General features: G+C 47.7%; 3 protein-coding genes across 3 annotated transcripts; all 3 read left to right on the top strand.

Annotated features, from left to right (window-relative positions):
- Nucleotides 1-38844: 38844 nt before the first annotated feature.
- LOC130475825 (guanylate-binding protein 1-like) lies at nucleotides 38845-74509 on the top strand. The gene is given in 12 exon segments (XM_056847694.1): nucleotides 38845-39034; nucleotides 39863-39990; nucleotides 41900-42009; nucleotides 42913-43115; nucleotides 44556-44700; nucleotides 44702-44796; nucleotides 45640-45920; nucleotides 46098-46310; nucleotides 49010-49112; nucleotides 69171-69364; nucleotides 71854-72020; nucleotides 74500-74509. Coding segments are annotated over 12 exon segments (1839 nt in total).
- An 11192-nt stretch (nucleotides 74510-85701) lies between these two features.
- On the top strand, nucleotides 85702-89238 carry LOC130475824 (adenosine receptor A2b-like). Its single transcript, XM_056847693.1, has 2 exons — nucleotides 85702-86027; nucleotides 88494-89238. Exons 1-2 carry the CDS (start codon nucleotides 85702-85704, stop codon nucleotides 89236-89238), a joined length of 1071 nt encoding a protein of 356 aa, XP_056703671.1.
- A 13088-nt stretch (nucleotides 89239-102326) lies between these two features.
- RPS19 (ribosomal protein S19) lies at nucleotides 102327-115149 on the top strand. Its single transcript, XM_056847094.1, has 6 exons — nucleotides 102327-102441; nucleotides 103539-103609; nucleotides 105145-105245; nucleotides 108854-109037; nucleotides 111008-111062; nucleotides 115081-115149. The coding sequence occupies exons 2-6, from the start codon at nucleotides 103539-103541 to the stop codon at nucleotides 115105-115107; spliced, it is 438 nt and encodes a 145-aa protein (XP_056703072.1). The 5' UTR covers nucleotides 102327-102441; the 3' UTR covers nucleotides 115108-115149.
- Nucleotides 115150-143774: the final 28625 nt, after the last annotated feature.

The raw sequence follows: 143774 nt of genomic DNA, 5'->3' as shown, positions 1-143774 counted from the left end.
CCCACAAGCTTATTTTTAAAATTTATTTAGCACATTTAAAACCTCCAAGGAGGTTAAAGTAGAATTTATGGTACGCCTCTGCTCCATTTTATCCTCACAACAACCCTGTGAGGTTGGGTAGGCTGAGAGGGAATTTCTGGCCCCAGTGCAAGCAGGGACATGAACCCGAGCCTCCGCAGTTCCCAGCTGGCATCTGACCGGCTTTGGCAGACCCCACCTCATCTCCTGAGAATGTCCAGAACCAGATGCCTAAGGAGACCATCACTAACGGCATACAAAAAGACCAACGGTGGTTTCACAAACTGCACTCCTAGAAATACTGAGTTTCTCTGAAGCTTTTTTTGAAAACTCATTGAGGAGAGGTTTGGTAAACACAAACGGCTAGAAAGATTTTCCCAAAGTGCTTGAACAAATAGCGTAAGAATTTTATTGCATCTGATTGTACCTTCCTGGCTTGAAAAGATACCTGCTGATTCCTGTCTCCTGATGATCCTCCTTGCTGGTAGCTGCTGGATTGGAATGATATTCTTCAGTTATGGGTGTTTCCTCAAAGAATTCTGACTTGGAATAAAAAATGTTTTGCAGTTGCAAAATTGTAGAATCTCCAGTGTTCTAGTTAGACGACATGCGTGTGTGAAACGGTACCCGCCTGGTCATTCCTTTTTGTTTCTCTTCCCTCCTGCCCCCAGGACAGATCGCCCAGGCTGTGAGAGCCATGGCCTCCGCAGTCCGCAGTCCGGCCCCGGCGTGCCTGATCGAGAACAGGGACAGGAAGCTGGTCGTCCACCAGGAGGCCCTTCGGCTGCTCTCCGGAGTCCAGCAGCCCGTGGTGGTGGTGGCCATTGTGGGGCTGTACCGGACGGGCAAGTCCTACCTCATGAACAAGCTGGCCGGCAAAAACTCAGGTGAGAGAGACAGGGTTTTCCTGCATTTCATTAAATCTGTGGGTGATGGAGAAAAACGTTTCCTGCTGCAGAACAGTCTTTTCTTTTTAAAGCGTGTCCGTCTTCATCAGCAGCGCAGGAAATATTTACACTCTCCGTCAGTACCTGGAAAACCGCACCTTTTGCATTTCACCTTGTCACAGACTGCTAAAGGGTCCTTATTTGGGTGTAAAGGCAGCACAGAAATGTTTTAAATGAATAAATGGACTAAATAAGGACATAGGGGCCCCTCCAAAACACAGGGAAGCTACCCTGATTGCACCAGCTCATCCACTTCTGATTTGTGTATCTCCATCTGCTTCCTTGCCTATAAAAAATTAAATCTGTGCGTAGGTTTCCCTCTGGGCTCCACGGTGCAAGCCAACACCAAGGGAATCTGGATGTGGTGTGTTCCCTATCCTGGCAGACCAGACCAGACCCTTGTGCTTCTGGATACAGAGGGCCTCGGTGACGTGGAAAAGGTGATTTGGACATTTTTGAATGGTTGGGATGCTGTACCTGTTGAACCTCTGTTGTTGTATTAGGCATGGAAGTCCTGAAAACAGCAGAAGCTTTCCCCTGACATGGAAATATGTGAGGAGAGCAATCTCCTCCTTTATTGCTTCATGACTGACTGCTGTGGGTGTCAGAAGCGGGGGTCGATGGGTTCATGCCCCATAGCCACACCCAAAGCTTTTTCATGAAACTAGGACCTTTTCCCTTCAAAGATATATCTTGCAACTGCTGATTCACTCTCTGACAAAATGGGCTCCTGTGGCAATTTAGAGGCCAACAGATATATTGACGCATAAGCTTTTGTGAGCGGAATCCACCGTATCCATGAAATTAAATCTCAGTTAACAGAAATATGTACAAAGCAGAAAGGAAAACAGTGTGAAGAGTAAGTTAAAGGGCTCTGAAATGCAAGAGGCATAGTTTTTTACATTGCTGTACAAAATCCAAGAGTATACAATGGGGGGTTCTTAAACTTGTTGAACTTGTGGACACTTTTGAATTGTGAATGCGGCTAGTGGACACCACATTAAAATGGCCACCGTGGGAAGGGTGGAGCCAATTACAAAATGGCTGCTCTGAGAGCTGAGTCCAGTCTCAAAACACGGAGAGGTTATCAACCAAAGTGCAATGATGGAGGCAGCTTTTTGTTTGCTGTAGACACAAAGGGGATGCCTCCTGGGCTTTGAAGTACCCCTTACTCCACTGAAGCGGAGGAAAGCCACGATTGTGTCAGGTCCTCCAGCCAACCTAGGTCGTCTCAAACAGTCACTCGCTGTGAATGTGAGGAAGTCTGCTGGATTGTTTCTTTCAACTCGACTGCTGAATTGTTTCTTTCAACTCTGTTGTCAGGGCTGGCCTGTACAAGCGGCCAGGTCCTGGTTCAGGCTCTTGACATGTCTTAGGCCTGTGTTTGCTGTTCAGTTGTTCTGTGATTCCCACTCCCTGTTCCCCACCCCTCCCGTGTCCTGACCTTGAGTAGCTAACGGCCAGGCCGTGTTTAGACTCCTGTTTCACTCCTTCTTCCCTCCTTCCCCCTGGGCTCCGCCATCTTGCTGTTTCCCAGGCCGTTTGATCTTGCACCTGTGATGTAATCATGTCGCCATGCCTTAAGTTAGGCCTTGTAGCCCAGCTCTGTATTGGCAGCTTTGAAGCTGCCGGGTATCCATGCTTACTAGATGCTCTCAATAAACGTTTACCTGCTTCTGACATGCTTGTCTGAGCGAGTGACTGTTTGAGACGACCTAGGTTGGCTGGAGGACCTGACATTAAGCTGCCAATCCTTTGCTCCAGCTCCGATCCCAATCCCACGGGTTTTGGCTATGTCGAAGTCTGGAGACAATGGAAATGGTGGGAACGACACGGTGCCTGGGGACAATACGGTGCCTGGGGAGCCCAATCCTGACACCAAGAAGGAGTGAAACAGGAATCTAAACACGGCCTGGCCGTTAGCTACTCAAGGTCAGGACACGGGAGGGGTGGGGAACAGGGAGTGGGAATCACAGAACAACTGAACAGCAAACACAGGTCTAAGACATGTCAAGAGCCTGAACCAGGACCTGGCCGCTTGTACGGGCCAGCCCTGACAAGGGTTGAAAGAAACAATTCAGCAGTCGAGTTGAAAGAAACAACTCAGCAGACCTCCTCACAGATTGTCTCTTTCCTTCAGGGAAGATGTGCTATGGAGATGAAGCAAGTGGGTGGTGGGAAACACAGCAGTGGGGTGGGGGTGGGTGGGTGGATCTCTGGGATACAAGTTAGTGTACAAGATAAGCACACTCACTATTCACAACAGCTGTGGCTAATTAGTAGACTACATAGTTATGTCAAACATACCTGGCAGTAGTTTTTAGTGCAAGTCCTAGTTATTAAATTAAACCTCCTGATACATTCTAATTTAGCAATTTCACATGGAAGTTTCTCTTTGAAGTTCATTTGTTGAAGAATTGTGACCTTCAGGTCAACAACAGAGTGTTCCAGCAGACTGCAGTGTTCTGCCACAGATTCTGTTGCTGGTTTTGATGTCAAATTTGTGTCTTATTTATTTATTTGGTAGAGATAGAAGAGTTGGTCCTAGACAGTCATAGACAACCAGAAATGTGTTTCTGACTGATGATTTTAATTATCATACAGGAGCCCCTGACAACATGGTTGAAATTAGGTTATGCACCAGTAACAGAATTCACACCTGAATTTGTTGCGGGGTCTGTTCTCTGGGCTCATGTCACTTTCTCTTTTGGGCCTGTCCTTCAGCAATGCTGGGTAAAAAAATGTAATCTTAAGAAGTCTCCCATCATTTGTTCTCAGGGTGATGCCCAGAACGACTCCTGGATCTTTGCTCTGGCCATCCTCCTCAGCAGTGCCCTGGTCTACAACAGCATGGGCACCATCGACCAGCGCGCTATGGACCAGCTCCAGTATCCTTCTGAATCCCAGAACTTCGGTTGCCTCCTGGGAGTCTCTGGTGTTTGAAGTAGGCCAATCCAGACCCTGCTATTTGGTTGCCTAGGGTTACACACATCTAGAGCAGGGGTGTCAAACATATGGCCGGGGGCTGGATTCATCCCCTTGAGAGCTCTTCTCCGGCCCGCGAGCCACCCGAGGCAGCCACCCCCACCCCCCCAGTCCCAAGCTGGGCTGGTGAGGCATGGCCTGGCCCGACCAAGTGACATTTATGTTACATCCTGCCCTCATAACAAATGAGTTTGAAACCCCAGTCTAGAGAACATCAAAAGATGGGCCATAAAATAAACTTCAGTAAGTGCCAGTTCACCCGTAAGAATCCCTCTGAGGTTCCTACTTGTGATGGACAAAAGGGAGCTTTGACAGTCAAAAGGTTTATACCCTGAGCATCTTGTTGATCTCTATAGTGCTTCTGGACTCTGATCTAACTCCCAGGTGGTTAATCTTGCCAATGTTACTAGTTTCCACATGAAGAATCGTGTGTTTGAAAATCATTCTTCTGCGGAAAATCACCTACATTACTACCCAGTTTTGAAGGGTTTTCTCTGATCTGTGGTAACGGATTATTTTCACTGGGTGATAATTTATGACAGTTGACTCCTTGGGGGTGGCAAGGATGGGGGTCCAGAATGTAAAGGCTTTGCCACCACAAATTGAAATTGTGGTAAGAGACCACATGAGGGCTTTACCATCTCAGGTCCTAAGTGTATCAGCAGAATGAGGTCATAGTATGCAGAGGTGATGGAACGTATTGTATTTCTTTAGTTGGCGCGTGTGATTGTCCTTCCTCGTCCAAAATCCAGACATTCACAAAACTAGCGCCTCATGAATGAAGAATTCTAGCCCAGCCCTTTCCTTGCTGTGCTCCTTTTCTATTCGTAAGTTGTTGTTGTTTTTAATGAAGGGGAGGGTTAAAAAATAGCATCTCCCAGTGACAGTCTGTGTGGTGCATTCTGTCACCTCCTTCTCCTGACTAGCCCTGAGTTATCGGCAGGTGAGGGAGCAGCTACGTGAGGGGAAAGGGAGGGAAATGACAATGCAGCCCTAAGCAGTGTTATACCCCCATTGACTTCAATGGACTTAGAAGGGTGTAGCTTTTCTTAGGATTGCCCAAGATGATACTTTTAGGCAAGAGTTCTGTACCTTATAGTGTGTCAGGGAACTATTTGGCAGGGATACATTCTGCCATCACTGCTATCTTACAGTTCTTTAAAGGACAGGATCCCTGTTCAACATGGGATTTGGCTACCCTGGGGAAAGATGCTGATAAGTTACACAAAGAAAGTGATAATACACTTAGGAAGATCTAAGATTCACTACAGAGATGAGAAGAAGGCAACCTGAATGAAAACTTGTAGACGCAGTCTCAGTAATTCTGCGAATCCCATGAAGCTGTTTAAGAAAAAAAACACCAATCTTTTATATTGTAAAGCTTGAAAGCTTGTCAGGAAAGCTCTTCTGGAGACAAGGTTGTATCCCCCCCGCCCCCCCCCCTCCACATTAACAGGATAGTGGAGAAAATATATTAGGCACACTTTGCTGGGTTCCATTTTCATAATATTTAATTGGCAACAAGTGTGCAAATATTTATTTAAAAAATAAAGGCAGCTGGTTTTGCTGGGATCTTCCTAAGCCAGGGGCCGACAGTTACGTGACGGAACTGACCGAGCGCATCAAATCCAAGTCCTCGCCTGAGGCGAACTCAGAGGCCCTGGAAGATTCTGCCGAGTACGTTCGCTTCTTCCCAACGTTCATCTGGGCCTTGAGGGATTTCACTTTGCAGCTGGAGCTGAACGGGCAGCCCTGCACTGAGGACCAGTATCTGGAGAACGCCTTGAAGTTAAAGAAAGGTACTGACCACCAAACTGTGATGGAGATCCAGACTCCTAGTTGTTTAACCCCAAGAAAAAGAGGCAGGGGAGGAGCAGAGACTGTAGCAATAAGGTGTTTCTTTGTAGATTTTAATGGTTTGATACTTTTCTGACAACAGACCCTTGATGGTTAGCTGATGACAGCAACCGAAAATTCACATCTAATAAACATAAGAAAATACATTCACCATAGAAGCAGTACATTCACCATAGAAGCAGTAAAACTTACAAAGGCTACCTTTAAGGTAGCAAAATTAGATCTAAAACATTAGCAAGAAGTCTTTCTGACAATATTGGTCACATTTGTGGGTAAATTTCAGATCTTCCCCAACTAATGGGGCACTCAGATTGCATTTGTTCTTCTAAGCATCCTAAACTACTGGTGTCTTTGCACTAGTAGATGCCATTCCAGATTCTCCATCTCCAGCTGCTCCATCTCCCTCTTCATTCCTTCTAGGCAAATCCCGTGAGATTCAGCTCTTCAACCTGCCCCGCGAATGCATCCGGCTGTTCTTCCCCACCCGAAAATGCTTCATCTTTGACCGCCCCACCAATCGAAAGAACCTGCACCGGCTGGAGGACATGGAGGAGAGTGAGCTGGAACCTGAATTTGTGGAACAAACACTCCAGTTCTGCCAACACATCTATGAGACATCCAAGCCAAAGACCATCCCAGGCGGGCATGTTGTCACTGGGCGCTGTAAGTCCTTGTAACTCAGTAGTTTCCTTCTTGGTCATGGTGGCTCATTGATGATAGAAAAAGCTTACAGTCTTTCTGTTCACAAGATCCATCTTGAACCACAAAATATAGCATGGGACCAAATTTTATTATGTACTGAATACATACATCTCTCTAGGTCTTTCCTTCTCTCCCTTTCACTTTTCCTACCCCATCTCCAAATAATGGCTATGAGTCTCCCACACAGAATGGAGCAGAGATCCAGAGCTTGTTCCCCATGTGTCAAGGCCCGCTCTGTTTTCTTTTCCCTGGGAGGTATTCGGCTGGTTGTACAATCTCCTGTTAGCAACTGCCGGCCAAGGCAATTGAATGTAACCCTGTCTAAGTGTTGCCACAGCCATCCCTATGGGTGTTGCCTTTGCAGTGCTAGCGAACTTGGTGGAGACCTACGTGGACACGATCCGCAGTGGGGGTGTGCCCTGCATGGAGAACGCAGTGCTGGCCCTGGCTCAGATTGAGAATTCTGCTGCTGTGCTGGAAGCCACTGGCCGCTACGTGGAGGTGATGGAGCAGAAGCTGGAGCTGCCCACGGAGAGCCTCCAGGAGCTCTTGGGGATCCATGCCAAATGCGAGGATGAGGCCCTCCAGGTCTTCATGGGCCGGGCCTTCAAGGATGACAAGCAGCAGTTCCAGGCTGAGCTGATGGTAGGTTGTCTCTGGAGCTTTCGTCACTTAACTTTTTTCCATCGTCTAACATACACCCCAGTTGCAACATTTCCTTATGTAGATGTGAAAAGGGGCCCTTAGTAGCCACTTTGGCACTTGACAATAGTCAACTTCCTGGTAATCCGTGCCTTCTGGTGGAGGGTCAACAATCCAGCCCAGATGTTCAACTCGCTTCTGAAAATGAGGGCCTTTTATGCGTGGCTGTTTCCCTTGCGGTCACCCCTCCTACAACTTTGGGTCTTTGTTTTGATTATGCAAGGCGTTTCCGACTATCGGAGGCCCCCTGCATTTCCCTGCGTTTTGCGCATGTTTTCAGGGACCTGTTTTATCTTGAATTTGAAAATGTGAGCAAAACACAGGAAAACACGGGGAGAGTGAGGCAACCTCTGATGGTTGGAAATGACATGCATAAACAAAACAAAGACCAGAAGTCGTTCGAGGGGTGACTGCGAAGGAAACAGCCAAGCATAAAAGGCCTATGTCTCCTGAGTACCACGAAGTCCATCACATGATGGCTGTGAGAATGGCAAAACGGCTAAAGCATCTGAATTTGGTAGCATGAGACACTAGTTTGAGACCTCAGCACTTGACCTGATATCTCCTCTGTCTGTTCTTCCAGGCATGACACCATTCTTCAGCCATGTCGGGTTTTCTCTTGGCTGGCCTCCCTTCTCTTTTAATGTACCCCTTCCTTTTTTTCTCTGTAGGAGAAAGCTGACCTGTTGCAGATTCTGGTGTGCCAAATAATCCCCTCAAAACATACAGTGTGGTCTCCTCACCTAAAATGCACTTAGTCATTTGTAAACCTTTTTTTAAATCCCTGCTAGAAAGCTCTGGATCAGAAGAAGGAGGCGTACTGCCATAAGAACAAACTTGAATCCTCCAAACGCTGCAGGGCTTTGTTGACCCAGCTCTCTGAGGAACTGGAGGACAGGATCAACAAGGGCTTCTACTCCCGACCTGGTGGCTATCAGGACTATTTCAATGACATGAAGGCCATCACAGTGAAATACCACCAAGAATCTGGGAAAGGAGTCATGGTGAGGAAAGACTGGGGCTAAAAATCTGAATTCTAAAACTGAGGGCCATCTGCCAATTCAAATGAAATACAAAAGTGCTAAGGGATACACACAACTTTTTGAGGCGATACCGAATGGGGTTGAATGAATTCTGAATTACAAACATCTGGGGGGGGGGGAATTTGAAATACAAACGTTAGTGATAAATTGTAAGCCTTGTTTGTTGGACAGCGTATTTAAAATGTCAGTGTGCTAAAGTCAGTATCAAGAACTTCACTGTGTGTGTGTGTGTGTTAAGTGCTGTCAAGGTGCTTCTGACTTATGGTGATCCTATGAATTAATGGCCCTGACCTGGATGGCCCAGGCTAGCCTGATCTTGTCAGATTTCAGAAGCTAAGCAGGGTCGACCCTGGCAAGTATTTGGATGGGACACCTCCAAGGAATACCAGAGTTGTGAAAAACCCACCAGGGGTTGTCATAAGTCAGATGTGACTTGACGGCAAAAAAAAAAAAAAATCCTCCAAAATGTCCTGTTAACAACCTTGCTCAGCTCTTGCAGACTGAGGGCCGTGGATTCCTTTATAGAGTCACATGACTCATCATTGGGACTGACTCTTGAATGGGTGCACTATTTTAGAAACCCTGGGTTCAAGGCGTGCAGCTCATACAACCTCCAGATTCTGGCTGGTCAAGGACACATCAGCAAACAAGGCTCGAAGAGGAATCAAGGAAGTCATTCTGCCTCCTCTTGGTGTTCCTATGCTACTCTTAGGGCCAAATGAACACAAGGGATATCTGTGTCTACTGGGGGGCTAAAGTTAGATCAGAACTGTGGTGTTGTCCTTGTCTCCCAGCGGCTTCAGGATGTGTGTGATTCAGATCAGGAAAAGGTTAAGCAACCCCCCTTCCCTGCCCCCCTGCTCTGATCTAATCTGTAGCCCCCAGCTGCTGCTTGAAATTCAAAACGTCGGGAGAAGCAGCGCTTTTGAATTTAACATAGCGCGTTTTTTTGGAGACATACACGTCTTCCACTTAGAAGGAAAAAAACCCAGTTGCAAAACCACTTCATTTTAACCCAGAGAGGGTATTTTGGCCAGCCAACATGCCAAATGTTCTTTTATGTTAAAGTATTACTTTAATTCAAACAACGAAACCCTTTACATAAATAACAGCCAGTTAGAAATGAACTTACCATTCCCATATAAAATTACAACACTGGAGACAAATAGACAGTTGTATAATGTCATTATATTTATTATTCAGGTCACGGCCGAGTTATGGTGACCCTGTAGGGTATTCAAGGCAAGAGACATTCTGCCATGGCGCCTCTGAGGGCTGAGAGAGTTCAGAGAGAACTGTGACTGGCCCAAGGTTGCCCAGCAGGCTTCATGTGGAGTAGCAGGGAATCGAACCTGGTTCTCCAGATTCGAGTCCTGCTGCTCTTAACCACTGCACCACATTTATTACTTCTGTGAATTAGTTCCCCCTTCTGTACCATGTTACTTTTGACATCAGTGCAGTTTCTGAATTAAAACAAAAACAATTTAGTATAGAAGATGGGTTCTCTTTTTTCTCCAGTAAGAAACTATGCCTGACTTCTGGGTCGGAGAGAAATGGCGGCGGTAAGCACGAGAATTGCGCTCCGGTGAAGGGCTGCAGGGGGGGCAAAAAATCACACACACCCCCGTGCAAAGCAGCACCCCTCGGTAAAAGAGGGGGTGCGGAGAAGGCGGGAGCGAGCGCACCGTCCTAGAAGCTATCCCTACTGAGAAATCGGCGGGGATCGCTCGGACGTGCAGCAGCTAAGAAGCGGACGCCATTACTTCCCTTGCTGACAGCCGGGATGAGCCGTGGGGATTCTCCGATCTTAATTCCAATGCAAGTACTTTCACTTCTACTTATATCAGAAATCACAACTGAGGTGTCTAACAGGATTCGTTTAGAAAAAAACTTTTTATAATATCTGCTACAACTCCAGTCACAGGACCTGAGCTGAACCTGGCTTTTTGCCAGCTGGATTGCGCAGTTTAAATTCCAGCTGTGCCAACTACAGAAACCTAACAGATCAGTGAGGGGGAAAACGACTGGAAAGAGATGAAGGTTTAATAAATGCTGCAATTCAGTAACTGATTCTTTTCTAAGGTCTGGAAATTATATCAAATTTAATTTAATACTATAAAGACACTTATGCTGACTAACTAGTGTGCAGAGCCCATCCCCCCTCTTTTTTTTGGATTATAAGTGTAACAGCTCAGATCTAATGGGAGATAAGACGACTTCCGCTAGGGCAGCGGAGCGAAGCAGTCGTCTCCCTGGGGGCTCCCAGAGGGGAACCAAGAACGTCATAAATAGGGGCATAAATGTGCCCCCCTATTCCTAAATAGTGGAACGGGTGACAGGAAATCTCCTGCAGCCTCATAGTGCAGTTAGACTCCTGAAAAACTCTGGGTTTTACGACTTGGAGACTCAGTAGCAGTCACCGCCAGCTAAGGAGCAATAAATCGCCAAAGACGTCTCTTTGGAATTTTGGCTTCGCTCTCCCCTATCTATCAACATCTGGCAACTATACAGAAGTAAAAATACCTACTCTTCTGAAATCTGAGTAAGTTTGAAAGAACTCTTTTGTTTTACCTGGATCTGGAAGTCCCAGGAAATTGTTAAGTTTATCTGGTGAATCCGTATCTCCCCACTCAATGATTAAATGACTCTTTAAAAACGAGAAAAGATCAGATAACTCGGCAGGAGCTTTATCACTTTGATCAGTAGGAAGACATAACAATTAAGTCTTTTGAAAGATGCTTCAATTACCAATCAGGAGACATTACGAATTAAGGGGAGGGAAGAGTGGAAATCCCCCCCACCCCGAAGGCAGTCTTTCTTACTAAACAAAGCATTCCTGCCACGTCCTTCCTGGAAATGACTTATCATTGCAAGAGAGCCAGAGAACTTGGAATCGGAAGTGTGGCACCAGTGTGTTACTAGCAAATAACTCCCAAGTTCCTGACTACAAAGAAGAGGGAAGGTTTACGTTTTTTGATTCCTGCAGTACCTCTTTGCTATTCATTACACTGGAACCTGCCTGGATTTTACTAACTGAGTTTTAATAGACTTTTAGAAGGGCAACCATGGAACATTTGATTAAGCAGAGGGAACAACTTTTGGCTTTGACGAACACTACATTTCAATGCCTTAATCAGAAACTGGACATTATCCTAGATTATGTTAAAGAATTAAGAACACAACTTATTACAACTGGATTAGAGGAGACACCAAAGGGCCCTCCAGTTCTCAAGAAAGATGAAGAACAGAAGAATTCTGCAAAAGAAATGAGGAATTACAAAAAGCAATCTACAACAGCCCATCTGATAATAATGGAATTGAAAGTGACTGATTCTGACTTTTGCCACCTAGATTTGTCTGATGAACTCTTCAAAGTGACTGATTTCGACCTTTGTTACCTGGATTTACCTGATGAACTTTTCAACAGCTGTTTGGAGGAATTGAGGAGTAGGAAAACTGGGACTGTCAAGATTTCCTTTTTGGAATTTGGGATGGACAATAATGCAACATGGCTTTACTATGATCCTTCAGCAGAAGAAATTTTACCATCAGTCTTCAAGGATGCCCCTCGTCAATTACTGTTAATGTTGAAAAGAAAGAAATGTTGGAAATTCAGGATAAAAGGACTAATTTAAAAAGAGTCTAGCTTCTCTACTGGTTATGATTAAAAAGCAACTGGTTAAAAGGATTGGCTATAATGGAAATAGAATTACATATGATATCAATTTACTAGAAAAACAATATATGTTAAATGAGTGTTAGGAAGAAATGGAGGATTTATAAAACAATTAATTTTAAATGGAAATAATTAAATGCTTTTTAATATACTAATCCATTTATTTGTAGGGAGATTTACTATTTCTTTTTTCTTTTTACTTTTTTTAATCTCTCCTTTATATGATACTATTAATTATAAAAATCCTTTTTTTCTTTTTTTTCTGCTATGGAAAATATAATGATAGATTAATAAACATTAACAATAGTACTAGGATTAGAAATTTATGCAAAAGAAATTACCAGTTTATTGTAAGATGTAGGGAGATGTAGGGGAAGTTCAATTTTTTATTATATATATATATATATTAACAAAGCTACCTATCTGTTACTGCTTTTTACTGTTTATATCTTTGTTAAACCTTGTGATTAATAATTTTGGGAAAATAATAAAAATTTTCTATATATATAAAAAAGATCTAATGGGAGATAAAAAGAAAAGCATCGTAAAGAGCTTTTGAAACAACAACAACTGCAGCAGGCTTCACACCAAACAAGGAGAGCTTCTGATTCTAACATAAATTTGGTGTCAACAGTTTCATCTCCACCAACAACAGCCTCTGGGATGGCTAAGATGGCACCTAAACCGAAACTGCCTGAAGACACTCTCAACTCACTTCATGAGATGATGACTAAATCTTTACAAGAGAGTACGGCTATAAAAGAAGCAGTCAACCAAAATGCAGTTGCTATTTCTGCTTTAAAGGACTCAATCACCTCTTTAACCCTAAGACAAGACAAAGTGGAAACCAAACTGCAGAAATGTGTTCAGGACAGCAAAGAAGTCAAAAAGAAGGTGGACACTCTGGAACTTTCAGTGGAATCTATGCAGGAGAGAGAAGAGAAAAGGGAGGACCAAATTGCTATGTTAAAACGTAAGGTCAAAGAAAATTTTATTCGGATACGTGGGCTGAAAGAGTCATCTGAAGGAACGGATTTAAAAGGTTTTTTAAAACTACACCTGGCAGAATTTCTACAAGAAGACCAAGATGTCATTGACGGTATGATTGTGACAGCTTACAGAGTTAACTCAGCTTATGCTAGAAATAATAAGGTACCAAGAGACTGCCTTATTCAGCTTTTTTCTAGAAGTCATCGGGATCTTATTCTGAATCAACATTATAAAAGCTCATTCACAATAGATGGTGTTTCTTTGAGAATTATGAAGGATCCCTACCAGAATCCCTACCAGGCTACTCAGAAAAAGAAAAGATTTTGCGGAAATTGTGGAAAGACTGAAGCTTAATGGTATTCAACATAGATGGGAGTATCCTCAAGGCATTTTTTTTTCAAAGCAAGAAGATACAAGATTATTGACACTCTTAAGGCTGAGCAATTCTTGAGAAGATATGACAAAGACCTCCCAAAATCTTCAAAACAACCTGTTCCAAGAGACATACCAGAAGAAGACAAATCTGAACAAGCATCTGGAGGTGTCAACCCACCAGAAATACCAGAAGAGGAGTCTCCTTCAGAAGAGAATGATGGCTGAGCTGTTTTCTTTTTAAAGACTACAAGGGGGGAGGGTGGGTGGGGTCTAAATAGATATAAATTGGGGGAAAGTAGGGATGGGAAGAATTGTAAACTGATATGTTAAAAATATTGTCGTGGAACATAAATGGTTTGAATTCTCCGAACAAGAGGAGAAAGGTATTCTACCATTTACAAAAATCAAAGGCCAGTATTTTTTGTTTACAGGAAACACATATGTTACCTAAGGATGTAATAAGATTGGAGAATCTGAAATTAGGGAAACTATTTACGGACTTCAATTTGCAGGATCTGAGCAGGGCTGTCAAAGATAGGACATTTTGGAGGACTTTCATTCATAGGGTCGCCGTGAGTCGGAAGCGACTTGACGGCACTTAACACACACACACACATTTACATCCTGTAATGAAAAAATGAAAAATGGAGTAGCTATGTATGTTCCTTTGACATTGGAACCAAAGTTAATTTATAAGGAAGGTAGAATCTTGATAATAGAAATTATAACTGGATATCAGAAAATATTATTGGTTGGTATTTATGGTCCTAATATGAAAGAATTTTTTTTAATTATTTAGCTTTGTTATTGGCTAAGTATGGTACTGAGAAAATGATCTGGATGGGGGATTTTAATGGGGTAATAGAACCAAAACTGGATAGATCTGTAAAGAAAAAGAAACTGAAATGTGATCGTAGGTTGCCTGGTATTTTTACTAGTATGACGAACCAATGGGAAATGTTTGATATCTGGAGACTTATAAATGGAGAAAAAAAGGGTTATACATATTTTTCACACAGACACCTTACCTATTCGAGAATAGATATGTTATGGCTTTCTAAAACCTTAATGAATATTTCAGAAAGTCCGGAGATATTACCAAGGGTATTATCGGATCATAATGCCATTATGATAAAAATTAAGATAGGTGATAAGAAATACAGACCATGGTCAGTAAAGGATTATTTATTAAAAAATAGAAAGATTGTAGAAAAATTAAAAATAGACATTCAAAACTATTTTATTGAAAATTTTGATAAGGGGGTTATAGATACGATGGTATGGGATGCTGGTAAAGCAGTAATTAGAGGGCTTTTGATTCAACAAAACACGAGGTGGTTTAAGATGAAAGAAAAACAAAAGAAAATTATATTAGAGAAAATTAAGCTAGAAGAAATACAAATAAAGAAAGCTCAAGATAAATTAGTTAAGCAAGAAAAGGTTAACAACCTGAAAAAGTTACAACAACAATATGAGTTATTGATAACAACGGAAATGGAAAATAAAATTATGTTTAATAGGCAAAGATTTTTTGAACACGCTAATAAACCTGGTAAGTTGTTAGCCTGGCAGTTTAAACAAAGGGAGAAAAGGTGTCAATAGTAAGAATAAGGAAAGAAGGTAAAATAATAATTGATAAACAGAAAATAATGGAGACATTTGTAGAATATTATACAAATTTATACAGAGAGAAACCAGCCTCAGATAAAGAAATGGCGATCTACTTGAAACAATTTTATTGGAAAGGTATATCGCAGGAACAGAAGGATTTGTTAGATTTACCTATAACCCCTGAGGAATTAAAGAAAGCAATTGGTAAAAGTAAGTTAAATAAATCTCCAGGTTCAGATGGATTTATGACATTTTATTATAAAACTTTTGAAGAACAGATATCTCCACATTTATTGAAGGTTATGAATGTATGCTTACAGAATGGTTCTATTCCACAAACTTGGAAACAAGCAAATATAGCATTAATACCAAAATTGGATACAGATTTGTTGGAAGTTAAGAATTATAGGCCTATTTCGTTATTAAATAATGACTATAAACTATTTGTTGACATTTTAGCTATGAGATTAAAAAAGGTATTAAATGATTATATACATGAAGATCAAACTGGTTTTCTACCTGGTAGAATGATCAGTCAAAATGTTAGAACGGTGATAGACTTATTAGAATATTCAGAGTATATTCCAACCCCAATGGCTATGATTTTTTTAGATGCAGAGAAAGCTTTTGATAATGTTAATTGGAAATTTATGAAAAAATATTGGAACATATGGGTTTGGGTATTGGTTTTAAAACAGCAATTGAGAGTATATACACTCAACAAACAGCCAGACTTATGGTTAATGGAGTACTATCACCACAATTAGAAATCCAAAAGGGCACCAGACAAGGTTGCCCTCTTTCACCTTTATTGTTTATATTAATTTTAGAAGTTTTATTGAATAAGTTAAGACAAGATGATAATATTAAAGGTATAAGAATTGGGAGAAATCATTACAAGGTTAAAGCATATGTGGATGATTTAGTGTGTATTTTGACCAATCCTAATTGTCAAATGGAAAAATGGAACAACATTGTAGAGGTCTATGGAAAGCTTGCAGGATTTAAAATAAACAGGAGCAAAACGAAAATTTTGGTAAAGAATATGACTCTACCACAACAAGCAGACCTAATTAGTAAAACAGGGTTTATTATTGATTCTAAAGTTAGGTATCTAGGAATATGGTTAACTTCAAATAATCTTAATTTATTTCAGAATAATTATGTAAAAATTTGGCAACAAATTGTTAAAGATCTTAAGCAATGGGAGAAGATACCGTTATCATTATGGGGACGGATTTCAGTAATTAAAATGATGGTATTACCAAAGATTCTATTTTCTATGGAAAATAGAATTTAAATTCACAATCACCAATGAAATAAGAGAGAATTTATATAAGATGTTTTATAGATGGTATATTACACCAGGCCCTGACCTGGATGGCCCAGGCTAGCCTGATCTCGTCAGATCTCAGAAGCTAAGCAGGGTCGGCCCTGGTTAGTATTTGGATGGGAGACCACCAAGGAATACCAGGGTTGCTGTGCAGAGGAAGGCACTGGCAAACCACCTCTGTTAGTCTCTTGCCATGAAAACCCTAAAACTGGTCGCCATAAGTCGGCTGCAACTTGACGGCACTTTACACACACACACATATTACACCAGAGATGGTTAGTAAATTTAAAGGGGGAAATTCTGATTTGTGCTGGAAATGTGGAATGGAAAAAGGAACTTTTATCCATGCCTGGTGGGTTTGTAAAAAAATTAAAAAGTTTTGGAGAAAGGTAGTAAGGGAGACTAATAACTTGATTAATACTAAAATAAATATAGATCCAGCTTTTTATTAGGAATCCCTAGAGATAATTTGAATAGGAATGATAGAGTCATATGTCAATATAGTTTTACAGCAGCAAGGATTATTGCAAAATCCTGGAAGCTAGTAAATAGAACTCTAATTAAGGACTGGAGAGAAAAATTATGGTTTTATATGCGGATGGCTAAATTAACAGATTCCCTACACAGGAAAGATGTGGAAGAATTTAAAACTATGTGGTCAAAAGCCTTCGCATACTGGGATAAGCTGGCAAAAATGAATTTTATTAATATAGTGAACGGGTTGTAGATTCAATTTTTGATAATTCAGATTAATGCTAAAATAATGTATTAATAAACTGTTTAGACACTTCTCCGGAGGTTCAACACAGGGGTGGGAGGGATTAAGGGCACACTGGTGGAGGGTGGGGGGAATAAAATGGGTAAGATAAATATAATAAGAATGTAATGATTGTATTTTGTTTTGTTTTTTAAAATTTTTTTATATATATATATCATTCTTATTATGTAGTTTTCTAAATTGTTATACTTTTTTGTTGTTTGTTTTATTTTGTTTGAAATATATATATATTTATATATATATAAAGAAATATGCCCATAACCTGTATCTTTGCATAGGCTTTTTTGACCGTAGCTTCTCCACTATCCAGGCAGATGTTGTCCTGCAGCAGTTCTTCAAGGACAAGGAGGATGTGGGTAGAGCCATCCTTCAAAGCGATGAAGCCCTCACAGAGAAAGAGAAGGAAGCCGAAGGTAAGGGCCTGGCAAAGTTGTATGCTGATGGGTTGGATTTTGATGCTGCTGCACTGGAAGTGTTGCTTTTAGGCAGGAATGGCTTGGAGCCTCCTCATCATTCAGTAGGATTTCACCATTCAACTCCAATTAGCAGAATCAGAAGCAGCTACCAGATGGACATTCCCCAACCAAGAAACTCTCTCGCTAGAAAGATTACCAGGTCAAAATGTAAGAGAAGGCCCCAGACAGTATATATAGCCAGAGCAGATCAAGGCCAACCTCTGGTAATTGTTATTTGGAATTTGACTCTGTGCAGCTCCTGAAAAAGATGCATTCTTCTTTTCTTTCTGGTGGTCCAGATGCCAAAGCGAGGGCTGAGGCGGCAGAGCAAGAGAAGGAGATCCAGAGGCAGAAGCAGGCTGAGTTGGAGCAGAAGCTGGAGGATCAGAGCCGAAGTCATGAAGCCAACATTCAGTACCTGAAGGAGAAGTTGGAGGAAGACAGGGAGAAGCTGCTGGAAGAGCAGAACAAGATGATGGAGAGTAAACTGCGGGTAAGTGTCACAAGGGGCCTTGTCCCCATTTGCCAAAAATTCTAGAGTGGATTGCCTCTGGAGCCTTAACAAACAGAGAGGGTCATGTTCTGGGAAGCTGGTAGGGGTAGCAGCCCATCCTGTTTGCAAGCACGGATCCCTTACCTGGTTGGTGACTCCTGATCACATGAATCTTTGTGTTACAGAGGAGCTTTATATCTTTCTGGTGACTTTCAGGTTGTAAACCTAGAGGAGCAGCCACCATGCTTTGATTATGTTCCTTGAGCAGAGGATTATATTAATTTCCCAGTCACCTCCTGCCTGGCCACTAGCCAGGGACAGTGACTAGTGTGAGTGAATTTACCTTGGCACAAGTGAAGCCATCTTTATTTTCTGCTAGGTTTCTCTCTGCCTAAAAACTGAACCCGTGTACTCTTGACAAGGTTTCCTGCGGTCTTCTCTATTCTGAAAGGACTAATTGTCTAAGAAGACAAGGTGTCCGGCCTTGAGTGCTGATAAGATGGTACAGAGTCAAATTTTGAACTCCCTCTCCCTGTAGCTTCAAGAAGCTAGATACAATGTTTCAGCTGCTTGAATGTGTCAATACTTGCTTATGTCTAATCGGACTGGATAATTTTTCTTTTCTAATTCTTCCCTAGTAACGCTGTGATGTAATTAAAAACTATAAAAGTTGTACGCACAATGAGCTCCTTAGAATTTCCCTATCTTCAAGTGACTTAGACTAAGTGAACTTCTCAGCTCGAGCTTTTAATAAAGAATTACTTCAACGGCTCTGTTTTGTTTAGAATGTATAATTTGGCAACACTTGTGGAACCTGTAATATTTTCCCCATCACTAACCAGTATTTCCAGGTTGTTGGTGTAACAAAAATGTTGCTGACTCCGGCCATTTATGCGGGGCTGTTTCCCTCATGGTCATCCCTGCAGACTGCTTCGGGGCTTCATTTTGATTATGCATGCCTTTCCTGACCGTCAGAGATCGTCTTGCATTCCCTGCGCGTTTCCATGCATTTTGCCCGTTTTTTCTGGATGCTGTTTTAGCCAGAATCCGGAAAACGTGAGCAAAACGTGCTGAAACGCACAGGGAGAGTGAGGCAACCTCTGACGGTCAGGAAAAGCATGCATAATCAAAATTAAGCCCCGAAGCAGTTGGCGGGGGTGACTGCAGGGAAACAGCCCTGCATAAACGGCCTCCGTATCTCCCAGAGGGGTTGGTGAATAACCCTCCAGGTCTTCTTTGTAACATAGTCTCATTGGTAAGCTTATTCATTGAGGTGAGGGAGGGCATCTCAGGAATTGAGGTCTAAACTCTCATTCAATGACGGTAGTGAGAAGGCCTGTGATCCCAAAGGTGTTGCTTTCCCCAGTTTGGCAGAATCCCTTCGTGGTGTGGTTTGGAGCGCACCATTGTGCACTGGAGCGGTGGAGTCTGATCTGGAGAACTGGGGTTGATTCCCCTCTCCTCCACATGAGTGGCGGAGGCTAATCTGGTGAACTGGATTTGTTTCCCCACTCCTACACATGAAGCCAGTTGGGTAACCTTGGGCAGGTTACAGCTCTGTTAGAGGTCTCTCAGCCCCACGTACCTCACAGGGTGTCTGTTGTGGGGAGGGGAAGGGAAGGCGATTGTAAGCCGGTTTGATTCTTCCTTAAGTGGTAGAGAAAAGTCGGTGTATAGAAACCAACTCCTTCTTCTTCTTCTTTCTGGGACTTCATTGGGATAGCTCTGGAGCCCAATTCAAACTTCACTCTTTTTTGCTTGTGATCTAATGACTCTGATGATCTCTCTGTCTCCTTGTAGGAACAACAGATGTTGCTGGAGGCAGGATTTCAGAAACACGCTGATCAGCTAAATGAGGAGATCAGCCATCTGAGAAAACAAAGGGAAAAGATGAAGAAGCGATCTTGGTTTTCTGGACTGGTGGATATTGCTACCCTGATACTTCCAGGCTTTGTTGGCAAAGCGATAAGACGCCCCTAATCCAGTAGGGAGAGAGACTGGTCTTCAGCCCTTGATGCTTTGTTATCCCAGTTGATGCTGCCACTCCCGCTTTTTTTGTTTAGAATGTTGTGTTAGATTGAGGAATGTCTTGAGGCAAGAAATTGAACTAATCAGCATAGGTTTTTTGCTGGGGGAGGGAGAATTTGACATAAGCCTTCTGCACTGTAAAGTAGAACATGGAATAACATTGTGCCTTTGGGGAGTGTACTGACTGGGCGAAATTCCTATAGATTCAGGCGTAAGGTGCATTCTAAGTAGTGGCTGTTACAGTGGTTTTTAAGCAGAGCTTGTCCCTGATGGCGTGTGCGCCTGGGAATGGCAGCCACATCTGGCTCCCTGATGAGTGTAGCTACATGATCCCATGTGCCATGTTCATACTTGTATATCATAAATATACAGCCAAACATGTAACGTGTTAAGTTAGACCAGCTTTGCCAAAAGTAAAACCGGATCCAGAGTAGCACATTCCAAATAGCATCAATTTAGCTCTGAGATCACATCCTCATGGTAGTAGCAAAGTAATCTGAGGCCAGAAATACATTCGTGTATTAAATCAACCACTGGCTCAGGGTGCCTTCCCTCAGCCACTCAAAGAGGCGGTTTATCTGTCCACTAGTTAAAACACATCCCTAGAGAAGACTGTTGGGCCCAGTTACTGCCCAGACTCTAATTTACCCTTTCTGGGCCAGGTGATTGAAGGGGTGGTTGCAGAATAGCTCCAGGTCTTCCTGGATGACTTATCTGCCCTAAACTCCTTTTTAGATTTTATTCAGGCTGGGCTATAAGATGGAGATGGCGCTGGTGGCTTTAGTTGATGGCTTTCATTCGCATGTAGACAAGGGTTGTGCTGCCTTGTTGCTCTTACTCCATTTCATGGACGAATATCCCTGGGTTGCTGTCAGTGAGGGCACCCAGTCGGACCCGGGATGAATAAGCTCCGTGCTTATTCCCCCCCCCTTCCGATCCCATGGGAAAAGGGACGGAGACTGGGAACTGTAACACCTCCACTTCAAAGCCTTCCCGTTGTAAATCAGAGATCGACTTTCCTAGTGTCTTTCCTAACACCTTGTGGAAGCTTCAAAGAAACTTGATGTTTTTGCATTTCAAAGTCTACTTGTAATTAATTCTTTGTATGTTCTATATATGCTGTGTCTTGTCTTTGCCTTGCTATTCTGTCATTGAATGTCTCAAGTATACTGATCTCGTATACTTCTCTGAAATAAACTTTAAACTCTCTGTAACGTCTGGAGTGAAGTTTATGCTACTGGAATGCTACTAGGTGCTGAAACCCTGACAGTACGACAGAATCCCTAGCCTCTTTTTTTTATTTTTGTTTTAGTTGGTAGTTAGTGTTAGTATGTCTCTCTGTCAGAGCAATGAACAGGGGGCAACCTCCCTTATTGATTTGGACCTGGAAGCGGCGACCCTGGAGCAGCGCCCGGCTGGGCCCGCCGGCTCTTCCGCAGTGCCAGCATGGACCTCCTTGCCTACGCAAGTCGAGCAACGGCGGAGAATCGGGACAGACGGACGGGCAGCCTCTGAACCATGGGGCGGATTTTACCGGGGACCGCTGACCGCTTGGTATGGAGAAAGGGGAGAGCGAAGCCGGGAAGGCATTCCCGGAGAAGGGGGGGAGGAACCCTTGCTCGCCCGGACTCCGGCCACCCCAGTCACCTTCGCCACGGAGGAAGTTGCCCTGCTACGTGGGCAGAACCAGACCTTGGCTTTACAGAACCGGGACATGCAGGAGCAGCTGGATGCTCTGCGGACGGACTTGGCTGTGGTTTTGGAGGCAGTGAGGGGGCTCGGCCAGCCCCTACAACGTTGGGAAGTGCTGGACGGCTGTTTGACTCTGGGAGATCCAGAGTCGGTAGAGGACTGGATTAAACTGGCAGGCTTAGTGGAGAATCGGAAGCTGACCCTCCAGTTCTCTAAGGATCGTTCGTCAAAGGTCTCCCCCGCGATTCCTGCTAAGGGGGATGATGCGACGGAACCGCGGCGGGACGGAAGGAGCCGCGGGGGCTTCAGCCTAGAAAAGGCATGCCGTTTCAAGGAAGGAGCATGTCTCCAGTGCGGGAGGATGGGCCATTTTGCGGCGAAATGCACCAGCTCTTCGGCGGAGTCATCGAGCAACCGAACGCCCAGAGAGCGAGAGACCCCCCCAACGGGGACCCTGGATCGAAAAAGAGCAGAGGGGACTGCGACCCGGCGCGGGACAGCGGCTCTGCATGCGGAGGCGATGCCTGATCCAAACATCCTTAGCCCTCGGGACCGCTCCAGAGATTCCTCGCCGGCAAAAAACGAGGACGGCCTTCTGTGAGGGAGCTGGCACGGAGGGCGCCCTCAGAAGAAACCAAACCAGCTCCGAGTAGGGTGAGTGATCAGGGAGAAACGCTGCTAATACCTGTTGTATTACGGAATCCCCATGGAGGGGAACCGGTGGCTGTAGTTGCCATCCTGGACTCTGGGTGTTCCCGGACATTGATCGATCAGGCAGTGGTAGATCGCCTGAAGGTTGGGACTCGAGAACTGGACCAGCCCTTGCCTTTTCATCAAATGGATGGGAGTGATTTGCGGGGGGGCCCCCGGTCCACTTGCGCTCTCACAAGGTATTGTTGGGGGTGGGGAACCACTGGGAACAGATCCACTTTACAATAGTGCCTAAGATTTCCTATCCAGTGGTCCTCGGTAGCAACTGGTTAGCGGGACACAACCCGAGCATTGACTGGGAGCAGAAGCGAGTTGTATTTGGGGCTCCCCAGTGTGAAAGACACTGCCGGGACTACATGCCAGGAGGCGAGGGGGGGGGGATGCCGCCACGTTAGAGGCACACACGCTGCCCCCGGAGTATAATGACTTTGCAGATGTATTTGAGGGGACGGACTGTGATTTATTACCCCCCCACTGCACAACGGACTGTGCCATAGAACTGGTCAAAGACATCAAGCCGTCCAAGGCCCGAGTCTACCCCATGAGCCCCCAGGAAAAGGCGGTGCTGCGTGAATTTCTCGTCAAGAACTTGGCACGGGGGTTCATACAGATGTCCAAGGCGGCGTTCTCTTCCCCCTGCTTCTTCGTGAAGAAGAAGGGAACCTCGGATCTCAGTGTGAGAGTTCCCAACTCCCTGGGCTAACTTCGCAAAATCACTGCTCAGGCTTGAATGCAGAAACAATAGATTTATTGAAGGCTTCAGACAGATGAGACAGACACGGATTCAAAGTTGCAAGTGAATTGGCATAGCCGGGTTACAAAATATATCTATTCCAGGGCACTAGGGTTCACACTGATGTTATGGGAAGTTACAAGATAGATTGGTGCAATACAAAACATCAAACGGGTCCCAGCAAGGCTGCTAGGGCTATCAGATCTTCAAGGCCGGACTCGGCCTGAGGGAGTGCTCACAGGAAGCGCGGTAGGGGAGGGCACCTGGGAAAGACAGCAGAGGCGCCGGGTTGCGGGGAGGTGTGAACCGCTTTTACGAGTTCAAAGAGATAGGCAAGGATCAAAGTGGGGAAGGGGAGTAAAGAATACCAGACCCTCACATTCTGCCCCCCTTAAGGCCCCCCTCCCGCAAGGTCAGGAGGACGGGGCTTATCGGGATAGGCGGTGTGGAAATCTTGTACCAGGCGGGGGGCAGCCATGTGTGGGGCTGCCACCCATTCATCGTGTGCAGGTCCCAGATGTTTCCACCGGACAAAATAGAACAATTTCCCCTTTTTCCATTTGGAATCCAACACTTTAGACACTTCCAGATGGGTGTCCCCTCCCACAACCGTAGGAACCTCAGGTTTCGGAGGGGGGTGGAACTGGGGGGCCGCAACGTACGGTTTGAGGAGGCTTATATGAAAGACGGGATGGACGCCCCTAAGGGTCTTTGGAAGCTCGAGTTCCACAGTGACTTCATTGATCACCCGGGTAATGGGAAAAGGGCCCACATACCGATGGTTGAGCTTTTTGCAGGGTCGGAGGGAGCGCAGGTTCTTAGTGGAGAGATAGACCTGCCCCCCCACCTTGAGTTCCCAGCCCGGGGATCGATGTTTGTCAGCTTGTTCCTTGTACTTGCTCTTGGCACGTTCGAGATTTTTGAGCAACCAGGGCCAGGTAGACTGGACTACTCGTGCCCACTCCTGGACCTCAGGGACTGTTTCGAGCTCTGGGGTGACGGGAGCGGAACCAAAAGGACCAAATTCCGTTCCGTACACTACGCGGAAAGGACTGAAACCTGTGGAGGAGTGGGGGGCATTGTTATAGGCGTATTCAGCAAACGGCAGCAGATCCACCCAATCGTCTTGGTGGTAATTGACATAACAACGGAGGTAACATTCGACCACTGCATTTACCCGTTCCGTTTGACCATCAGTCTGAGGGTGGTAAGCTGAGGAGAGACCCTGTTCTTCCACCCCCATCAATTTTAGGAAGGCTCGCCAGAATTTGGCGACGAACTGGACCCCCCTGTCGGAGAGGACCTTCCTAGGGACCGAGTGTAGTCTGAGGATATGAGTGACAAACAACTTAGCCAACCCCTGGGCCGAGGGGAGTCCGGCGCAGGGAACGAAGTGGACCTGTTTGGAGAAAAGGTCCGTGATCACCCATAGAACCGTTTTACCCCGGCTGGGAGGTAGGTCGGTGATAAAATCCATGGCGATAACCTCCCAGGGTCGGGTGGGGCTCTCCAGGGGTTTTAGTAGTCCAGGGGGTTTTCCCATTCTTTTCTTGGCCGTAGCGCAGGTGGGGCAGCTGCGCACGTTCAATTCTACATCGGCTCTCATACCTGGCCACCAAAATTGTCTTCTCACCAGGTGCAGTGTTTTGACAAAACCAAAATGACCTGCCAGTTTGGCGCCGTGGACCAGTCCCAGAACTTCCTTGCGGAGAGAAGTTGGGACGTAGAGTTTCCCCCCCTGTACCCACCAGGAGTCCCGTTGCTCCATGCCCGTAGGGAGAATCTGTTGCTCCATTTCCTGCTGGGAAGCGTCCCGGAGCCTTTGCTGAAAGGCCTCCGGGATCCCTTTGAGCAAGGGATTCTCTGGCAGCCGGGCGGTGACAGCGAGCCCCGGGATTTCCCCTCGTTGTTCAGGGGTAAAAAGGGAGTCCACGGGGCGGTCAAAATCGTTGCGGTACTGGGGAAGTCGGGACAGGGCATCTGCCAGGGCATTTTCCTTTCCGGGGACATGCTTGAGAGTGAAGCGGAATTTGGCGAAAAACTGGGCCCACCGAATTTGTTTGGCGTTGAGCTTCCTAGCCCCTTTGAGAGCCTCCAAATTTTTGTGATCGGTACACACTTCGAACGGAAACTCGGCCCCCTCCAAGAAATGGCTCCAGATGGTGAGGGCATGTTTCACCGCTGCCGCCTCCTTCTCCCAAATAGCCCAATTGATTTCTGACTGGGAGAACTTTTTGGAGAAGTAGGCGCATGGCCGCAGTTTCCCTTCCCCGTCCCTTTGCAGTAGGGCCCCTCCCATGGCTACGTCGGAGGCGTCCACCTGAACCACAAAAGGCTTAGTGCAGTCTGGGTGGGCCAAAACCGGCTCCGACGAAAAAAGCACTTTAAGCTCGTCAAACGCCTGTTGACAGGGGAGAGACCACTGCAAACGGGCCGAGGGTAGAGCGGCACTCGTTCCCTTCCCCTTGGTACGCAAGAGGGAAGTGAGGGGAAGGGCTACCTGCGCGAAATTGGGGATGAAGTTGCGGTAGAAATTGGCGAACCCCAAAAACTGTTGTAGGTGGCGGCGTGTGGTGGGGGGTTCCCAATCCCGCACGGCTTGAACCTTTTCGGGGTCCATTTCCAAGCCTTGGTGGGAAATGACATAACCCAGGAAGGTGATGGAGGGCTGGTGAAATTCGCATTTGGACACTTTGGCATACAGCTTGTGTTCACGCAAGCGTTGGAGGACCTCGCGAACCAACTTAACATGTTCCTCCATGGTTTCCGAATAAATGAGAATGTCATCCAGAAATACCACCACCCCCCGAAACAACAAATCATGTAAAACTTCATTGATTAATTGCATAAAAACACTCGGGGCCCCAGAAAGTCCGAAAGGCATAACAAGGTACTAAAACATTCCAAAACAGCTGGAAAAGGCCATTTTGGGTTCGTCCCCCTCCTTGATGCGGATGCGGTGGTAGGCTTCCACCAAATCCAGTTTAGTGAAGATTCGGCCCTCTTTCAGTTGCGCAAGAAGGTCTGGAATGAGAGGGAGGGGGTAAGCGTTAGACTGGGTGACTGCGTTCAGTCTGCGAAAGTCTATGCACAGTCTTAAGTCCCCCGTTTTTTTCTTAACGAAGAACGCGGGGGCGGAGTACGGGGCTTTGGAGGGGCGGATGAAGCCCCTTGCCAGGTTGGTATCCAGATAGTCCCGCAGCACCGCCTTTTCGTTGGGACTCATGGGGTAAACCTTCCCCTTGGACAACTTGCCTTCCCCCACAATTTCAATGGCACAGTCTGTGTCCCGGTGTGGGGGCAATTCGTCACATTCCCTCACATCGAACACATCCGCGAAACGGGAATACTCCGCGGGCAGGCGGGGCGGAGGGGTGACTTGGGGTAGGGATCCCACCAAAGCGGCGGCCGGGGTACAAAGCACTCGGTCCTTGTCGTGAGCCCTGCAAGGGTCCTCCGGGAACGTGAGGGTTCGCTTGACCCAGTCGATCGAGGGATTATGCCCCTGCAGCCAATTCATCCCCAAGACTATGGGTGCAACTATGGGGGCAATAGTAAAATATAAGCGTTCCCAATGTTCCCCCACAGCCATAATCACCGCAGCGGTACGGTGAGTAACAGGTCCCTTCTTAAAGTCGCTACCGTCCATCTGGGAAAAGCGGAGGGGACCTGGGAGCAGTTTGCGTCGGACGCCTAACTTTTTGGCGGCTTCCTCGCTAATCAAAGTGCGGGCGCACCCGGAATCTACCAAGGCGGGAAATTCTAACACTGGACCCCCCTTGGGTAGCGAGAGGTGTGCCCGAATATAAACATTGTCCTCTTGGGCGCTTACCATCGGTGGAGCTCCTTGCACAACAACGGGAGCGGTCTGCTGAGGAGCCCCCCTTACAGCAGACCGACGGCGTTTTTTGCCGGCATCTCCCACTCTTCCTCCTCACTGGATGAAGGAGACGTGGTAGTTGTAATCCGTGACTCGGCCGAGTCAAAGGCTGCATTTGTAATCCGGGGTCCCGATGGACCAGTGGAGGTGGAGGCTTCCTCTTGGGCGCTCGCGTGCAGTGCGGTAGGTGCGCTCCGGCGTCCAGGAGCGCCGCTCCGGCGTCGAGGTTGGTCCTCCGCCGGGGTTTTCCCCGGTTCGGCCGGGGTTGGGCGAGGGGTAGCTGGGCGTCCGGAACGGGACGGGCACTGCGAGGCGAAATGGCCCTTGCCACCGCACACCAAACACACCCCGGTTTCAAAGCGCTTGCGGCGTTCGGCTGTGGAGGGGCCCCCCGGGGTTCGGGAATCCTTGATACCGCCGGGCCGGTCCCCTTTCGGCTTCGAGTCGCGACCGGTGCGCTGTCTGGACAGGGTCAGGAGCTGCTTCCGATTTTCGATGTCGGCGGCGTGGCGCACCCAGCCCTCGACGTCCGGGGGGTTGCCTTGCATGGAGGCCCAATGTTGCAGGTCCGGGTTTAGTCCCTCCCTGAAGCACTGCACCCGGGTAGCCTCGCTCCAGTCCAGAATTCTGCTCGACAGAGACTGGAATTCACTCGCATACTGCGCCACCGACTTAGTCCCTTGGCGCAGTTGCATCAGAGTGGCCTTAGCCCGCTCCCCCAGGTTCGGGTCCTCGAATCTGTTGCGGAGAGCGACCATAAATTCATCCAGATTCCGCAGCACAGGGGAGCGGAGTTCATACTGTAACACCATCCACGCGGCCGCTTCTCCTTGGAGAAGGGAGGCCACATACTGGACCTGGGACTCCTCCGAGGTGAAGGTCCGGGCCTGTTCCCTCATAAAAATATCCACTTGGACCATAAAGAAGGTTAACTGATCCCCCGACCCATCGTACGTGATTTTCAGGTCACGGCGGGCCGGAGCGCTGGGAGGAGCGGGAGGAGTCGCCGGCGTTCCATCCGGAGGGTTGCCGGGGGGAGGCTGTACCTTCAGTGCGTCCATGGCGGCTGCCATCTCACCCATCACGGCTTGCATGGCATCCATCCGCTCCAGCATAGCTTGGCGTTCCTCCTGCCAGAGCCTCCGTTCCTCGTCCATCAGGACCTCTTTACGCGCGGGGTCGTCCACGAGCCCCGTGCCGGACAATCCCAAACGGCGATGCTTCGCCTCGGTCCGGGAAAGCGACCAACCCTTCGGAGCGTCCAGCCAGGAGTTAAAGGTGTTCTTGGGCTTCGTACCCAAGCCCGGTCCCGGGTGTGGGGGGCCGGGTACCTTCCGCCTGGCATCCTCCTCCTTTGGGTCCGGTTTCTCCGGAACCTCGGGTTTCCCCGGTGAAGTCGGGGGGGAAGAGGGATCCTCGTCGCCTGGCATTACTATCCCTTAAGGTACAGACGCAGAGCGAAAAGGCAGAGACTTGCAACTTAATGAGAGAGTTCCCAACTCCCTGGGCTAACTTCGCAAAATCACTGCTCAGGCTTGAATGCAGAAACAATAGATTTATTGAAGGCTTCAGACAGATGAGACAGACACGGATTCAAAGTTGCAAGTGAATTGGCATAGCCGGGTTACAAAATATATCTATTCCAGGGCACTAGGGTTCACACTGATGTTATGGGAAGTTACAAGATAGATTGGTGCAATACAAAACATCAAACGGGTCCCAGCAAGGCTGCTAGGGCTATCAGATCTTCAAGGCCGAACTCGGCCTGAGGGAGTGCTCACAGGAAGCGCGGTAGGGGAGGGCACCTGGGAAAGACAGCAGAGGCGCCGGGTTGCGGGGAGGTGTGAACCACTTTTACGAGTTCAAAGAGATAGGCAAGGATCAAAGTGGGGAAGGGGAGTAAAGAATACCAGACCCTCACACTCAGGTTGTGTGTGGACTATAGGGGGCTTAACGCAGTGACAGAGACTAACGCCTACCCCATTCCTTTAATCCCAGACCTTCTGAGTGCCCTCCAGGAGGGTTGTGTGTTTTCGAAGCTTGACCTGGCAGAAGCCTACTACCGGGTCCGGATCAAGGAGGGGGATGAAGCTAAGACGGCCTTTTCTTGTTATGGTTTGTTTGAATTCAAGGTCATGCCATTCGGTCTTTCTGGGGCACCGTCGTGCTTCATGCAGTTAATTAATGAGATCCTCCATGACCTACTGTTTAAAGGAGTGATCGTTTATCTGGACGATATTCTAATTTATTCTAAGGATCCCGGGGAGCACCGGGAGTTGGTGCGGGAGGTTTTGTGCCGTTTAAGGGGGAATCATTTGTATGCTAAGTTGTCCAAATGCGCGTTCAATCAGAACCAGTTGTCTTTTCTCGGATATGTTATATCTCCCCAAGGTTTGACTATGGATCCCGAAAAGCTCCAGGCGGTCTGGGAATGGGAACCTCCCAGGACACGCAAGCAGGCACAACAGTTCCTAGGATTCGTGAATTTTTATAGAGGGTTTATACAAGGCTTTGCCAAGATAGCCTTACCAATCAATGACCTGCTTAAGACCAAGGGTAAGGGGTAAGGGGCAGGAGGCTACTTTTGCACAGTACCAGGTACCTTGGTCGGACCTGTGTTAGATGGCGTTCAAGGCTCTGAAGAGGCGTTTTACCTCGGAACCCGTTCTGGCCCACCCTGATTGTTCTAAGCCGTTCGTCCTTCAAGTAGATGCCTCAGAGAAGGCAATGGGAGGTGCTCTCCTTCAGAGGGATGAACAGGGGATGCTTAGACCCTGTGCGTATTTTTCCAAGAAGTTCTCTGGTCCCGAATTAAACTGGCCGATTGGGGAAAAGGAAGCCATGGCTATCAAGCATGCCCTCACGGTTTGGCGACAATTCCTAGAGGGGGCAGCGGACCCGTTTGAGGTCTGGTCCGGCCACCGAAACCTTGAAGCTATTTTGGGCCAGCGGAAGCTCTCGGCTAAACAATTGCGCTGGGCAGATTTCTTTTCTAAGTTCAGTTTCTCCATTAAACATATGCCCGGGAAGGACAATTGTCTGGGCGACGGGCTGTCCCGAATGCCTCAATACGAATGCAGAGTCGAACGGCCGGTGGGATCCCTTTTTACACCGGAACATCTGGGTTTGAATCCTGAGGGGAGGAGCGCGGGAGTCCTGACCAGAGCCCAGCCCCGCGCAGCGGCGGGAGACTCGACCCCTGTTCCCTCCTGGGCTGAGGTGACTTCGGCCCCCTCACCCCCGGGGGCCTCGGGGGACCCTTCGAACGCAACCACAGGCGAGGGGAGGGGTCCTCATTACACAAGTGGGGGGACAGGGCGGAGGAGCAGGTCACAGCCTCCTCTCGAGTCGGTTCTCCGTGCTCCCCAGGTCTGGGCGATCCCGATAAACCTCCCCGAGACTGTCAAAGGCAGGTGGGAGGGAGCCCTTCAACACGAGCGGGGGGATAGTCTCTCCCGCTCCAGGCTGCGGACGAGTATGGTACCTACAAGGGTAAACATTATGTACCCCTGGAACTACGGAGAGAGGTGGTGGAGTGGAGCCACAGTGCAAAGACGGGGGGGGCATTTTGGGTTCGTGAAAACCTTGCACCTAATGAGACAGTTCTGGTGGCCAGGAATGCACCAGGACATCGAAGTGTTCGTTAGGTCTTGTCCGACATGCGCAACGAACAAGCGCTTGATGGGTAAATCCCCTGGGCTGTTGAAACCCCTAGAGACTCCCGAAGCACTCTGGCAGGTGATCGGGATGGATTTCGTGACCGACCTTCCGTCTAGCCTAGGCAAGACGGTCCTGTGGGTAATCACAGATCTCTTCTCCAAACAGGTTCATCTCGTTCTGTGCGAGGGAATGCCCTCAGCGTGTAAACTGGCCCAACTATTTGTACCTCAGGTGTTTAAATTACATGGATTTCCGCGGAAGGTCGTGAGCGACAGGGGGTCCATGTTCGTGTCTAAGTTTTGGAAAGCATTTTTAGGGATCGTGGGTGTGCAGCAAGGTCTGTCTTCGGCTTATCACCCACAGACGGATGGGCAGACTGAAAGGGTTAATGCGGTGGTAGAATGTTATCTGCATTGTTTTGTAAACTACCACCAAGACAATTGGGTAGACCTGCTGCCATTGGCGGAATATGCCTACAATAAGTCGGTGCACTCTGCTACTGGTATAAGCCCGTTCAAAGCAGTATACGGAATGGATTTCGGACCCTTGGGGGCCATACCCCTCCCTCCGGGCGGCGACCCTCCCGAGGTATCAGTATGGGCCAACACGGTGAGGAACACCTGGCCTTGGCTGGTGAAAAACTTGGAGCAGGCTAAGGAAAGGTACAAGGCGCAAGCAGACAAACACCGAGCGCCTCATTGGGAGTTAAAGGTTGGGGGGAAGGTGTACCTCTCCACCAAAAATCTCAGGTCGCTACGCCCGTGCAAAAAGATGAGTCAAAAGTTTGTGGGGCCGTTCCCAATCTCCCGAGTTATCAATGAGGTTACAGTGGAGTTGGAACTGCCAAAGACCTTACAGGGCGTGCATCCGGTATTTCATGTAAGTCTGTTGAAGCCCTTCGTACCGGCACCGGCATGGCATCCTGAACCCGCGGCGGCCGCCCCAATCATGGTACAAGAGGAACAGCACTTTGAGATCTCCAGGGTGTTAGACTCTCGAGTGCGAAGGGGCCAGCTGGAGTATCTCGTGCATTGGAAACACCTGAACTCCAGTCACGATGAGTGGGTTTCCGCTATGCACGTACAAGCCCCCACCCTGGTAGCGGAGTTTCATCGGAAGTACCCCGCCAAACCGAGAAACTCCGGGGAGGGGTCTTTGGGGAGCCGGAGTGTCAGTGAGGGCATCCAGTCGGACCCGGGATGAATAAGCTCCGTGCTCATCCCCCCCCCCTTCCGATCCCATGGGAAAAGGGACGGAGACTGGGAACTGTAACACCTCCACTTCAAAGCCTTCCCGTTGTAAATCAGAGATCGACTTTCCTAGTGTTTTTCCTAACACCTTGTGGAAGCTTCAAAGAAACTTGATGTTTTTGCATTTCAAAGACTACTTGTAATTAATCCTTTGTATGCTCTATATATGCTGTGTCTTGTCTTTGCCTTGCTATTCTGTCGTTGAATATCTCAAGGATACTGATCTCGTATGCTTCTCTGAAATTAAACTCTCTGTAACGTCTGGAGTGATGTTTATGCTACTGGAATGCTACGAGGTGCTGAAACCCTGACAGTTGCGGACAAGTAGGAGATGCTATTCATTTCTCCACCCCTCCGTTGGCAACACCAACTGCGTAGACCCACCTCCTGATATCCCACCTTCCCTCTCCCCTCTCCTCTCTGTCCACCAATCATTTTCTTTGCTTTTAATTTTTTTTTCTTAACTTCATTTGGTCTACCAAGGGAACATTGGAGAGTTGGACTAACCCTGTTGATTTGTGCTGGGTCCCGATTTAACATTTCCCCTAAACCTTATTTCCTTGAAGTGCATTTTGTAACTTATTCATGGGACTCGGCTGACTGCCCATGAGGGGGGCGGCAGGGGAAAGAGAGGTCCCCGCTTGTGTGAACTGAAAAAAAACACAACGTGGCAGGGAGGGGGGCAGTTGAGGGAGGTTGCAGGGGCCCTTTTAATTGGCAGCAATGAGCGCTGCATCCTCGTCTGTGAGCCGGCGGCTGCCATAGATTCCGTGTACAGCGCCGCCTCACAGGGCAGCACCAACAGCCTTTTAGGGCATTTCTCCACGGTGGTGCCTAGTTCAGCATTCTCTGAAATGGTTCCCACACCACACAATCACATGGACAGGATTCCCATCTCCCTCTCATCCCTCCTGCTGTTTATTTTTTTAAATTTATTGTATTTTTACTAGCGAAGGAATGCTGGAGCATGGGACTAACCCCTGAGAGGACAACAGTTCTGTGATTAGAACTGTGATTAGAATGGCTCTGTGGTGGTTGTTGTTTTTTTGGGGGGGGAATGCGTCTTCATAGACATTGTGGTTAGGTAATTCACAGTGGGTAGCCGTGTTAGTCTGTCTGCAGTAGTAGAAAAGGGCAAGAGTCCAGTAGCACCTTAAAGACTAACAAAAATATTTTCTGGTAGGATATGAGCTTTCGTGAGCCACAGCTCACTTCTTCAGATACTTCAGATCTGAAGAAGTGAGCTGTGGCTCACGAAAGCTCATACCCTACCAGAAAATATTTTTGTTAGTCTTTAAGGTGCTACTGGACTCTTGCCCTTTTCTACTATTGTGGTTAGGGTCTTTCTACAGGCCGTGCAAGTGAGGTGATTCTCAAAATGGTGTATGAATTCAAGCAACACACAAAACTAGCTGAGGAACCAGGAAACCCAGAGCCAGTCACAGCGCACCTTCGCACCAATGCTGGAGTGCATGTGCAAAACAAAAAAAAGGGGAGGGGAAGAGGGGGGAGCATCTTGGGCATTCGCGATGTCACGAATGATGTCACGCTCCCCCACGGAACATCTTTTTTTTTTCCTGGGAAGTGTGGACGGGGAAAACGCTAATAAAATGGCGAAAGTGGTGAAATGTGGACAGAAATTTTGAATTCATAGCCAAACCTCGCAGATCAACCACGAGGATAAAAAGCTGTAAATGGTGTGAAAATGGCCAATTTTCAGCAAAATAAGCTTCTCTGTTGTTGGGCAGGTGGGAAATCTCTTGTGAAAGAACACGGGGTGCTTATAGTTAAAGCACACACCTGCTGGCACCCACAAAGGCCTCACAAACACTGACAATTCTCACATAGTGCAAAAGTCAAATTTTGGGAGTGGAAGGGATAACCCAAATGACTCATGGACCAGTTTGTCTCTAGCATAGACCTCTGTACCATCTTTTAGCTTGTTGCTTTCCTCCTTCATTTCGATTTGAATGCTAAAACAGCTGCTTAGGGAAAACTCTGCCATGAAATTTAGATAACTTCAGGCAACAGATCCTGAGAGCCACCCCTTGGCTGTTGTTCTAACAAATGGATTGTGAGGTGGCGAAGAAGTCAGGAACCCTTTCAACAGTGACCCTGGTATTGTGTGGAAATTTCCTACCATACTTACTGTAGGGTCACACCATCTTAAGGACAGCCAAGTATGCAGGCTATTTGTGTGCCAAGGCAATTTGCATCCATTTTGTGGCACTGTTGCCGGCAGAATTATAGAGTTGGAAGGGGCCATACAGGCCATCTAGTCCAACCCCCTGCTTAATGCAGGATCAGCCTAGAGCAGGGGTGTCAAACTCATTTGTTACGAGGGCCGGATATGACATCAATGTCAGTTGGGCCAGGCCATGCCTCACCAGCCCAGATCAGTGCTGGGGTGTATGTAATGTTGTGATCCCAAATAAAGGCCTCAAAGTTATTCACAAAATAATCAGGCGTCCCATAAAGAAAACAACTTACTTTATTGGCATCCCTGAAAGCCTCAACAAAGACAGCTACCAAATAGAATCAGCCAGCAAACTGCCAGGTCCTCCAGCCAACCTAGGTCGCCTCAAACAGTCACTCACTCAGACAGGCAAGTCAGAAGCAGGTAAACGTTTATTGAGAGCATCTAGTAAGCATGGATACCCGGCAGCTTCAAAGCTGCCAATACAGAGCGGGGCTACAAGGCCTAACTTAAAGCATGGCGACATGATTACATCACAGGTGCAAGATCAAACGGCCTGGGCAACAGCGAGATGGCGGAGCACAGGAGGAAGGAGGGAGGAACAGGAGTCTAACCACGGCTTGGCCGTCAGCTACTCAAGGCTGGGGTGAGGGACAGGGAGTGGGAATCACAGAGCAACTGAACATCAAACGCAGGCCTAAATCATGTCAAGAGCCTGAACCAGGACCTGGCCGCTTGTACGGGCCAGCCCTGACAACAGAGTTGAACGAAACAAACCAGCAGACTTCCTCACACAAACAACCACAATGGAGTGCCAAGAAATCATTAATAACTACAGCTGTGCTGTGCTGTGCGACGGCCTTTAGTTAAAGAGACATTATATCACTGTGTGTGTGTGTGTGGGGGGCTGCCTTGGCTGGTTCGCGGGCCGGATAAGAGCTCTCAAGTGGACTGATCCAGCCCCCGGGGCCGTATGTTTGACACCCCTGGCCTAGAGCATCCCTGACAAGTGTTTGTCCAGCCTCTGCTTAAAGACTGCCCGTGAGGGGGAGCTCACCACCTCCCTAGGCAGAAAAATCTGTTGTCCAGGGCCAGAGGTGGGGAAGGGTGCCAGGAGAATTCATCATCATCATCATCATCCGCCTCAGGTGGCAACTGGACCAAGGCCCTCCCTAAGCAAACTGCTCTCTGGATGCAATCTTTGAAACAGATTTTAGCATCATTAACTTTAATACCCCCCTAAACAACAGCAGCATAATTAGGGTTCATTGGTTCTTGTAGGTTATCCGGGCTGTGTGACCGTGGTCTTGGTATTTTCTTTCCTGACGTTTCGCCAGCAGCTGTGGCAGGCATCTGCAGAGGAGTAACACTGAAGGACAGGGTCTCTCAGTGTCAAGGGTGTAGGAAGAGTCAGAGAGGGGTTGGGTTTGAGCTGAGTACTGTCCTGCAGACGTAATGTGCTAATCATTGTCCTGTAAGTATCAAGATAATGTACTATTGAGAGTGTGGTATGTTAAACATACACTCTCATTAGTACATTATCTTGATATTTACAGGACAATGATTAGCACATTACGTCTGCAGGACAGTGGTGTGTAAAAAACTTGGAAATCCCTGAACTTTGGGACCAGCCACGCTTGCTTTCTCTCTGCTCACCCTGCTTCAGGAACATTTACGGCTGCCAACTCTGGGTTGGGAAATTCCTGGAGGTTTGGGGTGGAGCTGGAAAAGGGCAGGGTTCGGGGAGGCGCTCAGCAGGGGTGTGATGCCATAGAGTCGGCTTGCCGAAGCTGCCCTGTTTTCTAGGAGAACTGATCTCTGTCGTTTGGAGGTCACTCGTCATTCGGGGAGAAATCCAGGCCCCCCCTGGAGGCTGGCACCCCCGTCCCCTGCCTCCCACCTCTTCATCAACCCGCAGCCTTTAAGGTGCGGTGAGGATTCTCCTTGCTGTTAGTGACTCAAGAGGCTCCTGGGGTGCAACGTCCAGACTTTGCAAAGGTCGCCCCGGCTCCAGGTTGGGAACTTCCTGGAGACTGGGGGTTTTTTTTGGGGTGTGTGTGTGTGATTGAGTGGGATATTCTTGGGGAGGAGAGGGGCCTCAGCGAGGCACGAGGCCAGAGAATTAAGGCCCCCATTTCTGCATCGGCCCTACAGTCGGGCGATCACTGGTAATTCCAGGGGAGCTCCAGCCCCAACGGGGAGGTCGGGCCCCCCCCCCGCCCCCCCACCCCTCTCCCCCTCTCCCCGGAGCCTCGAAGGCGCCCCCGGGCAGCTCCTCGCTTCTTACCCCGGGGCTCCTGTGCGGCGGTCCAGGAGGGAGCCGGTCGCCCGCTGCAGGGGGGGGGGCATTCCTGCAGACGGGGGGGGGGCGGGCGGAGCGGGGGGGGCCTCCGCCGGGGGCGACGCCAGAGAGTCTGATGCCCTCCCAGCAGCCCTAGTGCGCAGAGCAGCCGGCCGCCCCCTCTATCCCCCCTCCCTCCCTCCCTCCCTCCGCTTCGTCTTCCAGGGGACCGGCTCGCCTCGCAGAGCCCCCCTCGGCGCCGGGCCCCCTCGTCCTGGGGCCGGGCCGGGCCGGGGGGGTCTGCAGCCCGCCCCCCCCCCTGCGAGCGAGGCTCCGCGGTGCTGGTGCTGGGGCGGGGCGGGTCCGGGAAGCGGCGGCCAGGTGCACAAGAGCCGCTTTCGCTTTCGCTCTCGCCCGCCGGCCCGCCTGCACAGCCGCCGCCGCCCCTGGGGGGAGAGAGAGAGAGACGCTGCGGGCTCCGCTGGGCCGCGGCAGGGAGCAGAGGTCGGCAGCGGGGCCGGCCCGCCCACCCCCCACCCCCCACCCCCCACCCCCCCGCTTTGGCCCGGCCGGCCCTCCTGGGAAACAGGGGCTTCCCCAGCCGCCCCTCGCTGGGCACCTCCGGCGCTGGATCAGAGCGCTCCCCCTCCCCACGCCCCCCCTCCCCCCTCCCCACCCCCCGCCTGCTTTTGGGATGCCTTTTGCCGTTTTAGCGCACTTTGACACTCGTCCGTCATCCCCCCTCCCGCCGTTTCATCCTCACAACAGCCTTGCGAGGGAGGTTCTCGCAGAAGGGAATGGCCGGCCCCCTGCTCTCAGAGACATCCCGCGCCCAGCAGGGCGCCAGGCCCACAAAGGCCTTCTCCGTTCCTTGGAAGGCCGCACTTCCGGGGGGGGGGCCCCCTCCGGCACTCGGGATTCAGACCAGGTGGGTGGGTGGGGGCCCCCAGTTTGAAGCCACCGCCCGCAAGGGTTTGACCCCGTGGCGGCTGGTACTAGGCCGACCCTAACTGGCTGGGCACAGCATGGGCAGACTCTCTTCTGCCGGTAGACTGCACAAGCAGAAGCCTAAGGAAGGCTCAACAGAGCAGTACTCATGAGAGGAATGAAAGCCCCCCTCCCTCCCTGGGGTTTCCCAGACGGTGCCCCCAACAACCTGGGGTTCTCGCTCAGAAGAAGCTGGGTCGTGGCAGACTGCGGCACAGTTCGGTTGGTCTGCTGTGATCCAGCCTCCTCTGCAATGTACAACCACAGGAATGAGCAGAAAAGAGCAACCAAAATGACCAGGGGACTACAGCAACTGTCCTATGGGGAGCAGTTCAGACGCTTAGGGCTGTTTAGCTTGGAAAGAAGGCGGCTGAGGGGAGACATGATAGAGGTCTATAAAATTATGCATGGTTTGGAGAGAGTGGACAGGGAGAAGCTTTTCTCCCTCTCCCATAATACTAGAACACGGGGTCATCTGCTGAAGCTGGAGAGTGAGAGATTCAAAGCAGATAAAAGGAAATATTTTTTCACACAACGCATAGTTAACTTGTGGAACTCCCTGCCCCAGGATGTGGTGATGGCTGCCAGCTTGGAGGGCTTTAAGAGGGGAGTGGACATATTCATGGAGGAGAGGGCTATCCATGGCTACTAGTTAGAACGGATACTAGTCATGCCGCATACCAGTTCTCTCTAGTATCAGAGGAACATGCCTATTATTTTGGGTGCGGTGGGACACAGGCAGGATGGTGCTGCTGCAGTCATCTTGCTTGTGGGCTTCCTAGAGGCACCTGGTTGGCCGCTGTGTGAACAGACTGCTGGACTTGATGGGCCTCCTGGGTCTGATCCAGCAGGGCTTTTCTTATGTTCTTAATCATTAAATTTGGGGTACCAATTCCAGACTGGTGTATTGCTGCTAATTTCTCTGAACGTGGTGGGTATGTTTGTATTTCCACTGGGGGTTCCCTGTCAGATGTTTTCCAGATGCCAAAATGTCCAGCTGCTGTAGGGGAAGAGTCCCCAACCTTTTTTCAACCTGTAGGCACCTTTGGGATTCTGAAACAGGGCAGTGGGCACAATCACAAAATGGCTGCCCCAGGTGGCAGAGCCAACCACAAAATGTCAGGGAGGGAGGCTGTGCATAACTCTAATAATAACTCTTCTACATTTCAGGCAGAAGCTACGCTTAACAGGAAGGCTTCTTAAACGAACAGATTGTTGACAAATATTTTTCCTTGCTCACACAGAGCTTATCTTCAAGCCCACGGTGAGTGAAGGGGCCCCCTTTGTGTGGTGGTGGCGGCGGCTGCCAGAGCAGCTTTTTACAAATTTGCACAGCCAGTCATATCTGCAGCGGCCATTCATTCGACGACATGCGTGTGTGAAACGGTACCCGCCTGGTCATTCCTTTTTGTTTCTCTTCCCTCCTGCCCCCAGGACAGATCGCCCAGGCTGTGAGAGCCATGGCCTCCGCAGTCCGCATGCCGGCCCCGGCGTGCCTGATCGAGAACAGGGACAGGAAGCTGGTCGTCCACCAGGAGGCCCTTCGGCTGCTCTCCGGAGTCCAGCGGCCCGTGGTGGTGGTGGCCATTGTGGGGCTGTACCGGACGGGCAAGTCCTACCTCATGAACAAGCTGGCCGGCAAAAACTCAGGTGAGAGAGACAGGGAGATTGTCTGTCGTCCCGTTTTCCTGCATTTCATTAAATCTGTGGGTGATGGAGAAAAACGTTTCCAGCTGCGGAACAGCCTTTTCTTTTTAAAGCGTGTCCGTCTTCATCAGCAGCGCAGGAAATATTTACACTCTCCGTCAGTACCTGGAAAACCGCACCTTTTGCATTTCACCTTGTCACAGACTGCTAAAGGGTCCTTATTTGGGTGTAAAGGCAGCACAGAAATGTTTTAAATGAATAAATGGACTAAATAAGGACATAGGGGCCCCTCCAAAACTGTCAGCGAGGGCACCCAGTCGGACCCGTGATGAGCAAGCTCCGTGTTCTCCCCCCCCACCACTCCCTGTCTTGTGGGAAAGTTCCCTTCAGTTTGGGAAGAGGGGACGAAGGCCGGAGACAGTAACACTTCCACTTCAAAGCCTTCCTATTGTAAATCAACTATCTGTTCTCAAGGTGTCAATTCTGCCAGAACCCTGACACCTCTAGAAGCTTGAAAGAAACCTGATGTTTTGCATTTCAAAGATTACGTGTAATCAATTCTACTGTGTGTTCTCTATATAGTTAACCTGTATCTTCCCCATTGGCATTCTAACCTTAAGTTTGTATAGACTACCGAACCCGTTCACTTTCTTAATAAAACTTTAAACTCTCTGCAACGTCTGGAGTGAAGTTTATATTGCTGGAATGCAACAAGGTACTGAAGCCTGACAAAATCACAGGGAAGCTACCCTGATTGCACCAGCTCATCCACTTCTGATTTGTGTATCTCCATCTGCTTCCTTGCCTATAAAAAATTAAATCTGTGCGTAGGTTTCCCTCTGGGCTCCACGGTGCAAGCCAACACCAAGGGAATCTGGATGTGGTGTGTTCCCTATCCTGGCAGACCAGACCAGACCCTTGTGCTTCTGGATACAGAGGGCCTCGGTGACGTGGAAAAGGTGATTTGGACATTTTTGAGCGGGTGGGAAGCTGCACCTGTTGAACTTCTCCTGTCAAAGGCTCAATATTCTTGAAGAAGCAGGTGCACTTACTATTGGGCCCTGACACCCGTCTCTGCAACCGCACCTCATCAGTGCTGATTGCCTTGGGTCACTGACGTGTTTCTCTATGGAACAGGCTTTGCAGCCTGTGATTCATACTCCTAAATTTTTAAGCAGAAGTCCAGTGGGGCTCCTTGAAGAACACTCCCGCATAAACCTTTGTGAATCAGAATTCACTTTGAAACAGTGAAGGGATTGCAGAGAACTGTGTCAGCAGGCAGCTAAAGAGGAAGTTAGTGTGGTGTTGGGGGAACCATCGCTATGAGGCACTTGGACTAAACTGCTTATGTGCATCAATGTCTCCCCAGCTTTTCTGCAGGTCGGTGACATAGAGTTCTGTACACGGAACACAGCAATTCAGCAGGGAGAAGCTTTTCCTGGCATGGAAATAAGTGATGGGAAAAGCTTGCCCAGTTTGATTTCAATGGGGCTGGCTACTCTTAAAGTCCTGGGCCCCCAAAGAATGACGGCAATTGTAGGAACAGCCCAGTATCAACAGTGCTTCTGAAGGCATGCAAATCTCAGTAAGCGCTAGCGTTGCCAGCACCGGGTTGGGAAATACCAGGAGAATTTTGGGGGGTGGGGTCTGAGGAGGGTGGAGTTTGGAGAGGGGAGGGGATTCAATGGGGTATAGTGCCATAGAGTCCATTTTCCGAAGCTGCCATTTTCTCCAGGTGAACTGATCTCTGTCACCTGGAGATCAGTTGTAATCACAGGACATCTCCAGCCACCACCTGGAGGTTGGCAACCCTAGTAATTGTATCCTCAGCAAACGTGCATGGGTCATTCTGGCACCAACAACATTCTACATAAGACGTAAAGAGAGTGCCATGAACATAATTCCAGAGGGGCAGCCATGCTGGTCTGTTGTACAAGAATGAGTCCAGCTGTACTTTTAAGACTAACACAACTTTATTTCAGCATAAGTTTTCATAAGTCAGAAGAGATAACATTTCTATTTAGAGCTAAAGGAGGGAGGGAGATATTACAAAAATAATCCAGTTTAAAGGAAGATCCATTCCAAAGAGTACTCAAGGGGTGAAGACCACCCCCAGCTCTTGATAGACCACCCCTGGCCCTAGAACCATCCGGCTCTCCTCGACCAGGGCTAGGGCCTTTTTGGCTCTGGCCCCAGCCTGGTGAAACTTTCATTAGACAAATGAAACCTGTGCCCTGGGGGCCTAACTCAGTTCTGCAGGTCATGTTCCGCCAGGGGTATGGTTGAGGGCAGCGATGGTACATCGCTTGGCTGGCTTCTTTGCCCCTTTGCCCTTTTTCCATCTTCCTTCTCCTTCCTATCTTTTCCCTTCCCTCTTCTGTTCCTCCTCCATCCCGTCTTCCCGGCTTAAGCCATTTGGGCCATGGAGGTGACTGGCCTTTTGATTAACACCTTGGCAAACTTCCTTGGCAAGGACATATCATAGGAGCTGGCCATTGAGACAGGGTGCCATCTTTGTTAAATTGGGGTTTTAAGTTTTTATTATATGCTTTAAATTCTGCCATATTTATGTCTTTTATGCTTATTGCATTATCTGTTGGAAGCCACCCAGAGCCTGGAATGCTGGGGAGGGTGGGGTATAAATTTAATAATAAATAAACAAAATAAAGCGGGATTGACGTAAAATCAGACTTTGTCAAGGAAGGTATAGGATGAAACACAATGAACATCTAATTAGGAAAGGGCAGAGGGCCACCTAAAGGTTTGCTAAACCAATGGGCATCTGAACCCACCCTTTACGTGTGTCTGGTACTTTGGGAGGTAGGAACCGAATCTGAACTCCGGCATTTTCTGTTCCACCGTTCTCAGGGTGATGCCCAGAATGACTCCTGGATCTTTGCTCTGGCCGTCCTCCTCAGCAGTGCCCTGGTCTACAACAGCATGGGCACCATCGACCAGCGCGCTATGGACCAGCTCCAGTATCCTTCTGAATCCCTAGTTGTGGTGCAGAACTTCGGTTGCCTCCTGGGAGTCTCTGGTGTTTGAAGTAGGCCAGTACAGGGCCCGTTACTGGTTTGCCAAGGGTTACATCCGTTCTGTATAGAGCAGCAATAGATGGTGCATGAATTAGAGAAGGGCCTGCCCTCTTTTTTGCTTTGCTTAAGAAGAAATGGCGGGGGGCTTTGTTTTGTTTTTATTTGTAAAATGTGTAGTTTCTCAGGGGAAGCTCCCAGACGCTCTTAGATGATTTTGAAATGCACAGTGCTGCATTTCCTACCCATTTTAAATGGGATTGTAGATAAACAAGGACACATCTACCGGCAAGCTATATTAGGTGGTGGAGTGCCCATTTACGTATATTTCAAGATACAAATGTTTGCAAAATTTTGTTGGCCTTGGTTGTAAACATCTACTCTGTATGGTCAGTTTCTGTTTTATCTGGCCTATTAGCCGCAAATAACATTTATTGACAAAAGATTCCCTCAGGATGGCTTCCAGGAGAGTTCAGCCACCCGACCCAAGGCTGGTTAACTGATCAGTAGAAGCACCTTGATACAGTCGAGGGCCAGACTTTGGTACCTTAAGTAACTGTGGAGAAGAGGGAATTTTAGCAGGGGCAGCTTCTCAAGGCCTTCTCTGTGACAAACTACCCTTCTGAAATGCACACCTATCACAGGTGTTATCATCCTTCATGTCTGGACCTCCAGTGATGTCCAGCGATGAGGTAGAAGTGAAGGGGTCCACTTAGAACAGATAGGTCTTCCCCTGTAATGAAAACCAGTTATGAGGTAGGAGTGAAGAGGCCTGTGTCTGAGAGATGGGTCCTCCCCCTATAACAAAAGCCAGTTTTCCTGGGATCTTCCTAAGCCAGGGGCCGACAGTTACGTGACGGAACTGACCGAGCGCATCAAATCCAAGTCCTCGCCTGAGGCGAACTCAGAGGCCCTGGAAGATTCTGCCGAGTACGTTCGCTTCTTCCCAACGTTCATCTGGGCCTTGAGGGATTTCACTTTGCAGCTGGAGCTGAACGGGCAGCCCTGCACTGAGGACCAGTATCTGGAGAACGCCTTGAAGTTAAAGAAAGGTACTGTCCACAAATGTATGGTGGAGCTCAGTATAGCTTTTGCAGACAGCAACCGGGGCCAAATTCGGCCTCCCAGTGGCTTAACCCAGTAGGCCCCAGCAAGGGGCTTTCAAGAGAGAAGCAGAGCTGGTTTGCCATTGCCTTTCCTTGCAGAGCCTCCCTTGGTGGCCTCCCTTCCAAGTACTGACCCTGCTTAGCTTCCGAGATCGAGCTGCACCATACTGCCTTCCGTCCCAAAGAGGGTCTTTACAGCTGGAAATCTTGCTTTTTCTGAACTGCAGCCCCTGAGGCTTTTAATCCTTATCCTGGTTCTGACTGGTCTGGGCAGGGTGTGTATGTGTGTCTCAAATAGGCTTGCCAACCTCCAGGTGGTGGCTGGAGATCTGCTATTACAACTGATCTCCAGCCAATGAGACATCAGTTCATCTAGAGAAAATGGCCACTTTGGCAATTAGACTCTATGGCACTGAAGTCCCTCCCCCTCCAAACCCTGCCCTCTTCAGGCCCCGCCTCCAAAATCTCCAGGTATTTCCCAACACAGAGCTGGCAACCCTGGTCTCAGACCATAACTTCAGAGGTTCTCATGCTATATAGGGAATGATCTGACACAAAGAAGAATATAGGCTATTCATTATGCAATAGCATAGGGGTCCTAAACCTGCAGACACCTTTGGAATTCTGACACAGGGTGATGGGTGCAACCACAAAATGGCTGCCATAGGAGGTGGCGCCAACCATGAAATGGCTGCCACAGGATGCAGAGCCAACCATAACATATCAGGTAGTGAGGCCATGCATAATTTTCAAAATTTCCGGCAGAATCTCTATTTAACAGGATAGCTTTTAAAATGCACATATTGCTTACATACACACAGCTTACATTCAGTCATTCAGTGAAGATCCTTGGCTTGTAGGGGCAGCTAATGCCAATTTTTTTAATCTGCATATCCAACCAGCTCTCCATGGACAATGAGAAGTCCTGCTGGGCAAAAGCCTTACCTGGCTCCACCCACTTTCTAAAACCATTTGGTAGGCACCAGGAAAGGTCTTGGCAGGAACCATTGGCCCCATACAGAGGCCCTTGCTATAGCAGTCAGTCACCTGAGTGGTTTCTGCCTAATTTCTCAGGCTCACTGTCAGTCAAAATGTAAATATGGGTTAAAAGGGGAAACCGTGTTCCACTCCATTGTATTAACTCTTCTACATTAGCGCTGCCTCAGCATCATTTCCATTTTCATGGGGTTGTGTGTTGGTTTGTACAATGTGACTACATAACAACTGTGGGTAATCTGCCAGTCTTCCCCTAATGAAATTGGATATGGTGCCCCAGACTGTATCCCTTCCTCTTGCCCAAAAAAAAGTCTCAGGCGTCTATGCTCTAGTAGATGCCGTTCCAGATTCTCCATCTGCAGGTGTTGTTCTCCCTCTCACTCCTTCAAGGCAAATCCCGTGAGATTCAGCTCTTCAACCTGCCCCGCGAATGCATCCGGCTGTTCTTCCCCACCCGAAAATGCTTCATCTTTGACCGCCCCACCAATCGAAAGAACCTGCACCGGCTGGAGGACATGGAGGAGAGGGAGCTGGAGCCCGTTTGTGCAGCAAGCTCTCCAGTTCTGCCGTCACGTTTATGAGACATCCAAGCCAAAGACCATCCCAGGCGGGCATGTTGTCACTGGGCGCTGTAAGTCCTTGTGGCTCATTAGTTCTCTGACCAGATGTCACGGTGGTTCAAGGACAATAGAAGAAGCTTCCAGCCCTTCTGGTCACAAGATCCACCTTGAACCTCAACCTACAGCATGGGGCCAAATTTTATTATTTCCTTAATACATATTTCTTTTCCTAGGTCTTTCCTTCTCTCCCTTTCTGCCATTTGCTTCCCCAAACCCCTCTGAAAACAATGGCTATTAGTATCATGAATGTATCCCTGTCTTAAGTGTTGCCACAACCATCTCTATGGGTATTTATGCATGGGGAGTTTTACCTGAGGTTCGTTGCTGGCTGGACCCACATTTTCCAGTTGGGAATCTCTGCACCAGCAGGCTCCAAGCTCAAAGCAAGTCCCTGCCCCTTTAAAAGCTGTTTTGTAATTGGCTTACTTTGCAGTGCTCACTGTGAGAGAAACCCCCCCAACCCAATTGCCACATAAAAAAGAATTTTAAGAACAAAAAACGGAGCAATCTGAAAGAAAGTGGGGAGAAATCCAAGCCTTGGTTTTAAAAAGGCTTTCTTTTGTTCAGAAAGAGCTCTGAGGAAGCAGGAAGCATTTGAATCCCTGCCTCTTTCCATGCTGCTTTGTGATTGGCTGTGTCCAGTGCTTTGCCTTCTGCACAGAGATTTCAGCCGGGCTGAGCTCAGGGGAGAGGGAAGAATGGGAAGACCTGGACATTGCGAGGGGCTGGCAGCGAGGTCATTGCTAATGGACTGAAAACTCATGCAGATCTCCAAGGAACAATCCAGTCAGACAGGGGGCAAACATGAGTCCAAGTACCCATGCATAAATGGCCTTCTGGTGTTTTCTTTGCAGTGCTAGCAAACTTGGTGGAGACTTACGTGGACACGATCCGCAGCGGGGGGGTGCCCTGCATGGAGAACGCAGTGCTGGCCCTGGCTCAGATTGAGAATTCTGCTGCTGTGCTAGACGCCACCGCCTGCTACGTGAAGCTGATGGAGCAGAAGCTGGAGCTGCCCACGGAGAGCCTCCAGGAGCTCTTGGGGATCCATGCCAAATGCGAGGACGAGGCCCTCCAGGTCTTCATGAGCCGGGCCTTCAAGGATGACAAGCAGCAGTTCCAGGCTGAGCTGATGGTAGGTTGTCTCTGGAGCTTTTGTCACTAGCTGCCTGTATCTCGCTTTTTGAGAAAGCCAACAAGCTGCCTGTATCTCGCTTTTTGAGAAAGGCAAACCCAGCACACACATGGAGCATTCTCCTGACCTTCAAACACACTTAATCATTTGTAAACTATTCCCCCCCCCCCCCGCCAGCGAGGTCTGAATCAGAAGAAGGAGGCGTACTGCCGTAAGAATGAACTGGAATCCTCCAAATGCTGCAAGGCTCTGTTGACGCGGCTCTCTAAGGAACTGGAGGACAGGATCAACACGGCCTTCTACTCCCGACCTGGTGGCTATCATGATTATTTCAATGACCTGAAGACCATCGCAGTGAGATACCACCAGGAATCAGAAAAAGGAGTCATGGTGAGAATTTTATAGTTTCTTTGACTGCCTTGAGCTTCTATTACATTTTGGTAGGCCTGACACATAAAAGAGGGCACACTGTCAGGCATGGCCTGAGAAAGGAATGTTGTGGTTTCTCCAGATGCTGGTCAAGGCCAGCTCTAGCCCTGCAAACAACGTGTTTAGACTGAACTCTGTGGGAATGCCGGGAGAATCCTACCTCCCTGACAGCTCCTGGGAGGGGAGTTACCATGGCATCCAGATCTACCCCGATTTGCCCTATGCTCTTCCATATATGCCCTGTACTGTGCTTGTAGTTCTCATTAGTGTCCATTTGACTCTTAGCTTCTGTTAATCTGTGGATTTTCCAATAAATCAACTCTCTTTTGGACTGTCTACGGATGTCTGTTTATGTGATTATCATGGGACTAGAGCTTACATACATTTTGGATTTAATTTTTTTGTGCTGAGCCTTTGAGGGAAGGCTTGGTTTCGGGGTAGGAGAGCATGGTCTGACCACTATCTACTCAATGCAAATGTTGATTGTATTGTCTCATTCTGTGTAATCCACTTTGAGTCCCAGTGAGAAAGCCAGACTATAAATAAAGCAAATAAATAAATCTGCAGAGACATATCAGTTACTATTCGCATTACAACATGTCCAAAAGAGTGATAAGGATAGGATGTGTACCGAATTCCATGAAGATGTGGCTGACCGTGTAATGAAGTTCAAACAAAGCTGAATTTGAAACACTGACTACTTTAAAAAAAAGTTGTGCTCAAATTGCAGCTCTTCATCAAGCTCAAATTTTAAAATTTTGAAACACAAATTTTAGCAGCGAACCTTAATCCTCACTGATTGCATCTAGGTAATGTATCAAGAATTGCATCTGAGTGCTGTGGGTGGATTTTTGGCAATGGTTGCAATGTACAATAATTTTTGTACAATGGTTGCAGCTTTTGAGAAGTTTCAGCTTCCAGAAAAGGGAAGGGGTTTGGCCCATTGGCCGAAACTGATCCCCATCGCAGCAGACGGAAAGGCAGGCGGTTCACTCAGCCTCCAGCTCTTGGCTGATCAAGGCAAATGTAAACATGTAGCTGGGAAAGAGGTACATCTGCCTTCCCTTGAGAGTGTGGCTAAAACTCTTGAGGGAGGCATACCTCATACTGCCCACATCCTGGAAGAGATCTGCAAGGTTACAAATTTCACTTACAAGTAGCTACCCTAGAACCCTGCCCTTAGACAAGGGGTCCCCAACCTTTTTGAGCCTGTGGGCACCTTTGGAATTTTGATAACAGTGTAGGGAGTGTAGCCACAAAATGGCTGCCACAGATCCTTGCGCTGTGGTGGCAGCTGCTGCCAAAGCAACACTTTTAAAAATCTGCACAGCCAATGAAATCTCCAGTGCTCAATCAGAAGCCTTGCTGGGCAAAAGCCTCACTTGGCCCTGCCTACTTTCTAAATACAGTTGGTGAGCACCAGAAAAGGTGTTGATAGGTGCCCACAGGCAACACGTTGGGGATCCATGCCTTAGATTCGATCTCTTAGTTCAGGGGTGGGGAACCTTTTTCCTGCCAAGGGCTATTTGCATATTTATAACATCATTCGGGGGCCATACCAGATGTAGATCTCCCGGCACGGGGTGGTGGAGGAGATGCTAGGGTTGCCAGGTCTCCAGCCACCACCTGGAGGTTGGCAACTCTAGGAGAGGCTATTCAGAAAAAGAAGGAAGGGGAGAGAGGGAGGGAGAGAGAGAGAGAGAAGCCTTCCCGGCTCCACACACATATGCACACAGGATCGCGCCGGGCCGCTTCCTTCCTGACACACACACACACACACACACACACACACAGGCACGCACCCATCCACACACACAGCCAGTGGCGCGGCCAGCACGCAGGCCCCAGCGGCACGAGTCTCGGCCACCCCCTCAGCATTAGGTGATGGCGTGGGGGGTGCTGACAGGAGGCCACACAGACAGAGGCAAGCTGGGAGGGGGAGGAAGGTTCAGGGCCGGCATGCAGAGGCAGGAGCGCATGCCCGCCCTGAACCTTCCTCCCCTCTTAGCTTGGCTTATCTGTGTGGCGGGGCGATCCCCCAGCCACACCCCTGCGCTGCAGACTAATGCTGCTGGGGCGGCTGAGACTCGTGACCCCGGGGCCTCGCCAGCCTGTGTGCTGGCTCGGTGGGCCCCTGTACAACCCTCCCCCTGCTCGACCCCCCTGGCTGCACCCCGATGCCGAGAGGAGGCCCTGGCTAGCGACAGCTAGCTCAGTGGAGCTCCCGGCCTCAGCAGGTGGGCCTGGGGCCAGATAAAATGAACTTGTGGGTCGGAGGTTCCCCACCCCTGTCTTAGTTGTTATGTTATATTTTTATGTGGACCATTAGTTACCTTCTTTGAAATAACTGCAGTAAAGACTTTATATAGACACTTGTCTTGTGCTTTTGGTTGATTCCCTTAACATAACAGGAAATTTCTGTTTGTAATATTTTAGGGGGAAAGACACCCTAAATTTAAAATGACAGAAAAGATGCTGGGGGCTAAAATAAGATCAGAACCCCATCCTCAGAAGGAGAATGATTTATATCAGGGGAAAGCCCTTCGATTGTGAAACTTCCTTCTGTCAGCACAGGGAGGGTATTTTGGCCAGCCAGCAGTTCTCTGGGTAGCCTGAACCTCTGCCTAGACTCTGTTGACCGTAGCTTCTCCACTACCCAGGCCGACGCCGAACTGCAGCAGTTCTTCAAGGACAAGGAGGACGTGGGTAGAGCCATCCTTCAAAGCGATGAAGCCCTCACAGAGAAAGAGAAGGAAGCCGAAGGTAAGGGCCTGGCAAAGTTGTGTGCGGATGGGTTCGATTTTGATGACTCTGCATCAGAGATGCTGTTTTCAGGGTAGGAATGGCCCAAGCTCCTCTCCCACATTGAGGGGGGACCTCACCACTTGGGGAGAAACATCCTTGGCGGAATTTTATTTCCTGGATTTTTCCAGGCTTCACATCTCTAAGAAGCACACATCTGTGACATGCTTTTAAAGAACTCAGATAGTGAAGGAGCCTTTTACTCAAGAGGTGAGGGAACGGACAGATGAAATCCAAACAAATGGTGGCCTCCAGAGCAGGACACACCAAACGTCTGGTCTGGATGCATGTTAAAGGAATTCAGATGTGTGCGCAGTACCTGTAAAAGATTTCTTTCTGGTCCAGATGCCAAAGCGAGGGCTGAGGCGGCAGAGCGAGAGAAGGAGATCCAGAGGCAGAAGCAGGCTGAGTTGGAGCAGAAGCTGGAGGATCAGAGGCGAAGTCATGAAGCCAACATTCAGTACCTGAAGGAGAAGTTGGAGAGAGACAGGGAGAAGATGCTGCAAGAGCAGGGCAAGATGATGGAGGGTAAACTCCGGGTAAGTGTCACAGGAAACACATGCGGGTTTGTCCCCTTTGCATAAAAAATGGAAAAATCATTTTCCCCTCTCAATGACGATAACTGTACCAATATGGCAATTACAATGTAAATTACACTACCCAATATTTGTCACAGCCACAGGACATATGGGCTGTCAGGCCAAATGGACACCAGAGCTGGACCAAAAGATTAAAAAGGCCCTAGCATCTGAAAGTATGCAAAAATACAATATAGTCTTGTTGGGTTTGGAATCAGGCCCAGACCCTTTGAGCACTTATCAAAATCTAGTACAAGACCTTAAAACCTTCTTAAATAATGGCGCAAATGCAAAAAAAGAAAGGGGGGAGCTGTTTCTCTAAATCTTGGTTCTACAAGGACTGTCTAGAGGCCAGAAGGGCTGTAATTGTCGCCTGCCGCTTACTTAAAACAGCTGACAGAGAGGAATGTCAAGCAGCTCAACAGTCTTTTCTCACACTGAACGATTTTATTATTGCGGCAATAGCCAGATAAACTACAAACTTTATCAATTAAAATCGATTACGAATTTAAATAATGAAAATTAAATTAAAACCTCTCTATACCAAATACAGATAAAGTTATAACAATAATCACGATATTCACAAGGCATAAAGCGATTAAAATCAATTAAAATCACTAATACCCTTCTCCGACCGAATTTTAATAGCTACAGAGCAATACTTGGCTACTTGCAAAGATCGTTGAGAGTCTCCCTCCCATAAGAGGAATTTAATTTTCTCTTCCTCTGAACTGGATTCTATCAAGTCAGTAAGAGGTAAAATTAGATTCTGACGAATTCCCTCATAAAAGGTACATCTAAATAGAACGTGACTAGTGCTTTCCATTTCGCCGGATCCACAAGGACATGCCCACTCGGATCTTGGTAATTTCTTGTACTTCCCCTCCAGAATTGCTGAGGGCAAAGCCGACCCTCTAGCCAGAGTAAATGCTCTGCTTTGGTTATTTAGCTCAATAGCAGATAAATATTCGGCTGGCGCTAAATGAAACCGTGTTTTAATAGGGGCCAAGTACGCTGGGGAACTCATAAGCTCTGTTTGTCTCTCTATATCAAAGATCCTTTGTCTAATCAGGAGCTTTGCTTGATCTTTTTTTTGCTCTAGGAGGAATTGTGGTGCAAACCCAAGACTCTCCATTTTTTTTTCAGACTGCATCCACCATCTAGATCTATAATTGTCCAAACTAAGCAGTGGTAAGAATCCCTCTGATGCCTCATGGGCTTTTAACCAAAGGGAGATTGAGGCTAGAGTAATTTTTGCTTCGATTTTTAACATGCCTGTTTCCAAGCGGACCCAGGAATTCGAAACAAGGCGGGGGACTTGTAGAATCGCCCGAAGGAATTTGGATTGTACCTTTTCCAGAGGAGTATAACTGGATTTAGCTGAGCCTAAGATTGTGCCATATAGTAGGGCTGTCAAAAAAAAAATTCGGTACAGTTCGGATTCGGCCGAATTTGACCCTTGTGGGTTCGGTACGTGCCGAAGTCCGAACTCCCCCGCTTCGGATCCCCGGTAATTCAGGGGGATCCGGAGTTCGGGGGAAAATTCGGCCCCAGCGCGCCTTCAGAGGGATTCCCTGAAGGCGCGCGGGGGCCCTTTAAACTGATCTGCGCCTCCCAGCTGGGAGGCGCAGATCAGTTTAAAGGGCAGCCCGCCCCCCTTCAGCGGGCTCCGCTGGAGAGGCTCGGGCTGCCCTTTAAACTGATCTGAGCCTCCCAGCTGGGAGGCGCAGGTCAGTTTAAAGGGCAGCCCGCGCCTCTCCAGCGGAGCCCGCTGAAGGGAGCGGGCTGCCCTTTAATCTCATCTGAGCCTCCCAGCCGGGAGGCGCAGATGAGTTTAAAGGGCAGCCCGCCCCCCTTCAGCGGGCTCCGCTGGAGAGGCTCGGGCTGCCCTTTAAACTCATCTGCGCCTCCCAGCTGGGAGGCGCAGGTCAGTTTAAATGGCAGCCCGTGCCTCTCCAGCGGAGCCCGCTGAAGGGGGGCGGGCTGCCCTTTAAACTCATCTGTGCCTCCCGGCCGGGAGGCACAGATCAGTTTAAAGGGCAGCCCGCGCCTTTCAGCGGGCTCCCCTGAAGGGGGGCCGAATTTGCCGAATTTATTCGCGAACTCCCGAACTCGCTGAATTCGGCCCCCCGGTTGCCCGCCAGTTTTGAGTTCAGATCCGTCCGAACAGAAAATCACCGAATCAGGGGAAATTCGGTTGATTTTCAGTTAGGACCGAACCGAATTGACAGCCCTACCATATAGCATTTGGCTAATTGACTTAGCCTGAAAGAGTTTTAAAGCTGCCGGAATGCAAAAAGCTCCTTTCGTCCTAAATTTTTTTTAATATATTATAGGCGGATCTCTCAGTGGTTAACGCCACCTGTCTATGATGTTCTGCTCGGAGGCCATTTGCCTGGAATGTTACACCTAGATATTTAAACGACATGACCTGCTCTAAGTTATTTCCATCTATCGACCAATTGTTCTTTCTTCTGTGGCTCCCAAAGGCGAGCACTTTGGTTTTCTTATAATTTATATGAAGAGCTTCAGATTTACAAAAATTGGCTAGTCTCCTCAACTCTCTTTTCATGCCAACCTGGGTTCTAGAAAGGATCACAATGTCATCTGCATAGAGAAGTAGAGGGATACTATGCTGTGCTATTTTGGGGGGATGCAAATCCTTGGAACTTAAAAAGTCTACTATGTTGTTTATATAAAATGAGAACAGCGACGGGGCAAGCAAACAGCCTTGTCTAACACCTTTAACTGAAGGAATAGGATCTGTTAGACATCCGCTCCTATTACATCTTATTTTAATAAATGTCTGCCTGTGCAAGGCCTGAATAAGGAAAAGAAGTCTCCTGTCTATGGAGGATTCTCCTAATTTGGTCCAGAGGCGGGTCCTGGAAACTGAGTCAAAGGCTGCTTTAAAATCCACGAAGGTGGCATAAAGGGATGTTGCTTTTTTAGAGCTGTATTTCTCTATAAGATGTTGTAGTATTATACAATGCTCCAACGTACCTCTCCCTTCTCTAAACCCTGCCTGGGCCTGTGTTATTATCATTTCCTGGGTAAGCCACGCTGTAAACTTTTCCAGGAGGTGACTGGCATAGACCTTCCCAATGATGTTTAATAAACTAATCGGTCTATAATTGCTGGGATCCTTCCTATTCCCTTTCTTATAAAAAGGAATCACCACCGCATTGTCCCAGCCCTTTGGAATATGACCTGTAGAATCTATGTAAGTAAACATAGCCGCCAAAAGCGGAGCCCACCAGTCTTCATGTTTTTTAAGAACCTCAGGTGGGATTCCATCTTCACCAGGGGCCTTCCCATTTTTAAGTCGTCTTATATGAGATCTAACTTCAGCCTGTGTGACAGGGGGCCACTCTGGAGTCCCTGTTGGCAACTCCATAGTGAAGGTCTCATGGGGAGAGTCATTAAACAAACTATGAAAATAAGATATCCATGTTCTAGGAGAGATAACAGAATCTAATGGGGTATAATCTGACCTAGAACGGTTCGAGGTCATGTGCCAGAAAAGTGTGGAGTTCTTATCTTTAGCTGCCTTAATCAATATTGACCATTGCTCTCTGACGAAGCCCTTCTTTTTTTGAGTAACCAAGAGTTTGTATTTCTTCTTATACAGCCTCACAGAATTTAATGCATCTTCTTTTAAGGGGTCCGGAGCTTCCAGGAAAACCCTATATATCGCCTCCAATGCTTTCTTAGCTGCTAGGTACTCCTTATCAAACCACGGTTTGGATATTATTGTTTTTTTGTCACTATTTTTAGGTTGACAAAATAAGATAGACCTTAAATTGTAAACCAAATTTTCATATAAAGGCATTGGAGAGTGCTCTAGTGAGGGGTTGACAAAAGCTTCACAGATTGATTGGTGGTCCTGCCTCTCTAAAAATTCTTTAAGAATCTCAAAAAGTTGGATTGACCATTTGGCCCTGCACTCGGTATGATTGCCAGGAGTTAAATTTACTGGGTTCCCTGGCTTAAGATGTATATGTTTTGCTGGGATACGTAAATGCAAGAAAAGGGGAAGATGATCTCCCTCTAAGTAAGGAAGGATTTTAAATTCTTTAACCCCTCCTAGTAGACGGGTACAGACAAGGATATAATCGATGGTGCTGGCTTTTGAACCTGCCACAAAAGTAAATTCTCCTGGATGGTCATCTGGCCAGGAACCATTTAGAATATGAAGACTAAATTTCAGGGCAAGTTTGGCCAGACAGAGACCCGCTATATTGGATGTTTGATCTTTAAAAATTCTTGATTTAGGATAGAAACATAATTCGACTTCAGCTTCATGTATTTGAATTTTAAATTTCTTTTCTAAACTGGCATCGTCTGGCCCCAACCGGGCATTAAAATCACCCATTAATAAGACTCTAGCCTCCGGATGTTCTAAGGACAGGAATAGTATATACCTTTCTAATTCTTGCCAATTGCCCTCTACTTTTGCTTTACACTTCTCCGGAGGGAGATAGACATTTATAACCAATATCTCGCAGGTTTTCCATTCTATAAGTACAGCCATAGCTAACTTTTTAAGCGGACTCAACTCTTGGCATTTAACATCCATGGCAGTAGAGATCATAATACCCAACCCTCCCTTCAATCTCCCTGGCCCTTTCCCCCGAGAGGCAGCTAAGTTAAATATATGGTATCCATTCAGAAAGAGTGGAGTGTCCGTCCATGTCTCCTGCAATGCGATAATATCATATTTTTTACGATAAAAAGGGATGTCTGAGCTGTCAGAGAGGCATAGAAACCAACCAGGTACATTCCAGGAGAGTACATTTAAAATTCCATCTAACAGACCCTCTCCGGAAGAAAACTGTTTTGGTCACATTGCTGGATTGGAGGCCTGAGAACATCTGAAGGTCTCCTCTTTTCTCTCCTTCACAAATCCTCTTGGTGAAATAGATGGTGCCGCAGTCTCTCCTGATTCAGAAATCTCAGAGATGGTATTGGGAATTACTGAGGGCATCTCCTTCAGGAGGGAGGGAGTCTCCACTTGCCAGCCAGCTTCATCTCTAGAGGGAACCTTGACAGGACGAGCCTATAGTTGTTACGTAACGTTCCTCTTGGAGTTCTTGCGCCCATGATTTCTGATCTGGATTCTCAAGTAGGTCTTTTTTAGAGTAAATATCAAATAAAATGATGGAATCAAGGTCACTATCAATTCTTGCAACCATCTGGGATAAGGTTGACTCCATAATGCCTGACATACTTTTCTCCTGTATATCGTCAATCCTTGAAGCGATGCCACTATCCCGGGCTCTGCCTGAATTCTCATAGCTTCCTTCAGTGGACATAGTCAAAGATTCAGGTAAAGGTGATGGTAATGCTGGTTGTGACCTGAATGAGGATTCAAGTGAGGGCATGGAGGTGGAGGGGGATCTGAGACATTCCTGGGAGTCCTTTAGTAAATCAATTTGGTCTCTTCTCACACCCAAAGAGTCCCTTCTTTTGGAGTGAGTATCGGTGGGGAGACCAAAATACTCTTTCTCTCTTTTAATTCCACTGATACAGCTCTTGCCACCCTTGACCTCTTACAAGATTCTGGGGATAATTCGTTTCTATATTTAAAATTCCCTTTTGCTTTTACACTTGCTTTTTCTCTCAGTTGTGTTGTTTTCCTGTGGGGATCACCGGCATCATTTGCTGTGCAGTTTGGTTTGTTAAATTGAGGCGAGTAGTTCCACAGTGGATGACATGTCGGGTCTTCAAACACTCTGGTTGGATAAATAGAGTATCTCTTTAAAAAGTCCTTCTTATTCAACAGTAGGGAGGGAATTCTACTTTGTCGGAACGTTAGAACCAATCTTTTGTGATAATTCTTAGAAGGAAGCCAAAATAAACTTTCTAAATCCACCTTTGCCTTTTCCCATTGTAATAATTGGGATAGAGACTTCACTACATCTCTCTGATTATCCCATCTGTGGTAGTTAATTCTAGAATCCCCAATGAACAGGGCCACCTTTTTCCCCTGTAAAAAGCGATTTTTCTTAATGTTGTTCAGGTGAGGGAAGATTTTCACTGCAGAGCTGTCGCTCCTACACCTACTCCGTGCTTCTTCTGTGAAGTCATCAGTCGCTGATATACCAGAGGTCGTTTTAAGTTGTTTGTTGTTGCTTTTGTTTATGGGACTTCTGGGACTTAAACTTCCGGCCCACACTCTGCTTTGCTTCTCATGTTGTTTCTCAGCCGAAGGGTTCACTACATTCTTCAGTTCATCTAATTTGATGTTTATTTGGTCAAGCTTCACATATAAGTTCATCAGGGTTTCCCTTATGAGGAGAGTATGCTTTGCTAGCAGCTCCAATTCATTTGTCTCTCTCCCTGGGCTTTGAAGCTCATTAAGTGGGGGGGAATTCCTCCCTAATTCTTTACTAGGCGTAGGAAGGGAGCTTTCCTCTCCTTCAGTTTCCAAAGCTAGGAATCTGTTAGATAACAGCACAGGGTCTCCAACCGGCTCTATTTCTCCAGCTTGCAGAAAGTTATATATTTTAAGTTGTTTACCTGCTTTGAAGGACATCTGCTCTTCTAATGCCGAGCGTCTCCGTTTCTTCTTCCCCATTAGCAGAGTTTATTGCTGCAAGCTCAGTTCTTTAATTTCCAAACTTTGGTCTTTGAACTTCTGAAGTTCAAAACAGCCAAAAGTTGCTCCCGCGGCTTTACCAAAGAAATTAGAATAAATTTAAAAAGATAAAAGCATAGTGGTGGGAGAGACTCAGAGCTTTGCTGCTGCTCCGTCCGCCATCTTGATTCCTCCTTTTCTCACACTGAAGAAAACCTATAAACAAATTGTAACTCATAAAAAGAAAAAAAACATACGGTCATTATGGAGGAGTGTCATACAGGCAGCCAAAGAGCGGAATTCCTCCCAGTTCTGGAAGCTGATATCAAAACACTCATCCAAGGAGCTATCTCCCTTAGATTCGCACATTTCTCCAGCTAAATGGGCAACTTACTTTCAGGGTATGTATAAGGATTCTTCTCTGGCCCCCTCCTTTGAAAGGATGGAGGACCTGCCCATATGGCCCCCTGTCTCCTTAAGGGAGGCTGAATCCTTGATTGACCAGCTTAGAGTAGGGAGAGCCCCAGGTGCTGATTTTATTCCACCCGAACTTCTGAAAAACAACAAAGACTGGTGGGTTCCTTTCTTGGCCTCATTTTTCACCTGTATAGATAGGACTGGACATATGCCAAAGGACTGGGGCAGAGCGATTGTGATGCCATTTTTTAGGAAAGTAACGAGGGACAATCCGGCCAACTATAGGCCTATTAGTTTCCTCAGCATTATTAGTAAATTGTATGCCAAGCACCTCTACAACAAATTTACCAACTGGCTAGATCAAGAGGACATAATTGTCGACGGACAAGCAGGCTTTAGAGAGGGTAGGTCTACTTCAGACCACTGCCTGATTTTACAACATTTAATTGAAAAAAATATTCCTCTAAGGGTCCAACAGCTCTGTATGTAGCCTTTACAGACCTTAAAACAGCATTTGACTCTATTTCTAGAAACAGACTCTGGGAAAAGTTAGAACGCTCTTCTATAGATCGAAGGCTTCTCTACTTGATCCGTATTCTGTATGATAACACCACCCTTCAGGTCAGATGCAGCAGACAAGATGTCAGGCCTGCATTCCACAGCTCTAAGCAGCCTGTCAGACTCTGACTGTTTTAGTTTCGATTCCACCTGGTGCCTCTCAAGGCCAAACTGGCTAACTGCTGAATTCCTATTCTAGTGCTATCTCCCATGGGAACGGCTCCTCAGTAGAGGGGGGGGGGGCGCCTTGACCTATTGTGACTGATACTTTCCCTTATATGCCTACCCTGTACTCCCAATTGCCATTTGTGCCAATGTACCTGTAAGCTCTGCATACCTGTATATTTTCCATTAAATCAGCTCTTTTTTGGACTCTTTGTCTCTGGATGCTGTTTGTGGGATTACCACAGGACAAGTGCTTACATTTTGGCACGAATCTCTTCTCTATTTTTCCCTGCCTGGCTGGAGCCCTGGAGGGTTCGCCGGGGCCTCGGATTGGAGCAGGGGACGTGCTCTCCGAGTGAATTGCCTGTGGCTGGAGCCCCGGAGGGTTCGCCTAGGCCCCGGGTGGGAGCTGAGGTGACGCTCCCCGGGTAGAGGGTTTCTGGCCGAAACCCTGGAGGGTCCTGAACCTTCGTACCCTCCGTTGGAACCGTCGGACGAGTACCCCGACGACCCTTCTTTGCTAGAGGACACTCTTGCTGAGGCGCTGCGGACGGATGCGGAGATCAATCGCCTGATTTTACTCCTTCGAGCTCAGTGGCATCGCCTAGCTGACACGACCCCCTGGACGGATCCCGACGCAGATCAAAGTGCCAAGCACGAACTCCGCGTACTGGACGGCTTGGTTGAGGAAGTTCGACTGGCGCAAGAGGATTTAGTAACTTTGACCCGTTTGCTAGCGGGGTTAACTATACGTAAAGAACAAGAACCGGGAGCGGCCCCAATCCGCCCAGTTCCGCCCCGATCCATGGCGGGATCACGGGCGGAGCAGACTCCGGCCCCAACCGCTCCTGATCCCAACTTGTGCTTGAAGGAAGCACGGGATGTAGCGGCCCGAACGGCCTTACTGTTTACGGGACTGGCCTCGACTACAGCCACGGTGGCTGACCTCACAGCCTGAGTTCGGAGCAGACGCTGCTGCTCTGGCAGTTCGGGTTCAACCGTTATTGGACCTAACAGATTCTTCTGAACTCCTTCTGCTTTTGGAGAACGAAGCTCTCCCGATCGTCATTATTGCGATTGCCACCAAGCTCGAGGCCGACCAGGTGCTCGCAAACCGACAGCGGGTTGAGGAAGTTACGGGCTGCGGATGCGGCGGCGGCTCGGGCGCGGGCTGTGCAAGAAGAGCAACGTTTGGCAGCCATTCGAGCCCGCACGCTCACGGACGTGCGTCCCAAAGACAGCACCGATTTTGGATTTATCCCCTCATTTTCACCAAGTTTTGATCCATTTCGCGACACGCAGCGCACGTCGGCGTGCAGGTCGCTTCACTGAGCCGGACTTCTCGGATGAGGAAGACCTGTATGGTGAGGAACCCCACTGGGCTACTGGTCTTCGAGTCAGCCAGTCCTGACACACAGGGGGAGCTGGAGACGAAATGCGTCTCTTGCGGGACCAAAACCAGGACTTGAATAATCGTGTGGCCCGTCTGCAGGACCAAATGGAACAATTGTTTCGAGAAAATGAACGTTTGCAACAAGCTCTAACCACCCCAGCCCAACCAGTCCCAGCTCAGCCGGTTTTGCTGGCCCCCGGAGCCCCGGTTTTGCCGGCCCCCGGAGCCCCGGTTTTGCCGGCCCCTGGAGCACCGATTTTGCTGCCTCCAGGGCAACCGCCTGCACCCCTGCCCATACAGTGGAAACAACCTTGGTTGAGATTGACCTACGACGGCTACCATGTTTCCTACACCAAGTGGACAGTTATATGCGGGAACAGGGACAGCACTTCCCTACCGAAGACAGCCGGGTGCGCTTCGCTGCCTCCCTCTTGACTGGAAAAGCCGCTGACTGGATGGTCCTCCAGTTTGACACTTGGGCCCGATCCATACTCTCACTCAACGAGTTCATGCAAGCTTTACGGCGCCGCTTTGAGGACCCTTTCCTGGGAGAAAAGGCCAAGGCAGCCCTCCTGCAACTTCGACAAGGCTCTACGCCGGTGCGGAAATTTGCAGACAAATTCCAAAGACTCCAGTAAGATAGTGGACTGGACCGAGGCTACCCGAATACATTATTTCCGGGAAGCCTTACATCCTGAGATATTGAACTGGGCTTATATGCAACGAGACCCAGACACTCTTGAAGAATGGATCTTATTAGCCGAGGAAGTGGAGAGTTGTTGCCAATTCATTTCGCTAGCCCATCATCGAGCCAGGGAGGGAGGCAACCAAAAGCCCCCGACCAAAGCCGCAGCTCCCACACCGCAGAGACCTGCTCTACCCTCACAAGACCGCACGTCTCGGTTTCAGAGGGGAGCCTGTCTTGTTTGCAGAACCATGGGCCACTTTGCAGCCACCTGCCCGCTTCGGCCGGACCGGTTGGTCCCTTCTCGGCAGGATGGACCGCCCCAGAATCGGGGGGCGACCTCAGCGCAGAGGCACCGTGACCAACCGTAGCGCTGCTCCTGGACGGACTGCGCCATCAGCTCTCCATGTCGGAGATTCGCCCCACAAACCTGCACCAACGAACCCATCGGGGTTCCGGATTACAAGTGCCCCACTGGGGGACAACTCGCCGTCTTCGGATGAGGACAGAGACTGGGACTCCCCTGCTTTGAATCTCGAATCTCCTCTGGATCTGTCAAAAAACGGGCAGGGTCTGCGGTGAGTGGACCGACACCGCGGACCCTCACAGCTATTCTTGCAAAACCCAACGTGAAGGTGAGTGAGGTCAAAGAGACTGTGTATGTACACGTAGTGTTACAACGCCATAAAGAAGGCCCCCAGTTACAAGTTAAAGCACTCATAGACTCTGGGTGTGCCCACTCCCTGATCAACGAAACCACTTTCAAGGCGCTCAAAGCCAAGTCAGTGCCCCTTCCTGCTCCCAACCAGTTCGCCCAGATGGATGGCAGTGACTTTAAAGGGGGTCCAGTGGATCGTTGCACTCGCGGGTTGGCAATGGGCGTCGGCCACCACTGGGAACAGATTGACTTTACCATAGCCCCTATCAGATACGACGGGGTATTGGGAATTAACTGGCTCAAAGGGCACAGCCCTTGTAATGACTGGGGGGTTGGAGCTATAAAATTCTCCTATCCTAATTGCGATCAACACCGTCTCGAGGTAGCTGTTGCACCTCCGTCGGCCTCGGCTTTAGTCTCAGACCCCCCCTGTCCTTTCCTCTACCTGTTGAGTATCGAGACTTTTCGGACATTTTTGATGTACAGGAATGTGATGTACTGCCCACCCCCCCCCCGCCAGACAGACTGTGCTATTGAAGTGGTGGGAAATGAAAAACTGCCCAAAAGTAAGATTTACCCCATGAGCTCTACCGAACGTACCGTGTTACGTGAATTCTTGGACAAGAATTTAGCGAGGGGTTTCATTCGGCCGGCTACCGCCCCTTCTTCGGCCCCTGCCTTCTTCGTGCGCAAAAAGGCAGGTGATTTGCGCTTATGCATCGACTTTCGAAAACTCAATGCAGTCACCCAATCCAATGCCTATCCCATCCCTCTGATCTCGGATCTCTTGGGACAATTAAAAGAAGGGCGCATTTTTACAAAACTTGACTTGGTGGAAGCCTACTACAGAATCAGGATTCGAGAGAGTGACGTGCCTCTCACTGCCTTTTCCAGTTGCTTTGGCATGTATGAATTCTTAGTGATGCCTGTTGGATTAAAAGGGGCCCCGGGGGGCTTCATGCAATTCATTAATGAGATGCTACATGACTTGTTGTATAGGGGCGTGGTGGTTTATTTGGATGATATTCTTATTTACTCTAAAACTGTGGACGAACACGTTGCCTTGGTGAGAGAAGTATTGCAACGCCTCAGAGACAATCAGCTCTATGCTAAGGTGTCTAAATTTGAATTTCACCAAAAACAGTTAACCTTCCTAGGCTATATAATTTCGCACCACGGACTTACCATGGATCCTGACAAGGTACAGTCGGTAACCGATTGGGATCCACCCTCCACCCGTAAGCAGGTTCAGCAATTTCTTGGGTTCGCTAACTTCTACAGGGGGTTCATCCCCAACTTCGCTCAATTCGCACTCCCCATCATGGATCTCCTTAAGACTAAGGGGAAGGGCACGTTGCCCTCAGCCAAAACCAACTGGACCCCCCAGTGCCAAACTGCCTTTGATACTCTCAAACGTCTGATTACCTCTGAACCAGTGTTAAAGCATCCCGATCCTGATCAAATGTTTATAGTTCAGGTTGACGCCTCTGATGTTGCTATGGGGGGGCACTTTTACAGCGGGGGAGGGATGGTCTTCTGCATCCATGCGCTTACTTCTCTAAGAAGTTCGCACAATCTCAGCTCAACTGGCCAATCTGGGAAAAGGAAGCGGCTGCCGTCCACCATGCCCTTATGGTATGGAGACAATTTTTGGAGGGGTCTAAAGTCCCTTTTGAGGTGTGGAGCGATCACAAGAACCTGGAGGCGCTCACGGGAGCCCGGAAACTGTCCGCGAAACAACTGTCCGCTTGGCGGACTTCTTTGCTCAGTTCCGTTTCATATTGAAACATGTACCGGGGAAACAAAATGTCCTGGCTGATGCTCTATCCAGACTTCCCCAATATCCAACCAAAGTTGAATGCCCCACGGAGTCCCTGTTCACTCCTGCTCAAAGGGGTTTGCTGCCTACGCTAGCAGTCCAAACCCGAGCGCAAACCCAGCTCCCACCACAACCCCCACAAGGGGGGGCACGTCAAGCCCAACCACACCGGTCATCCTGACTGCGCCACCCCCCTCGCCTCCTTCGCCAGCTCCGTCGGCGCCCACTCGGACAATCCAGCCATCCAACCCCCCTCAGGGACGTCCCCTCCCTCCACCACAGAACCCACACCGCCAGATGAGTTGGATCTCACAGACTCTTTTTTAGTCTCACTTCGTTCCACGTGCCAAGCCGAACTCTCTAAGCAGACCCTCCCCTCCGCTCTAACTGAACGTAGAGGCTTATGGTACAAAGATTCTAAGCTGTATGTGCCTAAAGAGCTCCGGAAAGAAGTTCTACAGCTGGTCCATGGAGCCAAGACCGTGGGTCACTTTGGATTTCTAAAAACTTTGCACTTGTTGCGGAGGCAGTTTTGGTGGGCGGGCATGCAGACTGACGTAGATTCCTTCATTTGCAGTTGCCCAGTCTGTGCTACGGTAAAAAGGGCCCAAGGGAAGCCTCCCGGATTGTTGCAGCCGTTAGAGACCCCCACTCAACCTTGGGAGGTTATTGCTATGGATTTTATGACTGACCTCCCCCTCAGCGAGGGAAAAACTGTACTTTGGGTAATCACTGACCTGTTCTTTAAACAGGTGCATCTCGTCCCTTGCGCAGGTATACCATCCGCCCCAAAACTGGCCCGCCTCTTTGTGTCACATGTCTTCCGTCTACATTCCTTTCCGCGCAAGGTGATCAGCGACCGCGGAAGCAACTATGTGGCTAAATTCTGGAAAGCTTTCTTAAAATTAGTGGGGGTGGAACAAGGTCTCTCAAGTGCTTTCCACCCCCAAACCGGTGGCCAAACCGAACGAGTGAATGCTGTATTGGAATGGTACTTGCGCTGTTACGTTAACTATCATCAGGATGATTAGGTTCAATCTAAATTCTTGAGAGCAGCCCTCCATGTACCTCGTTGCGATCAAATGCTACTGCTAGACTTGAGGCAGGACTGGTGAGGGTGGAGGCAAGGGTCTGTACTGCTTCCATTATCCTTTGGCTCAAATTAAACCTTATCCCTCAAGGACTGCTATCCCTGCTTCTACAGGTTAAGTTCCAGTCAACATGGCTAAAGACGGTCCTTAATAAAATGGCCTGCCTGGCCTTTCTCCACCTACCCTGTTAGTCATGGTCATAGACCGAGCATTAAGTTTCTTGAAGCAAAGGGTGGAAGACCGTGAACTCCAGACAGACCTTGGAAAATCGCCATTTTTCCTAGTACCTGATAAATCTAGATACTTGGTCTCACCTGCGGCTTATTTTTATCATCTTGAGTCTATTAATTATAGGAAGGCCTTTACCCTTGCCAGATGCCAAGCCCTACCATCGGCTGTTTTAGAAGGGAAATATAAGAAGATCCCTAGATCAGAGAGGTTATGTCCATGTGGAACAGGGGACATTGAAACCATCGAACATGCACTGATATGTTGCCCATTTTACCACGAAGTTAGATCAAAGCTTATTTCCCCCTTACTTGGTAAATTCACTGATGAGTCAGTTGAGCTTTTGGCAAAGAAGCTCCTATTAGGAGAAGATCCTCAGCTTACTCTCCAAACTGTCAAGTTCTGTGCTGTTGCTATTAAAATATGCAAAGCTTTATTAGAGAATGATTGTTAGAATATTTTACAATTTTTATCAATTTTAATATGATAATTTTAATCGGGTTGCTTTACACCTTTATATGTACAGGCAGCCTGTGATTCTGCGGTGCAAAACTATTGTGTCTGGAAATTTTGATGTGTCAGCACGTGATTGGTCAGTCGACAGTATTAATAAACTTGACTTGAGCATCTCATCCCCGCTGAACTCCCTTGCCAAGCGCCACTCCCAAATCTCCAAAAATTTCTTAAGCCAGACTTAGCAACCTTATACTTGCTCCTGAGTAAGAGAAATAACACTCCTTTGTTTGTGACCTAATAAGACTGTTGTTCTCCTTTGTAGGAGCAAAGGAATATGCTGGAAGCTGGATTGCAGAAACACGCTGATCAGCTGAAGGAGGAGATTGGTCAGCTGAGAAGACAGAGTGAAGACATTAGGCAGCCATCTTGGCTGTCTGGTGTACTGGATGTTGCTTCACTGGTGCTTCCAGGTTCTGTTGGCAAAGCTGTTGGGGTGGTTTCCAATTGGTTCAGGCGCTTGTAACCAAGTGGGAGGAGGGGCTGATCCTCAGCGCCCCCATTTGCGCTCTCTTGCCAGTATGCACACTGCCTGCTCCTTTGTTTTAGAACAACACAGTGTTAACAGGAACAGTGTCTTGCGGCAGAGAACTGGCAAGCGAGGGTAATAGCAGCCAGGCCACTGTTGGATCAACATGGGTAGTGGCAATATTATGCAGTCAGTGCTGCGGATATTGCCAGGTCTGTTTCACACATTACACAGAAGCTAACCTGAGTTTGCCACTGAGTGCACGCACAACAGGTAACTGCAATAGACTGTGGTTACCTGACAAGTGTTGCTGTGTGATATGTATTCGCTACACCCATGCACTACACTTTTAACCCCTGTGTTGCAAAGCTAAATTTGTAATGTGTGTTGTTAAGATGAGCAAAACCAGAGGTGAGAAACCTTATCCAAAGCAGGGCTGCTAATACCATTGTAGGCTTTACACAGCTGGCATAATAACCCTAAACAGAATGAATAATGCCTCCCGGCTAGTTGCATTGAATGCAGAGGAGAAATAAAAGGGCTGTACCAGTCACAGGAGATAAAAAATAAGGCCAACGCCAATGGTGCAAAATAGGTAAAAATTTATCTTACTACTCAGTTAAAATTCCCTGGCTACTGATCTTATACTTACATAAGAAAGGCCCTACTGGATCAGACCAAGGCCCATCAAGTCCAGCAGTCTGTTCTCACAGTGGCCAACCAGGTGCCTCTAGGAAGCCACAAACAAGACGACTGCAGCAGCAGCAGCATCCTGCCTGTGTTCCACCGCACCTAATATAATAGGCATGCTCCTCGGATACTAGAGAGAATAGGTATGCAGAATGACTAGTATCCATTTTAACTAATAGCCATGAATACCCTTTCCTCCATGAATATGTCCACTTCCCTCTTAAAGCCTACTCTTGTTTGAAAAACTACTGCAAGACTAAGAGTTTTCTCTGAAGAAGCCTTTTGGGCAAAAAGCGTAGGGAATTTTAACTGAGTAATAAAATATATTTTTACTTATTTTGCACCATTGGCATTATTTATCTCACATTGAATATAGAACCTGCATCTGGCCGTTGACTACGAGATGCAGTGAACCTTTTGTTACAACCAGCTCCTCCATATTTTACTTATTTTACGACTACTTTGTTGGGTGCTGCCACTGTAAAGACAAACCTACTACTACACGGACTAGATTTTGCCTTTGCTTAGTTTTCTCTACAGTATGTAGTATTTCACAGAGCTTTCTCAAAACAGTGTTATTGGCTATGGGGTTGATGTTCCTAATTACTTTCACATCATTGTAGCCCACTCATCTGAGTCCCGGCATTGCCGCCCTTCTGAAACATGTTGCATTTCCAGCAAAATCCGTCTCTGTCTTACAGGGCCATTTCCAGGTATTGGGGAGTGCTGGGCAGACAGTGCCAGGGGGCCCCACTTGCCCACTACCGGGGCCCTCTCAGGTCCTTCTTTCCTCCACACATGCCCCCAGCTGCCAGTGCGTCCTTCTCCTGCTTGCAAGCCTTCCCACCGTTCGTGCTCAGTTGCCTGCACCCCCTGCCACTGTCGCCAGGGGATCCATCACTGTGCACCGCCTACATGCCCTTCCTTAATTACTCTGGGCACTCAGGAGCATGGGTACAGACAGGTGGCAGAGAAGGTGCACAGGTGCAGCCGTGCAAAACACACGCAGGAAGTCCCTACGAAGAAGAGAAGGAACTGAAAGCCTCTCCGGAGAGGAACTCGCTGGGTGGGCGGGCAGCCCTCCGGAGGAGCCCCGCCCGGGGGGGTCGTTCAGAGTCCCCGGGGTTTGCTCGCTCCTAAAAAGGGGCCGGAGGCGCTTCGCCCTGTCTCCGTTCGCAGGCAGCCCAACCTGGCAGGGAGAGTTTCCCTGGCGCCGGCCGGCCGGCAGGCAGGCAGGGGCCTCGTTTGGCCGGAGGCTGAGCGGGGGGGGGGGGTCCCCCGCCACGCTGGTTTTCTGGCTTGGAGCGGAGGGCCAAGGTGCGCTGGGCGCGCCCTCTGGGAGCGGCAGGCAGCCCGCGCGGTTGCGCTTTCGGTTTGCAGCCCCCGCCGCGGGCGGCCTGATTTCCCCGCACCGGCCCGCCGGACAGGAGAGGGGAGGGGAGGAGAGGAGAAGCCCTCGCCGCGGCGCTTTTCCGCCCGCCGCTCGCCAAGGGCTGCAGGCGACTGCCTCGGGAGGGACGGAGGGACGGAGGGAGCCACCGTTGCTCGGGCAGCCGGCCGCCGGCGTCCTCTGCCCGGAGGCGCCTGGACGGAACGTCTCGCTTCTCCGCCGCTGTCCAGGGGAGCAGCTGGGCAGGTCGGTTGGCTTCTCCGAAGTTTCAGGTTGAAAGCAAAGCTCGGCTGAACCCAGAGCATTTGGGTTCATCCCACTCGGAGAGTCACACGAAACCAACCCTCGTGTCCGAAGCCGGTGGCAACTTTGTTTTTGGTTTGTTTGTTAAAGCTTTTATTGTGTTTTAAGGAATACAGAAGGGAAGGAAGGGGAAGGGGGGAAGATTTGCATCCGTCTGCAGTAAACGATATTGTCTCCATCAATAATATACACACATAATACCAAGATTATATTGACTGCTGCTGATTCAGAATATTAGTTTCTATTCTATTTTTGCTCAATAAAAAAGAAATCAGATATCTATTTTATGCCTATTAACAGCCAGTCTAAATAAGATAGTATTAAAGATAAACCATGGTCAATTTCTCTAAAAATAATCATCGTTAAGGTGTTTATACATAAAGAGAACTTTTGCTCACATAAAAAGGAGAAAGATTAAGCTAGAGTTAAATATTTGAAGACATATAGATATACCATGGTAACCATTTCTCATTAAATTGCTCAACATTTTGCATGTCGTCTAAGTTCATCAAGTAAGTCGTCTTAGCCATATTTGCATATTCCAGCATCTTTTCTTTCCATTCGTGTATTTCTACTATCACTTTATCGTGTTGGTATAATGCAACGGTTGCGAGTAATGAGCTTAAACTGAACGTGGTGGATTCTTGCTAAATCACCAAGAACAGCCTAATTAAACCCAACTCCAACCGAAAGGTAAGAACGTGTTACTACGATGTTACTACCACCCTTTTATTTTGGTATGGTAACCTTGAGTCAGGAAATCTAGAGAGTACAATAGTTGGGTGGAGTGGGGAGGACTTTGAGGAAAGAGCTGATTATTTTAGTTCATTAACTTTATTTATTCTCCACCTTTCTCAGTGAGACTCAGGGTGGATTATGTAAATCAACAGGGCATCCAGTAAACAATGGAATAGGATTGCAGAAGACAGAAACAGAGGAGAAACCAAGCATAAGTATCAGCATTAGGGTTGCCATTACCAGGTTGGGAAATAACTGGGGATTTTGGGGGTGGAGCCCTAGGAGGGTGGGTTTGGGGAGAGGAGGGACTTCAGTGGGGTATTAATGCCATAGAGTCGACCTTCCATAGCAGCTGTTTTCTCCAGGTGAACTGATCTCTGTTGCCTGGAGATCAATTGTAATTCTAGGAGATCTCCAGTAACCACCTGGAGATTGGCTACCCTAATTAGCATGCCATGTTAAATGATGCTGAAATTACATAGTAAAATAATATATACTGCAACAAATAGTATGTACTGTACACAGTAGTAAAGCTCATTTGCCTTTATTAAAGATTCTTTGAGAACTGTTCCTTTATAATATGGCCCTAATTACCTTTGTAAAAATACTTTCCTAAATAATCAAGTTTTTCATAGCTAATGACAGAAGTCTGGGAGCCTTCCTGACCTTATCAGGTAGGCCATTCCAAAAAGTGGGAGGCAGTAGAAGGGGGATGCTGTTATTTATTTCTTTTAAAATATATTGATCTATTTCTTCTTGTTTTACACTCTGTGTGTCATGTGTAGCTTGCCCAAAGTACTGTTATATTTTTAAATTAGTACATCTGATACATATTAGTGCACATGGAAATGTGTGAGGAACCCTGAACTTCCTTTCTTGGAAGATTTTGCGTCAAAATAATGATTGCTCCACTACAGACTCGGATTTTCCTTTGCTTATATGAAATACTCTTTCCAGTTTGATTTTATAGCACATATATTGGGGTCCCCAAAATTCTAGAGGCGAAAGGCACATTTGGAATTTTGCAAACGAAGTGTGGGGTACCGCCTCAAAATGGCTGCTGCAGCAAGCACTCACAAGATGTCTGCTATGTAGGGTTGCCAACCTCCAGGTGGTAATCAAAAAACAGCTTGCAAGTTCTAAGTAGGGAGTGTGGAAATCAAGAAAGTAGCACAAGACAATTCTTTCTATAATAAGAAGACCAAACTATAGCAATTAGTGCTATTAAGAATATGTATTGGAAACATACAAAGAACAAAATTCTGGAGCAAAAAAGTATCACATAGGTAATTAAGACCCCAACTTTCAATAAGGGCTTTACAATACAAATATGAGCCCATTAAACTCTTTATTAGCTTTTGCTATATTTTTAGGCATAATATACCTTCTAAAAAAACATTTTATACCAGTTCTCTCTCTGTGCTTGGCATTCCGTGAACTTAATTTCTTAAACTATAGTTTGTCCCTAAAGTGGAATAAAACTTCTGTTGCCTTTGTTATCCTGTGTGAACTGCAAATACCCCCAGGACAGAATCTGGCAACAGCTTTGCAGACTTTCAAATTCTTTCAAAATAACAAGTCATTTGGTGGATGAGGATGAGATGTTTGTCTCTCTCTTTGGTGTGGGAATCTCCAAGGAGGACTGAGGCGTGCCATAAGTCTTTAGTGTGTGTCTTGCACTGTGCACCTTGCATGCTCTCTCTGACAGCTATCCTTTCCTGTTTTCCCCTTCTCTGGAACGCAGCTGAGCGTGCTCGGGCCCAAGAGGCCAAGCTCCAGCAGCAGAATCTGGAGCAAGAGCAGGCCAGGCTGAAAAAAATAGTTGAAGATCAGAAGCGGAGCCAAGAGGAACAGCTTCGGCTGCTGCAGGAGAAGATGGAGGAGGAGAAGGTGGCGTTGCAAGAAGAGACAGAAAGGATGGTGCAGCATAAGCTCAAGGTAATGAGAACTCAGCCAGACCTGCTCTGATGCACAGTGTTGGGATAGGGTTGCCAGTCTCTAGGTGGGGTCTGGGGATCTCCTGGAATTACAAGTTATTTCCAGACAACAGAGATGAGTTCTTTTGTGCCTGAGTAATCATACCTGCATCACTATTCAGATATACATGCAAGCTTCATGCACAAGCTGCTTACATCACAGAAGTTGCTTCCCAGTGCCCCCCTTTCCTTTAGCACCAAGCTAGTAGGCACACACACATTCCAATGTCTGATAAGGAACGCTCCGGCGTTTCCCCCCTCCCCTTCAGTAACTTTCCCTTCGCCCTGCCCTGCAAGGGAACACTCTGAACTGCTCAAAAAGATAGGCTCCATTCATTAATGTAGCAAGGCTGACGCAGGCGCTGTAGAAACTAATGACGTTGCCTTGACAAGCTAACATCGGATGTTAAGAAAATGTATCATTGTTGTATTGGAATGTCAAATGTCTATAAAACCTCTTGCATTTGCCCTGCTTCGGGGTGACAGGATTGCAGAGCTGTTTGTCTGTATCCTGGCTCACCCAGTTATGACGTCTTGGCCAATAAAGCAAGCTGTAAGCTCAAACCAACCTCCTTGCCCTCATTTGCTCTCATTGGACTCTATGAGAATGGGGGGAGCTCTCAGACATACTGAAGGGATACCACCCCCCTTTCCCCTGTTCTCAAGTTCCACTATACTCACCGGGAATCACGATGCTCTGGTGTGATGTCCCTTGAGCCTGGTGGATCCAGCCTCCTTAGGCAGGTATTCAGTAGCATTCCTCCAGGTCTGCCTCTCTGGGGAAAGACTGGGTTCCCCCCAACAAAGGAGCTGAGTGCGCGCTGAGAATCAGAATTCCCCATTGAGGTTTCTCCGGGGAGCTGCCGCTTGAAAGCTGACGGCTCTAAGCTTGAGCCTGTCTCCCGACAGGATTTTTAGAACACAGCTCTCAAGCTTGTAATCCCTGTTCTGGGGCGCCAATGAAGTGCTCTCCCCATTCTCATAGAGTCCAATGAGAGCAAATGAGAGCAAGGAGGTTGGTTTGAGCTTACAGCTTGCTTTATTGGCCAAGATGTCATAACTGGGTGAGCCAGGATACAGACAAACAGCTCTGCAATCCTGTCACCCCGAAGCAGGGCAAATGCAAGAGATTTTATAGACATTTGACATTCCAATACAACAATGATACATTTTCTTAACATCCGATGTTAGCTTGTCAAGGCAACGTCATTAGTTTCTACAGCACCTGCGTCAGCCTTGCTACATTAATGAATGGTGCCTATCTTTTTGAGCAGTTCAGAGTGTTCCCTTGCAGGGCAGGGCGAAGGGAAAGTTACTGAAGGGGAGGGGGGAAACGCCGGAGCGTTCCTTATCTGACATTAGAATGTGTGTGTGCCTACGTGATTGGTGCTAAAGGAAAGGGGGGACTACTGGGAAGCGGCTTCTGTGATGTTGCTTGTAAGCAGCTTGTGCATGTAGCTTGCATGTATATCTGAATAGTGATGCAGGTATGATTACTCAGGCACAACAGTTCACCTGGAGAAAATGGCTGCTTTGGAGGGTGGACTCTATGGCATTATACCCCCTCTGAGCTTCCTCCCCTCCCCATAACTTATCCTCACAATGCTCCACCCCCAAAATCTCCGGAGGTTTCCTGAACTGAAGTCGGCAACCCAAGGCTGGGAGGGGCCTGATAGGCCGGCCTCTCACTTTCTCCCTGTCCTACTTCATATGGTGGGTGTGAGGATAAAATGGAGGAGCAGATAGCAGAATTTCTCAGAGCCAGGGCTGCATTTTTTTTTAAATGGAACTCATAAAAAGTTGTGCAACGTCTAGGATTGCCAGGCCCCTCTTCGCCACCAGTGGGAGTTTTTTGGGGTGGAGCCTGAAGAACACAGAATTTGGGGAGGGGAGGGACTTCAATGCCATAGAGTCCAATTGCCAAAGCGGCCATTTTCTCCAGGAAAACTGATCTCTATCAGCTGGGGATCAGTTGTAATAACAGGAGAACTCCAGCTAGTACCTGGCAACCCTAGCAACATCGGATGCAGTAGAGTGGCTCAGAGGCTTGGGCCAGCAATGCCTGGTTCAAAATTTAGCTCCACCATGATCTTACCACAGTTTTTAGCCTTGGCTGCCTCTCTATAAACAATAATATAATTGGCTCACCTTAAGGGGAGTGCAGAGATAAGGTGTAGAAATACAGAGCCCTTCTAAAAATAATGTTTGTAACCTTTATTGTGATAAATCCAGGCAAAAATAACATTATCTGTCTATTCATCTCCTTCCAAGGAGCTGAGGGTAGACTCCACGGTTATCAGTCAGCCCCTCTCATTTTGTGACAAGCCAAGAAAGGCAAGTGGTCAGGCCCTAGAGTGGACATTCGGGTCCCAATCTGACTTGATTGCAGTTATTTTCTGCCCTATCTGGGATGTGGGTTAAACACTCCCTTTATGCCTTTACCTTTTGCAGGAACAAGAACAGCTGCTGAAAGAGGGATTTGAACAGAAGGCCAGCGAAATGCAGAGCGAAATCCAGCGTCTCAAAGCAAAAAATGACACTTCTAATTTATCTGTTGTGATGTCTGCCCTGGGGAAGATGCTTGAGCATGCGTTACCCCTGGCAGTGGAGGGTCTTAGGTATAGAGCAATTTCAAACTTTGCAAGGTCATTAAATGACTCCAATCAGTCAAGCAAATCAAGGGCGCCAAAGCAACCCAAGAAATAGTTCAGATCCAGGGAGGACAGACCGGAGATGAAGGATGCTTTCTGAATAAATTTAGCATCGCTAAAACAAATCAGTTCCGTATTCAGAACAAAGCAGCTTGGTCTCCCATCAATGAAATTCATGAAGGGTGAAGACCAATGTAATAATAATTTTTCTTTAAATAAGAAAAATATGAGCTTTTCTTTCTCTTAGCTTTGCAATTTGCATGCAGCATACATTTATCAAGTCAAATACTGAGTCAATCCTCTTCCCCTATACTTTACCTCTTTTGAAGCATCGAGTATACATCAATCTGCTTCTACTACCATCTTCTTCACATTAAGAACAAAATGAAAGCTTTGGGGGGAAAGCCACCGTTTCCAAACTGCTCTGTGGGTTGAGAGGTTGGGGGAGCATCTTGGTGCTAGTCAACTTTGGCACTAGCCACTCAATGCTGTCCACATACAGCTTTTGCTGTGAACTTTCAGTTTACTCTGAAATAAGATGGCTAGCCTGATCTCATCAGATGTTGGAAAGTAAGCAGGTTAATATTTGGTTGGGAGACCACCAAGGAAGACTCTGCAGAGGAAGGCAATGGCAAACCACCTTTGAACGTCTGTTGGCTTGAAAACCCTACGGGGTTGCCGTAAGTCAGCTGCGACTTGGCGGCATTTCCCATCACCATGTTTGTGCTGGATGCAGTGAGAGTTTCCATGAAGACTCCATTGCTCTCCAGGGAGAGGCTGGCCCTTTAACTTAGCAGCCAAGTTCATAGAAACCAGGAGCCAAATGAACCAGGTTGTCCGTGTGTTCTAGCAGCATTAGTTGGCTGACACAGGCAAACCCATACCCATTGGTATCATTGCCATGGCTCAGGTCTGCTGCCAGTTCCACAGGGGCCACTTAGCACAACTTGTTCCAGGGTTATTTGAACGTTGTGCTTTACCATTTTAGACATCAGATACACACATGAAGCTGCCACAGACTGAATCAGATCATCAGTCCATCAAGGTCAGTCTTGTCTAATCAGACTGGCAGGGGCTCTCCATGATCCCTTGATCCTTTCATCTGGAGATGTCGGGTATTGAACCTGGGAACCTTCTGCATGCCAAGCAGATATTCTACCACTGAGCCACAACCTCTCCCCTAGGTAGGGAACTGCATGTCTGAATCCTCCCCACATATTAAAACCTTTCACCTGGAAATCATGATTCTTCTCCCCGACATTACTGCTTTGGGGGATTTTGCAGGACTTTGTATAGCACAAGAAAGGCACACAGTATTCTCATGGATGCTGCCATTCGCCCCCCCCCCCACCTGATACACTCCCCATTACTTACCCCATATCTGCATTCGTGCTGAACAGAGTTTGTCTGGGCAATTTCTCGCCAAAGCTTTTATTTCCCAGGAGCGGAAAGTGACTAATGAAGGGCAGGATAAGCAGACAGCATTTGCTTCTACGCAAAGTCATTTGTAATGCAAAAGTCAGAATTTTTGCAAGCTCATCGGTTTGAATTAAGTGCTAAGGAGGGTTTTTTAAAAATGCAGATTTATCATAAAACCTGAAGATGTGGCAGTCGCAAGCTAAAAAAAACGCCACGTTCACGGTGAAGTAACCATCCTGTGCATCACATCGCAAGGAGTCTCTTTCATAGCTGCTCAGTGACTGACAAGAATCAGAACAGTTTATGAGCCTTTTTTTTTTTTTTTTTACCCACGGAGGGCAGCATGAGGTGCATTTTAAAAGGAGGCTGAAGATGTATTGACCTGCCCTGGGAGCTGTAAAGAGATGTGGATTGAGTTAATCAACTTGTGAAAACCCTGCACTTGTTTGTATGCCTTGAAAAGAATAACAAGGTCCTCAGTGTATTTGTGCGATGCTTGCAGGGTTGCCAACTGATGAGAAAACTAGGCTGGCCTGCTCTTACACCTTTATGAAGAGCTCCATATGCTGAAATTAGCCAAGGAACTTCCACGTTATGAAGGCAAACGTTATTTTCTGCTAATGTCTTCAGAGCAAGTTGTTTGTTAAAGGCATTGCTATATAAGGTGGTTGAAAGCTGGCAACTTTTGTTGGGCAAAGATGCGCTTTCCCCATCATTCTTGATAGCAAGACGCGGTCCCTGTATTTAAAGTATTTTTTTTCTCCAAAATTGTGTTAACTAAGCCTCTCAACAATGTGTTGGTGTGGGAGAATAATTTGTTAGACAATAGTAACTTCTCTGTCCCTCTCCCCATAGTAAAGGGGAGAGGTCGCATATGTGTAATATGACAACAACCATACACGGTGCCAAAGTGTGAACATTGCTGTTTTTAAGATATGTCTTTGCCTTACCCATAAGCCAAATGAGGAGCATCAGATTAAAGTAGCACATGTGTGTGTTTGTGTGCATGTGTACATTTGTGTTTTAGGTGCCTCTGAATCAGTTCATACCAATTTAGGACCAGGTTTTTTAACTGCAATTCTGCCTTTCAAAGGTGGGTTGTCTTTAATACCCTGCCAGGATGATTGCCAACTCATCCCACAAGGTGGGAAATTTCTGGAGATTTGGAGGCGGGGCCTGGATAGGGGAGGGACCCCTGCAGGTATGTGATGTCATAAAGTCCACCTTCCGACACAGCTATTTTCTCCAGGGGAACTGATCTCTGTGGTCTGGAGATCAGTTGTAATTCCAGGAGATTTCCAGGTCCCGCTAAGGTAGGCAACCCTACCAGTTGCCTGCCCTTCCTCTACGCCCCCTAGCCTCATTATTAGAGTCATAGAAACAAAGTTGGAAGGGACATCCAGGGTCATCTAGGCCAACCCTCTGCACAATGGAGGAAATGCACAACTTCCTCCCCCCAACACCCCTAGGGACCCCTGCTCAATACTCAGAAGATGGCACATGCCCCCCCCCCCCCAAAAAAACCGTCCAGGATCTCTGGCCTGGAGAGAAATTGCTTCCTGACCTCAAAGTGGTGATCGGCATTACCCTGAGCATGTAAGAAAGACCACGAGAGCCAAACACAGGTGCAGCCCTTCCTACCTTTCCTGTCCCAATCTGCCTAAGTTCACAGAACTAGTCTTGCTGTCAGATGGCCATCTAGCCTCTGCTTAAAAACCTCCAAAGAAGAAGAGCCCCCCACCTCCCGAGGAAGCCTGTTCCACTGAGGAACCGCTCTGTCAGAAATGTCTTCCTAATGTCTAGATGGAAACTCTTGATTTAATTTTAACCCATTCCTGTCTGACCTGGGGCAATAGAAAACAATCCCGTATCACCCTCCATAGGACAGCCCTTCAAGTACTTGAAAATGATTGTCCTATCACCTCTCATTTCCCTTGCAGACAACTTCATAGTCCAAAAAGTGGAAGAAGCAACAAGGGGAACAGCCATTTTGGATCTGATCTTAACCAATAATGATGACTTGGTTTATGGGGTAGAAGGAGTGGGATCTTTAGGTGGGAGTGACCATGTTCTCCTGGAGTTTGTTATACAGCAGAAAGGAGAAGCAAGAAATAGTCAAACATGTACTTTAAGAAAGCTGATTTCAATAAATTTAGGGAACTACTGGGTGTGATCCCATGGGTGAGAATATTGAATGACAAGGGAGTACATGAAGGATGGGAAATTCTTAAAAGGGGGATATTGAAGGTGCAATTTCAATCAATTCCCACGAGGAGAAAAAAAAGGTAAAAGTTTGAAGAAACCAGGGTGGATGACTAAAGAACTTTTGGTTGAGATAGGATTTAAGAAGGGCATGTACAAGAAATGGAAAAGGGGAGAAATCAACAAAGAGGAATTCAAACAAGTAGCCAGCACATGTAGGGAGAAAGTCAGGAAGGCTAAAGCACAGAATGAGCTGCTAGCCAGGGAAGCTAAAAACAACAAAAAAGGGTTTTTTGGTTATGTCCATAACAAAAGGAAGATCAAGGTGTCAAGGAGGTCCGGCCTGCTCTCCAGCAAACCGGTTCCTCCTTGGGTCAAAAGTTGCCAAACTCCCCACTGAGCTTCAGGACTCTCCCTAAAGCACAATGCGGGTAGACTCTGCTACCTTGTCGAGGAGACTCGGTCTGCTCTCCAGCAGGCCGATTCCTCTGTAGTTCAAAGTCACTAAATGTTTCCCTAAGGAAACCCAAATTCCTTACTGTGCCCCAGGATTCCCCCTTTGAGCGCAGTACAGGTATATCGCCCCCAGCTCTCAATTCCAAAAGGCTGGCTTTCCCAGGGATGAGCTGTGACCTACTCTTCCCCAGCCAGTTTCCCAAAAGTCAAAAACAAGCAAAAACCGTCTCTGCAGAGTAGAGCTTCTGCCAGGGGAGGCTTATTGCCACAAAACACTAGGGTAGGTGGTTTCTCACACACACACACACTCAGGCACTTGGATTTAGCCCTGAGACCCAAAAAAGGTTTCTCAGACTTCAAAATAAAGTCTATAAGTTTATTTAATAAAATGTGCTCGTTACAGAAAGGAAATTATTTGTGAGGCAGATAGCATAAAAAACAAGAAATCTTAGGAATCTCTAACTTCACAGTAGTTCTTTAAGTTTCAGGCAAAATAGGCAAAGTTTCCAAGAGAGTAACAAATGCAAGGTTTTAGTTGATTTATAGTTACCAAGACCCAGTTCTGGTCCTAACACGCAGAGTGTCAGCCCTTCATGGTTCCCAGATGATGATCGCTTGGAGACATGACCAGCATGTCTCCCTCCCAAGCTTCATGATTTTTGATTAGAACAGAGTTCATATTTATCTCTCCCATCTCATTGGGTGATGGCCATTCCACCCAATGAGATGTTGGGGACGCAATAAACTTGTAAGATATTTGGCATGACACCTCTAGGCCTTTTGAAGTTACAGATGTATTTGCATCTCTGCAGCAATACAAAACATCTGGGCTCCTTCAAGCTTTTGAGATGTCAGGCTTCTAACAGGATTGCCACCAAGAGAACAGATAGCTGATTTACAATAGGAAGGCTTTGAAATGGAGGTGCTTTGAAGTGGAGGTGGCAATGCCTCCGGTCTCCACACCTTTCCCCCCAAAGTGAAGTGGCTTCCCATGGGAAATGGAAATGGTTTCCCACGGGAATGGTTTGTGAGAGAGAGCTGGTCATCAGCTCCTAGTCTGATATCAAGACATTGAAGACATAGAAGGCCGCAGCCTGAACCAAGGTTTGGTGATCAGAAGAAGAGCAAGGTTGCTTTTCTTTACACAAGGTAATGATTGGGTCATTGCGTGGAGAGGATGGTGAGTTATTAACAGGGGAGGCAGAAAAGGCAGAATTACTTAACTCCTTTTTTGTATCAGTCTTCTCCCAAAAGGGGAATAGTGCTCAACCTGGGCATAATGGAGCAGAGGATGCAATAGGGGAATTACAGCATAGTATATAGACACTGAGATAGTACAGGAATATCTGGCTACTCTTAATGAATTCAAGTCTCCGGGGCTGGATGAACTGCATCCAAGGGTGTTAAAAGAACTGGCTGAAGTGATTTCAGAACCACTGGCAATAATCTTTGAGAATTCATGGCGAACAGGAGAAGTTCCAGCAGACTGGAGGAGGACAAATGTGGCCCCCAACTTTAAAAAGGGGGCAGGGGAAGAAATCCCAAACAATTATCGCCCAGTCAGCCTAACATCAATACCAGGTAAAATACTAGAGCAGATAATTAAACTGACGGTCTGTAAGCACTTAGAAAGAAATTCCGTGCTCACTGACAGTCAACATGGGTTTCTCAAAAACAGGTCATGCCAAACTAATCTCATATCTTTTTTTGAAAGAGTGACAAGTATGGTAGATGAAGGGAATGCTATAGATGTAGTGTACCTTGATTTCAGTAAAGTCTTTGATAAAGTCCCCCATGATCTTGAAACAAAGCTAGTAAAATGTGGGCTGGACACTGCTACTGTTAGGTGGATTGGTAATTGATTCATCAATTGAACCCAAAGGGTGCTCATTAATTGCACAACTTCATCCTGGAGAGGAGTGACCAGTGGGGTACCACAGGGGTCTGTCCTGGGACCGGTACTATTTAATATTTGTATAAATGACTTGGATGATGGAATAGAGAGCATGCTAATCAAATTTGCAGATGACACCAAGTTAGGAGGGGTAGTTAATACCCCGGAGGGTAGGGTGAGGGTTCAGAATGACCTCAATAGACTGGAGAGCTGGGCCATAAGCAATAAAATGGATTTCGATAGGGACAAGTGTAAGGTACTTCACCTAGGCAGAAACGACATAAGGCACAGGTACAGGATGGGAGAGAGTTGGCTTGACAACAGTACATGTGAAAGAGATCTGGGAGTCTTAGTGGACCACAAACTGAACACGAGTCAACAGTGTGATATGGCGGCTAAGAAGGCCAATGCAATTCTGGGCAGCATCAATAGGAGTATTGTGTCTAGATCAAGGGAAGTAATACTACCACTGTATTCTGCATTGGTCAGGCCTCACTTGGAATACTGTGTCCAGTTTTGGGCGCCACAATTTAAGGAGGATGTTGACAAGTTGGAGCGTGTCCAGAGGAGGGCGACCAGAATGGTCAAAGGTCTGGAATCCATGCCCTATGAGGAGAGACTTAGGGAGTTGGGTTTGTTTAGTTTGGAGAAGAGAAGGTTGAGGGGAGACATGATTAAAGATTTGAAGGGATGTCATGTTGATGAGGGAACTAGCTTGTTCTCGGTTGCTCCAGAGACTAGGACATGGAGTAATGGATTTAAACTAATAGAAAAGCAATTCCATCTAAACATTAGGAAGAACTTTCTGACGGCGAGGGCTGTTCGACGGTGGAATGTGCTGCCTCGGAGGGTGGTGGAGCCCCTGTCTTTGGATATCTTTAAGCAGAGGCTGGATGGCCATCTGTTGGGAGTGCTTTGATTGTGGGATCCTGCATGGCGGGGGGAGGGTTGGGGTCACTGGGGATGTGCGGGGGGGGAGGTAGTTGTTAATTTCCTGCATTGTGCAAGGAGTTGGACTAGATGACCCTGGAGGTCCCTTCCAACTCTATGATTCTATGATTCCTCTCCAGGCTAAACATACCGAGCTCCCGTAACCTTTCCTCACAGGACTTGATCTCCAGTTCTTTCACCAAACAAACTAAAATGATTTGAAATCTTGGTAGCAGAATAATTTATTCATCGCTGCAATTGATATGCATACTTTTTGTCATTTGCGTAATTTATTCTTGCTGGATTTCCAAGAGGATGTCAAGGAGTTATTCTCTATAAGGGAACCAGCTGTCCTGCACCGCCCTCTAGTGGACACAGACCAGATGGAGGTAAATGGAATTTATCATAAATGGAAATTGTGCAGCATCTCATCAGATTGCAGATAGCTTCTTTGGGGCATCTCAAATGATTACCGTCTTCCTCCAGTCCCTTTTGTTTTGTGTCATGTGGAGCCAGATGGGGACTGAGAGCCAGTAAAGTGAAGTGGTTGGAGGGGGGGTGAAGTGGGAAAATTTTCCAGCCTCTTCTGGGTTTCCTCCAAGGTCTCTTCCCAGTGTCCCGTCCAAAGCCCTCAAAAGCAGGTGAAGACCCAGATGTGGCCTGCTGTTCCACTGGGCTGGTCTTAATAGACCCAGGCCCCAGTAGGGTTGCCAACCTCCAGGTGTGGCCTGGAGATCTCCTGGAATTCTCAAGACGACAGGTTACTTATGCCGAAGAAAATGGCTGCTTCGGAGGGTGGCCTCTATGGCAGCATACCTGATGAGGTCCCTCCCCTGGCTTTGCCACAAATCTCCAGGAATTTCCCAGCCCAGACTTGGCAACCTCAGGCCCCAGATAGTTTACTGGTTTTCTACAGGCTCTAGTTGGTGCTGTGGTCCGACAGGTTGATACTCCTAACAAATTATTATTATTAAGAAGAAGAAGAGTTGTTTTTTATATGCCAACCTTCTCTACCACTTAAGGGAGAACCAAACTGGCTTCCAATCACCTTTCCTTCCCCTCCCCACAACAGACACCCTGTGAGGTAGGCTGAGAGAGTATGACTACCCCAAGGTCACCCAGCTGGCTTCGTGTGGAGGAGTGGGGAAACCAACCCGGTTCACCATATTAGCCTCTGCCGCTTATGTGGAGGAGTGGGGAATCAAACCTGGTTCTCCAGATCAGACTTCAGATCAGCTTGAGGGCCAAATGAAAATCTCCTGCCAGCTGGATGTGGGCCTGGGCCATCGTTTGCCCAAAACCTGGGCTAAAGCAGGGGTCCCCGACCTTTTCTGAGCCTGCAGGCACCTGTGGAATTCTGACCCAGGGCGGTGGGGGCTCAGCCACGGAATGGGCTGCCGCAGGAGGGGGAGCCGGCCACAGAAGGGGCTGCCGCCTGCAGCTGGCCTTCAGTCACACAGGGAAGATCTGCACAGCCAATCAGAAGCCTTGCTGGGGGAAAGCTCTACCTGCCCAATTTCTAAAAACACTTCGTGGGCACCTGAAAAGGTTTTAGTGGGCACCAGGGCACTCAGGGGCACCACGTTGGGAACTCCTGGGTATGGCATTAAACCTAATTGAAGTCCCTCCCCTCCCCAACCCACGCCCTTCTCACACTCCACCCCCAAATCTCCAGGTATTTCTCAAAGCGGAGCTGGTGGTCCAACCAAAAGAAGAAACGGAGGCATGGGAGGATGGTCTGATCCACACAGTGCTCCGAACAGCTATGCTGGTGTAACCCAGGCCAATATCGTGGGCTTTAGGACCTAGTAAAACCCAACGTAGTTAAAATGAGCTGATTGTTTGATTAGCTTATAGCTAACTGCTCTGTAAACCAGGTAAGAAAAAAAGTGCCTTGAAGCCCTTTCTAAAGGTGGGTAGGGTCACTCACAACTCCCAGTGTCAAGGATTAGCTTGTTCCAATAACATTGGGGAGATCTCTACCTTGCATCTGGCAATAGTGCCCGTATGTTAAGTGCCATCAAGACTTCTAGCAACTTCATGAATCAATGCCCTCCAAAAAGTCTTATCTTTAATAGCCTTGCTCGGGTCTTGCAGAATGAGGGCTGTGGCTTCCTTTATAGAGTCAATCCATCTCATGTTGAATCTTCCTCTTTTCCTGCTGCCTTCAACTTTTCCTAGCACTATTGTCTTTTCCAGTGAGTCTTGTCTTCTCATAATGTGACCAAAGTATGATAGTTCTTGTAGGTTATCCGGGCTGTGTGACCGTGGTCTTGTTATTTTCTTTCCTGACGTTTCACCAGCAGCTGTGGCAGGCATCTTCAGAAGAGTAACACTGAAGGACAGTGTCTGAAGGACAGTGTTACTCCTCTGAAGATGCCTGCCACAGCTGCTGGCGAAACGTCAGGAAAGAAAATACCAAGACCACGGTCACACAGCCCGGATAACCTACAAGAACTGATGATCAGGTCTGACCATGAAAGCCTTCGACAAAGTATGATAGCCTCAGTTTAATTATTTTAGCTTCTAGGGAGAATTCAGGCTTGATTTGATCTAGAACCCACTAGTTCGTCTTTTTGGCGGTCCATGGTATCCGAAAACTCTCCTCCAACCACCTCATTTCAAAGGAATCAACTTTCTTCCTGGCAGCTTTCTTCTGGCAGCTACGCTTCTTATTTCCTGCACTGTTGGAATGGTGGTGGGGGGGGGAGTGATTTGAAGAGCAAAGCTGAAATTGGGGGCTTGTGTAGGTTCTCCCGATGATACATGAGCCCCAGGCCATGGGGGATTTCAGAGTCTTCACATCTGTTCAGCCAGACAGGTCTAAGGGAGAGTTTATCCAATTGGTGTATATGATTGACTGTACTGGATAGATTGCTTGGACCAAGGCTACCACTTCTGTTTTGGCAGACAACCTATCTGGTTTGGGGCAAGCGAGTACTTTCATGTTTGCTTCTAATTTGCATTAACCTTGGCTGATGTTTTAAATTTATTGTTCTACTGCTTGTTACTAGTCTGTCACTGTGTGTGTGTAAAGTGCCGTCAAGTCGCAGCCGACCTATGGCGACCCCTTTTGGGGTTTTCATGGCAAGAGACTAACAGAGGTGGTTTGCCAGTGCCTTCCTCTGCACAGCAAGCCTGGTATTCCTTGGTGGTCTCCCATCCAAATGCTAACCAGGGCCAACCCTGCTTAGTTTCTGAGATCTGAGTCTGTCACTAGGGGCCGCTATAGTGCTTCTCTGCCCAATTAGCAGCAGAACCTGGTAGAAAAAAGAGACGCCTTACATAATTTCTCTCCATCGTTAATTCCCTCATGCTCCCAGTCTGATGGGGCCAAACAAACTGGAATAATGGGACTAGAGGTCACCGCGAGTGTCTCATTCACACACCTCACAGAAATTTCAAATCTCTCTTGCTAGTACCCCATTCCATTCATTTCAGCGGGGTTTGCAAAGAGAAAGTTCCCCGTGGACTGTTCCAATAGCGTTTAATATGCACAAGAAAAAAATCACAACATTAAATACCATAAAATTAAGTATTGGGAAACAGGGAATTAGTGAGAGTCTTGGTTGCTCTGGAAGAAAAAAAAAACCTTCGTAACGTCTGCCAATTTTGACAGCCAGATTATCTTCTGGATTCTAATGGGTCTCTTATGTTTCCAAAGAGCGCAGTTAGCAATCTGTGCAGGCCTACAAACATCGTTGGGCTCCTAACAAGCTTTCCTCCCGTATCGATGCATTTGCTTTCCCCGCAGTGCTGTATTTTTGCTAATAATTAGAAAAATTGTCAGGAGAACAGGGTTCCAGTTTAGAGCTGCACCTGATTTGTGAAATACCCCATCGGGGACACACCAAGCATATCAGTGGAAGGGAAGGGAGTGTGCAACTCTTCCTTTTCCCCAGCAAGTAAAATGAACAGGAGATTATGAACTGGGGGCAGCGGGGAGGAGAAGAAGCCCACCAGGTCTTTGAGGCCCCCTCAAAGGCTACATGCCGGAGGAAGAAAGCAGGGAAAGCTGAACAGTAAGAACTATTTCTCCCTCACCCATAATACTTGGGAGAGGGAGGAATTGATGGGCAATAACTCCAGGACAGACCAAATGACGTTTTTCTTCACACAATGCTCAGTTTGTTTAAGGGAACTCATTGCCCCAAGACCCAGTATGGACAAGCACTTAGATGATTTTATTTTTACTTATATATTTATACTGTGCTTTTCTCCCCAATGGGGACCCACAGTGGCTTAAATCTTTCTGCTCTTCCGAAATTATCCTCACAACAACCCTGTGAGATAAGTGAGGCTGAGGGAGTATTACTGACCCAAGGGGTCACCCAGCAAGCTTCCGTGGCAGAGTGGGGATTCGAACTTGGGTCTCACAGATCATAGTCTGACACTCTGACTATTACTCAATGCTGCCTCTCTAAGAGGGCATAGGCTGCACAATGAGAGATTAGAAAAGAGGAAGAGGCCCTTCGAAGGTTATTGGCTGTGACAGCTGAATGGAACCTCCATGTTCAGAGGCAGAGTACCAGATGTCGTGGGGCAGCAGTAGGTTGAGGCTTTGACCTCTGTACTCTGCCTGTAGGCTTTCTAGGGGCACCTGATTGGACACTGCATAAAACAGCACCTTAGACCATCAAGATTCTTGGAGAATAAGCTTTTGAAAGCTCATACCCCCCAAAATCTTATTGGTCTCTAAGGCGCTATGGAGCGGCTGCGGTGAAACGGAATGGTTTCCAATTGGCAAAGGACTCAGACAAGGATGTATTTTATCTCCCTATCTCTTCAATCTATTCGCAGAACATATAATTAGGAAATTGGATTAGATTTAGATGAAGGTGGAGTGAAAACTGGAGGGAGGAACATTAATAATTTGAGATAAGCCGATGACACTACACTATTGGCAGAAAATAGTGAAGATTTGAAATGACTGCTGCTGAAAGTTAAAAGAGAAAGTGCCAAAGCAGGGCTACAGCTGAACATCAAGAAAACAAAAGTAATGACTACAGGAGAATTACACAACTTTAAGGTTGACAATGAGGAAATTGAAATGGTTCAAGACTTTCTATTCCTTGGCTCCACCATCAACCAAAAGGGAGACTGCAGCCAAGAAATTAGAAGGAGATTGAGACTGGAAAGGGTAGCCATGAAGGAGCCAGAAAATATTTTGAAGTGTAAAGATGTGACTCACTGGTCACCAAGACTAGATTAATTCATGCCATCGTATTCCCTGTTACTATGTATGGGTGTGAAAGCTGGACAGTGAAGAAAGCTGATAGGAAGAAAATAGATTCCTTTGAAAGGTGGTGTTGGAGGAGAGTGTTACGGATTCTGTGGACTGCCCCCCCCAAAAAAAACAAATCAGTGGGTTATAGATCAAATCAAGCCTGAACTGACCCTAGAAGCTAAAATGACTAAACTGAGGCTATCGTATTTTGGTCACATCATGAGACGACAAGAGTCACTGGAAAAGACAGTCATGCCAGGAAAAGTTGAGGGCAGCAGGAAAAGAGGAAGACCCAACAAGAGATGGATTGACCCAATAAAGGAAGATACATCCCTCAATTTGCAAGATCTGAGCAAGGCCGTCAAAGATAGGACATTTTGGAGGACTTTCATTCATAGGGTCGCCATGAGTCGGAAGCGACTTGACGGCATTTAACACACACACAAGGTGCTACTGGACTCAAATCTAACTGTTCTACTGCAGACCAACACATATGGTTGCCAGTAGGGTGGCCAGGTCCCCCCTCTCAATCGGTGGGAGGTTTTAGGGGCGGGGCTGATCTCATGCACAGCCAAGCACATGTGATTACGTCACTTCCGGGTTTACCCCCAGAAGCATCGCATCACTGCAGCCGCTTTAGCACTCAAACCCCCAAATTTTGTTAAAGTGGCTGCAGCCTGGTCTGGTCTCTCTATCTAACCTACTTCACAGGATTGTTGTGCGATTAAAGGAGGAGGGGCGAGGCCATGTAAAATGACTAGCAGTCCCTGTGGAAGAAGGTGGGATTTTAAAAGGTGGGGTTTTTTCCTTTCATGAATCCTTCTGCCGGACTTCCTGGGGGGAAAAAAACGTGCAGCTATCTCCCAGCTGAAAGCCAAAGACCACATTGGGTGGTGGCAGTGGTAGGGAGAAATACATCTTCAAATAATAATAATAATAATAATAATAATAATAATAATGATAATAATAAAACGTTCCATATTTAAACCACATGTATCTGATTAAAAATGCAGACACCAAATGTGTTAGATCTGGGGATATTGTAAATTTGAGCCCTGGCCATGAGAATCTCCATCTGGAGAGAGGGTTTTTTTAATTATTATTATTGTTACCCAGGTTTATTTCAGCCAGAACATTGATTGCCCTGCCTTAGTGAGAGGCGCCTTCAATCCATGCGTGGAAAATGCATCAGCCCGCATAAAGAGCCGCCTCATACCTGCGCACAGTTTGATTTATTTGCCACCAGGACACTCTGCAAACAGAGATGGGGCGGGCTTATTGCTGTCGCAGCGGCCTGGGAGAGAGTGGGACAGACGTGTTGGAAAAGACGAGGCAGAGAGACAGAAGTGGCTGTCCGAACTTGGATCCCAGATATTCTCAGCAGATCAAAAACAACAGCAACTCTGAAAACATCTGGTTCTTAGAGGCAACCATTGTGTTTAAGAAGGTTATTCCTTTGCTGGGACGTGGAAGCCACATATTTGGTGACCACGTGGTCTACAACAGCAACGTGGCCCACCATGGACATGTACTTAGGTTTTGTGGTTCTTGAGGGCCTCCTAGCCGTGGCCATCATCTCCACCAACCTGCTGGTGTGCGCCACCGTCTACCTGCACAAAGAACTGAGGCACGTCACTAACTGTCTGCTCTTGTGCCTGGCGCTGGCTGACCTGGGCGTGGGGGCCCTGGCCATCCCTTTCTCCATGGTGCTCAGCATGGGGTACACCCTGTGCTTCTACACGTGCCTCTTCCTCACTTGTTTCCCGCTGGTCACCACCCAGTTCTCCATCCTCCTCCTGCTGGTCATTGCCGTTAATGCGCACCTGAAAATCCGGCTGCCTAACAGGTAAGTCCGGCGAGGGGCTCTGCAAATGCAGACCCCACAAGGCATTCTTTCGTAACAGGGAAGCCACATAAGAAATGGGTATCAGTAACCAGCTTGCCTAGTATGCAGGCAGATTGTAAGGGTGTTTTGTTTCCCCCAGAGAGTTTTCAAGGAAGGACTAATGGTGGTGGTCATGTGGACATGACCTTATATTGCCATTTTGGCTTCCAGGAGACCTGCATGCAGCCCACTGATAGCCCCATCAGTTAGAATTACCAACTATGTCTTGGAAAATTCCTGGAGATTTGGGGTGGAGTATGCCCTGACCTGGATGGCCCAGGCTAGCCTGATTTCGTCAGATCTCAGAAGCGAAGCAGGGCCAGCCCTGGTTAGTATTTGGATGGGAGACCACCAAGGAAGTCCAGGGTTGCTGTGCACAGGAAGGCACTGGCAAACCACCTCTGTTAGTCTCTTGCCATGAAAACCCCAAAAAGGGGTCGCCATAGGTTGGCTGCGACTTGAAGGCACTTTACACACACACATGGTTGCTAACCTCCAGGTGGGGCCTGGAGATCTCCTGGAATTAGAGCTGATCTCCAGACAACAGAGATCAGTTCCTCTGAAGAAAATGGCTGTTGTGGAGGATGGTCTATGGCATTATAGACCCCTGAGGCCCCTCCACACCCTGCTCTTCCTAGGCTCCACCTTCAAATCTCCAGGAATTTCCACCCAGACTTGGCAACCCTTGGGTGGAGTCTGAGCAAGGCAGGGTTTAGGGATAGGGTTGCCAGGTCTCCCCTTGCCATCAGCAGGAGCTTTGGTGAGGGGGCCGATTTGTGAGCACGCAGCATGAAACCTGGAAGTAATGGGAACCCTCTAGCATGTCCCTAAAAAACTCTATGGAAACCATAGAGTTTTGGGAGGAATATGCTTCAAACCCAGAAGTAGCATATTCCTCCAAAAACTCTATGGTTTCTATAGAGTTTTTAAGGGACGTACTAGAGCGTCCCCGTAGCTTCTGGCTTTACCTCGGAAGGGACTTTATTTTGCCACTCTTTAGCTGGCCTGTTTCCCCCGCCAGCCAGCTGAGGGACAGTGGGCAGGCCGGTTAATTGGTGGGCAATTGCCTGCCATTAACAGGCACCTGGCAACCTTAGGGAGGGGAGGGATCTCAGTAGAGTATAACACCATGGATTACTAGGCTTACCAGGTCCCTCCTCTCCTCTGGCGGGAGGTTTTCGGGGTGGAGGTGAGGTGCGATCGTGTGTGGTCGCGCCGGCGTGATTGCGGCACGTCCGGTTTACACCCAGAAGTGCTACATTGCAACGGGGCCTTTGCCACTCAGACTGGGAGTTGGAGTGGTAAACGGCCCCCTGCAATGTGGCGCTTCTGGGTGTAAACCAGAAGTGATGTGGTGCCTCGGGCAGGCACGGGTGTGCACGTTGCCCACTGACACTCAGCTGGTCGGCGGGCAGCCAGGTGGATTGGCGGGGGGTGGGGGTTTGCCTGCCACCACCTGGCACTTGGCAACCCTATAGATTACACCATTTTCTCCAGGGGATCTACGTAGTCTGAAGGTCAGTTGTAACTCTGGGAGATCTCCAGGCCCCCCTGAAGGTTGACAACTCTACCCATGCTAAGCCCTGCCTCAGATGGGCCTGTAATGAGAACCAGGCCCTATGCTGGCCCTATCCCTGAGTTATGGCAGGTGTATGCAGAGAGGCAGTGCGGTGTAGTGGTTAGAGTGTCGAAGAAGGAAGGTATAAATCCCCACTCCTCCATGGAAGCTTGAGGGGAGATCTTGGCCCTTGCCCTCCAGATACGTCATCCTTTTGATTGCATTGCTTTACTTTGTGTAATGAGTCTTCCTAAGAAAGGCAGACTATAAAAAAACAAATAATATATAAAAACCTGGAAGAAAAAGAAGAGTTGGTTTTTATATGCCAACTTTCTCTACCACTTAAGGAAGAATCAAACTGGCTTACAATCACCTTCCCTTCCCCTCCCCACAACAGACACCCGGTGGGGTAGGTGGGGCTGAGAGAGCTCTAAGAGAACTGTGACTGGCCCAAGGTCACCCAGCTGGCTGCCTGTGTAGGAGTGGGGAAACAAGTCCAGTTCACCAGATTAGCCTCTGCCGCTCCTAACTACTGCTGTTAACCGCTACACCAGGCTGGCTGTCTACCACATGGATTTGTTGTGAGGATAAGATGGAGGATGGGAGAATGTCGCAAGCGACTCTGGGTCCCCATTGAGGAGAAAAGCGAAGTGAAGAAAATGAATAAATAAAAAACTTGCACCACTGCTGTTCAGGTCTTCAGGATGAGTCTTCCTGCTCGGCAGGCAGCTGTGGTGGATAAAGGCCCCTTTGTGTGGCTGGGGCCAGGGTCCTCGGCTCCCAAGAGGTGACCAAGTGATGGGTGGTGGTAGGAAGAGAGGACGATCTGGCTAACATGTGACACTGATGAGGTTTTTTTCCTTGTCCAGTTATGCCACGCACATGAAGAAGCGACGGGTGATGGTCCTCGTGGCCTTCTGCTGGTTTCTGTCCCTCCTGATAGGTCTCTCCCCAATGATGGGCTGGAACCGCTTCGAGCAGTACGTGGAAGCCAGAAACCGGACCGTGGCATTCAGCTTCGCCTCCGAGAGGGCTGCCTTCGTCATCCTCGCCCACGACCTTCCTTACACGGGCTTCCTCTCCAAGGTTTATCCAGGCCCTCGCCAGGTCTTCAACGACAGCGGGGTCCATCATGGGCACATCGGCCGCTGCTCCTTCACATCTGTTTTCAGCCCTGAGTACCTGGTCTACTTTGTCTTTTTCACCTGCACCCTGCTGCCCCTGGCAGCCATGCTGGGCATCTACACTGACCTCTTCCGGGTCGTCCGTGGCCATTTCCACCAGTCCCAAGCTCTGTGGGCAACGAAGAGGGGGGAAATACAGACAGCCCGCACCCTCTTCCTCTTGGTAGGGGTCTTCTGCATTTGCTGGTTGCCCTTGCATGTCATCTACTGCCTCCAGCTCCTGTGCCCCAGCTGCCCGACCTACCAGTCACTGGACCGCTTAGCTGTCTTGCTGTCCCACATGAACTCCCTGGCCAACCCCCTCATCTACGCCCTGAGGAAGAAGGACTTTGGACGGGCCCTCCACTCTGTGCTCCTCCATCATGTCCTGCGCTGGCCAAGGTTGCGGGCTCGCTGTTGCCCCAACTCCAAAGTCCACCCCCTGACCTGAAGCACAGAAAAAATAAGCCCCCCCACCCGTCCTCCGTTACCTAATTCAGTGAGCAATAGATGCGAATGCTGCTCTTGCTTCTTATTTGATGCCTGCAACTGTTACCTGCTATCAGCGCTGAACCAGACGCAATGATCAGAGGCGGCAGCTTTTTTAAAAATGCAGTTTCCCGATGGGAGTGGGTGTTCGGTAGTGATGAAGACTGCGCCACCAAGAGCGGGAAGGCTTGAGCCCTGCTTTGACCATTTGGTCCCAGTAGGGTTGCCAGCTCTGGGTTGGGAAATACCTGGAGATTATTGGGGTGGAACCTGAGGAGGTTGGGGTTTGAGGAGGGGAAGGACCTCAGCAGGGTATGCCATAGAGTCCACCTTCCAAAGCAGCCATTTTCTCCAGGCAAACTGATCTCTATCAGCTGGAGATCAGTTGTAATCCCAGGGGATTTCCAGCCACCACCTGGAGGTTGGCAACCCTAGGTCCCAGGGAGTTTTTCTCAAGCCTTCGAGTAACCCTAGATGTTCCCATGCTCTGACCTGGATGGCCCAGGCTAGCCCAACCTCAATAGATCTCAGAAGCTAACTAGGCTGGGCCCTGGCTGGTACTTGGATGGGAGGACTTGCAGGAAGTCCCGGGTCACTCCGCAGAGGCAGGCGAGGGCAAAACCACCTCCGTTCATCTCTTGCCTTAACAATGGATATGGGGTCACCATCAGCTGGCTGTGACATGACAGCACTTTCAACCACCAGCTGTGCCCACGTGCTTCCCCGACAGGTTAAATCCCAGCTTCCTGCAGCTGTTTCAGATTGGGAAAATGGTGCAGAAGAGGAGGCTTAATTCCTCCCAACCCCCAACCCCCACCCCGCATGAGGCGGGAGGAGAAAGAAAAGGTGTAGCTCTTGAAACTCCCTGTTCTCTTGTGCAAAGTGCTAAAGGCACAGGTGGAGAACTGTACTCCCTTGCGGATCTCTCCCTCCCCTTCCCCCGCTTGTTGACTGTCTCCTATCTGTGCTCTTTGTCTACCTTTGCTCCTGGCGGCTAAGTGCCATTTGAGAAAGCCTCGCTTAAGGCAGCCATAGGAAAATCACTTCCACCCACAAAGCAATTATTGAATATGAAGGAACTGAACTGCACCAAGCGACTGAATATTGTGGCATTAAGGGCACATAATGGACATCAGCAATTGCCGATAAAACCCATTATTGGAACAAAGGCAGCAGTCTGGCCCTTGGTATTTTTAGAACTTTAAATAACGCTAATGAAATTGATTCTGGTCAAAACTCAGTCATAAACCTTCCTTTTATCTTGGTCGAAAAAAGGTAAAAGACAAAGAAAGAAAGAAAGAAAGAAAGAAAGAAAGAAAGAAAGAAAGAAAGAAAGAAAGAAAGAAAGAAAGAAAGAAAGAAAGAAAGAAAGAAAGAAAGAAAGAAAGAAAGCCCACAGAAAAATATCAGGATGGCTCAGGAAATGGGGGAAGGAATGCAAAGTGGTTCGGGCTGGAGACCATCGGTTCTGATACGTGCTCAGAATGTCTCTGCATATGCTCCAGCCTATGAAGGAACATTTTAAAGCCAGAGTTCTCAGGATGGGGAGTCATGCTCCCAACTGGAATGAATGGGTGTCTCCCAAAACAGAACAGCAACCTTTTCTTTTATTAGTTTCAGAGGGTTGCAGTGTTAGTCTGCAGGAGAACAGCTAGATTCAAGTCCACTAGCACTTTACAGACGGACAAGATTTTCGGAGTACAAGTTTTCAAGAGTCCAAGCTTCTCTAGCCTGCTTCTACCCTCAAAAGCTTATACCCCGAAAATCTTGTTGGTCTCACAGGTGCTTGTGGATTTGAATCTAGTTGTTTTATTTTATTAGTTATTTATGCTATTTATATTCTGCCTTTCTTATTGAGACTCAAGGTGGATTACTGTGTAAGGCAATCAACAGGATGAGACCTCTGAAAAGTAATGAGACAGGACTGGGATTGCAGAAGTCTGAAACAATCAGAAATTGGAACAAAGCATAAGTAATTAAGCATGAAATTTTAAAGAAGCAGTAAAACTGTATTGCATAAGTAGAAATGCAATCCACCGAGAACAAGATAATGTATATTGCAACAGATAACATATATACCATTCAGTACTGAAGTGCCCCAGACCAATTCCCTTACTTGAAATATCTCATGAACCGTTCCCATTGTAATATAACCTATCACCTTTATAAAAAATACTTTCTGGAACAATTCTGTTTTAATGGATTGCGGAATGCCAGAAGGGAGGGCACTGCACAAGGTGGGGGCCACAACAGAGGAGACATGCGTACAAGCAGGTATTGTTCTGGCCTGTTTGAAGAAGAACAGTTGGTTTTTATATGCCGACTTTCTCTACCTTTTAAGGCATCTCAAAGTGGCTGTGAGAGAGTTCAGAGAGAACTGTGACTAGCCCAAGGCAACCCAGCAGGCTTCATGTGTAGGAGTGGGGAAACCAACCTGGTTCACCAGATCAAATTCTGCTGCTCATGTGGAGGAGTGGAGAATCAAACCTGGTTCTCTAGATTAGAGTCTACCGCTCCAAACCACTATGCCATGCTGGTGGTACCTGCAGAAGGCACTACTCCGATGAGCAAAGTGGTAGAGCAGAGAAAGAGAGGCGGTCCTGCAGATATGAGGGTCCAGTCCATGAAACATTTCATTTTGATTGGCCATTTTGAATTGAGCTTGTGGCTGATGAGAAGCCAATGGAGTGACTGCAGAAAGCGTTGCCATTATTGACTGATTTGTTCATGTATTTAAAACACTTTTTAGCCACTTTTCTTCCTTACGGAGCTCAAGGCAGCTTACAATATAAATAAAATACATAAAATAAGAGTACATACAAATACATACAACCAAAATTTAAAGTCACAGTTTAGGACTTCTTTAATCAAATGCAGTCCTACATTAAACCATCTTCAGCCGTCTCCTAAAGACTGGAAGTGAGGGGGTCAGGTTGTTTTATAACTGTGGGGCTACCACCGAAAAGGCCCTGTCTCATGTACCCGCCAAATGAGATTCTCTGATTGATGGGACAGTCAGGAGGCCTCTCCCTGTGATCTTAGGTCCTGGGCAGGAATGTATAGGAGTTGACTGTCAGGAGCGGGCCTGTTCGGCTCCTCGGCTCCTCTGAGGTGTTATGACTTTCTCGTGGCTTCTCGCAGCTGCCTCTCTTTGTTGTTCTAACGGACACTTTATCTCGTGCATTCCTCTCCCATGGGAAACTGAGTTACTATGCCAACCTGCCATATCAGCTATGCTAATATATATTACTGATTTGCGCCTGCCAGCCATTCTTGGCTTAGTTAGTTTGCAAGCACTGTTAACCCGTTTGATTTTTCCAATAAAGTCAACTTGCCTTAGGACTACCTGTCTGGGTTGTTGCTTTTGGGGATTCTTCGGGCCAAGGGCTTACATTAAGCCAAGAATCACCCTATTCATCAGCGTAGCTGGAGCCCTGAAGGGTTCGCCTACATCTCGGGTGGAGGTCGCGTCTCCCCGAGCACGGGTTCCATGCCTGGAATCCTGGAGGACTTAACCCCGTTGGACTCTATTAGTGGGATCTTCTGTCTTTCCTGAAGACCCTATTCTGCTGCATGATGTGCTAGTAGAAGCTTTACAGACTGATGCGGAAATTAACCACCTAGTGGGTCTTCTTCGGCATCAGTGGCGCTGCCTTATGGAAACGACGCCCTGGTCATCTGAGGACGCAGACCGTGCAGCCCATCACGACCTCTTAGCCCTGGACGGGTTGTTGGAAGAGGTACGGGAGGCGAAAGAGGACTTGGTTCTCCTGACTCGTTTGTTAGCGAAATTGACTTTGCAACAGGATCAAGCGGTGGTTCCGGACCTACCCGACTCGCTCCGCGACATGGCGGGACAACAGCCGCAGACCCTGGTTCCTGATCCTAAAGTTTGTGAAGCCGAGGCACACGCCATCGCTATTCGGACTGCGTTACTATTTGTGGATCTACCCTTGACCACAACTACGGTGGCCGACTTAATGCAACTGTTGACTCCGTCGTTTGGCGCTGGGGCAGCTGCCTTGGCTGTCCAGGTGCAACCTCTACTTGGACAGTATCAGGCCCCGCTCCTCACCCTTCTGTAGCGAGAAGCTCTTCCGTTGGTCACTGCAGCTTTCGCTTTGAAGCTGGAAACGGACCAAGCGCTCGCAAACCAACGGGCCGAGGAACAACGGCAGGAAGCGGCATTAGCGGCAGCCAAGGCTCAGGCTGACAAGGACAGAGAGCAGCAGTTGGCAGCCGAACGCGCCAAGGCAAATGCGAAAGACGTGTGTCTCAAGGGACCTGTGGGATCAGGGTTCCCTTTCGGACCCTCTTTCTCCCCAACGTTCGTCCCGTCTCGCGCCACGCAACGTGCCCGGCGCCTTGCTGAACAATACCCCGAGTCGGACTTATCCGACGACAAGGACTTATATGGCGACGGATCCCACTGGGCCTCCGACCTCCGGGTCAGCCAATCCAGGCGTACCGGAGGGATCCGCGATGACACTTATTTCTTGCGGAGCCAGAACCGGGAATTGGCTGACCAGGTAAACCATCTACAGGAACAGATGGAACAACTGCTCCGCGAGAATGAACAGTTGTAACGGGCTCAAAACGCCCCTGTTCCACTGGATCCTACCCAGCCTCCACAGCCAGCTCCGCAACATCCACCCCAGGCACCTGGCGGGGGACCCGGTGCGCCTGCCGCACCGATCGGGCCAGGTGCGCCCGCCGCGCCGATCATGCCCGGTGCGCCCGTCGTGCCAGGCCAGCCGCCCCCTGGAGCGCCAGTGTTACCGCTCCCTGTGCAACCAATTCAATGGAAACAACCCCGACTAAAGATCACCTATGATGGCTCGGTCGAGGCTTTACCCTGTTTCCTGCATCATGTGGAAAGTTACATGAGGGAACAAGGCCAGTTTTTCCCCACCAAGGACAGCTGGGTTCGTTTTGTCGCCTCACTCTTAACAGGAAAAGCGGCAGACTGGATGATTCTCCAGTTTGACACTTGGGCTCGCTCCATACGCTCTCTCAATAATTTCATGAGGGCCCTGCGGAGACGTTTTGAGGACCCCTTTCTGGGAGAAAGGGCTAAAGCCGAACTTTTACAGCTCCGGCAGGGCTCAACCCCAGTTCGGGAGTTCGCCGACGAGTTTCAACGACTCGCCAGTAAAATAGTGGACTGGCCAGAAGCTACCCGCATACACTATTTCCGGGAGGCATTACACCCCTACATTTTGAACTGGGCATATATGCCAGGGGATCCTGACACCTTGGAGGATTGGATCCTGCTGGCGGAAGAAGTGGAAAGCCGCCGCCAGTTCATCTCCCTGGTTCGGCGTCGGACCAAAGAGGGGAGCAGCCAAAAGCCTCCCTCTAAGGCTTCAACCCCCATCCCACGGAGACCAATGCGACCCTTACAGGACCGCGAATCCCGGTTCCAGAGGGGAGCCTGTCTTGTTTGCGGCACCATGGGCCACTTCGCAGCAGCCTGCCCATGCCGTCCAGACCTCGCTCTTCCTTCTCGTCCAGAAGGACCCCCCCGGGCTCGGGGACGACCTCAACGCAGAGGCACCGCTGCCGCACGCAGCACTGCGCCGGGACGACACGCGCCCTCAGCACTTCACGTCGGAGAAGTCACTGGTGAACCCACTCCTACCGTCCCATCCGGAACTCGGATTACAAGTGCCCCATTGGGGGACAGCTCTCAATCTTTTGATGAGGATCGCTCCTGGGATCCCCCTGCCCTCAACCTAGAATCTCCTCTTGACTTGTCAAAAAATGGGCAGGGTCTGTGGTGAGCGGAGCGACACCACAGACCCCTGCAGCTTCTCCTGCAAAACCCAAGGCTCCTGTTATGGTGAGTGAAGTTGAAAATACTGTATATGTGGATGTAGTGTTACAACATTACAAACGAGGCCCCAAACTATATGTTAAAGCCCTCATAGACTCGGGCTGTGGGCGCTCCTTAATCAATGAGGCCACTTTCAAGGCACTTAAAGTTAAGTCCGAGACACTATCTGACCCTATCCAGTTTGCTCAGATGGATGGCAGCACCTTTAGGGGTGGCCCGGTAGACTGTCGCACTCGCAGCGTTGCGATGGGTATCGGTTCTCATTGGGAACAAATAGACTTCACTATAGCCCCCATCCGATACGAAGTCATTTTGGGAATAAACTGGCTAAAGGGACACAGCCCTTCTATAGACTGGAAAGCTGATACTATCACCTTCTTGCATCCCCACTGCGCCCAACACCGACACGAAGCCGCAGTAGTTCTCCCGACAGCCACAGCCTTAGTCTCTGACACCCCCCCCCCCAATACTGCCTGTTGAGTATCAGGATTTCGCGGACGTTTTCGATGTCAAAGAGTGCGATGCTCTGCCCCCCCACTGTAGAACGGACTGTGCTATTGAAGTGGTGGGGGACGGTAAATTGCCTAAAAGTAAAATATATCCCATGAGCACTGCCGAACGTACTGTATTGCAAGACTTTTTGGATAAAAACCTTGCTCGTGGTTTCATTCGACCTTCTTCAGCTCCTTGCTCGGCTCCTGCCTTTTTTGTCCGCAAAAAGACAGGCGATCTGCGCCTCTGCATTGACTTTTGGAAGCTCAATGCTGTCACTCAGACTAGTGCCTACCCCATCCCTCTAATTTCAGATATCTTGGGACAGCTAAAGGAGGGGCGCATTTTCACCAAACTGGACTTAGTTGAAGCCTATTACAGAATCCGCATTCGTGACGGGGATGAGCCCCTCACAGCCTTTTCCAGCTGTTTTGGTATGTTTGAATTCCTTGTCATGCCCTTCGGATTAAAGGGGGCTCCGGGGGTCTTCATGCAATTCATTAATGAAATCCTCCATGATTTGTTATACCGGGGCATGGTGGTTTATCTAGATGACATCCTCATTTATTCTAACTCCATGGAAGAGCATGTAGCTTTGGTGCGAGAAGTACTACAACGGCTCCGGGACAATCAGCTCTATGCTAAAGTATCCAAATGCGAATTTCACCAAAGCCAATTGACATTTCTGGGTTATATTGTTTCACACCAAGGTCTCACCATGGACCCCGCCAAGGTCCAGTCAGTTGTTGATTGGGCTCCCCCTTCAACTCATAAGCAAGTGCAACAATTCCTTGGCTTTGCGAACTTTTATCGGGGGTTTATTCCCAACTTTGCCCAAATTGCTCTACCTATCACTGATCTCCTCAAGACTAAAGGCAAGGGGGCTTCCGCCTCTCTCCCCACAGCCAAAGTTCTATGGACTCTTCAATGTCAAACTGCTTTTGATACCCTTAAGCGTTTGTTCAGTTTTAAGACATCCTGATCCTGATCGTATGTTTATAGTACAAGTAGATGCTTCGGATGTAGCTATGGGAGGGGCCCTTCTGCAGCAGGGCAATGATGGTCTGCTTTACCCCTGCGCTTATTTTTCTAAAAGTTTGCGCACTCCCAACTCAACCGGCCCATTTGGGGAAAAGAAGCAGCCGCCGTCTACCATGCTCTGACTACATGGCGATAATTCCTTGAGGGTTCCCAGGTCCCCTTTGAAGTCTGGACAGATCACAAAAATCTGGAGGCACTAACTGGGACCCCTAAACTGTCCGCGAAGCAACTTCGTTGGGCTGACTTCTTTTCCCAATTCCGTTTTGTACTCAAACATGTCCCGGGCAAGCAAAACGTACTGGCGGACGCTCTCTCCAGGCTCCCCCAGTATCCTACCAAAGTTGACCGTCCCACGGTCTCCTTATTCACCCCAGTGCAAAGAAGTCTCTTGCCCACCCTCGCCGTCCAGACCAGATCACAGACCCTACGACAGCCCCACGCTGGGGGGGGGGATGTCCAGAACTCGAACCTGACTCCCTCGCCCTCCACAGCCACCCCCCCGCGCCCGTACGTGCGGACGTGCCACCCTCTCCTCCAATTGCTCCTCCGGTTCCACAACCAGCCTCGTCCACCTCACCGAGTACGATGGACCTGTCTGATTCCTTCCTGGACTCACTCCGTGCCCTTTGCCAGGCTGAACTCTCCGCTCACACCCTCCCTCCCTCCCTTCTGGAACGTGGCAGTTGCTGGTACAAAGACTCTAAATTATACGTGCCCAAGGACTTGCGGAAGGAAGTGTTAAAATTAGCCCATGGAGCTAAAACAGCAGGGCACTTTGGCTTCTTGAAAACTCTTCACTTGTTGCGTAGGCAATTCTGGTGGGCGGGCATGCGAACTGACGTGGGCTCCTTCGTTCGCGGCTGCCCAACTTGTGCCACTGTCAAGCGTTCTCAAGGGAAACCCCCCGGACTCTTGCAACCCTTAGAAATCCCCTCCAGACCCTGGGAAGTCATTGCCATGGATTTTATGACTGACCTCCCTCTTAGTGAGGGTAAAACTGTTCTATGGGTTGTTACGGACCTTTTCTCCAAACAGGTGCTCCTCATCCCGTGTGCAGGTATTCCCTCCGCCCCAAAGCTGGCCCGCCTCTTTGTGTCACATGTCTTCCGTCTACATTCCTTCCTGCGGAAGATAGTGAGTGACAGGGGAGGCATCTATGTGGCCAAATTTTGGAAAGCTTTCCTTAAATTGGTGAGGGTGGAGCAGGGTCTCTCTAGTGCATTCCATCATCAGACTGATGGGCAAACTGAACGTGTCAATGCTGTGTTAGAATGTTACCTTCGTTGTTATGTCAATTATCACCAAGATAATTGGGTTGAACTGTTGCCTTTTGCTGAATATGCCTACAACAATGCTGTTCACCAATCCACAGGGTTTAGTCCATTTCAATCTGTATATGGTCAAGACTTTGGTCCTATCGAACAGCTAAATATTTCCAGGGGGGAGGGCGATGGAGATGTAGCTGCATGGGTAGAGGCAATTCATACCACCTGGCCCTGGCTGATAAAGAATTTGGAACGAGCCAAATGTAAATACAAGGCTCAGGCTGACAAACATCGATCTCCTTGCCAGGACTATAAAGTGGGGGGCTTGGTCTACCTGTCTACCAAGAACCTTCGTTCCACCCGTCCTTGTGACAAACTAAGTGCCAAATATGTGGGACCTTATCCCGTGTCTCATATCATCAACCCCGTGACAGTGGAACTCACTCTGCCAAAGGCACTCAGACGTATCCATCCAGTTTTCCATGTAAGCCTTTTGAAACCGCACACTCCCTCCCCGGAGTGGCATCCCGACGCGCTTCCTGAGCAACCGGTGATGGTGGGGGGGGGAGGAGCATTTTGAGGTTGCTAAAATCCTGGACTCCCGCATTCGCCATGGCTCCCTCCAGTATCTTGTTCGTTGGGAGCACTTCCCCACCGCCTATGACGAATGGGTATGCGCCTGCGACGTCGCCGCCCCTCGGCTAGTGCAAACCTTCCACTCCACCTACCCCCAGAAGCCAGCCCCCTTTCGGGTTGGGAGGGGGCCCTAAGGGGAGCAGGATGTCAGGAGCGGGCCTGTTCGGCTCTTCGGCTCCTCTGAGGTGTTATGACTTTCTCGCGGCTTCTCGCAGCTGCCTCGCTTTGTTGTTCTAACGGACACTTTATCTTGTGCATTCCTCTCCCATGGGAAACTGAGTTACTATGCCAACCTGCCATATCAGCTATGCTAATATATATTACTGATTTGCGCCTGCCAGCCATTCTTGGCTTAGTTAGTTTGTAAGCACTGTTAACCTGTTTGATTTTTCCAATAAAGTCAACTTGCCTTAGGACTACCTGTCTGGGTTGTTGCTTTTGGGGATTCTTCGGGCCAAGGGCTTACATTGACGGTCCTTCAGATACCCCAGTCCCCTTTAAATGCATAATACCATCCATGCCATGCCAAGCTGCATTTTAAGGGAAGGACTCAGGCAGAAATCAACAGGTGAAGATGTTTCTGGTAAGCTTTCCCTATGGATTTACTTTTTGCCCATTACAGCTTTCTTGTTATGGAAGCATAAGTGGTTGCTAGGCAGGGAAAACTCTTGTTGAATCTCATGCCTGACTACGGTTTGTATAGGCATCTGGCCCATGCTGGCATGAACTGTATTCCTGTTGCATCACATTATATGTACGTCTTTTGAGGGTTGCCCCCATCCACCATTGTTCTTTTTAAATCTTATTTTTAACTCGTATGCTTTACCTGTGTTTGTGCTGTGATATTTTATTTTTCAGTATCAATAGAGCTGTGGGTGCCCCCTGTGCTCCCAGTGGTGAGAAGTTCCAGGGGCCTTTGGAGGAGACTGTAGGTTTGCCAACCTACAGGTGGGGCCTGGAGGTCTTGCAGCAATACAAGTGATCGCCAAACCACAGAGATCTGTTTCCCTAGAGAAAATGGCCAGTGTGGAAGGTGGACTAGATGGCATTCTGCCTGGCTGAGGTCCCTCCCCTCCCCAAATCCCACCCCCCCCTTGCTGAACAGTCTGCTTGCTTTTCATCTGCTCTTTATCTTTGGCTAGGAGGGGAACGGGAAGTCACATCCCCTTTTGGGGTTATAGATCCCATTAAGAAGCATTTTCTTTATTGTGTAGTTTGATTGCCTGCGTCAGAACGCAAGTAGATCAAACTGAACCATTCAGACAAGCTGAGCTCCTTAAGGTTGCCAACCTCCAGGTCGGGCCTGGAGTTCTCCTGGGATTAAAGCTGATCTCCAGATGACAGAGATCAGTTCCCCTAGAGAAAAGGGCAGCTTTGGAGGGTGGATTCTATGGCATTATATCCCAATAAGGTCTCTCCCCTCCCCAACACCCCAAAATCTCCAGGTATTTCCCAAGCTGGAACTGGTAACCTTACATGATGTATGCCTCCCGTTCTTATTGTAGAAAGGAGCCATTCCATCATATGATTAGGTTGGCAAGTGTGCCATTTTCCAGGCACCACATAGCAATTTACAGACTGGGATACCACTGCAAAGCACCCCCACATGTCCCACCAGTGGATGACAATTTTTTTAAAAAGGGAAAGCGGAGCAATCAAATCCACATCGATGGAACTGACCACCGGGTCCATATGTCACAGTGCACCCTGGGAAAAAGACAGCACAGGAAATTACTGTGTTACTCCACCTCGGGTTTCAGCGAGAAAGGAAGGCGATAAATGAAGTCAACCAATAAATGTAATTTCAGGATATCAAGCTTTACTTCTCTGTCACCCATGTCTGGGTTAACAACTTTGGGTTGGGACATCCTGGAGATTTGGGGGTGGAGCCTAGGGAGGGTGAAATTTAGGAGAGGGGAGGGACCTCAGCAGTGATGTGATGCCACAGCGTCCACCCTCCAAAGCTACTAGTTTCTCCAGGTAGATTCAAGTCCAGAAGCACCTCGAGGCCAAGAGTTTCAGGGTCAACGGTTTTGAGAGTCAAAGCTCCCTTCCTCAGACCCTGGCCCCAAGCATTTCCCCTCTGCTCTAATGAAGCTGATGACAGTCTGCATGGTACCTCTGCATCCTTTACAAGCATTCTTTACAACACCTCCCCTCACTTTCTGATATAACTATGATAATCTAATGTTTTAATTATGCATATGATATTTTGATTTTAATTGTAATTCTAGGTTGTTAGCCACCTGGCTTTAGTCAGGAAGGGTGGGATAAAATATAATCAATAAATAAAGATGCAGAGATCTTCATTCCTACTTGTATCTGACCAAGGGAACTTCCACTCTCAAAAGATCATACCCCAAAATCTTGCTACTGGACTCTAATTCACCTCTAATGCAGACCAACACAGTTATCCTCTGAAACTAATTTCTGCAGGGGAATTGATCCATATTGTCTGGAGATCAGGTGTAAATCCAGGAGCTCCCTAGGCCCCACCTGGAGATCGGCAACCCTATGAAGGTCCCAAGAATGGGAAGTGTGTGTTTTTGTGAAAATACATTTTAGTGGGGTCCTTGGGGGAACCCAAGACATGATAGCCATGTTTAAATATTTGAAGGGATGTCATGTTGATGAGGCAACTAGCTTGTTCTCTGTTGCTCCAGAGACTGGGACACGGAGTAATGGATTTAATCCAGGGGTAGGGAACCTTTTTTCTGACAAGGGCCATTTGGACATATATAACATCATTTGCGGGCCATACAAAATTATCAACTTAAAAATTAGCCTGCTGTATTTGGTCAAACATTTAGCCAAGAGGCATGATTGGAGACGGCTCCGAGTGTCTGCCACATAGATCAAATTGCTTTTGAGCTCTGCTGTCCCCAGCTGGGACCAAAAGATTCAGGCAGGGCAGCATCCTTCTGAGCTAGAGATCTGCCAGGACCCATGAAGGGCCAGACCAAATGATTTTGTGGGCCTTATACGGCCCCCGGGCCTGATGTTCCCCACCCCTGATTTAATCTAATAGAAAAGCGATTCCACCTAAACATTAGGAAGAACTTTCTGATGGTGAGGGCTGTTTGATGGTGGAATGCGCTGCCTCGGGGAGGGTGGTGGAGTCCCCGTCTTTGGAGGTCTTGAAGCAGAGGCTAGATGGCCATCTGTCGGGAGTGCTTTGATTGTGGGATCCTGCATGGCGGGGGGGGGGAGGGGAGGGGGGGTCACTGGGGATGTGTGGGGGAGGTAGTTGTGGGTTTCTGCATTGTGCAGGGGGTTGGACTAGATGACCCTGGTGGTTCCTTCCAACTCTATGATTCTATGAACCCGGTGGGGCTGCCAGCCCACACATGGTTCAATCCAGTCAAGTCATTTCAGACATAAAACTTTCTTTTCTTCCACGAATCACAGCATTACACTAGTAGATGATCCTAATTTATGATGACCTTAAAAGTGAGTCCCCCTGTAACTAACTGCTGAGGACGTGGTGCACGGGGGGGGAGGGGGCTCTGTGGTCTCAGCAGCAGCCCCAGATCCCGCGCCGGCGGGTTCAAAGGTCAGCCCCCAGCTGGGTCTCTTCGGTCGGCGCCCACAGAACCTCCGGCTCTTCGCCCTCTGGCGCTCCTAGAGGCCAACGGAAGCAACACAACGTCCCTTGACGGACCCCACTTCCGCCCTTCTGTGGGCAAGGAGCCTCTAGAACTTCCGGCCCCCGGTCACTGTAAGAGGAGGCGCGAGGCCGCCCGCTCCCTCGCCGCGCGCGGATAGGGCAAACGCAAGTCTCGCGACCGCATGATTGGGAGATGGAGCCTCGCGATGCTTGGAGCCCTGTGATCTGCGGGTGGGAAGCCCCGCGCCTTCTCTTTCGCCTGCCCGGGAGCGCAGAGGCGGCCGCACGGTGAGCGGGAGCGCGGGCCCAGGCCGCCTCGGGCGATGGGGACATGGGGGGCGGGGGCCCCCTCCTCACGGGCCGGCCGCCCCTCCCCCGCGGGGGCCCCTGGGCGACGGGGGCCGGCCCCGGCTTTCTCGGCCTGTGCTCCGGGACCTGGCCGGGAGGGCGCATGTGCGCGGGCCGAAGGGGAGGCGGACGGAGATGCCTGCCCCCCCCCCGAGGGTCTTCGTCTTGGCCGGTGGGGGTGGCGGTTTCGTAATATTGTATGCCACGCTGAGAATGTAAGGTGCGGTGCTGTGGCTCGGCCGCATGCAGGAAAAAAAGACTCCAATAATTAGTAATAATAATCAATAGGCAGATCTTTGTTTTTCCTAATAGATAATCGTATAACCCGTTGCTCTAGAAGCTATTTATGGCTGTTAACCGCACTAGGTATTCCCAGCGATGTATCAAGAGTTTGGAAATGTTATAAAAAACGTCGCTTTAAAAGGGTTTTTGGATGCCACGGCTAAAAAATGGTTGGAAGACGTCTTCACAGCTAAAGGAGCCAAACAAAGTGCGAACGGTATTTTTTATAACATTTCCAAACTCTTAATACATCGCTGGGAATACCTAGTGCGGTAACAGCCTATATCCTGTATTGTTCTGTATTGGTTTATATCCCAAAGGGCTCATGGGGGGGGGGGAGTAGGTCCCCACACATGCAGATTCCCCCTATCCGAAAATCCCCCACCAGAACCCTTATGTAACAGGCAGGTCTCTGGATCAGCGGTAGACCCTGTGCTTGGCATGCAGAAGGTCCCAAATTCAATCCATGATATTTCATGGCATCTCCATTTAAATGGTTTGGGTAGCAGGTGATATGAAGGCTCTCTGCTTGAGAGCCTGGAGAGCTGCTGCCTGTTAGAGTTGGTAATGGAGACCAATAAACAGTGGTCTCATTCAACGTAAGGTCATGTCTTGTGGACAGGAGGGAGAAAGGAAGGGAAGGGCTGATGCAGGTGGGGACAACTGAACATTGCCCAGCAAGGTGCACCTCAGGTTTTGTTTGCTCTAAACACAGATGGTTACAAATTAGAATTTGCATTTTTTTTCTCTACTAGATGCCTGGTGTGACTGTAAAAGACGTGAACCAGCAGGAGTTTGTGAGGGCCCTTGCTGCCTTCCTCAAAAAGTAAGTTGCCTGAAAAAATTAACCACTATGGACTCATTGGTTCTTGTAGGTTATCCGGGCTGTGTGACCGTGGTCTTGGTATTTTCTTTCCTGACGTTTCGCCAGCAGCTGTGGCAGGCATCTTCAGAAAGAGTAACATTGAAGGACACTGTCCTTCACACAGCCCGGATAACCTACAAGAACCAATGAACTCTGACTGTGAAAGCCTTCGACAACACTATGGACTCGTTTGACTGAGTCAAATGCATTTATCGGACACTCAGCAGATGGTTGAACAACATGTTTCCTTTGGTTAATTTCTGGAGTAAACTGAGCTAGCTAACTCTCCGTGACTTTGGTTTTTCTATCTTTGCTTATCCTTTTGTAGCATATTCAACCTATTCTTTTTGAGCGGTTCAGCAGTTGGGATGTAATCACCGAAGGGATGATAGCTAAATCATCTTTCTGCCCCTGGTGATTCTAGTGATGGGTACTTGTATGTTATTTCAAAGGCAGCTTTGGGGGAGGGGAGTAGTTTAGGTCAGGAAATGGTGCAGTAGTAGAAGTATTAAAACCTGCTTCCCTCATGCAACTGCTTCAATCTAATTTGGTGAGGGAAGCATGGCAACTCTTAAGGGAAAATAAATATGTTGGGCTGATCCTCAAACGTCTTGGGTAGTTGTCCCCAATTGTGGCCTAGATTGCTGCCTATTTGTTTTATCCCATAGAGTGTAATGGCAGCTTGTTCCTGTGTATGCAGGCTTGCCCTAGCTCCTGTTTCTCTGTCACATGGGAATATGGCAGAATGTTGGGAAATATATATGGTGATCTCTGATACTTGGCTCAGCTGTAATGAAGCTCTCTTTCCTACACCTGGGAAGTAATGCACTGCAGGCATTGGATGTCCAGTGTAAAAAGCTTTCCTCTTAGTTAAGGTCGCCAGAGTTTGTGGATTAATCAAGCCAAACACCACATATGTGTTCCTGCATGAGCTAGAGTGCTTTTTTGCTGCTGTTCTGTTCGTACACAAAGTAAAACTGACAAGTCGTATGGGGTTTTAATTGTTCAAGTTGAGAGCCAGCATGGTGTAGTGGTTAAGAGCGGTGGACTCTGATCTGGAGAACCAGGTTTGATTCCTCGCTCCTCCACATGATGCCTGCTGGGTGACCTTGGGCTAGTCACAGTTCTGCCAGAGCTCTCAGCCTCACCTACCTCACAAGGTGTCTTATGAGGGGGGGGAAGGGAAGGTGGTGGTAAACATCTTCGAGACTCCTCATCGTAGAGAAAAGCGAGGTATAAAAACCAACTGTTCTTAAGATTTCTTTGGGTGTCACCCATAGCAAACTAGTGTGAGATGTTGGCCGGTTGATCTGCAGGGTGTGAAGGCCTGGATCTTAGCTCTTTCTTTGGACTTGTTGGTAAAAGCAGGAGAAAAGCTCCTCCTTGAGTGGTGTAATGCCATAAATGAGGGGTTCGTTGCCCCTGGCTACTGCCTCTATTCAAAAGTGACACTGATCATTTCTTATGTTGGTTATAACTGGTCTTTGTTCTTGCAGGTCAGGTAAACTGAAAGTACCAGAATGGGTGGACACTGTTAAACTAGCAAAGCACAAAGAACTGGCTCCCTACGATGAGAACTGGTTCTACACTCGAGCTGGTAAGGGTTCCAGTGTGCCTCAGTGCTTGTGGATGCGATTTCTAACTTTAGGAACGCAGCTTGCGACTGACTTTCCATTTCAGCATTGCGTGTGAAAGGCCAAGCTGGGCCGTGCCCACAGGTGTTCATGGGTGTGGAAACATTTGGCATAAGAATGTTGTTGGATTCATGCAGTGCGTTTAACTGGTGTGATGTCTGACAGGCTGGTGAAAGTGAGGTGAGAATTTGAAACAGCACCAGCAGCACACGTTACAGGCATTGTAATAAATGATAATGAACCCCTTACCGCAAGAAGCTTTTGGTCTAGAGGGGCCAAGAGGCGAAGCCAGAGGAACCAAGGGACCGAGTTATGCAAATACTGTTGATATTTACTTGGCTTTAATAACTTACTGTTGTTTATAGCCACCACTTTTTGTGTGTGTGGAGAGAGAGGAAGAGAGAGAGACATTTCTGTGCCTCTTTTCTCCATAGGGACCCAAAGCAGCGTAGAGAAATTTTTCAATACACAAACAACCAATTTAAATCAGACACAATGAGCATGTTCTGCAGGTTCTGACTCACTGGGCTGGCTAACACAAGCCCCAGGCTGCAAGCCATAGGGCTAACAGCTGTGGGCCAAGCCCTTCGGCTCTTGCTCTCAGCTCATGCCCATTGTTTCCCCTCTCCGATTATAGATTTGGGAATAGAGAGGTGCGTGCCTGAGGCCCTAATGGTACGTTCCATCTACAGCAGGAGTGTACAGCTCAGCTCCATGGGCCAGAATGGCATTGCTTTAAATTGTGTCATCAAATGTGAGACTTGGGGAGAAAGGCAGACTATAAAAGAAGGAATAAATTGATTGGGGCTGTGTGGGTGGTGCCAGGCCTTCCTGGAATCATGCTTAAAAACATTCAACTCTCCTCCCTCCTGTTTCTGTTTCTTTTGTGCCGCTGTTATAGCTGTATCATTATCCATCTCAGAAGCATCAGGTAATACTGACTGCAGCAAATGAGCATTTCCAGTAAGGAGCCTGGTGCAGATATTTCTGTTGCTTTAACAAAACGATCATCAAGTTCTAAACCAGAGAGGGAGAAAAAAATATCACAAGGGGTTGGAAGGAGGGCAGAGGCCCACCTACTGCAGAGTATATCCAGCAAGCACTTTTTAATATCTTCTTGCAGAATCACAAGTGCTAGGACCTTGTTTTTTGAAAAATGTTATGACTTTCATTAACTGATTCGAGGCTATGTGGAGCACGGGGTGGGGGGTCATGATACAAAACCTAATGAAAATGTAGTGTTTTTATTTGTGGGGCTGCTGCCAGTCTGCATATAGAAGATGTCAATTTAGAAGATACCAGAACAGCTTCCCATCTTTACAATCTACAGCAGGGGGCCTCCACTTCTGAAGATGTTTGGGGAGGCCTGTCAAAGTGTTGGCTTGCCCTGCTTCTTGATAGGAACAGGAGCAGAGGTGGCAAAGTGGCAGCTGGGCTTTCTCTCATTCCAACCCCAGCATGCGCTAACCTTAAAGAGTTGGCCTGGCTGCCGAGTCATGATTGCTGTAGCAACTGCAGCTCTCCAGCTGGCTATGATGGGAAGAGGGGTGCTTCTGCAGGATGTCTGGGCCTCCTCTTTCCACCGGACAGGGCTCTACAGTTGCAACAGTGATTGGAGCGCCTGAGCTGAACTAAGAGGCGTCTGGTTCTTCATGGGGAAGAAATAGGAACCTCTTGGCTGAGGTTGTTGCAGTAGTTGTATTGCAGGCACCACGTTAAATTTTGTACTGCCCAGGCAGCTGTGGTGTTGTGGATGGGAACAAAAGATTCCTTTTCCCATCTCTACTAACTGGGAAGGATGTCTCAGCTATAGCACTGTACGCTCTTTCTCCCCTTTGGTTGCTGCTCTTACCCAGTTCTGGAAAGGGAGCAGAGAAACTATTAGATAATTCTCTGCCAGAGGTTATTATGCTTCAGTGCTGGGTGTTCTTGCTACAGGTATGCATTGAGCTTCGGTCCATGATGCGGGCAATCAAGTAGGAGCTAGCTTCATGCTATGTTGCACATGCCCAGTGTCTGGTTCCAAATTGGTTCCTTAGCTGCTACCTGTAGCCCAAGTGGCTACACAGTGGCTTAAGGCCCAGGTTTAACGAGACAACTGGGCATGTACAGCAATACCTTGTTCAAGTTCTCACTTCCTTGGACTGTATTTGAAATTGGGCTTTTATTACATTCCTATAAGGAATGTTTTGCTTGTTTGCTTTGTTTCTCCAGGTCACTTAAATCTTCTCTGGAGATGGTTGTTCTCAAAATGAGACTGCCAATGTTTTGAAGCGCAGACTGTTGCATGGGGTGGGGGGCAGGATTTGGCTGCTCCCCCCAATGCGTCAAGTGATCATATTCAGCGACGTAACTCCTATTATTTCTGCCTGAGTCGGTTGCTTTTGCCTGGTGCCCCTACCCCAAGAAAAAGAGCTCCAGCGAGTCCTGGTAGCCAGCCAAGCAATCTGTCTCTTCCCTCCTGAGAGGCCCCAGATAGTTTTGTTCTTGACTTCAGAAGCCTCCGCGTAACAGTTGGAGAGCTTTAGAGTTTAGTCGGCATGGAGATGTTGCCTCGTTCCTTCCCTGGTGTTTGGCTGCCTTCTCAGACGTGCACATCTGTGCGCATTCATGGTGAATAATACCGAGCAATTTTCTGCTGTTTCTTGTCTGGCTTTTAAACGTACTTCTGTTGTGGCTAGGGGTTTGCGTGGAAGCCCTAAAGCCGGACATGTCTTCTTATTCTCTTTGCTGCTTCTGCTGTGGCGATGCCTATTAAGCACAGCGCTCCCAATCGTCATCACGCTGCTGAAACCGTTCAAATGGGATGTGGGGGGTTGGAAGACAGGCTGTTGGCTTGCGGGCATATAGCCTCCTGCTGCCTTTGTTTTGTCTGTTCCTTAGCAGTTTGCTCAAAGGGAAGTCAAGTGGTTTGTCCAAGCAGCCATGGTGGTTGTTTAAAAAGGGCTCTTCTATCCTTCGCATTCCTTTCCTTACTACCCGTAGTTTTGTTCTCGTAAATGCAGGATTTCAGCACCATGTCTTCCTCCTGGGTCCTAACTCGTGGTGCCCTGTTGGTGTCCTTCTCTGTGGAGTCTTTTCCTCCCCCTGAGCTCCTACTCCTTCACTGGCAGCAGCTAGTGGTTGGTGGTAACCTCTCAATACTCACGAACCGCATCATCTTCCGTCAGTTCCTGCTCTCAGCTGCTTTCTTCTCTCGTGGGAGCTGTCTGCTGAGTCAGGTGACTGGTGCAGGGTGGGCTGCAGCGAGCAGCAGGCTCTGAAAGACGGGTTCTGCAATCTCAGGCAGCCAAGGTCGTGCAGGTCCCGCTCAGATCCTAGAGCCGCTCACATGAGAAGGCTGTAGCTGGCAGTTAAAAGTAGCCAGGTGTCAGGAAAACCCTTGAGTGCTCTGAATGACATTGGGGTGGGGGGCAAAAACGTAGGTTTTTGGAGATGGGGCAGTTTGCCGAATTTGCTTCTGTGCTTGCTGTACTGGGACTTATGCTAGAATATAAAGATTGAAATCACCAGGTTGTAAGGGTCAGATAAATAATGGCTCTTTAAAAATCTGCGTATGGTTTTCTTTTAGCATCCACGGCTCGGCACCTGTACCTTCGTGGTGGTGCTGGAGTTGGCTCCATGACCAAGATCTATGGGGGCCGCCAGCGCAACGGCGTGATGCCCAGCCACTTCAGCCGGGGCTCCAAGAGCGTTGCCAGGAGGGTCCTTCAGGCTCTGGAGGGGCTCAAGATGGTGGAGAAAGACCAGGATGGGTGAGTTTCCGGAAGATGTGAAGCCTCGTCCAACACGGGGTCCTAAGTCAAAAAGTGTATGGAGGAAGGAAACTAATGTCAGTATCATAACAGCCATGAAGGGCCGTTGTGCACTTTGTTTGTTCCAGTTTTTTATATTCAGGCTCAGGGCAGTTTTGCCCATAAGTGCCGTGTTTGACACCAGACAGAGAGCAAGAACATAGAGTCCTGCTGGATCCGACCAGTGGTCCATCTAGTCCAGCATCCTGTCTCAGACAGGGACCAACCAGTTCCTCTGGAGGTGCAACACCAGGGCATAGAGGCTGAGGCCTTTCCCCTCTTGGCTCTGGTATTCAAAGGTTGATTAGTCGCCACTGATAGACCTCTCCTCCACAAATCTGTCCAATCCCCTTTTAAAGCTATCTATGCCTGTGGCCATCACTACATCCTCTGGCAGCAAATTCCACATCTTAAATCACTCGTCGTGAGTCTCATAGAATCATAGAGTTGGAAGGGACCACCAGGGTCATCTAGTCCAACCCCCTGCACAATGCAGGAAATTCACAACTACCTCCACCCACCCACACATCCCTAGTGACCAGAAGATGGCCAAGATGCCTTCCCTCTCATCATCCGCCTAAGGTCACAGAATCAATATTGCTGACAGCCATCTAACCTCTTCTTAAAAACCTTCAGGGAAGGAGAGCTTACCACCTCCCGAGGAAGCCTGTTCCACTGAGGAATTGCTCTTAACTGTTAGAAAATTCTTCCTAATGTCTAGACGGAAACTCTTTTGATTTAATTTCAACCCGTTGGTTCTGGTCCAACCTTCTGGGGCAACATAAAATAACTCGGCACCATCCTCTATGACAGCCCTTCAAGTATTTGAAGATGGTTATCATATCCCCTCTCAGTCTTCTCCTCTTCAGGCTGAACATACCCAGCTCCTTCATCCTTTCCTCATAGGACTTGGTCTCCAGACCCCTCACCATTTTTGTTGCCCTCCTCTGGACATGTTCCAACTTGTCTACATCTTTCTTAAATTGTGGTGCCCAAAACTGAACACAGTACTCTAGGTGAGGTCTAACCAGAACAGAGTAAAGCGATACCATCACTTCGTGTGATCTGGACACTATACTTCTGTTAATGCAGCCCAAGACCACATTTGCCTTTTTAGCTACCACATCACACTGCTGACTCATGTTCAGTGTTTGGTCTACTAAGACCCCAAGATCCTTTCCCCAAACACTACTGCTCAGACAAGTCTCCCCCATCCTATAATTATGCATTTGATTTTTCCTGCCTAAATGCAGAACTTTACATTTGTCTTCGTTGAAGTGCATTTTATTAGTTGTAGCCCAATTCTCCAGCCTGTCAGGATCATCCTGTATCTTGGCTCTGTCTTCTACCGTAGTTGCTACCCCTCCCAATTTAGTATCATCTGCAAATTTAATAAGCATCCCCTCTATTCCTTCATCCAAATCATTTATAAAGATGTTGAACAGCACAGGGCCCATTACAGATCCCTGAGGAACTCCACTAGTCACATCTCTCCAAGTGGATGAGGAATCAAAGCACTCTTTGGGTGCGATCTGTCAACCAATTACAGATTCACCTAACAGTAATAGAATCTAACCACATTTTCCCAATTTGTCAACTAGAATACTATGTGGAACCTTATCAAAAGCCTTACTGAAATCTAGATAAACTATGTCTCCCCAATATTGGTCTGTTTTGTGATCTTTCAGCATGTTGCATTGAGGGTAGGATAACTTCTCTATATGTGCCTGTGCGTTGGTAGGGGAAACCAGATTTGGGATGACTTTTACTTACTGGAGGGGAGCAGAGGCATGAAAACAGGTATATGTTTGGGGTATTGGGGAACATAATCTGCTGGGAGACCATAATTGGGGCACGATTACACAGTCCTCACACTGGTGAGGATGCTCTGACTTGAATGTTGCTAATCTTGTTTGTTGGTTTTATTTCAGAGGTCGCAAACTTACTCCACAGGGGCAGAGAGATCTGGACAGGATTGCCGGGCAGGTAACTCCTTTACACAAGAACTTCTCCAACAGTAACCTTCTTCAGCGGTGTCTTGCGGTACCTTAGATCAGGCCATTGAATATCTACTGTGCTGGCCATTGGTAGCATTATAAATTCCCTCCAGAGAGTAAAAATCCTCTTGTTGTAGGCCACAGATGATCAGCATAGCATGAGCACAGACACTAACAATTTTGTAGACTGTTTTGTGGACTAACTTCAAAGGCCCCCTCCAAGACTGCCATGAGTGTTCATAGACCAGATTGCAGCTGATGAAATGGGTTTTTTTTTTTTGCCATAGTATTTTTTGCCTCGAGTCTGTCTGTTAATTGCTTATGCAGCATTTATCTCCTTTCGGTTCATTCTGGCCACCTGGTTTCTTCCACAAGAATTGTTCTGTGTCTGTTTTCTGGTCCCAGTTTGGTGTTATCAGCTGGACCACATGAAGCTTTATTACAAGATGAAAGCAGTGCTCTTTTGCATGGGATTAGAAGGGGCAGGTATGATGGGGTGGCGGCAGGTAAAATGAATGCTTAAAATGTGAATTTTCTCTGTTGTGTGCTCAGACATGGTCGAGCCACCTGGTTGGGGTTTTGAAATGAGTTTGCTCCTTTTGTGGGCAAATTCTTTTTGGATGTTTCTTGGCTTGTGAATACCGGGGCTTTCTATGATGGCCACATTGGGCTCAGCTAAATGTAAGGGTGGCAGATCATTCCAGCACTTCAAAAATGCAAATAACCCCAGTGTGGGTGCTCTGATTTGGATCAGAGCAGTTCTGGGGAGGAAGGGAGAGGGGGGAATTCAGTCTGCTTGGTGCACTTCCACCGATAGAGACCAGCCCCTCCCTATGCAAATATATATACTGTTAATAGTCATGGTCCCCCTTCGAGGGGTAATTAACAGCACAGGTGATATTCATGGCTTTATCTGTTAGAACAGGGTCCCCAACATGGTGCCCACCAGCACCTTTCCTGGTGCCCACCGAGTGTTTTTAGAAAATGGTTGGAGCACTTGACCGACAGGGTTTCTGAGTGACCACTGGAGATCCAATTGGCCGGGCAGATTAAAATGTTTCAGTGGCAGCTCCCGGTACAGTGTTGGTTTTATTCTCTCAGTCTCCTTTCCCAGGGTATTTTTAAAATTGTCCCTCTTCTCCCCTGCGCTTGGGGCTTCCTCTGTGTCCTGTGGGCTCAGTCTCCTGTGGCAGCCATTTTGTGGTTCCACCCACTACCCTGTGCAGGGTCCTGAGGGGCCCACAGGTTGGGGACCCCTATGCTAGAGCCATGTGAGGGCCGAAGGGTTACTTGTGCTCTCCACCCAGACCACTGCCTGCAGTCTTGTGCAGCTGCTGTTTCCATCTTGAAAAGACAACACCACTGAAGATCCGTTCAGGGTTCTTCCCTTGTTGTGTCTAGCTTGGTTCCGAGGCAGAGCCACTATCAGTAGCGAGCCCATTCCCCACCCCGAACCAGAATTGAAAGTATAGTTTGGTGGATTTCTGATTCCAGTTTGGAGACATGCTATTATCAGTTACCACCTTAGCATGATTTAGGTGTCACAGTTAATGAAAGAAACGGAGGTGGGGATCTGTGTAAAAGAGTGGGGCAGGGAGTGAATCTCCAGCATTCCCAGCGGCCAAAGTGTGGTCTGCCCACTGATGTAGGAATTTAGCCTGTGTTTAAATCTTCACCTGCTCTTAAACAATATGCAGAAAACAAAATTAAAGAGGGAAGGAGGGAGTTGGAATAAGCAGCTTGAGAGAGCCTTTAAGAACAGCTTCAACTGCCGTATTAATGAGAACTCCACCAGCCTCTGGTTTTCTTTTAAAATCTCATTAGACAGGGGATGTGCATTTCCTTAGCTTCTCTCAGAGTAGATTTTTTTCCCTCTCCTTAAAACTCGAACTTGATGATCTGTCCCCAATAAAATTCTTAACAGCCCCAGTGCCATCAGATAAAGTGCAGAATGACAAGCATTAACCAGCCCTGTGTTGACATTTACAGCATACCATGGGTGAATTATTCCTTGCAAATGGTTGCTTTTTACAAATTCATAGAAGTTACTTAAGCGGAGCACCTCCAAAGTAGTGCTGGAATGAAAAATCACACACATATTTGTGTGAGGTAGATCTCATTGTCTTGACTGCAGAAATTGGAGTGTGAATCCAATGGAATATCTCAGATATTCTCTTATCAGTGCTATACACACACAAATTATAGCAGCCCATATAAAGAAAAGCCTTTATTACCTCTACAAGTAAATTTGCAAGCTGTGGGCCAGAGTTCAGGTGGTGGGCAGAGAGGTTGGCTACTGAATTCACCACAGCATAGTGGCATGCCCATGCCATTTAAAGATGCCCAGATTACTTTCAATTGGTTGTGGGTGAACCTGTTGAGCCCATAAGCACAGAGATAACCCAGCTCCTCCTGGTTCTGTGACTTGTCTGCCCCCTTGATAAACTTACCAAGGTTAGGGCCAGTGAATGTCAGCTTTTGGCACCTCAACATCCTAATTACATTGGTGTGGCACCAATCTGCCTTTTCCACTAAGCTACCTGGCAACATACCCAGGCAAGGGTTCCCATTGTGATGCCTGTGGGTGCCACGGCGCCAAGTGTTTTTAAAAAGTGGGCGAAGCCATGTGCATTTTTTGCCTAGCGAAGCTTCTGATTGGCCTTTGGGCATTTGATTGGCTGTGCAGATTTTCCAAAACGTTGCTTTTGGCAGCAGCTGCCACCATAGCACAAGGGTCTTCACTGGTTGACTGAAGATAAGCTATGGCAGCCATTTTGGGGCTGCTGCCACCACTCTGTGTCAATTCCGTAGGCTCAAAAAGGTCAGGGGACCTCTGGACCAAAGACTGGGGAAAGGGATGCTGCTAAGCAGCATCTTGTGGGGTTCTGCACCAGGACCCCACAATGCCTCTCTCAACATCCCTGGAGTGTTAAATCCTTTGTCAAAAGCACAAACATAGAATATGACTGCTGTCATGCCACAGAAGTGAGGTAGTGAGTTGGGGGCTGCATTGCTAATAGGAATGGAATATATATGTATTTTATTTATTTCTGCCATTTCTAACCCGCCCTCCCCAGCCAGAGCCGGGTAACATCATTTAAAACCATATATCAATAACATTAAAATCAGTAACCTGTAACAATAAACCCTATACTTTAAAAACATTAAGGTCCTGAGATGGCACCCAGTTTCAGTCGTGTTGACCGAGACAAACAGGCAGGCTACCCCTTCAGATCTATAAAGCATATAACATCAAAGGAAGGGGGTACGGAGGCCAGCAAATATAACACTTGTGGCTGTCCTCAGCCACAGGCCTGGTGGAATAGCTCTGTCTTGCAGGCCCTGCAGAACTCCTTAAGGTCCTGCAGGGCCCTGATGTCACCAGACAGGAGAGGCAGCCCCGTAGGGTATGTAGACAATACCAACTTCCTCCCTTGGCAATCTGGGCCTAGTGGGTGCATCGATGCACCCTGTAAAGATCCACCTAACGACTAGATCAATAGCTGCTGGCCCTTTAAGAATCAGTCAGTCGCTGACAGTTTGTTCTTTGACTTAGCTGTCCGGCCAACAGCTGTCTGGAACCTCCAACTTGCATGTGGGAAAGGGGAGCAGCAGGAGAGAAATTAGAAGGGGCTGCCGCTCCTTCCTGGTCTTATCCGTGCTCCCATAGGGCTTCTCTGTAGAGGGAGGCTGCTGGGCATGCCCCAGATATGGCTGAGGCCTATAAAAGGCTTGAGGGAGGAGGACTGACCAGCTCTGGCTCCCAGCTCAGAAGGGAGTATCGCTAGAGGAGAGGAGGTGGTGCTCAATCCTCTCTGTTCAGGGCTAAGGAAGGCATTTGGGCCAAATAGGACCCCTGTTTAGTACCCACGGCCTGCGGCCAGTCAGAATGCGTGACTGAGTACTTGGGAACCTGATTTCCTGCTATAGAAATTACTTGTGTTGACTGCGCATAAGTGCTGACTTGTGTGCGATTAAGGCTGATCTTCTTCCTTTTTGTTTTCCAGGTGGCAGCCGCAAGCAAGAAACATTAAAATGAGCTTCAGTTTAAAAATAAAATCCTTTATTTACTGACACTGTGTGTTTGTGTGTATTCTGAAAAGGTTTATTTCTGCCCTTTTGTCTATCAATCCCAGCCCTTTTGTAGAACCTGATAACTTCCGGCTCATCTTTTTAAACTTTTCTCTGCCTGTTGTGGGTATGGGGGCTGGAATCTTTAGATGTTGAGAGCGCGGGATGATTTTGTGTCAGTTGCCTTTGTTCTCACTTGCATAGTGATAAGTGTGGCCGCCTAGAAAGTACACAACTGGTGGGTATAATTAATACTTTCTAAAAGCATCTCTGTTCAGTGTGGTTCAAGCATTGTTCATGCAGATTAGAGCTGCAAGCTTTAATAAGTATATTAAAGAAATGAAGCATGAGTTGGTTGGGGACCAGGCTTAATTGGTGAGGGCAAATTTTAATTGGCTTGGCCTGCTATTAAGGGCATACTTTTAAAAAATAAGGCTGTTTTTGTACTGATGGGTTTCTGTAATAGGGGATGGAAAAGAGAATGGAAAAGATGTCTTTTTCTTCTCACCGTGACTGGTAGCTTTTATTAAACTTTTAAGATCTCTTTAATTTTCTGCCTTCTAATCAATTACATTTGCATATTACTAAAATATCTTGATACAAGCACCTTTTGGGGATATTAAAAGAAGATTAATCAACTTAATTGGTCGACAGTCCTGCTAAAGATATGCTGGCGGATTGCTTTGTATGGGTAAGAGCTGCCTGCTTGCTAAAACAGACCCCTAATTTTACAGAAAATGTTCTCCCCCTTACAAGGCAATCTTACTTGCGTCCCACCCCCTTGCTGGAAAAAAAGCTCAATTTGTTTTTACCATTGCATACTATCAGTCACTGCTGACAAATTCAACCATTTGAGTGGAGTCATCCCTAAGATTATCTTTTATTTATCTACTTTATTTTTCCTACCCCCTGCAGCATTGCATGTTTTTTTTTTTTTTTTTTAAGGAGGAGGGTGTTGATTGTTCATGTGTTCTGGAACTTCTAAATTGAATTATGTCCTGCTTGTGATATTGCTGTACGCTTCTTTAATTGCAGGGTACTAAATTTGGCAGAGACCAGCAGATAACTCATGTAGGCTGGGGGGCAGGTGTTAATTTGGAGGATGCTGTGGGTGGGTGCACATTTGATTTGAAATAAAAAAGCTAACGGGAAAGAGGTGTTTTTTCGGTGTTCTTTATTTCCCTGCTGTGGTTCTATGACACATCTTCATAAAAACATTACCTTACCATATCTGTTCTAACATCCCATCTTTATTTTTGATGCTATCCTACAATTGATTTTTCTGTTAAAAAAATATTCCCACTTTGGAGACTGTAAGCTGTGGGTTAGTCTCAAGGGCTTTTCCCCAGGAGTTTATGAATGATTTAAAAGCATGGCATTTTGGAATAAAACTGCCACCTCAGCCTTAGGCTTTGACGATGGTATTGAAACCCCAGAGTGTTCTCTGCAGCTTGACTCAGGTGTGCTTTTGCGCTGTCTCTCTGGAGCTCAGCACTTTACAAACTCAATTAAAGAATATGCACCCCTCCTGGGAAAATGGGGGAGTAGTATCTCAAGCTGCTATGTAGTGTGCTTGGATAAATCAGTATAATCTGGTAATGTGTACAAAACTTGTTTCTGTAAAGCCAGCGCAGCATCCAGATCTAGCAGCTGGCCCAGACAGAAACTTTCATCTTTTCCTGTACAACCAGCCCAGTTGCAGCTTCTGAATTGTAACTTTTAAAGTGAAACTGAAGCATCTACGTTTTAACAATCCTACCTGGTGTGGCGCTTTCTAAGGAGTTGGTTTTTATATGTTGATTTTCTCTACCTTTTAAGAAGAATCAAACCATCTTACAATCTCTTTTCCTTTCCTCTCCCCACACAGACACCTTGTGAGGTAGTTGGGACTGAGAGACTTCTGAGAGAACTGTGACTAGCCCAAGGTCACCCAGCAGGCTTCATGTGTAGGAGTGGGAAACCAACCTAGTTCTCCACAGTTCACCCCTCATGTGGAGGGGTGGGGAATCAAACCCTGTTCTCCAGATTAGAGTCCACCGCTCTTAACTACTGCACCACGCTGGCTCAAAGGGTATATTTCTCTGGAGCGCCAGGCCCGCCATCTTAGCATGCCATATCATCGATTGGCAGCCATTTTGTGCCTTACTGCTTGGAGAAGCTGCTGTTCCCAATTCTAGATGTTTTCTGACTATGGTGCTGTGTATGCTCATTAGGAGTTATGTAAGTTAAAGCTGTCATTTCTTTACTGCAACCAAAGGACCAAAAGCGAGGAGTGCTATAAAGAGCTAGAAAAAAAATTGGACCAAAATACGTAATAGCAAAAAATCCTAGCGGCTGTGCTAGAGACAGCTCCTGGGTGAGTTGGATTGGATGCAGATTAAATTGGCAATTTCTGATTCCCCTTCCCGCCCCGGTGGCTCCTCAGGTCCCTTTTCCCTCAGAAACAGTATTTTGTGGAGATTAATGGGAAGTGGGAGGCACAAAGTTCCTTTGTCCCAGCTTTCTGCCTTTAGGGAAGTTACTAAGATGGCGAACAGGTTGAAAAAACAATGAAAATGTCTTTTAAAACCAAGTAAACACATCATCAAAGGAATTAAAGATGTATATATAAAAACGACAGAAAAGTGGGGTCGTTGAGGGCGCACCAGATGAAAGTTTCTGGCAGGGTATGAGCGTTCATGAGTCACAGTTCACTTCTTCAGATAACAGAAGGGAGCTGTGACTTATGGAAGTTTAAACCCTGCCAGAAATTGTGTTAGTCTTTCAGATGCTGCTGGACTCTGGCTCTTTTCTACTGCTACAGACCCATCGCGATCTATCAGCAGATGAAACAAAAAAGGTCTCCACCGGCTGACTGAAGATGGCAACAGGAGGGGACAGACAGGACCTCCCCCCACCCGGGGGGGGGGATAGTTCTAGAGTCTTGATGCCACCGCGCCCTCTCCTTGCAGGTTGCCCCTGCCTAATCTGAGAGGGCGGTGGGGGGGCGCCTGAAGCAGGGGGCCTCAGGAAAGGGTTGTGGTCAGGTAGGTGCCTAAGGGGGGGGGGGTCGGTGGTCCTTCAGGTATTCTAGTCCCAAGCCATGTAAGGCTTAAAGAGCAACACCAGCACATGGAATTGTGCCCCAAAAGAGACTGGGAACCGGTGTACATGGGCCAAGACTGAAGGAAAATTTACCCTGGTTCCAGCCCAGTGCCCTACCAGAATATCCAGTATGTGTCTGACTTGCTTCCATCGGGGATCAATGAAACGTGTTGAGATTTAAAAAAATAATAATTAAAAACCAATTGTGTCTGTTGGTCTTGGTATTTTCCCCAGCCCCATTACTGCCCCCAGGCTCCTGGGTCTTCAGCAGCAGCCTGACATGCAGAAATTAAGCTGGGGAGAAATGCTCCAACTTTCCGGTGCTGGGAAAAGCTTCACCTGCAGATCTGTGCAACAAGCTGCTGGCGTTGAGGAATCTGAAGCAGAAGTACATTGGCAGCTACTGCGAGCGAGACAGTCCAATGACGGAAGTGAGGGAAAAGCAGGCCCTGAAGCAAGTGCAATGCGGCCCCTGGGATTGCTGTTGATGGATGGGTGTCTAGGGGGTAGCATTGATGGAATATGGATGCAGTTGGGACACATGCTAATTCTACACAAATCTACATTAAATAATGGCTATCTAGGCTGGCTTGTTAGCCTGGAGTGTAGGATCCATAGGCCACGGGGCCGCTGTTAGACTGGCAGAGGGTTTGTCTGGGCTGTTTTCTTGCTATACTTTTCCAACACGGTTCAGCCTGGAGCTGCTTTTTCTGTTTCTGTGAGCCAGGCCGGAGAGAGGCTTTGTGCAGCTACCACTGCTTAGATAAGCGTGAGGGGAATGGTTGCTTTGCTCCCCCTTGGAGTGAAATTCTTCAAGGCCGTGGGTAGCCAGAGGTCCAACAGGCAGCCGGCTGCTCCTCTGGCGAACGTGTAGCGTTGCAAATAAAAAACAAAATCCTGTCAGATGAAGAGGAAAGAGCCTGACTGGGGTTGTTAGCAGGAGTTTTGTCATTTGTTCCTGTCAAGGAGTGCTAAAGGTAGACTTCAATCCTTGACATAAGCTAATGAGTTGAGCCTTCAGGGGGGCAGAGTTTAGGTACCCCTTGTTCCGAAGGACTTCCCTTGAAAAACAGGCTGGGCTCTGTGAAAAATCGGCTCTCAGTTCCTTGGACAAGACTTGCTTGTTAAGTGCTAACCGGGATCTCATAGCAAGCATCGAGAAGATGTTTGTGCAAAGGGCTGAGCGAAATCGTGTGGAACGGGTTTTTAATATGCTGCAGTCTCTCCAGCCGCCTTTGGAGAGCCCCTTCTGGAAATAATTAGAGCTGCTAAGAATTGTTAATTCAATATACGTAACAGCGGGGGCCTGATGGGCCTTTTTTCCCACCTGTCGCTCCTCCGCCACCCATAAAGAGGCATTAAAATGGGGAGATTTACAGCCTTCAGCGGAGAGGAGCGTTGCAAATTTTTAAATGGCGCCTTCGACAAGCGATGGCAACAAAGTAATGCATTTCTGATAGCGACGCTGATCTGGAAGCGGGATTTGAAAGGGACGCAGCAGCTGGTGTTTACAGCTGCTGTGCCTGTGTGGAGGGGGTCTGAGATTTATCACTTGGGGAAGCAAAAGAGTTTTGGAGGGGCTGATGGCTTCAGTCAGTCATTTTTTGTGTGGAATGTTTTCTGTTTAATGGTACCCTGTAGGAAACAGCTCTGGGACAGGCCCTTCTTTGCCAGGGCAGCAAGCTTTAGCATTTTATAATTTAAATCATTATTAAAGCTGGAGGGGAAAGGGAGGGGGGGAATATATCTTCATCAACAAGGCAGTATTATGATTCATTCTCGAGCTGCAGCCAGCATCAGCACACTGCGTGATTGAATATACAATTCTGATGATGTTTCCAGCATCATTACAAGTTCATTGGTATTAGTCTAGTTTAAATATCAATGTGATGAGGATGCAGGTGCATTTGAAGCTAGTGGGCCTTAAGCGGAGATGGCACCCATTTCAAATTCAGGATGTTTCCTCTGCTGAGAATGTGCATTTTGGGGAAAAATATATGGGGGGGTCTGTTTACCTGCATTGGCAAACAGTACACACACACACACAGTTCTACCTAAATTCTGAATGAAAATTGAAAACATTTCATCTCAAACACTTGGATTCTGAATATCTTGCAATCTCCTCTTCCAAGCCAAAGTTTGCAATTGCAAACTTAAATGTTCCAAACTTCCAATGTGGTTGACATTTAACTATGGTGAACATGGCACATGGGGAGTTGGCACATGCTGGATTCTGAAGGTGGCGTTCGTCCTGAAGACTTGGTCCATGCATCGCGTGTGGCTTCATGGAAGCCACCAGATGGCACTCAAGTGAATATTTTTGAAGGCCCACTTGAGAGATGTAGCTGAGCTTGCTGAGGGATATTCAGTAGCTTCTGATCAAGCTAAGGGAAGGGGGTTAAGGAGATATCTGGAAACATGAAAACTTGGTGAGGTAAAACAGAAAGGTACAGGTTGAGTAGTGGTGAAGAGCGGTGGTTTGGAGTGGTGGACTCTGATCTGGAGAACCGGGTTTGATTCCCCAATCCTCCACATGAGCGGCGGAGGCTAATCTGGTGAACTGGATTTGTTTCTCCACTCCTACACATGAAGCCAGCTGGGTGACCTTGAACCAGTCACAGTTCTCTTAGAGCTCTCTCAGCCCCACCTACCTCATAGGGTGTCTGTTGTGGGGAGAGGAATGGAAGGAGATTGTAAGCAGGTTTGATTCTCCTTAAAAGGTATAGAAAATCGACATAAAAACCAACTCTTCTTAGCGAGCGCCACATCAGGTAGGATTGTTAAAAACGTAGATGCTTCATTTTCACTTTAAAAGTTACAATTCAGAAGCTGCAACTGGGCTGGTTGTACAGGAAAAGAAGATGAAAGTTTCTTTCAGGGCCAGCGGCTAGATCTGGATGCTGAAGGGAAGGTGATTGTAAGCTGGTTTGATTATCCCTTAAGTGGTACAGAAAGTCAGCATTTAAAAACCAACTCTTCTTCTTCGGACTGCTTGGGACCGGAAATGGTCCATATTTCAGATCTTTCTGCATATTGGAATATTTTGGAATTTTTGCATATAAATAATAAGCTATCTTGGGGATGGTACCCACATTTATTTATTTTTTTATATGCACTTTACACACATAGCCTAAATGTAATTTTAAGCAATATTTTTAATAATTTTGTATACGTTGAACCATCAGAAAGCAAAGGTGTAACTATCTCACCAGAATACCTGTATCAGCTGTTAAACAAGAGCAACAACAAACAAGAGCAAGGCTTTCAGTCTCCACCTATGATGCAGTCTGGACCCTGTATTTTATTTTTTTAGGTGAGAGGAAACATTGAAAGCAGGCAGCACAGATCTGCCGGCTCGAAGGGTCCAGTTTTTGGATCAGTCTAGATATGGGATGTCCATATAGGGGATACTCTACCTGTAGATATCTGAAGGCCTAGCTGAGGGGCAAGGCCTAAGGGATATCCAGATGCCCGCAGCAGAAGGGCTGGGAAATGCAGACTCTGAATGCCCTCAGGCCCAGCTGAGGGGAAAGGCCTGAGGGACAGCACACGGCCTGATGTAGCCGAGAGGGAAAGCCCTGGAGGGAAAGCCCTGGAGGCTGTTCAGAACCAGAAAGGCTGGGGCGGGGGGGGCGGGCAGGGGGCCCCTCAGATATGGCAGGAAAAAACCAGCAGGAAAGCTCCTGCATGTGAAAGGACCACAGAGAAAGGAAAAGCCCGTCAGCGGGGCTCAGTCTTTACCTAGAAATGAAATATGGGGGGGGGGCCTCACTATCCCAGATTTGCTGGCCAATAAAATCCTGAGCATGAGCCAAAGCCCTCCACTGAGTAGTCACAAAGGAAATCTTTATGGGGGATGAGTCAGTCTGCGTTGTTCAGTTCTAGCTGATCTCGAGGGGCCTTGTAATGCTTTGTTGTCAATTGTTTTGCTGCTATTAGTGCTGATCCATTTGCTGTACCCAAAGTAACAGCCAATTTTTTGTGTGTAGTTTTGGGGTCAATAATCATGAGCCCAAGTGGACCGCATGCAATGCCTGCAAATATGGGTGTGGGTTTGTATTTGTTTTTGGCCCGCTCCAAATTCTTTTGTAACCAAACAAGGTTTTACCTCACTGTTTCACTCTTGTGGCTAAGTGCTTTTAAGCTTATGCTTTCCCTATTGGGGTCATTAGCAGCCTTCCTCTGTTTCTATACAGTCAGTTCTTATTTTAATTTTTTTGCTCCTAATAAAGTATACTGCTTCAGGATCTCCAGCCTGAGTGTGTTTGCTTTTGGGATGCTACAGGTAAACGCCTGATTCTGACAATGGGATTGGTGCATAGCTGGTACAGGGGCTGTAATGGTTGTCATGGGAAGATCAGCCACTTGTGGTGCAGAGTTCTGAGTTCTGCCTCGCTGGGGCTGTCTGCTTTTGAACCAGGCCCTGATCCTTCGCCTCCAACAGTGATTTGATTATCCACAGGAGCTAGTGGATGATGATGATGATCCACATTCTCTGAAAAGGTTCTTACTGACTGTTTATGCATGGGGCTGTTTCCTCGCAGTCACCCTGCCATCTTCTTCGGGGCTCTGATTTGATTATGCTTGCATTTCCCGACCATCCGAGGTCAACTGCCCACCCCCCACGCATTTCTGCATGTTTTGCCCGTGTTTTCTGGGTTTGTGTTTAGCCAGCGTCCAGAAAACGCACGAGGAGAGTAAGTAGGGTTGCCAACCTCCAGGTACTAGCTGGAGATCTCCTGCTATTACAACTAGGGTTGCCAGGTCCCTCTTCACCATTGGTGGGAGGTTTTTGGGGAGGAGCCTAAGGAGGGTGGTGTTTGAGAGGGGAGGGACTTTAATGCCATAGAGTCCTATTGCTAAAGCGGCCATTTTCTCCAGTCACTGATCTGTATCGGCTGGAGATCAATTCTAATAGCAGGAGATCTTCTGCCACCACCTGGAGGTTAGTTAGAAAAAAACCAGTGCTCAGCTCTATATGCAAAAGTATCAAACAGTGTATTACAAAAATAGTTACAAAAATTTGCCCCTGTACAAATCTATGGTGAGACCACACTTGGAATACTGTGTACAGTTCTGGTCACCACACCTAAAAAAGGATATTACAGAGCTTGAGAAGGTGCAGAAAAGAGCAACCAAAATGATTAGGGGACTAGAGCAACTGTCCTATGGGGAGCGGTTAGGACGCTTAGGGCTGTTTAGCTTGGAAAGAAGGCGGCTGAGGGGTGATCTGATAATGGTCTATAAAATTATGCATGGTTTGGAGAGAGTGGACAGGGAGAAGCTTTTCTCCCTCTCCCATAATACTAGAACACGGGGTCATCTGCTAAAGCTGGAGAGTGAGAGATTCAAAGCAGATAAAAGGAAATATTTTTTCACACAACGCATAGTTAACTTGTGGAACTCCCTGCCCCAGGATGTGGTGATGGCTGCCAGCTTGGAGGGCTTTAAGAGGGGAGTGGACATATTCATGGAGGAGAGGGGTATTCATGGCTATTAGTTAGAATGGATACTGGTCATGCTGCATCCCTATTCTCTCTAGTATCAGCGGAGCATGCCTATTATTTTGGGTGCGGTGGAACACAGGCAGGATGCTGCTGCTGCCCTCGTCTTGTTTGTGGCTTCCTAAAGGCACCTGGTTGGCCACTGTGTGAACAGACTGCTGGACTTGATGGGCCTCCTGGGTCTGATCCAGCAGGGCCTTTCATATGTTCTTAGTGAAGACAAATGGACATTGTTTAAGCTTCATGTATAAATAACGTCTAGAAGTCTCCTTTGACTCTACAGAAAGAGTTACCTATGTGTATGTAATTCACAGTGGGTAGCTGTGTTAGTCTGTCTGCAGTAGTAGAAAAGGGCAAGAGTCCAGTAGCACCTTAAAGACTAACAAAAATATTTTCTGGCAGGGTATGAGCTTTCGTGAGCCACAGCTCACTTCTTCAGATACAGCTAGAATGTGAATCCATCGGTCTTTAAGTAGAGGAGAGTGAATTCAGACAAGCATTAGTATGTAAATGTTAACAGTATGTAAATGTTAACAGTATGTAAATGTGAATAGCAGGTGTGATGGGATTAGGTGTGGTATGCAGAAGAGTCTGTGATGTCCAGGGGAGAGATGGGTGTGGAGAAATCAGCATTGGTAATGAGCCATGAATGCAAGGTCTTTATTCAGCCCAGGTAAATGCATTGACTTTAGTTTGAATATCAACTGTAATTCAGCAGTTTCTCTTTCCAATCTCCCTTTGAAATTCCTTTGTAAGAGAACTGCTACTCTTAAATCTGCAACAGAATGTCCTGGAAGGTTGAAATTTTCTCCCACTGGTTTTTGAATATTGTGGTTTCTGATGTCAGACTTATGTCCCTTTAATCTTTGTCTAAGAGACTGACCTGTTTGTCCAATGTAGATTGTGGAAGGGCATTGCTGGCATGCGATGGCATAAATCACATTAGAAGATGAGCAGGTGCTACTGGACTCTTGCCCTTTTCTACTATGTGTATGTGTTACAGGCTTTGACATATTAGAGCACGTGAACTATGGTATTAGTGTTGTACATATGCAGAATTATTCAATATAAAACCCAATTACACATATAAGCTGCAAATAATAAAGCAGAGGCTTATAGTTTCCTTTTAAAAAGGAATAAGAGCCTGGATATTCTTTGCCAGAGGCTTATGCTCTTAAATGCTTCAAAGTCATTGCAAATATACTAGCAATACATTCTGCCTTTTTCTATGACCTTTCCCAGCCTTTTCAATGGCTAATGAGAAACTAATTCTTGAGTTACAGAAGTGATTACAGCTTGATTCTTGCCTTTCCAATGACTTTGAGTGCAGAAATGCTATCCATTCCAAGGGTATTATAGGCTAACTAAAATGTAATGATGTAATGTAAACAATAATTGTATTTTATGATGTAAACATGAAAACATGATGCTATTAATTAATGAATGGGTTCAATCTCAACTTATTTTTCTGGAGGTGAGAATGATGATAAAATTGATTATATAGAGAAATGGCAAAGCTCAAAACTGATTGTTTATAGTTTAGCAAAATAGCCTGGTGAAAGAGAAAGTCCTTATGTGGTAATACAACAGGAGGCCACTGAGCATGTGCAGTAAAAATGAGAATTGCCCGATTCTCAGAGTCAACCTCATTGAAGGTGATTGAAACAGTATAAATACAGGCAGGGAGAGGGCTAGTATTTCAGACCTCTCTCAGAGGGTCTCAGAAGATGGTGTTGGTATGTATGGCTTTACAAATATATTATTCTAGAGTGTGAATTAGATACTTTGAACTAAATCAGACTTCTTTAATTGTTATATTTTAAGTGTTGGATTTTAAAACTGAATAGTATGTAGAACTTGCTTGCTTTACTGTATACATTGTTACTGAATATTAAGACTTCGTAATACTTGCATATACACACACACACATATATATATACACAATTACATTGGAGTACATCAATAAAAAGACTTACTTTTTAAGTGAGTAAAGTAGTTGAATCCTGCTTAGTAGGTGACTATCTGAATAAGATAACATACCACTTCTCAGGAAGGGGTCAATTCTAAGAGCATAGTCACTCGAAAGGCACTGACCCGCTTCATATGTAATTAATGTTTAGTTTTGTATATAAGTTTCCGTTTACACTTCACAATCGTCTTCCCTATTTTTGTAATACACTGTTTGATACTTTTGCATATATTGCTGAGTACTGGTTTTTTTCTAACTATATACTGTACAGTACAGGTGATCTATTGTATTTGACCACCTGTAGGTTGGCAACTCTAATTTCAGCTGATCTCCAACCGATAGAGATCAGTTCAGCTGGAGAAAATGGCCGCTTTGGCAATTGGACTCTATGGCATTGAAGTCCCTCCCCAAACCCCACCCTCCTCAGGGTCCGCTCCAAAAGCCTCCTGCCGGTGGTGAAGAAGCACCTGGGCAACCCTAAGAGGGAGGCAACCTCTGACGGCTGGAAAATGCCAGCATAATCAAAGCAAAACCCCGAAGAGGTTGGCAGGGTGACCATGAGGAAATAGCCATGCATAAATGGCCTGTAGATAAAACTGCTGACGAGGACAGAAGAGCATGTTTTGCGGGGGGTGGGGTGTTCAGTTGTGAACTCCAAGGACTGGGACTGTGGCAGCATAATCCTATGCAGAGTTATTCCAGCCTAAAAACCCATCAGTGGGGGTTTAGTCTGGAGTAATTTTGCACAGGATTGCAGTGTGGGTAACCCTAATGCAACAGAAGGCATTATTTCCATGATGGCCAAAAAAGATTAGGCAGTTGCTTAGTTGAGTTGTATAGACTGTGGTGAACATTAGGAAGAACTTTCTGACAGTGAGGGCTGTTCGACGGTGGAATGTGCTGCCTCGGAGGGTGGTGGAGTCCCCGTCTTTGGAGGTCTTTAAGCAGAGGCTAGATGGCCATCTGTCGGGAGTGCTTTGATTGTGGGATCCTGCATGGCGGGGGGAGGGTTGGGGTCACTGGGGATGTGGCGGGAGGTAGTTGTTAGTTTCCTGCATTGTGAAGGGGGTTGGACTAGATGACCCTGTGGTCCCTTCCAACTCTATGATTCTATGAGTCACTGTATTGGATCATAGTACTGTTTGGGCATTAAGTCCAGGCTAGCTAGATCTCAGAAGCTACGAGGTTTGGCCCTGGTTAGTACTTGGATGGGAGATGGCCAAGGAAATCCAGGGTTCTACTCAGAGGCAGGCAATGGCGAGCCACTTTGGAATGCCTCTTGCCTTGAAAATACTACAGAGTCGCCATAAGGTGGCTGGGACTTGACGGCACTTTTCCACCTAGTATGGCAGATTTATCTCTCTTTTTGTGTATCATCGTTGTGAAGCTGTTGTTGTGGGCGAACACCACCAACTATCTTTCCCTGTAGTACAGCTTTTATGGCAGAGAAACCACATTTCTTCAGCATTCCCCTTGCAATATTTAGTAGGGCAAATGCAATTCTCCTACCTCCTGCCAGTACATCAGTTATCTTTTTTCACATCGGAGGGGATATGATTCTACAAGAGTTATACATACTTATTTGCTTGTGCCTGTGACATAGCTAGTGGCTAGCAATGCTATGTGCTTTCCTCATTCCTGAACCACATTCTGTATGTTTTTAAAGTTAAGTTAATATTTTCTTTTAATCTTTAGAGACTGGGGACTCCTTTGGAATTTGGTGCTGCCGCCATGGGAACAATACCTGCAGCCCCCCTCTTGCCCCCCAAGCCAAGAGACAGACAGGATTGGCTTTTAAATTGCCAGGCATGTATGGCCTTTTCCTTTCTACTTCATTTAATGATTCCCATTGAAAAATACCAAGATTTTCAATACTTGCGATTTCCCTCCTCTTAAACCTTCCCTAGGGATTCAGGAAAACATCAGGTCAGTTTTTAAACAATTTTTAAGTTTGGCTGACTACCAAAAAAGCTCAACATTCTGTAAGCAACAAGTCGGTCTTGAAACTTTCAAGCCAGAATGCAACCCTGCCCTGGACGTTTTCTCCTCCAAGAAAATTTTATAAACAAATCTATTCCTTTTAATCTGAGGAATGCTACTAATGATTTCCCACAGTTTGGTGCTTCTCTCCTCAGTATATTGTGCATGTTTAAAGAATGAAGTTAAATAAATAGTGTTATGTATGTACATAGGATGGTAAGCAGGGGCAAACCTAGGAGCTTGAGTCCCTGGCGAAGGCTCCTAAGCCCTGCTCGTGCGATTGGCCGAGCCAGCGCACCCCATTGGCCCTAAGCCAGGTCACGCTATTGGCGACCCGGGGGTTGTTCCCCCCCATCACGGATCAGGGGGGAATGGCCCCAAGCGGCCAGGGGAAATATAAGCAGGGCCGGTTGTCACAGTTCTCAGTTCAGTTCTGTACTACAATAAATGCGTTGTGTTGGAGCTCCGTCTCGACCTCGTGTGTCCTCCCCCACGCAGACTTAACAGTGGCGACGAAGGCTGGTAGGCAGTCCGGCTCTGATACCGAAATCACTCTCACTGAAATCGCCTCGCTTTCCGTGACCTTACAGTGACCGGTAGGCAGTCCGGTTTGCCTTGCTGAAATCCTACGACACACCGGAGATGCAACACTTTGCTGCGATGGCCACCCAAGGCTCCCTGGAACCGTTTGACTCCGCCAACCCCAGCGAATGGGAGAGCTACGCGGACCGTGTTACGTGCTTCATGGACGCCAATGACATCGACGACGAGGGCAAGCAGCGATCAATCTTCCTCAGCATGTGCGTGCCAAAGACGTTCCAACTCGCCCAATCCTTGATGGCCCCCACCAAGGTGATCACTGTGCCATTTAAGGACATACTGGCTGCTCTGGGGAGCCATTTCATACCCCAGCCAACGCGCCTTGCTCTCTGCCTGCCATTCCACCGCCGGGACCAGGCCCCAGGTGAGTCCGCCGATGACTTCCTCGCCACCCTCCAGCAGTTGGCCCATTTCTGCGAGTTCCTGGACCTCAACGACTCCCTCCTCAACCGGTTCGTCTTGGGGCTCCAGAGCGAGAAGGTGCGCCGCCGTCTCATTGCATGGAAGGATGTCACCATCGCGACAGCCATCAAGGAGGCCACCGCTGCTGAGGCCGCCGTCAGGTCTGACCGGGGGAGCTGCCGGAGCGCCGTACCTTCGCCACCGCCGCCGGCGTCCACCCACCACGAGAGCGCCAGCGAGGAGGACAGCGACATGGACACCCACAAGATGTCCACCAGACCGCGCCAGTCACAGGGCCCCGTGGCTCGCCCGTGCGCCAGCTGCAGCGACCAGCACGATCGCCGTTCCTGCCGTTTTCGCAATGCCGACTGCCGGGCCTGCGGCCAGGTTGGCCACATCGCGAAGGTTTGCCGCTCCGCTAAGAAGGGCCGGCCAGCTGGTCTGGCCAGGAAAGATAGTGTCACCTGACCCGTCCACAACATGGCCGACGACGAGCTCCCCACCTACTACTCCAAGCTTCACAGCATCCACGTGCACCAGTTCCATGGCGTGGACCAAGTATCCATCTCCGTGCGAATCGAGGGCGCCCCCTGCGACATAGAGATCGACTCGGGCTTGGTCCTCTCCATGGTTTCTTGGGACACGTTCCTGACGCGGATGCCAGCGGATTGGCAGTCAGTCCAGGATAACACCATCAGAAAAGTCCTCTGCTACTTAGAAAAGTGTAGTTTATTTTACAGTGCAAAGATATATTACAGATACTTGAAACACTCTCTCCGCTCATAGCAATCCACACAGAGCTTCAGTTTCACTCCATTATATACACCTGGTGGTCGCAGCCACCAATCACAGTAGATGCTTAGTCATTCTGGCATTGCTCCTGTATTGCATCAGCCACCTGGTCATAACTGGATTAGGCCAGCTCCCTCTAGCTCTCCAGGGACTTTCCAGGCTGATTGCATCATTACCAGATCTATCCGATCTATCATGCACCTGTCAAACTAATCTGACAGCCTTGTAATATTGACAGTTCCGCACCCTAGGGCGCCACGCCACTCTGCCCAAGCTGAAACCCACCGGGGTCCTCATCTCTGACTACCAGCATCGTCGGGTGCTGGTCCGGGGCGTCGCCTACGTGAACATCCAGTTTAAGCATCGCTCCAGCCGCCTCTGCCTCGTCGTGGTCGATGGGACCCGCGCCAGCCTCTTGGGCCTTGAGTGGTTCCAGGCCCTTGGCCTCCACATTGGGGGCATTCACCACATCTTCCAGTCTGCCCTCGACTCTGTCTAGTCCGAGTTAGAGGACGTCTGGAAGGGCCCGCTCGGCTGCTACAAGGGGCTGCCTGTTCGGCTGCACGTCGACCCCGCCGCCACCCCCATTTGCCTCAAGCCATGCCGGGTTCTCTTCGCACTCAAGGCATGGCTTGATCGACTCAGAGCTTGACCGTCTCGTCGCCCAGGGTGTCCTGGTACCATTGCCAAATGCCAAGTGGGAGACCCCGATAGTGACGCCGTTGAAGGCCAACGGGGACATTCGCATCTGCGCGGACTACAAATGCACTGTGAACAAAGCGCTACAGAGCCACGCATACCCTGTTCCGGTCGTCAGTCATCTCCTGGCTTCCCTTGCCGGGGGCCGAGTTTTCGCGAAGCTGGACCTGGCCCAGGTGTACCAGCAGCTGCCTCTGGCCTCTGAGTCGGCCGAGGCGCAGATGATCATCACCCACCGGGGTGCCTTCTGGGTGACTCGCTTGCAGTTCGGGATTAGCATGGCTCCGGGCATCTTCCAAAACCTTATGGAAGACCTCAAGGGCTTGCCAGGCGTTGTGCTGTAATTTGACAATGTCCTGGTTGCCGCCGGCTCCGAAGAAGAGCTCCTGGAGCACGTCCGCCGGGTGCTCTGCTGTTTCCGGGATGCCGGCCTCACAGTGAAGTGGGAGAAATGCCAGCTGGGCCTGCCTCAGGTGGAGTTCCTGGGATACTTGATATATGCAGACTTGGCTCCAGAACTCCCAATCCACAGGGACTCGACCGCCACCCCACGGGTTGTCGAGCAGGACGGCCCGGTCTACGCCCGCAACTACGGGGCAGGGCCAGCCTGGATTCCGGCCACCATGCAAGAAGCCACCAGCCCGGTCTCCTACCCAGTCGCTACCCCCAAGGGGCAGGTCTTAAGGCGGCACATCAACCAGCTGCACCGCCACCCAGCTGATGCACCCAACCTCGCGACCGCCGCAGAAGCCCCCACACTCTCCAGAGATCCGGAGCAATGAGCGCTTGCGGAGATTGCACGGGACGATGAGCGACCGCAAGCCGGCCCCTCAGAGGAACTGCCAGACACTGCCTTTCCTGCCACGAGCGCACCCGAGCCGACTGCCACACCAGCAGCTGTTGCTGTATCACCAGAGCCGGTCCCAGCGCCGCGCAGGTCGCAGCGGGTACAAACACGACCAAGCCACCTCAAAGACTTTGTGTGCTAGTTGTGTTCAGACTTAGGGGGGAGAGGTGTTATGTATGTACATAGTTAGGATAGTAAGCAGGGGCAAACCTAGAAGCTTGAGTCCCTGGCAAAGGCTCCTAAGCCCTGCTCGCGCAATTGGCCTGAGCCAGCGCGCCCCATTGGCCCTAAGCCAGGTCACACTATTGGCGACCCTGTTGGGTTTTGGATAGCGAGTTTCATTGTATTTCAGTCACTCAAGGGTTAAACTGTTTGTAACCAAGCTGACCAGATCAAAGGTGATGTAACCTACAGTATGTGTTTTCAATCAAGATGGCGACCGGATAGTAGCTGCAGTCTTATGCTCCGCAAGTACAACGATATTTTCTTTCTCCTTATCCCTTATTCATGCCACCTGGACTATTTCTGCATAACACTGCTGAGAGAGTTAGACAGCTTCTGCATTTGTGTTTTGGTTGGACGGACTTAAACTCTTATCGAGTTTAATATGGGAGGTGGGAAACGCCCAAGGGAACAGGAGGAAATATCCTCTCCTCCTGCCAGCAAACAGACAACAATAGCTGACTACTTTCCCTCAAGGAACGTTACAGTTTTTAATGTGCCTACTGCAAATCGGTTTACTCCTCTGGAAGTCAACATAAATGAGGAGGACAGTGTTGGTGTAGATGAAGATGTAAATAACTCCGCTGTTCCCTTTAAGGATTCAGATAAGAACGAAGAGCAGATGGAACAGGCCGAAGTTATTCTGAAACTTTCTGAATTAACGGCTAAAACAGTTGATATTATTTTTGTCCATCTTGGTAACATCACAGCTGATTTAAAAAAGCTTATGCAAATGGTACAATCTCTAACTGATAAGATGCAGACTCTATCGAAACATAAGGAACACTCTAATTATCCTTGGCTTTCACCCCTTACCTCAGCAACTGTAAGTAGGGCTCCTGAAGAGTCAGCAAAGAGGGAAATTGAGAGGAAACAGCAATGCAAAAATTGCCAACAACTACTGATTCTTCAACCTCATAAGATTTGCTTAACAGTTTACAAATACAGAGGGTACTTGCCACCATGGAATTCTAAATATCTGGCCACCAAACATCTGAGTGAGTTGCTCAGTATGAGTGGCCCCAATATAGACATTACTCGGGCTGAAACTGTAAGCAACTGGAATCAGGCCCAGAGAATTATGCTGACCTTCAAGAGTTCAAGAATTCCCTCAACATTGCTGAGACAAAAGGATATGCTGAATAGTAAAGGAATTTATCCAGTAAGAGCCTTTTCTAACTTACTGATTACTCCCCTCCTCCCAAACCAGCAGACTGTTTGTGGGAGAAAGAAATGGGATTTTGAGACGGGAATGCTTCAGCAGGATTTGGCCTTGGTGACTATTCCAGCTGAGAGAAACCACACTACCCAGGCAGAGATGGATAAAAATCCTATTGAAGAGAAATCACCAGTAACTCATACCAGTCTGGATTGTAAGGAGCTTAACAACATGATGGAAGAGGAAATACTCAATATCTTTCCCTCTCTCTCAAGAGTTGATCAAGAGGATATCATTAACGGGCTGGATGAGTTCAGGAGTAATTTATTGAAAATGGGGGATGTGCCTGTGAACCAGACTGATCTCCAATCAACTGAGGACATCCTGCAGTGCTCCTACCAACCAGTGCTCCCAATCATCTCCCCGCATTTTAATAAGGGAAAGGCATGTATTGAGCCTCAGCAGAGGGATGAATTTGAATTACCTTCGATACATCCCATAAATGCTGTTATGAACTGGTGTGTTGGTAAAAACGGTTCAATATACATAGACTCATCTGGACAACTGGATATGATATCTGCGGACTTACTGGATGGGGCATTACTACTGAACTCTGGAACTGCACCACAGACTCTTTCATTGGTCTCCTGGAATGTTATGGGCTGGGAGGCAAGGATTAGGGATCAGGATACATATAATTTTTTAACTAAACTTGATTTTATACTTGTACAAGAGACCTGGTGTTTACATACTCCAATACTTAATGGTTTTAAAGCATACGATTTAGCGGCTGATCCCTCCCCTCATGGTAGAGCAAAAGGGGGTCTGGGGATTTTAGTTTCCACAGCCCTGAATATTAGAGTTGAAGTTTTAGCTCCTTACTTGAAACTTGCTATGGCTGTGGTCATATTTTATAAGCAGATATCTTATTTAATAATTAATATATACTGTCCCCCTTTTAAAACTAAATCTCAAATTGAGACTGTATGGGCGGGGCTTGAGGCTTACATAGGACATCTTATAAAGGTCAATTCAACAACTTATGTGATCATTGGCGGGGACTTTAATGCCAGGGTGGGAAGGGATGACAATAGCTTACACATGAAATACAAGGTTTGCTTTCCCGAAATTAGGAATCCAGTTCTTCCATTTCCTAGATCCTCCAAAGATTTAAAATCAAATTATGCCGGATACAGGATGACACAGATGGCAAACAGCTGCAAATTTTTAATTTTAAATGGCTCATATCCTAACGACCATCCGGCGGAATTTACTTATTGTTCAGGAACTAGGAAGAGTGTTATAGATTATATTATGGTATCTGACAACTTTGTCCAAGCTGTTGAATCCTTTGAGGTGTCCTCTTTTTATGATAGTGATCACTTACCACTTATCATGATGTTTGATTCCCCAGATATTAACCTGCGCATTATAGAAACACACAAAGAGACCCTTACTTACGAGAGAAAACACTGTAGAGTCAGATGGAATGATAGAACTGATAAAAGTATTAAAGAACTCCTTCAATCGGGTCCTCTAAATGCCTTAGCTCAGAGGTTACTAGTTGATGAAAACATTGACACACAGCTAGAATGCTATGAACAGATAACGGATGAAATATACAAAGTGATTACTAAGCCTAACTATATACTTAAAAAGAGGATAAATGTACACTCCAAAACCTGGTTTGACAGTGAATGCAGGGAAGCCAAGAGGGCCCTTAGTGCCACCTATATTAAATATCGATGTAGTGAGAATGAGGCCTTGATGGGGGTAATGAAGAGCTTAAAGTCTCATTATAAAGCCCTCATCTGTAAGAAAAAAAAGGAGTCAATGGAGTTAGCTTGGCAACAGCTAACACAAGCAATAAGGGATAAAAACTCATCGTTATTTTGGTCCTTGACCTCGAGCCGTTTTACCAATTCCACTATGGCGTTCAATAATACTATTCTACCTGAAGCATGGGAAAAACATTTTAGATCCCTCTACTCTAGCTTGGAGAGCCCAGCCCCCTCCACTGAGAACTTGAATAGTGTCCCATGCTGGCCCCCTGTGCAATATGCAGAGGTGAGGAATCTTATAGGTACACTAAAGAACGGTAAAGCTCCGGGAAGTGACTTAATCTCTGCATACCTAATTAAAAGGAATGTGGAATGGTGGACACCCCTCCTGGCAGCACTATTCACTGCAGTTGATAGAACAGGTAGGATCCCTCCTGATTGGGGCCTAGCAATAATTGTCCCTATTTATAAGAAAGGTTGCAAAGAAAACCCAGCCAATTATAGACCTATCAGTCTATTAAACATAATTAGTAAGTTGTACGCAAGACATCTGCAATGGAAATTTAGAGATTGGTTAGAACAGGAAAATTGCCTTTCAGAAGAACAAGCCGGATTTAGAGAGGGTCGCTCATGCTTGGACCATTGTATGATTATGGAGCATTTAATAGCTAAATACTCCTCTAAATCAACGGTCTCCCTATACACAGCATTTATTGATCTTAAGTCAGCTTTCGATTCTGTGTCTAGAATCATCCTATGGGAAAAACTGGAAGCAACCAATATAGATAGGCGACTGTTATTTCTGATTAGAGCCTTACATGAAAACACCTCTATTAAAATAAGATGTAATCCCCAGGGTCAGCTGACCAAGGAAATAAGAACACTAAAGGGAGTGAAACAAGGCTGTATATTGGCTCCCTTACTGTTTAACTTCTACATTAATGATCTTGTGGATTATTTGAGAAGTCCAGCGTTTCATCCTCCTAAGTTAGCTGACAAACACCTACATCTTCTTCTTTATGCTGATGATACAGTAATACTATCTAGAACTCCCATTGGTCTCAGAAGGGCCCTCCATGCATTTAACCAGTACTGTAAGGAGAACTGCTTGGAGATCAATTATTCAAAAACAAAAATAATGGCCTTTGCTAAGAGGCCAAAAAACCACTCATGGCGTATAGACACTACCCCGATAGAACAGGTACATACCTATAAATATCTAGGTGTAACTTTACAAGAGTCTGGTTCGAAGAATGCCCACTTAGCCCATGTCTCACTGAATGCTCAGATGAGTGCGGGGGCTATTCAAAGATTTTATTGGTCTAAGGGGGGTAGGAATGTGGCGGCCGCTGTTAAGCTTTTTAATATGAAATCCTTGGCTCAATTATTATATGGAGCCCCACTCTGTATAATGGCAAATAAGATGTTACTTGAAAAAACTCAATCTAAATTTTTAAGAAATATCCTCCAAGTATCTACTGGAGTGTCAAATGCTGCCATTCGACTGGAGGTTGGAATGGTTACGGTTGAGGCTAGAGTTTGGATCGCTGCCATTTTTTACTGGCTTAAGCTGATTTACTTCCCTGGGCGACTTGTTTCACTCACCCTGGCAGATACCTTTGTCTCCCCTTGGAGTAAGATGATCGAGCAAAAACTGAGCTACTATGGCCTGTCGAAACAACTTTACAAAACAAATGACTATGCTCAGGCAAGAGAAATTGTTAAACTCCGTATATTGGATGTCGAAAGACAGCACGATATGAATAGGCTAAGGAGCCCTCTTTATGATATAAGTGGGTTGAATAGGGTGGTCATGATGCCATATATTAAGTTATTGGATAACCAGGAATATAGGAGGATTTTTACCTTGTTAAGATATAACATGCTACCCACAGCTGTTCTAGAGGGAAGATATAGAGGCGTGCCATATGGAAGTTGTCTATGTGAGTGCGGCGATGGCTCTGTAGAGACTTTAGAACATATTCTTTTTGAGTGTAGACTATATAGTCAGATTAGAGAATCCCTGATTGTGCCTATAATTGCATGTTACCCTCATGAAAATAGAAGGTCTCTTCTTTCAATCCTGCTATCGGATAAGCAGCAGGAGATTACCTGTAAAATTGCCAAATTTGGTTGGCTGGTTCTTAAAATCAAGAAAAGGCGGAGTAGCATATAAAGATGCCTTATGTAAATTCGTATTTTAATAAGATGTATATTGGTAGTATGTAAGCTATTTTACTTATGGATTGTGTTCTTATTTATATTCTGGTCTATGACTGTTTTAAATAAACTTGAACTTGTACAGTATGTGTCAAGTACCTATTGGTTAAACAGGACAGTTGTAAAAGTATTTGCATACTAGGAGCTTCTTCTTTGTTTAGCAAGAAGAAGCCACCGACATTATACTTTAGATTTGACCATGTGAAGATGTAAGCTATAGAACTCCCAGCTTCTGGGACGTGATAGGAAACTTAGAATGTAGTAAGAGATTTGTTATTTTAAATCCAAGTTACCCTTCCCTGAAGTTAGTAAGTAAAGGTGATTTTTACTAAGAGAAGAGACTGCGAGTCTTTATTGTGTGCGTGCAACCTTAATTAGCTTCTACCGCTGATTCCATTAATATTCAACGATCCATTTCCTCTAACAAGGGTAAAATTCCCATCAAATTGGTAGCATCAGACGGTTTGAATATTAATATGAATTATTAATGGATTTTGGAGAAGCCAAAACACGCACAATTTAAGTTAGGATTTTTCCAGGGAAGCCAAACGGATTACAAAACGCCAGAAGGGATCTTTTCTCCGCAAGAGCTCAGCGATCTATTCATGTGAGATCTGAGGAATTCAAAACCCAACGCGCTGTAATCTGAGAGGAGGGAAGCTGCGGGGATGTCGAACCCAGACAATCAAGCCGCCTCGAGCACAGGAGCTCCAACTCCTCCCAACGCCATTCCACGAGTCGTGAGTGCAAAAAGCCCCCAAACTGTAACTATACCTCCCATAGCACAAACGCCATTTGCTTTATGGAAAAGAAATGTGATGTTTGCATTTGAGGCTACGGACATTGAATGGGTCATAGATAAAGAAAAGCCAGAGAGAGATGACCCAGAGTACCCTGATTTTAAGAGGGCAAATGCACAGGCGGTCTGCCTCTTAATGGGAGCATTAAGCCAAAGTGAACCTGATATTCTGTTAAATAATGAAACGGCCAAAGATATAATGAAAGAGCTATCTGCAAAGTATGCTGTAACTTCCTCTAATCGGCTCATGGCAATGAAAGGAAACTTATTCTCAAGCAGGATGCCAGAAAATATTTCCCTGACTGAGCATCTAAGACAATTACAGACCCTGGCCGCAGAGATTCGCATTGCAGGGGAAACAGTTTCAGAAAGAGACTTTATAACAATTTTCTTAGCCAGTCTGCATCCTAAATATCAGTCTGAAAGAAGGAATCTCTTGGGCAGAAAGGACCTGAACCTTAATGATCTTGTTTGTGCACTGAAAGAATTTGAAAATGATCAGAAACGTTTAAATGAAGTATCAAGTGGGATCTCAGTGATGAATGTGCATGAAAGAAAGATTTTAAAATGTTTTTCATGTGGGAAAGTTGGCCACAAGAGTTTTCAATGCAAGGAAAACATGGCGAAGAGGGGCTCCCCCCCTCCTTCTTGATTCAGGAGCGGATTGCCACTTATGGTCTAACAGGGAATGTTTTAACCATATGGAAGCATGCAATGAGAAGCTTACAATTGCCAATGGAGAGTCAATTACTTGCAAGGAAAAGGGATCTGTGACTGTATATATAGAGAGCCTATGTGGAAATGTAATGCAACTGAATTTGACGGATGTTTACCATGTGCCTAATGCCAAAGAATGTTTAATATCTGTAAGGAAGCTGAATAATGCAGATTTTAAAGTGACTATGGAGAAAAATGGATGTTGGTTAATTGACCCTAAAGGACGGATTTATCCAACCAAAGCAGAAGGATCTCATTACTGTTTGGTTAACATAGCAGATGAAATAGACACTTCTGATTCAGATTGTAATGATGAGGCATTGCAGGAAGCACAGGATGAGGCCTGTGATTCGGAAACAGAGCACCTAGCTGCTTATAATGAAAAATCAAATGAGATGAAGGCTAAGGAATGTAATCACAAGGACTGTGTTTTTGGATATCATGTGAAATTAGGGCATAGAAATTTCAAATCTGTGAAGCAACTGCTGAATGACTGTGGTGTAACAGTGAAAGAATGCTTTGCTAGTCAGGAGCGATGCAGCATTTGCATTAAAGGGAAAGGAACTGTCCCAAAGCACGTGCAGAGAGGCACAGATGTTAAGGCAGAAATTCTTGATGAAGTTCACTCTGATCTTATTGGGCCAATCAAAGATTCTGCTGGAGGATCTAAATATGTTCTGCATTTTATAGACAGTTATTCAAGATATGCATTTGTCTACTTATTGAAATCAAAGACTGAAGTAGTTGATAAATTTAAGATGTATGCTGCTATGGTGAAGAACAAGTTTAATAAAGGAATACAAGTATTATTCACAGATCAAGGATCTGAGTACCTCAATAGTCAAATGAAGGAATTTGTTGAATCTGAAGGGATTGAACATGTGACCAGTGTTGCATATACCCCACGGCGCAATGGACTCTGGGAGAGATTCAATAGAACTCTGATGCAAAGTGCGAGATGCATGATGTTGCAGGCAGGATTGCCTGACCCCTGCTGGGGAGAATGTGTTAGTACAGCAGCCTATCTCTACAATAGGTCAATTTCTAGTACCATTAACATGACTCCATATGAAAGATGGAACGGCAGAAAGCCTAGTCTAAGACATTTGAAAGCTTTTGGAAGTCATGTATATGCTTACATTCCGAAAGAGAAAAGGGGAAAGCTAAGTTCCTCAACAGAACTTGGAACCTTAGTAGGATACCTCTCAAAAGGATATCGTGTAATGAACCCAAAGACATTCAAAGTTCAAGCATTGAATGCAGTGTACATAGATGAGAGAGATGTCATGAATGGAAAGCAAACCAACTACTCATCTAATCCAGAGGATAGTGACGAGGAAGAAAAGGGGATTCCGTTTACAGCATGGGAAATCATACCACCTGATTCTGCAGACAACCTAGAGACTGCAGGAACAAAAGGGGATGACCCTGGTACTGATGGAACTGCCTCATCCTCTCCAATCCTAAGAAGATCCACAAGGACTACAAAAGGAATACCAGTGCCTAAACTGAATCTCTATGCGGAAGTGAAAGGTCAGATGGAGCCCTCAAATTGGGAAGAGCTGGAAAAGCTTCCCGATGGTGAGCGGACCAGATGGCTTGACGCAATTCGAGATGAATTAGAATCGCTGAAGAAAAATAAAACTTGGAAATTAACCACACTCCCACCTGGAAAGAAGGCTGTGGGATGCAAATGGGTTTTCAAACTGAACCAATCAGTAGAAGTCAAACTACTTGGAGAAGTGAAAAATTATGTTGGAATGGAAATTGAAAGAGATCAAGATAATGGATTCTCAATCAGCCAAAGGAGCAAAATACGGAAATTTCTACAATTTATGAATATGATGGAGTGCAAAACCAAAAATATTCCACTTGACCCATCATATACGAGTCTGGAAGGAAGTGAACCATTGGAGGACAATCACAAATACAGAGAAGCAATTGGAAAACTACTATACCTGAGTAATGTTAGTAGAACAGGTATAGCTGTTGCAGTTGGAATTCTGAGCAGAAAGACCAACGCACCTACAGAACACGATTGGAGTGCGATAAAACACCTGACAAAATACCTAAAGAAAACAATCGACTTGAAACTGAAGATAACTCCAAGTGACGAACCAAGACTCATAGGATACATGGACGCTAATTTAGGTGGAGACAGAACAGATTGCAAATCCACAAGTGGATATTTATTCTTCTTTGAAGGCAACCTAATCTCCTGGACAAGCCAGAAACAACAAAATGTTGTAACCTCTTCAACAGATGCTGAATATGAAGCGGCCAACAGTGCGTGTGCGGAGCTAGAGGAAATACTTGAATTACTACGTGACTTCGGAATAGATGGACTGACACCTGTCACAATGTTTGAGGACAATCAAGCTTGCATAGCAATACTGAGCAGCGAAAGCGCCAAGAAAGGAAGAAGATTTCTTCAATACATGACTGCCTCCGTGAGAGACAAGCAACAAAGAGGACTTTTGAAAGTGAAGTACTGTGAGAGCAAAGAGATGGTGGCAGACATTTTGACAAAGCCACTGCACAAGCAACAATTTGAATATTTGCGTGTGTCAGGCTGTTATCTCGGTTTAGATGTTTCCTTTCGTTTCTCTGCTGAACCGTCCAGACTTCAAGGACAGCTACACATACCAAAGCCTGGGAACGCCACTCCTGGGAAATAATGCTCTGTTTATGCTTTATAATCTCCCGCCGTTTCTCTGCCTTATATTTCCAAGTAACGGGCAAGGCAACCCATAGCTGTCATCTTGCCTTCAAAGCACTGTATTGCCTATTTGACCAGTAAAGCCATCTGCTTGGAATCTGATTGTCTCTGTGGTGATTTCTGGTTCAATGGGTCAAGAGCTTACATTATGACAGCTATCATCCATCACCCTTTTCATCAGTCAGGCTGGAGCCCAGGAGGGTTCGCCTGCCACTCGGATGGGAGCTAAGACAGAGCTCTCCGAGTGAGCCCGGTGTGGTTCGCCCCGGTCCCGGTGGATCTGTTCCCCGGAGCCGGAGCCCTGGAAGGGTCTCATCCTTGACACCTTCCTTTGAGGACGCCCTAGACAACGTTCATCGGGCAGAAGTGGAACATAGCCGCCTGACTGGACTTGTACGGGCGCAGCGTGGAAGCCAGCGCCCGCCACGACCTCCTAGTGTCAGATTGTCTAGTGGAGGATGCTCGACTGGCCCGGGTTTGCGGAGCCGGGCCAAAAGCACTGGCAAAACGGATGGTTGCGCTCTTCCACGGAATGACCTCGACCACCGCTTCAATGGCCGGGATTGCTAAGCTGTCAACCCCCGTCTTTGGTGTCAGCGCAGCGACCTTAGCGGTTCAGGTCCAGCCGCGACTGGATCTTTCGGATCAAGCCGGACCTATTTCGGCATTGGAGCAGGAAGCTCTACCACTAGTGACCACGACCCTGACCACCAAACTTGAAGCGGATCAAGTTTTAGCGGATCGTAAGGGGACCAAAGAGGACTTGCACTATGAGGAAACTCTCTGGACTGCAAACCTCCGAATCTGCCAGCCCCGTCGCTTAGGTGGTGCGGGCAAGGATATGTTTTTGCTCCGACAGCACAATCGGGAACACATAGACCGGGTGGCCCACTTGCAGGGTCAAATGCACTTTTTGCTTCACGACAAAGACTGCTTGCAGCAGATACAAGCCGAACCGGATGGCTCGGCCCCAGCTCCACAACCAGGGTCTCCTGATCAGGCTCAACCGCAGCAACCTGCGGCACCTCTGGGCGGAGCGCCCATGTTGCCAGTAACTCCAGCAGTGCCTGTGGCGCCAGGAGACCCCAGAGCTCCTGTACTGCCACCGCCAGGAAGTCCAGGGGCCCCGTTCCTTGGATCTACACCAGCACCCGTACTACCTCCAGTTCCATGGAGACCACCCAAACTGAAGATCTCTTTTGCAGGCTCGGCAGAGATACTACCTTGTCAGCGACCCAAGGTCAGGGGAAGCCAGAAGCCTCCCCCCGAAGCTTCCATTCCCTGCCCGCAGAAATCAGCACGGCCCCCTCAAGATCGCGAATCCCGATTCCAAAGGGGAGCTTGCCTCGTTTGCGGCGCGATGAACCACTTTGTTTCAGCATGTCCTCAACGCCTGGAACTCCCTCGACCGAATGCATTGCCCCGAGCTCGGGGACGACCTCAACGCAGAGGCACCGCGGCCACCCGCAGTACAGCACCGGGACGGCCCACACCCTCTGCACTTCCTACTTCTGCAGACCCCTCCGGGTCCTGGATTACAAGTGCCCCAGTGGGGGACAATTCTCCATCTTCGGACAGGGATCTTCCCTGGGATACCCCAGCGTTAACCCTGGACTCGCTTCCTGACCTGTCACAAAACCGGGGAAGACCTCAACGCGGAGGCACCGCGGCCGCCCGCAGTACAACGCCGGGTCGGTTCACACCCTCTGCACTTCAGTTCAGAGACTCTCCCGATCTTCCTGTTTCTACAGACCCCTCCGGGTCTCGGATTACAAGTGCCCCAGTGGGGGACAATTCTCCATCTTCGGACGGGGATCATCTCCTGGATACCCCAGCGCTAAACCTGGACTCGCCTCTTGACCTGTCTAATAACCGGTCACAGTCTGCGGTGAATGGAACGTCCCCGCAGACCCCCGCAGTTTCTCCTGCAAAACCTACGAAACCGACGAAGGTGAAAGAAGTAGAAAATACGGTGTATGTGGACGCAGTGTTGCAACACTATAAAGGGGGTCCCCAACTGCCTGTCAAGGCACTTATTGACTCTGGATGCGGCCGCACTTTAATCAGTGAGGCCACGTTTGCAGCCCTCAAAGTCAAGTCCGAGGCTTTACCAGCTCCCGTCCAATTTGCCCAGATGGATGGGAGCCCTTTTAAGGGGGGACCAGTCGATCATCGCACACGGGGAGTAGCGATGGGTATTGGTTCCCACTGGGAGCAAATAGACTTTACCATAGCCCCTATCCGATTTGAAGTGGTCCTGGGAATTAACTGGATTAAAGGTCATAGTCCCAGTATAGACTGGGAGACGAACACTATCTCCTTTGCTAACCCCAAATGCGACCAGCACCGACAGCAAGTTGCGGTGCTGTCTCAACCCGCTCCGGCATTAATCTCCGATATCCCATCACCACCGTCCCTACCTGATGTATACCAGGACTTTGCGGATGTCTTTAACGTTAAAGAATGTGATGCCTTACCCCCCCACCGGGCCACTGACTGTGCAATTGAGGTGGTGAAGGACTGCACATTAACCAAGAGTAAGATTTACCCTATGAGCACTTCCGAGCGCACTGTACTACGGGACTTTTTGGACAAAAACCTTGCCAGAGGGTTCATTCGCCCATCGAATGCTCCCAACTCAGCCCCCGCGTTTTTCGTCCGAAAAAAGGAGGGCGACCTACGCCTCTGCATTGACTTCCGAAAACTCAGTGCAGTTACTCAAGCCAACGCCTATCCTATACCGCTAATTTCAGATATTTTGGGACAACTACAAGAGGGACGTATATTCTCCAAATTGAACCTAGTAGAAGCCTACTACCGCGTCCGTATCCGCGAGGGGGACGAACCCCTCACTGCCTTCTCTAGCTGTTTTGGAATGTTTGAATTCCTTGTGATGCCCTTCGGGTTAAAAGGTGCCCCGGGGGTCTTCATGCAACTCATCAACGAAATCCTCCATGATTTACTGTACCGCGGGGTGGTAGTTTATTTGGATGACATTCTTATTTATTCAAAAACCATGGACGTCACTTTGGTCCGAGAAGTTCTGCACCGCCTGCGCAATCACCAACTCTTTGCAAAGCTGGCTAAATGCGAATTTCACCAGAGCAAAATAACTTTCTTGGGATATATAATCTCC

Source organism: Euleptes europaea, chromosome 3 (genome assembly GCF_029931775.1).
Source record: "Euleptes europaea isolate rEulEur1 chromosome 3, rEulEur1.hap1, whole genome shotgun sequence".
Classification (NCBI taxonomy): Eukaryota; Metazoa; Chordata; class Lepidosauria; order Squamata; family Sphaerodactylidae; genus Euleptes; species Euleptes europaea.
This window is presented reverse-complemented; position numbering and strand designations above follow the sequence as displayed.

Bases quoted from the DNA above. Each gene is read 5' to 3' on its own strand.
- LOC130475824 (XM_056847693.1), top strand. From the start codon at position 85,702: ATGGACATGTACTTAGGTTTTGTGGTTCTTGAGGGCCTCCTAGCCGTG. The intron at 86,028-88,493 runs GTAAGTCCGGCG...TTCCTTGTCCAG, and splicing joins AAAATCCGGCTGCCTAACAG to TTATGCCACGCACATGAAGA.
- RPS19 (XM_056847094.1), top strand. From the start codon at position 103,539: ATGCCTGGTGTGACTGTAAAAGACGTGAACCAGCAGGAGTTTGTGAGG. The intron at 103,610-105,144 runs GTAAGTTGCCTG...TTGTTCTTGCAG, and splicing joins CTTGCTGCCTTCCTCAAAAA to GTCAGGTAAACTGAAAGTAC. The intron at 111,063-115,080 runs GTAACTCCTTTA...TTTGTTTTCCAG, and splicing joins TGGACAGGATTGCCGGGCAG to GTGGCAGCCGCAAGCAAGAA.